We start from the raw sequence: 144,179 nt of genomic DNA on the forward strand, positions 1-144,179 counted from the left end.
TAAAGTGTAATATGTAAGTATATCATGATAGAGCCGAGATGGCCCAGTGGTTAGAACGCGTGCATCTTAACCTGTGATTGCGGTTTCTAGCCCAGGCAAGCACTACGGAATTTTAATGTGCTTAATTTGTGTTCGTAATTCATCTCGTGCTCGTTGGTGAAGGAAACATCGCGAGGAAACCTGCATGTGTCTAATTTCAACGAAATTCTGCCACATGCGTATCCGACAACCCGCATTGGAGCAGCGTGGTGGAATATGCTCCAAAACCTTCTAGTCAAAGGAGAGGAGGCCTCAACCCAGCAGTGGGAAATTTACAGGTTTTTAATGTAATATCATGATTTTGATTTTTGGTATTGACTCGCTTTGAACATTTGCACATTATTCGATGCCGTAGTCTGCATGTACAAGTATGGTTAAACTCGGCATGCGATTGGCATACACTGCTTGACGTGCGATGTAGTAGCCATGAGGTATTTTAAAAATAAACGAATTCTGCACTTTTAAATTTCGAGTTTCGATTGTATGTATGTCTAGATAGACTGTCAACGCTAAAAAACTGGCCGGTAAGTACACGCACACTAGTAAAGTTGTATGACGTTTGACGTGTTTCAAATAAATATAAATAAATAAATATTGGGCAACATGACATCCATTACTCTAATCCCAATGTAAATAGCTAAAGCACTTGTGTTATGGAAATCAGAAGTAACGACGGTACCACAAACACCCACACCCCAAGACAACATAGAAAGCTAATGAACTTTTTCTACATCGACTCGGTCGAGAATCGAACCCGGGACCTCGGAGTGGCGTACCCATGAAAACCGGTGTACACACTGCTCCACCACGAAGCTCGTCAAATGTAGCTATCACGCATACAAATATAATAAAGATTGCTTGTGTGATTTAGTTCTTTTGTATATCTGACCGCTTCGTAATACCAAAAAATAATTTATACTAACTAATAGTATTAAACTAAGACTACTCGTCTTAACTTATAACATAGGTATTACGCCGCCTTTATGTTTAAGTACGTAATTAAGTATAAGCAATTAAGCATTTTATAATACAATTAGTATTGTACCAAGCGATGTATGTAGTACTTATATGCTTAAGAATCTTACGCAGCTTATGTTTAGTATGTTTATATTTTATAGTATATATGTGCGGAAGGGCAAATGGGCCACATGATTGAAAATGGTCACCACCGCCTAAACATTGGCGCTGTAAGAAATATTAACCGTTCCTTACATAACTGATATATTATACATATTCGTTATTAGAGTACAAGCCCATAGCTCATGAAAGTACTTTTGAATCGTCATGTTACAGTGGTGAATTAAGAGTGACCACTAATTCGGAAAGTGGTTACCAAGAAACCTAAAAGGTATACATACATAACATATGTCGACATATACAACATATCATATGTAGCAGTGCACTATTATTAGTAATGTGACATTCCAATTAGCAACAAATCTTATAAAAAAAGCTATTGAGAAAAATAAAAGATGTAATATCGATCGTTGGCTTTGTTATATAATTTTTATATACCTTGCATTTATATATTCTAATAAAATCGGAAAAGATATATGACACATGTATTTTCAAATTTCTGGTTTAGTTACGTTGTATTATAACAACGCTGTAAATAGTTGTCATTGGAAAAAGTTTTAGACTAATATATTGTAAAGCTTTGTTTAAAATTGTTTGATCCCCTTCTCTGCTATTTCTTCCTAATACAAAAAAAAAATGTCTCTTCTACCACTTTATATTATTTCATAAAAAAAAAATAATGTTTTTATTATGATGTTATTATGAGTTCGTTTTGAAGCTATAAGCTATTTTATCGAAAAAGTTTCACATCAATCGGATTAATAAAATTTTGTATACTTCCGAAGAAAGCGACTAGACAAAAACCCTAGAAATAAAACTAAAATTTACAAAAAAAAAATCTTTAGCATAAAGTAAATAAATGAATTTGCTTGGCGTTTCTCTGAACGATCAAATCCGGACCGAGGTGAACCGACAGAGAACGAAGGTGGTTGACATAGCTCAGAGGATTAGCCATCTAAAGTGGCAGTTGGCCGGTCACATCCGTCGAAGAACCGATAGCCGTTGGGGCAAGAAGGTTCTAGAGTGGAGACCGCGAATCGGCAAGCGTAGTATAGGACGCCGATGTGTGAAAAGGGCCGAAGATTGGGCTCAGTGGTGCGCCTTGGGGATATGTCCAGCAGTGGACTAATACAGGATAGTCATGATAATGATAATGATGAGGTGTCGGTTAGGATGGACGCGTTTTAATCACTAGGCCATAAATTCGTATATTTAATACAAATTATTCAAAATCTTCTTAAGAACCTGATTAAAAGATGCGGCTTTTTCTATATTATCTGTGATTAGGTTATGATATCTTCTTCATCCTAATGTCAAATCAATAATAACAGAAAGAGACCAAGGATTTTTAATTAAACTTCTACTAAGTATAGTTTATAAGTAAGGCCTACCATTTTTTGTACAGATAAAAGGTCAGTAATGTTTAATGGCAGTCTATAAAGTGTGGTCATAGGACACATTAACGCTGGTTAGTGGGATCGAGTGCGCGGATTGAAGCCGGCCGGTTAACGTAATTATTGCATAGTGATGTACTTGGGTGTTAAAATTTAAAAGTATCGATAGATGCCGATGAGCTGACTTAAATAGTTTCTAAATTAAAAATCCTTATTTGGCAATAGGGTTATGAAAAGGAATGTGTGAGGTAAATTATACTATATATAATATAAGGAGATCTTAATTGAATTGTTAATATCCGTACTTCAGAAATAGTTTTTGTAGCCTTGAGGTCGATAAATTATATTTGAAAAAGTATTCGATAGTAATTTTAACATTGATGTGCTATATTTTACGTTTTGGAAACGCTTGTGCATTATTTATTCCCTTACACAAACATTTCTTCGGACTCACAGAGATCCGGAACAGGCTTTATATGCTTCATCAGACATATCGGTTTTTTCAGCTTCTAATGAAAATCCGAATAATTAACTGACGTAATCAACTAAGCGAGGAGACCCAGGAATACCTCGTTTAATATTTTTTATTCCTATTACAAATCGATAAAAATGGTTATTATTTTATTATAAAAGGTTATTTTTATTTTGAACAGAACTTATTCTCATAGTAAAATACATCGGTATTCAAATATTTATTTAATTCAACTTCTAAGTAATTTAAAATACCGGTAGTATGGACATCACTAATCACAAAGATTTATAAGGCGGCATTCAATGGTAACGCTTTAACCTTTGCTCGCATTAGCTGTATATCGATCAGTTGCACAACACTATTCTGCTACGGAATGAATAGAACTGTGAAGAAAAGAATAATAGTTGAATCAAGAAATTGTATAATTGTGTTTTGATAAGTAGTTTTGTAATTGTATAATTATAATTGTAGGTATAGTGAAGTTCTATATATCTGTAATAGGGATTATTTAGTTGTTTTTTTATGATATAGCTTGGTGGACGAACAAACGTGCATCTGATGGTAAGCGGTCACCACCGCCTAGACACATGTTATGTTATCCTATACATGGCTGCTTGGTGGTAGAATATATGATGAGTGGTTGGTATCTACCCAGAAGGACTTGCACCAAGAAATGTTATGTAAATAGACAAAGTCAAATCAGTTTAACAGTTTGATTCTTATAAGAACTCACTTCGTATCTCACTCGTGAAATGTCGACAGTCTAGTTTCAGTGATATGCCATTTTCATACGTGTATCCTTTAAATTTTATAAGAATTATAGTCTGACATTTCACGTCGTCGTTCGCATCTTCGCGCTCGTCTTCGGCGTTGTTTCAACATTCGAGTTTCTTCACAGAGAATACCTCTATAGTACATTTTTCTACTATGCTTGACATCTAGGGTAAACAAACAGACAGACAGTGTTACTTTTGCATTTTTTATATTAGTATATATTGATGGGTTTATGTATGGATCCTCTAAATTAGATAATATACATACAGGCGCAGGGATTGTTTTATATCCCAAGGTTGGTGTAACATTGGTGTATAGAAAAGTCTGAAGTGGACATTGGCTACCATTGATTGGGCCATTAATACCCACGCTTAATAAAAACTGACATCAAAACAGTGTTATTCAGTAAGAACTAATTTCGTATCTCACTCAAATGAAAACAACGGTGATGCATGTTATAATTATTAAAGACAATGGCCGATATATTTGTCTGACATTTCTCAATTGTCCACTGCGTTGAAATTCGACTTAGTTCTTACAGTATAATTCTATTGTGTTTTAGTTTTTACTCTAGATTATTGATGTTTGAACATCTCAGCGCTCGGTACACGATAGCTGAGTCTTCAAATGTCAGACGAGTTAGCTTAAGACTTCGGAAGTTAGATGACGTCAGTGTAGGATTTGTTTACACATCAAATCTCGTGGGAAACTTGGCTTGTATAGAACACAAGTATATATGCAAACAAGAGTGTAATCTCATATTCTGATGGCAATTTAACACAACCAGAAATAGGTCGTCTACATGACCAATGGCGATCAATGGAATTTCAACCCTAAACATACCTATATAAAGATTAATAAGCTAGCTGCACCACCACAAAAGTTCACTCATTGAGAAGAACTTAATCTCATCCTTCAATAATCATTCTGATTATGGCGAACCATATTAAGTGTTCCTGCACGAGGCATACTATGAGTAATACTGTGTGCATTACACACACACGTAAAAACAAATTACATAAAATTCGATCGACGAAATTCGTTCAACGGTGAACAGTTTTAAACGTTTTTTATTCGTCTTAACGGTAAATTAGTTGCACACGTGCATGTGTGTCGTGTCGTGGGAAATGCATACACTGTTGGCAGGTTATCTTACTTTTTACAACTGTATGATATATAAAAATGTATGCTACGTTATCTGTATATAATATTACATCGTATAATTGTGCTATTTGTTTTTTTTTTTAAATTTGCCACTTGATGCTAAGTGGTAAAAACCACAGATGGTACTGCGATCAGACATTGATAGTGTAAGAACTGTTATTCATTCCTTACACACGAAGGCACCACAGCGCTCATTCACCCTGTAGTGCAAATAAGAGGTCCTGGGTTCCGATTCAGACCGGTAAAAAATGATAGGGGTTGGGTTAGGTTAGGGTATCAAGATCTTCTTAGTAGCAATCCAAAGTTTGAGTGATGCAGGTTAAGGGAGAGTCCCTTAATTTGCAATCGTATTTTATTAATTTGATAATGAACGATATAAAAAATACCAAATACGTAACCTGATAATTTAACATCTATTAACAATTTTTGGTGAAAGACCAATTCGTATCCCGTGACGGCACACGGCATGACTCTCTCATCATACACCCGTTCTACCGCACTCTACTACTTCTTTGTTTTATATTATTATAATTAAAAGAAAAGTATTATAAATTTATTAACTAAAACGACGTGCCCGCGACTTTCCGTGCGTTTAAATTAAACAAAAAAGTTATTATTGTAGTCTAAGTTACTTCTTATTACATCCCAGTGAGTCCCGTCAAAATCGGTCCAGCCGTTCTAGAGATTAGCAGGAACAAACAGACAGACAGACAAAAGTTGAAAAAAGAAAATTTGGTATATGTACCGTGTATGCATATGAATTTAGTAAAAAGTGGTTATTTTAATATTACAAACAGACACTCCAATACTCATCAATGATGTTTCCCAAGAGTACCGTGACGGGCGTATATATTTTTTTATCATTTTCTTTCATTAAACTTGTTACAATATATTATATGTATGTTATGTTTGTATTGGTTGATTACTTTATCTTTTAATCCCATGTCAGTTTCAATGATATATTCAAGAAAATTGCAATTGCATTTAAAATAATGACGTGACTGTATCATTAATATAAATGATTCTGTTTTTATAATTAATTGTTATTTAGGATATTCGTATAACGAAGAGAAATGTTTAGCTCGACTCTATCTTTTTATAATTATATGTTTATGGAAACATTGCCGAGCCGATATGGCCCAGTGGCTTGAACGCGTGCGTCTTAACCGATGATTTCGGGTTCAAACAGGGAAGCATCACGGAATTTTCATGTGCTTAATTTGTGTTTATAATTCATCGTGTGATCAGCGGTGAAGGAAAACATCGTGAGGAAACCTGCATGTGTCTAATTTCAACGAAATTCTGCCACATGTATATCCACTAACCTGGAATATGCTCCAAACGTTCTCCTCAAAGGGAGAGGAGGCCTTAGCCCAGCTTTGGGAAATTTACAGGCTGTTAATGTATATGTATGTAATGTATGGAAATATTTATTATTATTTTATTATTGTTTAAATTTTGGAATCTGTAATAAGAAAATTTACTATACGTTAAATTCGTAAGGAAACTTGTAAGTGTTGGTTTCAATACACATTTGAGCAGCGTGGTCTAATACGCTACGGTTTTCCGTATTAGGAGCGGATACCGCAGCCCAGCAATGGAACATTAACAGCTGTCATTTTATAACTATAGCGAACGTAATACAATGTTTGCACAAACAAACAAAAAATACCATGTGCACCTAAATAACATAAAAACCAACATTTAAATAAATTCAATTTCACCGTCATTTTTGTAACGTTTGACGAAAAATAAATAATAAAAAGTTTTCTATATTAAAACAACACGAATTTCGAACCGAAGTTATTTCCTGTTCACACAAAAAAATTATCCAATATACATATATATATATAAAAAAAAAACTACACTAGGAAAACGAGTAAATAAATTTAATAAACATTGTTACGCTCGTCCCGACAAAAGAGTTCTGATCAAACAAACACACGAGTAAACTGGAATATCGGAATTCACGACACAATATCACAACGCTTAGAAGTACAGTTAGCTAAAGAAATTTTTGTGTATATTATGTAGCTACCAAAATAAAAATATACTCTATTCATATAGGCTCTAACGAGCATTTTAGCTTGCCATTTTACAAGACTATATTAGATTATTAGTTTTGGCGTATAGATTCTACCGAGAACACGCTGAATAGACCACTAAAGTGATAAGCAAATTAATTTACAAGATATATTTATATCTTGTTGTATAATATTCTACACGCTCTTTATATATTATATAAAGATCCGAGATGGCCCAGTCGATAAAACACGATCTTAAGCGATGATTATGGGTTCAAACCTACTGGTTTTTCTTTCTGGTGTTTAATTTGTATTTATAATGCATCTTTTGCTCGGTGGTGCAGACATCGTGAGGAAACCTGTATGTGTCTAATTTCAACGACATGTGTAACCAAACCTAATTGGAACAGCGTGGTGGATAAGCTCCAAAACCTCTTAATAGGGAGAGGAGGCCTTAGATCAGCAGTGAGGTATTTAATGTTATTATATTTATAAGATCTTTGTTGAGATGAACACTATCGAGATGAAGATTATTAAAAATATTGCTATCATGAATAATGCTATCGAAGTGAACGAATTAACGATGATTCGATCTTCAAAACTTCAGCAAGTCTGAGAAAGACTAGAGAACTTATTCATATTCAGTGACGTTAAGTAATATCTTGTTTAAATTCTTATTTTAGCGTTTTCTGTATGTATGTACGTATGTTCGCCCTCAGGATGACTTGAAACTGCATGATGAAGTTGCTTCCTAAATCGGCAATTAAGTATTAAGTCGCTTTAAATAGGCACACCTTATAGTTCCATCTTACTTACTCATATGAACAAAAGGCGAGAGAAATACATTCGGTTATTTTAATTGTATTCGATACTAGTTTTCGACCTCGGCTTCGCTCCAGTTTTACGGTTTGAGTGTCAGGTATTATCCACATAATATATTTATAAATTATAGGTAATTAAAAAGGATTAAAGGAATTAAAAAGGAGGAGAACGAGAATTTAATTTGCGGGTGAATGTAATGGGCGACAAAAATAAATTCATCTTTTTTACACTTATCATAATAATAATTAATTATTTTTTCATTATAACGTATCATGTGTGTTCATAATTACATGAACTTTTATTTATTTATTAATTGTTTTTTTATGATATAAGTTGGTGGACGAGCCAATGGGCTACCTGATGGTAAGTGGTCACCACCACCCATAGACAATAGCACTGTAAGAAATATTAATCATTCATTACATCATCAATGCCAAAACCTTGGGAACTAAGATATTATGAACACAACAATACAGGGTACTGCTGTTTGGCGGTAGAATATCTGTTGAGTGGGTAGTACCTACCTTGCTTGCACAAAGCCCTATCACCAATTGTTATAAATGAATATATCATGAAAAAAATGTAATAATCATAAAAAAACATTTAAATTAGGATATTTTTGCTGCTGACTGTACACTGAGTCCCATGTGTGTAGTTGTCATGATTTGTAATATTGCGCTGCTCTACGTATATTTTCTTAATAAACTATTCCTGTTCACAATAAATATACACCTGTTTGTTGAAAATTGTACATTCTGTTATCAAACAAATGTCAAATGAACTTCGCTCGGTGATTATAAATTATTCAATGTTTTATATTTTTTTTTAATTCAGTCGGATTTCGAATTATTTATTTGGTTCTCTCTACATACAAAGTTTACTCGTATTTGGCTTTTTGTTTGCGTTAAAAAGACAATTTCTTTTTCTATATTCAAAGTAGAAATCACTCGTGATAGGATTTGCGTTGCATGTGACAGATTAAGTAGGAAATTTCTAGATTCTAGAAAATTCTAGAAAATTCTAGAAAGTAATTAGATGATTACAATAAAGGCTTATATTATTTATTGCATGTTTTAATTAATTCTGTAAAAATAATAATTAGATTAAAATTATGTTTGCATAGGCTATTTGACGATGCGAAAAATTAAGTGTCAATTATTGTAATCAGTATATATTATTAGTTTAAAAATGATTATTTATTAACGAAAGTTGAAAATAATCATTAATTTATTCAAAAATTCATAAATAAAAAAGCATTTTTTAAACGCTTGTCACGTGACATAAAATGCTCCTGATTGGTCGAGTTTATGATGACGTCACTTTCTTGTTAACCTCGTTTGCCTACTATATATGGATTATATGTGTCACAGATTACAATACAAGCAAGTGACGTCACCGAACCTATTGCAGCGCCATATTGTCAAAGTAGTGTGTATTTTTAATTTAATATTTTTCAGAAAATATGTAGAAAAAAAAACAACTTTTACAGGGTTCTTTACCTCTACAAAATACTATAAAATGGATTTTAAGAACCAGTCAAATAGCCTATTGATTCGAACATAATGTGTTACCAAAAAATCCTGGTATTCAGTAAACCTGTTTTTTTGGTCTTTTTAACACGCTTTTATTAGCTTCACTGGAACTAACTATGTATGTAAGAAAATCTTAAGATCTTATTTTAAGATTATTTATTTATAACTAGTGTACCTGATAGGCTGTTTGCTTGGAAAACACAGTAACGTTGGTTTTTTACTAAGCATCGATTTGTATATTGTAATTTGTCCTTACTTAATAAATTTCATACTTCTAAACAAACTCCGAATAATATCTCCTTAGGGGATGAATTATCGAAAGCGTTTTAACGATTGACCTTTGTTCAATAGCAATTTACATATTATAAACATTTCAAGCAGACGAACTTTCTTCCTAAGTTTCACCCTATTAAGCGATGAAATTTCAAAATTATTTTTTTTATATTAATTTTCAGAGACGGCAAATTTTATCTCCCCTTTAACCTTCTTAGGAGACGAATATCGAAAATCCCACTTTCGTGCCCACGTTCCATAAGAAATAGGCCACAGTTTTAGCCTTGGCAATGTATTTCGTTGACTATTAGACTTCGTGTAAAGAACACAATATAAATAAAGAAAAACAATAAAGAGATAAGGAGTGCCATAAATAAAAAAAAAAACAGTTTCGTTAATAAAATATATTTGTTGCGTGTACAGTGCAGTGAGTATTTACTCACATGGAGAAGAAACGACGTATATACTATACTCGTCACGTACACACACAGGAAGTACAGTAAGAAGCGGCGGCAGAGGGAATGAGGACATAGGGTCATGTTTGCCGTCACGGCATACGACTCAGTCTTACCCCCAAAATACGCACAGAGATATTTCATATCAAAAGATAGAAACTGTGTAATAACTATATTGTATAAAACAAAGTCGCTTTCCACTGTCTCTCTGTCTGTCCCTATGTATGTTTAGATCTTTAAACTACTATGGGTTTTTTAAAAGATAGAATGATTTAAGAGGAAAATTTATATGTATAATACATGCATAATATATGTGATGATGTGGTAAATAAACACTTTTTTTTGTACATTGCAAACGCTAGCTGAACACTAAGAGATAGATAGAAAATAATATACCACAATACACCTTTAAAAGGTCTAGAAAAAAGTCAGCGATGGCATACGTACTATCTCTTAGGGTGAACCCAAAATAACCATATTTATCCTTTACTTTTTACGAGAAATAATGGCTTATTTACGAAGCGATTTTAAGCAATACAGCATTAACCCTTACCCAATTAAGTACCTTAAATACATTATGCATTTAATATAGATCAATATGGCCCTTTACAGCATGTAAGTCAAATGAAAATTTTCGAAAATATATAAATAAATACAGATTAAATTGTAATAGTTTTCATAGATTCTACGAATTATCCGAGCAAACGTAATCCTTCATAATCTTGGATCAGTGCGAGTTGCGTGTTGAGAATAATTTCCATATATTTGTGAGCCGGTATTGTATTTAGCCGGTGTAAGCCTTCTATAGTGCGCGATGGGTCAGAGTGTTAGGATCGAGACCTACACACTGTATTTTTCTATTCAATATTTACAATGCAAACTGTGTTTAATAAACCTAATTAAAAAATCGGTATACATTTCAAGCCTATTTTTCACTTATGTCAGAATATCTATTTTACAGTTATGATGAAACCTTCTTCCAATTTTTGATAGAGGTCTGTATGACGCATTGGATAAATAATCTCCAGATCGAAGAATCAATGGATGAGAGACAACCACCGGAACAGATACTCCAAATTGACAACTTCTGAGCAAATATAGCTCCCTCGGATTCAGGGTCTAGATCTCAAGACAGGTCATTGTTGGAGGAAATACTCAACGTGCGAAATGTTCATACGACGTCTGTGTATCCTGAGCATCATGATCTGGGCTTCATTAAAAGAAAAGAGTTCAGGCATTTTTTAGAAAAGCGCGTTAAATCTTATACTGCATCAGTTCTTACTAAAAAGTAAGCATAAATTTATGATCCATAAAAGAGAAGCAAGGGCAATCAAGAACTTAAACATCGAATTTTGTCATTTTGGCAATCTAGAGATCTATCTCAAGTTAGCCTTCTTGACCCGGTCCTCTACTCTCCCCTTTCTTATGTCTTCTCATATCAGAAAAAGAACCTATCGAAGTCGACATCAGTAGATATCGTTATTTAAATTATTATTTACTTAATATTTATTTAAATATTTCTTAATCTTCTCCAAAGTATGATATTTTTGGGAACGATTTTACTAAATTAATAGAAGAAACCCGATAAAACTATCCTACATGGTATTTATATGAAAATCCCAACGCTGGTCTAAGGAAAATTATTTTATTTAAGACAGGGGTCCACATACTAAGCCGTCACGTCCTACGGCTTATGAAAATAAATGTCTTAGAACGTATTTAGTGATAGGCAGGTTTTCCTCGCGTATTATCCTTCACCTAGAAAATAGTTGTTAGCAGAGAGAAATTAGTTAATCCATGCACCATAAAATACTCAATATCAAATTCCTTATATATTTTTTTAGAATAACCGTTGAACCTACCACCATCATCTCCTTCGAATGCGGTCACCATCGCCCATAAATATTGGAATTATAAAATATTTTAGCCACCATCGCTAATTCTCCGTAAAATTTGGAAAATAAGATGTTAGGTAGGTACTTGGACTGTTGTATCACTAGCTCACTCACCCTTCTAACTAGAACACAACAATATTAAGTATTGTTATTTGGTAGTAGAATAAGTAATAAGTGGGTGGTACCTACTCAAACAAGCTTGCACAAAGTCCTACAACCAAGTAAGTTAACAACAATTTAATCCCATTATCGTCTCAACGAACAAGAAGTTTACAAATATATTTTACATCATATCTGGTTTCAGTGTATCACAAGCTTAACTAATTTCAGTTTTAATCCCTCCATGGAGAGGCTTAACCATATTTACGGTGAAGTTTCGATGCCCCCTGAATCGCCTTGTATGTAGTTTACCGAGGTCTGTACACGGATTTACTTAAAACGTTTATGTTTATTCCGTGAGAATAGATTGAGCCTGAGTTGTAAACAATCACAATACAAGGCTTTAAATATTGACAGTCTATTGCAAACATAAGAAAACTAAATAAAAACCCGGCTTCGCTCGGGTAAAATAAATAAAACTAAACAAAAATAAATATACTATCTTTTTTTTTGTCGCTGGAAAAATGAATTATGGGTTTCCCCCTCGTGAAGCGGGGGAGGTATGTGGGACTCGCCGGTGCCCAGGACGACACTATTGCGCCCTAGTACATCGGAATACCCACTAAAACCAGCGGAACCCCCTCCGTTTTTTCAGCGGGCGCCACAGGATCTCCTACTACTAGTCCCTGCAGCACCTATTGAGGCACTAAATTATTATTTCGAACGCACTTTCTGAATGCACCCTTAAACAATCATGGGCGCCCGTTGAACTTCATGTCATTGAATTTCATAGATTTACTATTGAAATATTTCGATTACGCGAATTTTGCGAATATAATGTTATCGACTAAACATAATTATTTTTAACGATATATAATTATAGTATATATATACCCGATATAACGGGTCTATCGTACATCTGCACGAAGTGATTAATACAGATTTGAATTTAATTATGATACAATTACAATTTTTGCTTTTGAGGTGCAATTTTTTTGAGCACAATGAAAGTGAAATTTCAAAGTTAAGGTTGCAAAATCTGCCCTTGATGGATGATTGGAACATTACAGTAGAGGTATTTCGTAAGAAATTCGAAATTCACCGCAGAACTCGAGTGTCACAATGTGATATGGGACACTGAATACAATAATTATAAAAAAAATATTGGACACACGTAACAAATTGTTGTATCACTGTTAGTCAATGTTGACTACATTTCGAGTGAGATAAAAAGTGAATTCGACATATCACTATTGTTACCACACATCTTGGAGCTATTAAAGCAAATATTCTATCAATTATATTTGTAAACAATTGCGAGGACAATTTTCCATAGAGTTGATCCTCTGACTTACACCGTAACTACACAAGGGACATAACAACTTAGTTCCCAAGGTTGGTGACGCATTGGCGATGTAAGGTTTGGTTGACATTTCTTGCAGCGCCAATATCTACGAGAGACTTTTTTTTTTCGCTGGAAAAACGCGTTACGCGTTTCCCCCACGTGGAAGTGGGGGGGGGGTATGTGGGACTCGCCGGTGCCCAAGATGTTAGCGGCACACCGATAATAACCACTAAAAAAAACCAGCGGTACCCTCTCCGTCTCATCGGTGGGCGCCACGGGATCGCTTTCGCTACCGTGACTGCTAACCGAGACTTGTTGAAGAGTTTCTTGTTTCATATTCACATATAAAATACACACAAACTTATGCATGCATGTACCATATAAGCACAGTATGAAACGAGCTTCTTGCCGTATCGTCAATCGCGTTAGACGCGATAGATTTTAACGTTTGACACGACCAGTGACTTCCTTATATTATAAAAAATATATCACTAGTAGTCTAGAGCACGACTGATGCTAAGCGGGCCGAAAATATCAGTAAACATTTAAATAATGGAAAATATATTGGCATTCCAATTTGTTTTATTTACCTGTAAAACAAAAAATTCGTGGCGAATTTGTTACGGTTAATATTTTTATATATTTGAAACTCAAATTTGGTATTTTTTTACATAAGTAGACGAAAAAAAAGATAAATTAATTTAACTTTATATAATAACCATTATACGAGTAGGTGTGCTGAGTTGTTACTGTGTGGTTCATGTTTAACTAATCGTCTAACGGGTTTTGTGTGTACGTAATTGTTAGCATTAGCATTTAGCATTAGCAGCCTGTAAATTTCCCATCGCTGGGCTAAGGACTCCTCTCCCTTTGAGGAGAAGGTTTGGAGCATATTCCACCACGATGCTCCAATGTTGGTTGGTGGAATACACATGTGGCAGAATTTCGTTGAAATTAGACACATGCAGGTTACCTCACGATGTTTTCCTTCACCGCCGAGCACGAGATGAATTATAAACACAAATTAAGCACATGAAAATTTAGTGGTGCCTGCCTGGGTTTGAGCCCGAAATCATCGGTTAAGATGCACGCGTTCTAACCACTGGGCCATCTCGGCTAATCGGCGACGTAATTGTTATTTTAGTTTATTGAGATACATTTAGAATGTACAAATATTGCATAAATCTATTACAGTTTTGATATTATATGTCATAAAATCGCTTTTATCGAGTAACATAAAGAAAAGTAAAAGTAAAGTAATTGCCTGTCTACGTGTTATTACTGGGCGAAGATCTACATTTCAGAACTACACTGCTCCAATACTGGCAAGTTACCTTGTGATATTTTTTCGCGAGCACGAGATTTACAATAAAGTCTATTTTAGCACACGAGACTCAGCTGTGTTCGGGTATGAACCCGCAATCACTTCGAGTCATTCTTTGTCTTCTCTATATCGAACAATCATTCGCAATTACCGACTTCTCGAATATGTCGAAATAATGATCTGTCTGAATGTTCATTATGACAGATCAATTTATAACGTTTTTTTTTTGTCGTTTTTTATTTGTTCCGAGAGGGCACAGATTATTTCGCCAATGTCTTTCATAAGCTTGCAATGCTAATGTTTAAAAATGGAACTGTCAACCGACGTAAAAATATAAAGATATTTATGTACAGTTTTATCCTTATTTTAGTATTCCCTGTGGGTTATTTCGAGAGTCATTTCGATATGTTTAAGTCAATCAGCTTCAGAGAAACGACCCTGGTGGTATTATGTCCGAGAATATAGAACAGAAAAATAACAGGAAATTTGTTTTTTTACTGCACGTGACAATGATGACAGATTGTTCTGCCTAAAATTGTACGAGATGTTTGTTGTGTTATTTTTTTAAATACTTCATTGCAGAGCATATAAAGAACAGATAACATAAAGAGTAACAAAAAACAATTAACAAATGGTGCGCAAAGGCGGAAAGAAGTTTTGAAAGAGAACATAAGATGGTTAATTCTACTAACAATATGCCCAAACGTAATAATTGCCATTTAGCCGCTATCCTATATATATCCTGACACAAAGATTAAGTTGTTTCGATTGAAATTGCCTCGCAATAGATTCAGAAATTTATTGTTATCGTAAAAATTTGTAGAATTGATTACCAATTACGATTCAGGTGAGAATTATTTTTATGAAGAATAGTGAAACTTCGATCGAAATTAAATCGGGAACACATCTCAAGATCTTTGTAGAATTGCCCCATTTTAGTGCATTTAGATATCAGAGACGATATAATAACATATCACATATATATGTTTAGTATATTTGCTGAAACATTAGCTATTTATACATACACTATAGTAGGTATATATTTAGGTGCACCTCTACAACATATAAGTACCCATAGCATTAGTCAATAAATATTATTTTAATATATCGTAAGCGGACAAATTTCAATGTCAAAAAAAGTAATTTTAAATGATTTTCACACATATGTGTTAATGTTGTACTGCTGAGTTATCTGCCGCTTTTTTTATTCTTAATCCGGACCTAGTGGGTATCCCGCGAAACGCGAATTTGCGTTTATTCAAAAGATTTTTTTGGAATTTTGAGACTTATGACAGGTTTTGTTTTGATCTCATTTCATTGTAAACTGCAAGTCACTCATCTAAATTTGGCGCCAAAAGGATGTAACCTTATTTAAATGATATTTTTAATGTCAAATAGTATATATTAGTTCAAATAGAGTTGGAGTTTGTCGATAACAATTTACTGTCATTTTGTTCATTTTTTTCCTTATACAGCCGTAGTACCGCTCTCTAGACGGCCAGCAACTTTCCCGCTCTCTTAAACTATTTCTAATAAATTTACTAAATTTAAATTAAGAATCGAACTTGTAATTTTTTTTAAATTAAGAATGCATAAAAAATATAAACAATATAATTAATAAAAGTCCGTTCAACAATCCCCCCAATTCACTGATATATTCATACAGATGTACTTTATCATTGACGGAATCAATGAAGGTCGCCGACGTGTTTTATGATTATTATGTAACGTGAATATATTTATAACAACTAGTATAATAACATCTGTTTATTGAATTTAAGTTCATTACTTAACACTAAATACATGCGTAAGTGTGCGTTAAACTCACACGCCGGTGACATTTTTTTTTTTTTCTTTTACGTCAATGTCCTTAGTACGAACGGTACGAGTTTAAAAGTAAATTTTAAGATTAATTTTCTTTAGTACCTATAAATGCGGGTGACATACATTTTTTTATAGAACAAGAAGCGCGTAAGCAAATTGATCACGACTTCCTATAGACATTGGGAAATAGTAATTTCTTACATAACCAACGCAACACCAACCTTAAGAACTTAAGAACCTCATGTCTGTAGTTACACTGGCTTACTCACCTTTCACGCCGGAACACACAGTAAGTATTGCTACTCAAATAACCTATCATTTGATGAGTAAGTGGTACCTACCACTACCTTCTTTATATTAATTTTAATCTCCAGGCTAAGTCAGGATATAATCGATTGTTAATATTCCGTACAATGCCAATATCTACGAGCGACAGTGACCACTTACCATCAAGTAACCTAAAAATGTTTCGTTGTGTTGTTGTATGTTTATATCTTCAAATACACACACTAGTGTTCCTTTAGAGAAAAAATTATATCGACTCGAAGCTAATTTCATCAGACGTCATAGCATAATGATAACCCGATAGAGTTTTCATTAAATTCGACCAGAAACGAATTCCGGCTAGCATCTAGTTGTTCTAGTGTTTAGGTTACGGGGAAAATATACTGGAAAACAATGAGACACAAAAGTAAAACAAAACACAAACGAAAAATCTTAAGAACCAATCGGGATTCGGCTGTTCATCATGTCCATTAATAAAATAAGAAATCTTTGTCAAACATTGACTTTAAAATGTTTCAATTTAGCCAAACATTAATCTTTTTGACGCATACATACACTCTTTATAAAAAAATATACATCACAGTTTTAAATAAAGAATTCGTTTTAAGAAGTTCTTAAATTTATCGATTCCAATTTTAAACTTTTTGACTTTAACTTAAAGTAAAAATCCCGCCAATAATTTTAACATTACCGGCCAGTATCGAACGCGCAAAAACTTCGAATCTTCGACTTCAGAGAATCGATCATATAAAAACGCATCGAAATTCCATATTCAAAGTTGCCATCTGGCACCCAAACAGTATCGCCGACGGCCATCTTTAAAAAGAAAACTGGTCAAAGAATGTACCTCGGTCAGCCGAGTTTTGCACCTGTCACTTCTGCTCCCAACTAGTTCTTAGCGGATGTTTCGAGCATTCACCCAGAAGGAACGAGACAGATATATAAGCGTGCCGAACGAGTGAGACGGAAATAGAGATATTAGTGTTGCTAGATAGGGAGATGTAGCGTCGCGTGGCGCTAGAGTGGTTCGGACGATAAGTAATCCTGCTTTGCTTGTTTTATTTAATAATCCAGTTATAATAAGAAAGCGTAGTTGAGAGGTTTCTGAAGGAGCTCGTCGTTATTGCGTTGTAATAAGGGTTGTTTTGAGCGGTTTGTAAACAATGTAATCATAACCCTAATATGGAGTAAAGTTGAACTGTAAAGTAAACAAGCGTCGACGCGAATGTTAGTACTTATAGTTAATTTTAATAATTGTGATTTTGTTGTAATATTTTTATAGATATTTGTGACAGGACTTTTAGCGGGAGCCGATTTGTTTCCATATCAAATGTATAGGGCTTCTGAAGGCGTATTAATTATTTTATAAAATTTAGTTTTGTTTTTTTTTTTTATACCCTCATTTTATTATTATTGCTTTTAGTAACTTATGTAATTATATTAAATAGTATCTAAATTATTTTATTAAGCGTTATATTTTGTACAGTCTTTGAGTCGAGACGACCTAGTACATCTTAATCAAAGATTGCGGGTTTAAAGTATAACTAATTTTTAAAAGAAATTAAATTAACGGTAAATTAAAATTAATTATAATAATATCCTTTTGACCGTATTTAACGGTGGACAATTTTTTTGACTAGCTAACCGTATAAAAAAAGTGAATTCTGTATCCCCACTAAAAATGAATACTATAAAAGTAAAAATCAAAATATACTTAATTCAAGTAGGCTTTTACAAGCACTTTTGAATCGTCATTTAACAAACTATATTAAGTGAAGATACCACCGGTTCGCAATGTCGATTCTACCGATAAGAACCTTCAAGAAACTTAGTAGTTACTCTTTTTCGATATTGAAAAATACAGTCATGTTAGTTAAATACAATGTGATGTAAATCCGAAAAGAGCGGAGAGAGAATGGGCAGGTGCAATAACTACACACACACATACACACACCGTAAAATTCATTCTCTGGACTACTGAGATTATCTGTATGGAAATTTTATTGACCGCACCCGGGATTTGATCCAAGATCTTGACCTTAGATTCTGCAGAACTAAAATACATTTTAAATATGTCAATGATGTTTATAATATATGTGAATATAACTTTACTGTATATATTTAAAAAAAGAACAATGAACAACGACGATTCTCAACGATTCTAGAAAGTTCTGGAAGTAGCTGTCAAATTGTTGGGAAGACTGGTTTAAGTTTTCTTTTATGAAAGAATTAGATTCGAATTTCAAAGATAAAATGATGCTCGAGTTCATGACGCGTGTATCTAGTTATCTGTATTATGAAATCATATTATATGAATGCCTTTTTTTTTTTAAATTACTCTGGCTAGCAAGGGCTTTAAAATATCGATCATAATAAACTAGAATTGAGTTTTTTGTATTTTTATTTTAATATATTTTTTAAACTAAGATTTTTTTCCCAAGGCTTAAATATTGATTATATGTTTTTACATTACATATAAAAATGAAATGCCAATACTTTAAGTGTCGAAATTGTTAAATTATTGCACCTCTACGTACAGGTTATGATTGGTCTGAGCCTTATTATTAAAAAAAAAACAAGCGGCCATTTTACAGTAGTTGTCAAAAAACATTAATTCATAACGTCATTCCCGTTTCAAGTCATGTGCGAAACGAGTGTCGTGTACGTGTTCTTTATGATTTAAAATTTTAAATTTGGAACGTATAAAAAATGATTGACATCTCATTAAGATTTATTATCTGTGTATAAAAGTTGATTGTTATTTCAGTTAAAACTAACTGTTCTCGATATTCATATATATGTACATATATTTTATTTTTGAGGAAGGTCTTGAGCATGTGGATAGAGGTAGGGGACGACCAAAAGAAGATAGATGGATTGTATGAAAGACGATATGGTTAGAAATAATGTTACTTGTAGGATGACGTCCGACCGAGAAGTATGGAAGAAGAAGACATGCTGCGCCGACCCCAAGATGATGATGATTAAATTTAGAATATTATACAAATAAGATTACCAACTTGGAATATTTTATTATGCTACTTATAGGGTATAATTATTGAAATTAAATAAGACTTTTTTCTAGGACCTATCGAAGTGTGTCTGGATCTATGACGTCATGGTTATACAAAATATTGTTTAACATCACGTTCATAGAAGATAAACTATATTTTGTTTGTATAAACACACACCACGCATTAATTATACTCACACATACACACACATACATGCGCACTCATGCATACATCACACACATGCATTTTCACACTTTGTCTTCATCGTTAATTTCAATTATCTTTTTTATGTATATTAATTAAAAGTTCTTTATTATTTTGTTGATTTGATATAACATACTATGTTATGGAAGAGTGAGCCTCTTGACATAAAATTGTATTATACTCACTAGAGAGTCCCAACCTTAAATATGGTATGTACACTTAGTAAAGGCTAAACTTTCTTTTTTTTTATGGTTAAAAATAAAAAAGTAAATTCCCTGGGCTGGACAAAGCATCTTCTCTTACAAAGTTTGTAGGGAATTCCACCATATTGATGAAATATTAATGCCGGTTGGTAGACATGCACGTGTAGCGTAATGTCATTCGTCTTGTGCCTGTTTTCTCACGATGTTTTCCTTCGCTACCGAGAACGAGTTGAATTATAAACACAGGCTCTTCACCGGGTTTGAACTCACAAGGTTCGATTCACGTATTCTGACAACTGGGCCATCTCGACGAATCTTTTCGGTAATCATAACCTTGAGAACATATTAGTTGTTTTGTATAATATAAGACTTTTTGTGTAATAAGTTTCGTTTGTTTCGTGCGTAATTAAACTTTGAATGGCTTAAAGTACACTAAAGGTAAAATTTTGGATTACTGAACGGTAGGGCTTTGTATAGGCCAGTCTGGGTAAGCATCACTGACTGATATATTCTACCGCCAAGTAGCAGTGTTTTCCAGTTTAGAGGGGGAGGGACAGTGTAACTACAGACACAAGGGATAAAACATTCTAGTTCCAAAGATTGGTGGTGCATGGATAATATGTTGAAGTATTGATATATCTCACAGTACTGACGTCTATGGGCAGTGGTGACCACTTACCAGGTGGCTCATTTGCCAGTCCGCCTACTTATCTGACGTAAAAAAAAATAACTACCCGTACATACGAATGGTAGAACTCACTGCGGAATGAATATATATACTTTTTCCTGCCGTCAATCACTTGGAGAGTCTATGTTTCTATATAAACTTAGCTAGTGTTATAGGACGATATCAACTAGCTACTCATTCCGACTTCGCTCGGATATGATAAGGGTGTACATAAAACTGTAATGTTGAAGGTTATTTTTTTTTCCATTCTAAAACCTTTGCTTAAGTAAAACAACGTAAGATTTTTTTATCACAATCGGATCAATGGCTCAGAAACAAAAAGGACAAACATACGGACATTTATTGAATTGTGTATCTAGTTTACGCCCGCGACTTTATTCGCGTATAAGAGAACGGAGGAGGGGTTTGTGGATTTGCACCTATATGCAATTCCCAGCTATAATTTGTCGCTGTTACAAATATCATTCAGATGTTCTGGCGTGATTGACAAATATTAATCAAATATTCTTTTTTTTATATTTTTCGGGTTATGACTCCACTCCACCTGATGGTAAGTGGAAGTGGAATCGAATGTCTAGTACATTCGATTCAGCAAAAATATCTAGACGCCCTCGCCATGCTGGTCCGAAAAATGCAACTTTACGCCTTGTTTGAAGGCACCAGATTATAAGAAGGGAACACGTGTGCTGGTAAAGAATTCCATTTTTTGGCGGTGCGACAAAGAAAGAGTTGCCAAATTTCTTTGTGCGTGATGGGATCGATGTCACAGTTAGGCGGTGACACCGCGAGCCAGCACGTGTAGATCTGTGAAGGAAAGGGGAAGCAGGAGAGAATAGTTCCTCAGAGCACTCGCCGTGATACATCTAAACAAAAACCCGCTAAAGAAAAGAGTTCAAACCCGGGGCAAGCACCACTGGATTCATGTTCTTAATTCACATCTTAAAACATCGTAAGGAAACCTGTACGTGGATGAGAATTAGGCACTTGTATCTCACATTGGAGTGGTTTTGTAGAGTAACTTTCAAGGCGGACTTCAAACAGGTTACCCTTTTTTACTTTAAGATGATAGTATTTACAAGATCCAATATCGGTGGTATGAAGTCTTGCTTCCGGTCTACTAGTAATTTTCCTTCTTCAATCAAAACATATATAAATAACAGGCGTCTAGTTCTAACAACTCAATTAATCAGATTACGTCTATTCTTTATGTCATGTAACGGGTGATGTTGCTATTATTTAATATTTCAAATGATTTTGAATCTTACAACATCCGAATAGAGTTGTATTTTGTATGGTTAGTATTATGATAAGATGTAATACAAACATTATTTACGCATTTGCTTGAGAAGCTAAAGCTATGTTATTATGAAAGAAAGTAGGATGTGAATATAGGTGTGGACCAGGGGCTGTAAACCTTTGGATTTTTTTAATAAAATGTATTTCTTTGTTTGTTTTTTTTAAATTCGTACGAATATTTATGACGATAAATTAATTTAATTCTACTGGATTTATTTATATTTATGTAAGGACTTTAATAATAAAGTTCTTGAATATCCTACTCTCTCCTTTCAGGAAACGGTTTGCAGTTTTTTTTCACAACGCTACAATGTGGTTTGCGAAATAATCTTTTAATGTTGTCTTAGATTTTCGCGATTATTACACATTGAAATAAAACTAGTTTTTAACGGATTTAATCGCGTATATTAATTATTTTTAACATCCCGACGTTTCGAGCACTTTGCAGTGTTCGTGTCTGCCCGTGACCACGTTAAAAACTAGTTTTATTTCAAATAATCTTTTGTTGTTTTTTTTTCTATCCCTACATGCAGATTACTCGCGATGTTTTCCTTCACTGCTATCCGAGACTTATAAACACATATTATGTACATGAAAATTTAGTGATTTACGCTTTATAAGCTTGGATATTTAATACAGCTAGACATTTAACTCATGGGTAATATTTATTTAATTTTTAAATAGTAAATAAATTAGAGGACTATAATATTCCTTCAAATTAAATATTACGAATATTTTTTTCTTTACAAAAGGTTTACAAAAGCCGTTTTATAGTATTAAAGTTAGAAAAACGCCACCTATCTTCAATCATGTTTTCTTTTGATAGATAGACATGTACGAGAGCTAAGATATGTCTATTTATTTATATACTGTAATCTTTGTTTATAACAAATAATAAAGAACGATAACTTGATATTGGATTTTAAAAAATTAATTAATTATTAATCTCATCATCGTCATCATGATCACAGTATTAGTCCACAGCTGAACCTGACCTTCGGCCCTTCTCATCCACACTTTATTGATCTGTTCTAATATCATAAATGCGAATATAACTCTGTCTGTCTGTCTTTTACACTTCATCAGCCAAACTATGGAACTGAATTTGTATAATTTGGTATATACGCAAGCTTGAACTCTAAGAAAAGATATTTTTTATAAGGCTACTTTTTATACCTAACAACAGACGATCAACCAATAAAATACGAGCAAAGCCCCGGGACAACTAGTCTTATCGTATACGTAAAAAGTAGCAAAATAGTGTACGTAAGTGTTACCATATTTAGTTCCATTGAAAAATAAATATATCACATGCTACACATTGGATTCAGCGATAATTAGTCGTCAATAGAACCGAGATGGCCATCTCAGTTCAGTGGGACGTGTGCATCTTAACCGATGATGGTGGTTGGGTTTTGTGCAATCCTGATCAGGTACCAGCCACCCATCAGATATTTATTTCCAAGTATTGCTAGCAATGTTGTGTTCTGGTTTGAAGGGCGGGTGTCCTAGTGTAACTGCAGATAATTGACACGACATTTTAGTTCCGAAGATTAATGGCGCCTGTAAGGAATGCTTAAATATCACCAAGTGGTCGATACATCTAAAAAATCGATACATTGGTTAAGACGTAAAAGCGTAACAAATAAACAAACTCACTTTTGCATTCGCATCATACTCACTCCCTGGTTAAATTAGTTCCAAGCCTCAAAATGAGAAGCACTAAGCCCAGTAGTGAGTTATTTACAGGCGGTTATTTTACTTTGTTGTGACGTCTATTCCACGTGGGAAGTTTTTAACTTTAAACGTAGAATTTCCATTTCGCGTCAATTAGATTTTATTGCTCTGAAATTATACGTAAAGGTCTATGTGGTCTTTAAATAAATTACACCATTTCTTCCGCCAACTAGCAATTTAGTTGCTTGACGAGATCTAGTACTGTGACGGGTCTAACTTAAAAAAAAAAAAACATTCTCGAGATAAACGCATCGTCTGTAATTGTTTAAGGATCCACGGCTGTCAATAGACGCAAGGATAAGAAAGATATTAGACGTAATAATATATACGTAGTTATACATATTATATGATTGTCTTTCCAAGGCCCCAGGCGCGTCTTTATGTGTAAAAGTTCGCGCTAATCTAAGAAACTACTTTGGACACATCTATTCTATTTCTATCAAAGACAGATCGATACATGTGATTCAGGTGTACCATACACTAGTTGAACCTGCACGTATTTTATGAAACTTTACCTATATCACACAAACCGTCACTCCCATTTTGACCCCTGAGGGATCACCTCCTAAAATTAGCCTATGTCCTTTCCCAGGATCCAATCTATCTCCACTCCGATTTTCATCAAAATCAGTTCCAAAATAGACGAACGTTTTGCAAGGCAGTGTCAGACTTGAATTTGTCAGGTTATAATAGAGTACTGCCTAATTCCAGAATTTTTCTACAAAAGATTGATTGTTATCCGACAAATTACATATCCAGTCATAAGATTCTATATTGTATACTCTGAAGTATCAATCATACTTCAATATGGCAGCACCGCTATCATATGTAGACAGATTGGACAACATCACATACATTACTCTGATCCCAATGTAAGTAGCTAAAGCACTTGTGTTATGGAAATCAGAAGTAACGACGGTACCACAAACACCCAGACCCAAGAAAACATTGAAAACGAATGAACTTTTTCTACATCGACTCGGCCGGGAATCGAACCTGGGACCTCGGAGTGGCGTACCAATGAAAACCGGTGTACACACTACTTGACCACGGAGGTCGACAAATTAAAACTAAAATTAAAACTTAAATACAAAAAACACGTCGAGCACAATAGTGGTGGCGCTTACAAATTGTAATCAGCTCAATAATGCATTATCTACACTAGTGAAGATTGTCAAAAACATTTTCAATAATAATAGACATTTAGGATTACAGGGGGTGCCGGATTAGCCCGAGGCCGGATTATCGGGAGTCCATAGGTTCATATTTTATTGAAACAGCTTATGTGTGTGACGTGGCGTGCAATGAGTTAATCAATATAGTTATAAAATGGACGGTTTAGGTCTTCTCTTACAGACCTAAAGTTCATTTCCCGACCCCATACATCTGTAGCCTATTTCAGTCGAAGACGGACTAACCATAAAGAAATCTTAGATATTCATAACCCCTGCGATTTACTTCATGAGGTAAATCTCTGTCGCTTTAACTACTGAACCGATTTTGATGAAATTTGGTATGGAGATGGTTTGAATTCCGGGCGAGTTCTGCTATGTTATGCGCTACAAGTAGGTCTTGATTAATATATATTTATTTATAAAACAAAATGAATCCACGTAACTACTCATATCCGTTTTAATTTTACTTCCAAAGTTTCGATAACTTTCAAAACGCCATTTTCAATTACCATTTGCTAAAGGCGCACGTTTTGTGTGAATGCGCTGAACGTGTGTTTACAGCGTGTTTACATGCAAACAATTTAATTACAATAAGGATCTGATAACTACGGTGTTTCTTGCTGGTTTTTCTCTGTAGAATCTTTATTTCAACCTTTAATAACAAATACATTAGTAGTAATAGCTTTACTTTTAAAAGCCTACTTGAATAGATTTTTTTTTTTACCCCAAACTATTTTAATAACAATTCGCCAAAATGATGTATACCGATGTCGGACGTAATTTACCAGTGCGTCGTGTAACACGACCCGCGTATTTTTTTCAGCGTTTGTTTAATTACTGCTTATTATAGAGGGTTGGGGGTGCAAAAGTTTGGTAGCTTGTCCTTTTCTGTGCCGATGATAAGAGGCTTGAAAAATTTTGTGGGGATGGCTTGACAAACTCACGTTCGTATTTATAATGGTGATGTCCTGATTGTCCTGAACGATTTCACCACTGGCAGCCAATTCAAGGGAGACTAAAAACTTTAGGACGTATTATAGGGCACACGTGTATACACAAACACAGGAGCCCTCTCTATTCCCTCACCCTCATAGTCCGTTGACCTGTTCTCCGAGGTACAGGTACCTACAACTTCTATACTGCGGGTTGCTACTGAGAATTTATCGGTAGAAATAGCCCAATATTTTTTATCGGCCAACCTTGGATCCAAGACCTACATCTATGGATATATATCTAGCCACTAGACCAACGAGGATTTCGTAATATTTCTGAAAATTACTAGTTCGCCGATATTAGCAATGGCTCCAATAACGTCTGGACCGACAATTTTCATTTCGACTCACTATATTAAACTATATCTCAAAAACTACAATATATTAACTTACTACATACTCTACGTACGTTATTAAAGTATGAACTAAAATAATAGTAAAGTCATATATAATAATTGTAGTATAAAATAAAAGTGCGAAAGGAACTTCGTTCGTCCGTCCGAAAATAAAAGTATTTGTAATGTATGCGTTCAGCAAGGAGGTCCATTGGGATCTGTTTTATTCAGACTTGGAAAACATGACTACAATTCAAATTTGAATTCTTAATTTGAAAAATGAAAATAAATTTGCGTTCAGTTATATACGCGTGTTTAGTTATATATATCTTCATTATTTTGTTATATAGGTAGGTGGATATGAATAGGTCACCTGTTAAGTGGTGACCACAGTCCAATATCGTTGGCGCTGTTAGATATACGATTATTAACAATTCCTTAAGTCCCCAATGCTCCACAAACCCTGGAAACTAAAATGTTGTGTCCCTTATGTTCCGTTATGCCTGTTATTGCTAAATATTTATGTTTTTACATACATTACATACATTAGCAGCCTGTTAATTTGCCACTGCTGGGCTAAGGCCTCCTCTCCCTTTGTGGAGAATGTTTGGAGCATATTCCACCATGCTGCTCCAATGCGGGTTGGTGAAATACACATGTGGCAAAATTTCGTTGAAATTAGACACATGCAGGTTTCCTCACGATGTTTCCCTTCACCGCCGAGCGCAAATTAAGGACATGAAATTCAGTGGTGCTTGCCTGGGTTTGAACACGAAATCATCGGTTAAGATGCATGCGTCCTAACCACTGGACCATCTCGACTCAGTATTATACCACTAAACATAAATCAATCGTGTTTGTTTTATGTTTGGTGGTAAAATATAAAAGTGGAATTAAAAGGAATAATATAAAATATATGTTGAGATAGTGACTCAGTAACCTCATACTAAGATTTTGATAGCTAACGTAATTTACTTTCGGTGGCTCCCAAACATCATCACCTGTACTATCGGTTCTTGACGAATGAACATAATAAATAATAAAATCCCTTTTATTCTTGATTCAGTACAGGTTTACAGTTTAGAGACATTGTGTATGCATTATTTATATAATTAAATATATATATACTTTTTTTTGTGGTTTATTGTTGCAAGAACCGCTCTCGACGGAAGGTCCTCCTCCAGAGAAGACTATTGTTCTGTCTTTTGCTACTCGCATCCAGTAGGTGCTTGCTACTTTGGTTACGTCGACTGTCCAGCGCATAAATGGCCTACCCCTTTTCTATGGTCCGATGGTCCTAGCCATGACGAGTTAACATATTTAGATATCTTGTATATTGATAATATTATGTGGTTATTTCCTTCTAAAACATTAAAACACTTATAGTAGATTATTTTTTTAAATTAATTCGAACGCGGTCACAGTTTATAGCTAGTTTTAAATAAAACTCGTCTTTTGAAATTTCCTATCGAGCAGTTCACATCGACTTCCTCGTACTTCATGAATAAAATAAATGAATGGAAAGGTTCCAAACTTCGATTGAGACCGACAAAGGCCGATCTGTTTGCGAGACATGTCGCCAGTTAGGATGTTCCCACACAAGAAGCTACGCTATACTATACAAATACATATACTGTATTTATCAGCCGTACTATGTTATTGTCAAAGAGCCACTAACATAGTTTGTTTTGAATATTTGTTTTGTATGTACATATTTAAAGCTAGATGAAGACTCGATTAGGATTTTAAACTTAAGAAGGGTAGCAAGTTCAAATCCTGACAAGAAAGTTAGTAGTCTTACTGATAAGCAGAAAGATCCTCACGTTTTATATAAATTCTACAATAATAGTAAGGTCTTTAATTTTAACCAAAGCATTACTAAGTCCCCCATCCCCTCGAAATGACTCCGTGGTCTCGTGGCTTCTTTTTTTTTCTGTCGAATAATTATATAACAGGCCGATGTCTGGATGTTGTACATTCCCGTTCCTCGGAAATTACGTAAAGCCGTTGGTTCTGCGCCTGAACTCTTCCCGATCGTGTTGGTGGATGACATCATCATCAACATCCCTTCTTAATTTATCAGCGTGGAATAGAGACCCTATAATATTCATAGAGTAATTAATCATAAAAAAAATTTAATATCTGTATGTATAATATGCTTTATAGCGCTATATTTTGTATGGAACGTAACCTTATCTATCTCTGAGAAATACTTGAATTGCATTCCCATAGATACCGAAATTGCCATAACAATAATTTATTTAAACGTTAAATTATGTACTCGTACTTTCAAGATGATGTGATAAGAAATTTCGCACAACTTTATTGGCTTTGAATTTATTCAATCATGTTTAAATGACAAGAACATACCACCAAATAACTTATTTTAAAGTTATTTGGTGGTAGAGCTTTGTGCAAACCAAACCGCCATACAGCAATCCAACCAATGATTAGTATTGTTGTGTTCGGGTTTGAAGGGTAAGTGAGCCAGTGTAACTACAGTCACAAGGGATGTAACATTTTAGCTCCCAAGGTTGGTGGCACATTGGCGATTTGAGGAATAGTTATTAATGGTTGGAATACTGAGTACTGCTGTTTGGCGGTAGAATATATGATGAGTGGGTGGTACCAACCAAGACGGGCTCGCACAAAGCCTTACTACCAAAAAGGTACATAATAGTGTGGAGCTTGAATAAATGTAAAGTAACTTCTTGTAAATGTCCCACTGTTGTGATAAGGCATCCCCTCCTTTTCAAGGGGAAGCTAGAATAAACATGGATTTGTGAAATAAAACACGTTTTATGGAAGTGAAAATGAAATTAATATAAAAATATATTAAAAAAGAACTGTTTGTAGTGCACAATATAGCTGAGTTACTAACGGATCACTTAAAATATCTAAAGCTGAGGTTTGTTTATCCTCATTCCTTCTTCGAATGGAATAGGCTATACGTATTAAATGGCTTATATGTTAAGTTAGAATATAAGAAATTCCAATTTTAATTCAAATAAGTCCAACAGTTATCATGTGATTTTGTAACAAATATCCAAATCTATATATGATATTAGTAGGACACTGGAAACGATAAATTTAGATTAGCTCTTTGTTGATTTGTTTTTAAATAAGGCAACACCTTAAAATTTTATCTGCGTTAAAATTTTGTAGAAAGCTGCATTTAAAAAATTAGCGACAGTTGTGATTGAAAACTTTGGTTATATAAACATATTTATAACTATTATTATTAATAATATATCTTATTTTAAGGAATCATATCAATCAAATCTCTTGATTCTCTCAATATAGTGTTCGGCGGCTAAGTAAATGTGTCACATGTAGGTAGGTGGTAGTCACCACTGTAAGAAAACGGTAGAATATCTGATGATTATGGTACCTGTCCAGGCGGGCTTGCGCTAAAACTATTTTGGATAAAATACATAGGACCTTCGATTTCAAGATTGACAAAGTCCAAAGTATTATGATAAAGTGACAGTCACACATGTCCCAGAATCGACAAATGTAGATGTAAATGAAGAAGACGTGATCTGGAGTGGAAACTATGTATTGGCAAGCGAAGCGTAGGATGTCCTCCAGGTAAGCGGAGGGACGATAAATGCAGAGGGGCTGAAAACGGATGGAAATTGAGAGCTGAAGATGGAGATCAATGGCGTGATATTGAGTCTATATCCAACAGTGGAAGAAGATAGGATGAAGATGGTATACGTATTCAAAGATTAACCATCACGTAGGTCTTTAAATCGTGTGCTTTTCAAAACATAATTAAAATAAACATGTGTGCCATAACTTAAACTAATCTAATATGAACTGTGAGTGAAGAACAGCCTACCTACCGCTGCTATATGCGTAAGAGTTAGGGAACTCAGACAGACTAGCGCCGTAACGCGTTACGTAGCATTAGCATAGCATTAGCAGCCCGTAAATGTCCCACTGCTGGGATAAAGGCCTCCTCTCCCTTTGAGGAGAAGGTTTGGAGCATATTCCACCACGCTGCTCCAATGCGGGTTGGCGGAATACACATGTGGCAGAATTTCGTTGAAATTAGACACATGTAGGTTTCCTCAATATGTTTTCCTTCACCGCCGAGCACGAGATGAATTATAAACACAAATCAAGCACATAAAATTTCAGTGGTGCCTGCCTGGGTTTGAACCCGAAATCATCGGTAAGGATGCACGCGTTCTAACCACTGGGCCATCTCGACTCACTGGGCCATCTCGGCTCGCTAACGCGTTACGTAACGAAACGGTTTACCCTTCCATAAGAAGTTATCACTTAAAAAAGACACTTAACGAAGCCATACAAGAGACCCATCCAAAAAATGGGATTTTAGAAATCTTATAAAAATATATAAATAAAGTATAAGAATATTAAAGTTGTATTGGTATGTACTTTACTTTACTTTATACTTTACTGTACACCTCACAGAGAAAATAAATAAATACAACATAGATCCAGCCATAATAAAAGACGCGTACAATTTTGGCGACCTTATCGCTACACAGCGATCTCTTCCAGGCAACCATCATGTACATACATACTATGTATTCATTATTTATCCATTTTTATTTATAATATACATAAGTAAAAACTAAATTTACTTTATTATATCAGCGTTATATAGCGTTACAAACTTATTAATGTTTAAAAATTTTTGCAATAAAAAAATCTAAATAAACAAAAACAAAATATACTTTGTTCAAGTAGGCTTTTAGGGGCACATTTGAATAGTCATTTTATTTTAAAACTGTACTAAGTGAAGCTACCGCCTATTCGAAATGTAGATTCTACCGCGAAGAACCGGTAAGAAAGTCAGTAGTTACTCTTTTCATTTAAAATACAAAGTTATGTTAATTAAATACATAATTATATATTCATATAATATAGGGTATATTCTGGAAGTCAAGAAGTATAAGCTCCACGTTTTTGTTTTAACATCCATACATTCTTGTATTGAATAATATACTTACAATTGACATAGACATAGTTTAGTGACCTACACTAAGCTACACATTTGGGTAGCTACTAGTTACCATTTAATCTACCAACAAAGATGTGTGGTGAGTTAGCCAGCGTATGTACACCACGCGTGGCCAATATTTCATTGAGTTTCCAATTTAATCGTAGTACAAACCATGCTTTAAAAAAATCAACTCATTAAATTGTTAAATATACAATGACACGTGTAGAACATACTTGCATCAGAAACGTGGAATCAATATCGAAATTTAATTTTTTACTACAATTCCAATATTTCATAATCATACAAAACTCATAATAACATATATTACTGTATGTTGTTTATTGATATGCTAACTTTTCGCGCCATCACAGATCCAGGAGCTTATCATAGCTGCAGCATTCGTTGGAGGGTCGAAGCAAGTCAGACGTCAGTACGGTATCAAAGAGCAACCACGCAAGTCGTGTCGTTAGTGCAGTGTGAATTTTACGTGACGTGTTTTGTGTACGGATTTTTGTTTCTCGGATGTGTTCGGATTACGTTTATTTGGTAAGCGTTTCGTTATTGCTTTGATTTGGTATTTTTTTTCTTATTGTTTGTTTTTTAGGCAAGTATTCTATTTTTGAAAACATTGTTTGTTATTGTTTTTATTTTAAGCGAATCTTTGTTACACATGTGTCTTATGTTTAGAGATATATAAATGGAGAGATATATCATTTATACATTTATTTATAGAAATATTATATGTATATAAGTATACAACAAAGATTCATCTTTAATTTATTTAATAATACTTTGTTTAAAAATTATATCTATATACTTAAAATATTTGCAAATGATTAGTTATTAATTTACAATATCAAAATAATTCTAATGTTATATATTTAAAATTCAATAAATGATAATAGATATATTAACATATTTTATTTTTGTAATAAGTATAAATCATATTAAAAACGACATGTTTTTGAAGTTCCATTTACAAATAAAAGATGGCGCCAGCGTCTTCTAAGAATTAAATGTAATTTATAATTTTATACTTTTCCATTCGGTTATATGATGAAAACTTTTTATAAAACAATTTAAATATTTATATTAAATATTATACTTAATATATACATATATAATATTCAAATAAGTAATAATAAAATAAATAAAAATAAAAAGCATGGAAGCCTTATAAGACCACATAATTCCAAGGCTATCTCAAACCTTAAACAAACCCATAAAAAAACTATATTAACAAGTAGTTGCAACAAAAAAGTTGATTTACCTCGAGATGAGTATAGGCACAAATCTTTGCAGTTATCTTATTTGAAATCATTGAAAAATCAACCTTATTGCTTTACTGTTAAAGTCGTCACGTGTACTTTATCAATATATATGAAATTTGTATTATACCAAGCTATTTGCGGTTGGTTTGTAGAACGGTTATTGGAAATTGAACCTTATGCTAATGGATTAAGAGTTATACATTATATTATTCTTGTTTCGATATATGCGTATAAATTTCTTGGTTTTTTGTATAACAGGTTACGTTTTCCTACGTAATTAGGGCAGGTGTTCGGTATCAAGATATTTTTTTTTATTTATCTCGTTTATTTTTGATCCCTTGACTTTTTGTCCGAGATTTTGTTTCTACTAAGTAATGTAGTCAAGTGACAATATGAGACGGATCTTAACACTTTCTATCTGTGAGCATTATATCTGAAACTATTGATGTGATAAACTACGGAAGGCTTTTATTGAAGCATATAATGTATGCTATTATTTACTAATGAAGGCACCTATGTAGATGTATCTTAGTTATACCTGGGGCTGTACCCGATAAAGTATTTTTTTTAATTATTTGGCGAAGTTTATTATTATTTTTTTTAATTTGTAAATATACACGTTAAACACATAAACTTAATTCTCAGAAGCCACCAAAATCAATATTTCTTCCCGCATAATAAATTTTATAAAATATAAAAAAACCTGTTAACAAAGAAGCGTGGTATCAATATTTGTTACGTTCAGGGATGGAATCAAAAAATTAGGTGCTCTGGGAAAATAAAAATATTAGTGAGGGGCTATTGAGTATTTTTTTACGATTAAGAGTGTCGCGGTTAAAAGGTTTGGGAAGCAGTGCACACGACGAAGATTGGCCTCATATTTACAGGTTGTTATTGATTAATCCTTATTAGATACGATTGCGGAGACATTTTAGTTGATTTCCATACATATATACTACGTTCCAAGCCATAAGTAATTCCGTACAACTCCCTTGCTAGTACAGTGGTTAGTTTTAAGGCAGAGATCCTGAGGACTTGCGTTCAAACCCCGGGCGGGTCAGTAGGATTAAAGATTAAGTTATTAATTTCTATATTGTGAAATTAGTAACAATCCAGAGTCTATAAAATGACAGAATTTATGTTATAGTAAAAGCAGCTCAGCAGCAGCTCTTGCAGTTAGCTAGCCCCACTTAAGTATGTCGGTCGTGGGCGATTTCAGACATAATAGTATTATGGTAGATTCACCCCTACGTGTCGTGTCCTGGGGTATTAGAGCCTAAGAAGCGCCTTCTTAGACGTGGCAGCTTGCTCCAACTCTGCAAGAGTTCAAATAATTTAAAAAATTGACAGAAAGCAATACGTCACACATATGTATATATTGTGTGTGTGCGTATTTCAATGTCAAAGGACACGACAGGTAAGTTTAGTCCTTATCTGCCTTTACGTGTTTATAATGAACCAGTTTATGAAACATAGAAAAAGTTATCTTCAAATAAAGAATTTTAATGTCATGCCTTAATTCGGTCCTAATTAATGTAGATCAGCTCAGGTCCGGTTTGATCCTTTTAATAAGAAACTGTTTTATAAAATACGATATTTTTATATAAATTCCGGAATGTTTTTCGTCAATACTATATTAATCTCATTATACCACGACGGATTGCAAATTTAACGGTTGTAAAACGCCTACACGAATCCTAAGTCGCTATCCATTGTGGATACGCAAAAAATACATACAATTAGACCAATTTACTTTGACCTCCGGCTTTTTTATGTTATCGGTAGAAAAATTGTTATATAAGGATCATTATTACTGGTAATTGATAGTACTGTATTTTTAACTATTGAAAGCTTGAACATTCATTGATAAGGTTCTATAGCAGTTTTTTTTTATATGAAGAATTCTTTGATTTTGCTAAATCGTTATCTATATTAAATACAAGCTAACCGTGCGGTTTTGCCCAGGTAGATACAAAAAGGAGATAAACGTACGTATTAAGTTTGGATTAGGCTATTGCCATTCGCTGGCATTCACTCAGATTACCTCACCAAAGCATTATAACACACGGACGAATAGTGTAGGAAGGCATACAGGACAAATATATAAATTTTGTAAGAATTTACTTCTGATCTCACACGCTATATTGTGAGAAGTGAGTGTCGTTTAAATATCATACCCTTTTCTGACGCTTCGTTTTCGGTGAGATTTGAGTTTCGTACATGATAGCTCTAATGATTATCGAATACTATTCTGACCAGTACAACAAGCTTGGATATGTTCAGCTTTGAAGTCTGTATTTAGTCTTCAACCAACCAGGAGGAGCTACACTACGCACACAAGCACACAATTATTGTAACACTTGTAATATCACTGTGTTACCACAAATCAGATTATAAATCATTCTAACATACAATGTTTTATACTACTGAAGTAGTCAATAGTCCAACGATAAAGCCAGAATTGTGATAATTATAACGTCATCATTAAAATTCTGCTCTCTCTTTCTCTCCAATTAGAACAGTCTATATCTATCCCGCTCACTCTAACTGTTATCGATTATGGCTATAAATCGAGTGTGGTTCATAATTCTTCATCGTATATGACGTTCGATAATTCTGAATAATGATCCTAAGCTAGCATCATAATTAAATGTAATGTCCGTAGTCTCTGTACATAACGAATGAGCAAGTCGACGTAAATTTTAACCGTGGACAAAGAATTCCCTGTAATAGTTTATAAAATATTATTTACGATCTGATGCGAAGCTCTGTTTTAAATCTTTCAGTGACAGATTATACATTTACTAGCAGTTGCCCGTGGATTTACTCGCGTGGAAGTTGAATATATTTACATATTAACTTAAATTATTACTTTAATTTAAGACCCCGTTGTATGCCACATTGGTGTGTATTTCATTTCATGTATCTAACTTGAAAATGATGGACTTCCATACAAATTTTCAATCCCTATTTCACCCCCTTAGGGGTAGAATTTCCTTTCTTAGTGAGTGTCTACTTAGTAAAACAATTCTACTCACCAAATTTCATGACCCTAACTATAATAGTTTACGCTCGGCGATGATGAATAAGTCAGTCAGGACATGTTATTTTATATATATAGAAGGAGATTATTTTGAAACGAAGTTCTTTAACGCCGCTCACAGTAGTGAACTGGCAGAAATCGCCAAGTAAGGAAAAAGCGTTATGGTGACCTCAAATAATGTTTTTCTTGTCTCGTCTCTTTCAACAATAACAAAACATATTTTTTGTTTTTTTTTTTTTTCACACACGATTTTTATAATACGTTTACTTGTTGTCGTTTCATTATTTAATAAATTTAATTTATTGTGTCTCAAATATATACACATATATAAACACTTACGTTCCCTATTTATTATATATTATAATTGTAATGTATGATGAAAAACATTTTTGATATAAGAAAGTTCGAAGACCAACGAAGACCTGCTGATATTCAATAATAAATTAAATGTGAAACGCCAAAGTTAATTAAAAAGGGCACGGGCAACTTTGAGCCTTAAATAAAATAAAATAAGCGTTCCTTAAAACTTTATATACTTAGTAAATTTCTTGACTGTCGCGTTTAACGTTTGGTCTTCCATGTAGAGCCAATTGAGGGTTTCCATTCATTGTCACCAGAACTGAACGAATCAACATACAAAATTTCAACTCCGTTAAATAAGAGGAAATGGTTCTATTTTAGCTTGCAATATTTAACATGAACGTAACTAACAAACGCTGGTACGAGTTAAATAAAAGCTTTGACAATTCGTAAGACAACAAACAGACAATGTAACACGCGAGTAAATAGTTCATATACCAAAATTGTTAATTATATATTTTTTGTTATTTTAGTATGGGTTCTTACATTGTGATCATATAAAACTGCTCATATATCTAGCAAATTTCTTTTAGTTTGAAGGGCGAGTGAGCCAGTGTAATTACTGGCATAAGGTTGGTGACGACTTGGACGTCAATGCGGCCAGTGGTGACCATTTTTCCGGTCATCTACATTTAAAAAATATATTAATGACGTAGTTAACATCCTAATTATGAATGTTATGTAAAAATGTGAAAGTGAGTTGGATCGTCATGAAGTTGTCAAATCACCCTATTTGGGTACCTAACCCCCATCCCCATACGTGGGCGAAACTGCGTTCAGTTACTAGCTACGAATATAAATTTCAAAGCGTATTCGAAAAGCATTTGACAAAAACATATATATTTTAGAACATATATTCCGTATACCGGATACAGTGGGATTAGAATAATATGTTAATTTGTCTGCTTTTTTTTTAAACGGGAAATCCTTTAAACTTTTTTTATTGTCATTGTCAATTGAGTGCAACGACTTTTATCTCAACGTAAAAATTATACGATCAAGTTTTATTTCTGACCAGTCTAAGCATCTATAGATAAAATACAAGTTTTTATTTATACAAAACGACTTAGTTATATATCGCTGGATGTTTACAACAAAAAACATTAATAAATTGTGTTAATATAACTGACTCTGCCACGCGGTTATACGTGCAATAAATTTATATTATACATGGAATCTTTGATTATTTATTTATCTAAAACGGGTCAACTTTATAGTCTTAGTGTGCGTGATAGCTACGCTAGTGTGCGTGTGATTTTTTGCACATTTTTTTGGGTTCTGTACATAAAGGGTAAAACGAACCTATTACTAAGACTCCGCTTTCCGTCCGTCTGTCACTGTATCATATCATATGTATATATAATTTTACCGATGATGTATTTCTGTTGCCGATATAACAAAAAATAGTAAAAACAGAATAAAATAAATATTTAAGTAGTCGTATGTGAATACGACATACATGAATTTTTTGCCGTTTTATATAGATAATGTTACGGAACCCCTCGTGTGCGAATCCGACTCGCTGTTGGCCGGTTTTAATTCTCAGCGTTCTCAGCTTTGACAGTCTATCTAGACATATAAATACTCAAAGCTTGGAACAATAAAAAGTTTTAAAACCTCACAATATAAAAGGAAGCAAAATAACAATTTTCATACAATTCCCGGATTTCGACATATCTTGGAGATACATTGCAGCAATGTTGCCCACTAAATAGCGTAAAATATTGATAAATAGTACGATAATTTTAAGTAAATAAAGACTAGAATATATTTATTGATATTCACTACATTAATAACATACTTTAGAATAGTTAATTTACGAGATGACCTTGAACAAGCAGACGGACAAACAGACAGACTTAAAAAGGCAGATAGAAGACACACTCACTTAAATTTCATTTATATTCATTGTTAAATATTATGATATTTTTCACGTATTGTATGTGTTAGATAGTTAATTCTAGAAAAATCTTTGAAACTGGAAAAAAAGTACTTTAGAACAGATATAGGATTGGTTATGTTTATTTAAACTATAATTAATCATCGGTAATTGGTTAAGGTAAGTTAGAGGTTTTTCTTCATTCTTATTTCCTTACGCTTAAGGTTCATATTGCAAAATAATCAGTTGTTTCTTATTTAAACCAAATAATACTGAATGATATGATGTATGGATCAATATTACGTTTTTTGAGAGATTGTTAATACATTTGGCGCAAGACTTTTGTTAGGAGCGAGTAGAGAGTATGCAAAATGGATCAGGTTCGAACCGGTTCTTTCCAAATCCAGTTTGAACTGGTTTAAACCAAACGCAATACACATTATATTCCGGATTATCGGAATTTACAGATTATAAATTAAGGATTTTAATATAAATATCATAAATGCTAACATATTATTTATTAAATTGTAATTAATATGTGTTATACGATAATATAATGCTATATAAATAAACTTAACTGGTTTTATTTAATTTAGCGTTTACAACGCGCAGTATTAGGAATCGGTGACATTCTTGATCGTACAGTGTAGCATGTCGCTAGAATGCTTTTAATTTATGCGATAACTAGTTTTCGCGGCTGCGTCTACGTATGAAAGGGAGGGGAGAAGTTGTTTACCCTTTTCTGTACACCTGACAACTTGATGTGGTGTTTTTTCAGGAGTTAATATATTCAAGAGTAACAAACTCACATTCGTACAGATTATAATATGATAGTATGATAATTATGTTCTCTTATTATTTGGTGGTAAGTGTTTCTGCAAGTCTGTCTGGTTAGGTACTACCCAACAACAGCAACAGTAACGACCTGTAAATTTCGCACTGCTGGGCTAAGACCTCCTCTCCCTTTGAGGAGAAGGTTTGAGCATATTCCACCACGCTGCTTCAATGTGGGTTTGTGGATACACATGTGGCAGAATTTTGTTGAAATTAGACACATGCTTTTACTTGAGATGAATTCTAAACACAAATTTAACACATGAAAATTCAGTGGTGATTAAGGTACCACACACACATCATGTATTCTACCAAGCAGCAATATTCGGTATTGTTGTGTTCCTTTTAGAAGGGTGGGTGAGCCAGTGTAACTACATGCACAACACAATATCTTAACTCCCAAGATTGGTGACGCATTGGAGATTTAAGGAATGGTCAATATTTTATAGCACTAAGGTCTATAGGCGGTGGTGACCATTTGACATCCGGTGTCCCTTTTGCCTGTTCGCCTACGGTAATAGCGCCCATTCTTAATGGAGAATATTGGACAGGAGATATTATACTAATGTCTTATGTTAACTTGTAGGAAACTAGTCTAGTCTAACTAGTAATACTAAGTAGTCATAATCAGATGAGATTACAATTTGACATGATCAGAGAGATCATCAGAGACGCATCATTAATGGCTTTACGTTTGAGAGTAGAGAGAGTACGGGAGTTCAAACATTACCAACTTTTAGAGCATTTGATCACTTCTTATCAGTAAACCAATTTTTTGGGCGTGACTCTTATTTTGAAGTCAGTATAACGACTACACCAACGAGGCCTTAAATAATAATAATAATATATGCGGCACAAATCGTGACCGCGTGGAATGTTGCCTAGAATTAAATAAGCTTAATTTATTTCGCTGTTTTTTAGGAATACCTTTTCTATTTCTTTATCAGTTTCGTTTAAAAGTAGAATTTATAATTTTGTGTCATTATAAAAGTAAAGTTTACTAATCGTTTCTAAAATATAATTTAAGATTTTTAAAATGAACGTATTGGTTTGATTACCTGAATAATAATTTATTGATAAGGATTTTCTTTTTGTAATTCGATTATACTTTGCCTAAGCCATATGTATCAAACTAAATAAATAAAATAAAATCAAAATTCAATGAAAAATATTATTTGCGTAAGTAATAATTTGAATTACAGAAGTCTCCTCCAAATTAGAAATCTCTATACTAATGTTTAAATCATATATTGTTAGGCAAGGAATTGCCTCCCATCTATGCTTTGAAAAAAACTCTTTCAACAGTTAGAAATACATAACTTAAAAATAAGTAAACTTAGTCTGTTTTTGTTATAGGCTAGACGCTAGTTTATACGTATAACTGTCTGTCTGTATGTGTCTACATCGATAGAAATGTAATCACTTGTATTTATTTTGATTGACACTTTGTCTGTCTGTTGGTCTTTCACAGCCATACGACTGATCAGAACTCGACGAAATTCGGTATGAATCTAGCTTAAGCTCCAACGGAGAATATAGGCTGTATATACTTTTATGATTAATACATGACGATACAACCTAGAGGTTGTATCGTCATGTATTAATCATGAGTAAAAAGCGAGCGACAATCAGTATAATAAATATTATTTCTCTTTATATATATATATATAATGGCACTGATGGTAAGTGGTCATCACCGCCCATAGACAATGGCGCTGGAGGATTGTTAACCAATGCTTACATCACTTATGCGCCACCAACCTTGGGAACTAAGATGTTATGTCTCTTGTGCCTGTGATACCCTTCTAACCGGAACACAACAATACAGAGTACTGTTATTTGGCGGTAGAATATCTGATGAGTGGGTGGTACCTACCCAGACGGGCTTGCACAAAGCCCTAGCACCAAGTAAATCACTGTTAGGTGTATATACACACACCTAACCGATCAGCACACATACAGACTGACGAATATTATTATGATATTTATTATATTCTCGTTTTTATTTCATATGCATACACTCACAGACACAGCTCAGCACGCACACAGACAGCTGAGTGTGATGCAACTTATAAACACTCTCATTGTCTGAGTCAAGCGTATAAAAACATTTTAATAAATTGTAATTAACAGTTCCCGTATACAGCGTATGGTACGTTATTTGACAACGCGATGTTGAGTTTAGTGTTTGATAGAAGTGAAACCAGTCGATTATTTATAACGCCCTGGCGGACGATTTACATACAAATGTTACGCTAGCCAAAACGTGACAGTTTACGTTTAAAACGCGAAATGTAAAGTAAATTTATATAAAATCCTAACTAATATATATTGTTCTTTATTTAAATTTACCGTAAACCACGTGGTATTTACACATAAGCCTGCCGTGTCTATTTTCATTTAAACTAATATTATAATATGTCTGTTTAAAGGAATAGAATAAATAAGAGTTTTTAACATTAAACACTTTTTTACATTACATATATTAGCCTGTAAATTTCCCGCTGCTGGGCTTAAAGCCTCCTCTCCCTTTGAGGAGAAGGTTTGGAGCATATTTCATATACCACGCTGCTCCAATGCGGGTTGGTGGAATACATATATGACTCACGATGTTTCGTTCCTTCATCGCCGAGCACGAGATGAATTATAAACACAAATTAAGCACATGAAAATTCAGTGGTTGCTTGGGTTTGAACCCGAAATCATCGGTTAAGATGCACGCGTTCTAACCACTGAGCCATCTCGACAACACTTTTTTATTAATAGCGAATAGAGTATTTTTTTATGTTATAAATATTCAAAATGTTTCGGTAACAATCTGTATTAATATACAATTTATAAAGGCGAAAGTAACTCTGTCACTCTGTTGTCACGGCCAAACCGTAAACGGAATTCGGTGAAACTTTATATGGAGTTAGAATCCCCAGAAAGGCCTTAGACTACTTTTTTATACCTAAAACTTGATGACGCGGATGACTCCTAGTTTACATACAAACTCATAAAGGACACGAAGTTTATAAAGGAAAGGACATTCATTCATTTTAAACTAATGTTTTTATAAACTTTAAGTGATTATTGATATTATATAACTTTTGATTGATGGTAACTGGGTCATTTTGGATCACGAGCGTCCGTTAAAAATAATCAACTCAACTATCAGAGCTTCGCTAATAGGTATTTAATTACTAATCTCGCGTGAAACTATTTAAAACAATCGTTTAAGCCGTGACGGTTAGAGTTCCGTAGATGAGTTAACAAACACGATTCGAAGTGTTTTTATTTTATTTTATTGCTATTCGTTCCAATAGCCGGTTAAGTGTTTAATTAATATTTATGTAATAAATATATTCTTATGAATAACTGTTTGTTTCTGAATCGATTTTCGATTCAGCCATTTACATTACATTAACATTAGCAGCCTGTAAATTTCCCACTGCTGGGCTAAGGCCTCCTCTCCCTTGAGGAGGAGGTTTTTGTTTCTGAATACGTTAAGTTTATTTATTATATTACATAAATAAACCGCCGATAGTTTAACGGAATGCAGGTCGGTTAGCGATATCAAATAGTCGCAGGATCAATTCCATTCTAGTTTTATTGTCACCATGAACACTGATAAAATCAACCGGACCTGCAGTCATAATAGTTTTTAAAATTAACTAATCCAAGTGATATTGAAGGACGTATTAAAAATGGAAACCATGTGTTAAGAAGGAAGACAAGGGGTAGACAAACGTAGCGTTATGAATGTGGTGATAAACCAAGGTGCAAATTATGTGGGTACCGTGCGTCTTGGGCGCCTCGCCAGTGATGTTTAAGTCTTGGATCATCCAAGCAAAATGCATCGCGAACCGTCGTTTATAAATCTCTTTTTGAGGCTGTCGCCAGAACACTGCTTGTACCAGGGGCTTGTTGTGCTCAAGACGGGGCGGATTGGATATTTTAGGCGAAGTTTTGTTCTAATTTAAACAATAATTATGAAATTAGATCGTCGTAACGATATAAGGTGTGGTTTACATTTCTTACAGTGCTAGGGCAGAGGTGATCATTTAACCTCAAGGTGCATTAAATGCTGTTTGTATTCAAAATTAACATGTTACCTTATGGAAGCGGAATTAGAAGTATTATGATATTACGTAGTACAATTACTTGGTGGTAGGTTTTTGTGCCAGCCAAATGGCAAACAGCAATATATAGTATTGCTGTGTTCCGGTTTGAAGGGTTAGGCCAGTGCAACTATAGGCTCAAGAGGCATAATTTCTCAGCTTCCATGGTCGGTAGCTCATCAGTGATGTAAGGGATGCTTAATAGCTCTTACATGGTCATTGTCTATGGGTGGTGTTGACCAATTACTATAAGTTAAACCATTTGTCCGTCCGCCTACAAAAATAATAATTATTAATAAAATAAAAACTAACATTAACAAATATCGCATGAAAAAAAAAATGTGTATATTGCATAATACCTTCCCCGTGACTCGCACGCTAATAGACGTAATTGTCTTATCATGTTCAGACGCATGCTGTACGACGATTACATAGAGTTAGGGTATGTTCACACCGATCATAATTCTACTATGATTTTTTGAAGAAATATTTCCGGCATAATAACACATTTCAACAAATGTAGTTATTAATTATTATAATACAAATATTTAGTGAAAAATTAATCAGGTCTTTATGTTTTAGGTCTTTTTTTCCCTACGTTCTGTATGTACAGTTTCGAATAAAATTACTTGCATTAGCATTAGCAGCCTGTAAATTTCCCACTGCTGGGCTAAAGGCCTCCTCTCCCTTGAGGAGAAGGTTTGGAGCATATTCCACCACGCTGCTCCAATACGGGTTGGTGGAATACACATGTGGCAGAATTTCGTTGAAATTAGACACATGCAGATTTCCTCACGATGTTTTCCTTCACCGCCGAGCACGAGATGAATTATAAACACAAATTAAGCACATGAAAATTCAGTGGTGCCTGCCTGGGTTTGAACCCGAAATCATCGGTTAAGATGAACGCGTTCTAACCACTGGGCCATCTCGGCCAAATTACTTGCTTGAAATTTATATAATCATTCATCCTATATATTATGTACGTATGTAATTTTTAAAACGTTACGTATGACTGTTGCATTTAAATTTGACCTTGAAATTTTACTACCGTCCAAAATAATGTTGTAACTGAAAATATATTAATAACAATTGTAGTGGCATTATGCCGACTGCATAAACGACGCGACGGAGTGGATACCGCTGGTTTTTTAGTGGGTATTCCGGTGTACTAGTCGTCCTGGGCACTGGTGATATACGTGTATCCAGCGATAAAAAAAGGCTACATAATATATAGACGTGAAACGTCAGGCACTAAATTGAAAAAAGCCATAAATGTTTCATTAAAGTTTGACCTTGAAATTTTACGATCAACTAAAATAACTTCGCATGTGAAAATTCTGTAGTATCAAAATACGGCCTCTCAATACTAATGACGGAATAATGAGAGCTTCCTTATATCATTAAGCGAGTTCATTAACCTCGGTATCAATGTTGCCACAACCCGTATTATAATTGATGTTAATAAATTGCCTTTAAATATTCCTAATTTATGTTTTTATCCGTTCGACACGTTTAGTAATATTTCTTATCAATATTTAATGCTTCGTTTTCTATTTCACATGATTTTTTAAATACGTATGTGATTATGATTTAAGTCTGCGGAATGTTGTCATATTAAAATGTCATATCGTGATTATATAGCTCAGATAAAAATATACTAGGTTGATCGAGATACTCTAATTGTAGTGGTTGTTTTAGGGTTCCGTACCTGTAAATGAAAAAAGAATCATTATTAGTTCACTTTATTGTCCGCCTGTCTGTCTGTCCGTCAAGACCCTTCTCAGGAACGCGTAGAGGGATAAAGATTAAATTAATACCATATTCAGAAATTTTGTGTCTTAAAGCTGTGAAACCTCTAAGTCTACGCAATCAACAGATATGGTGCTTTATGTCGCATTTCCATACCATGATTTAAAACCTAGAGGGTACGTCCCGTTGCCCTAGAATGGCAAAGAAGAAGAAGAGTAAAGGCAAGAAGCAATACCTTGTAGCACTAATATAGGAAAAATCCAAATACCGTAAATTAGTTGTTACATCAGTGTCTGTGTGTCTATCTGTCTGATGGTACGGAACTCTCAGTGAGCGAGCCTGATTCGCACTTGTTTCTAACAAATTTAGTTATCTTAAAGTTTCTAAAGCCACAGAAAGGTTAAAAGTATCTTCCAAAATAGATAATAACCAAAGATAGAAATGATCTTTGTAGACTCCCAAATCTTTGGTATATTCATGTCATTGAAATCATTATTATTGCTCTTTAAGTAATAAAAAAATGTATGTTAAGGTTCATAGGAAAATTCAACCAGTATGCTTGGAATATTCAAATGTATTTTTTAAGAATACCTCTAATTGTTTCGAAATGACAACAGCATTTCCTGTAAGACGTGGTCGAAGATTTATATGAATAAAAGCAATAGAAATCACTTTGACTCGAATCACTATATATTATGAGCTTTATAATGGTTATTTATTAACGAAAGTTGAAAATAATAATTAATTTATTCAAAAATCCATAAATAAAAATGCATTTTTTTAAACGTTGGCCGGGCTTATGGTGACGTCACTTGCTTGTTAACCTCGTTTGCCTACTGTATGTGGATTATATGTGCCACAGATTACAATACAGCCAAATGACGTCACCGACCCGATTGCAGTGCCATATTGTCAAAGTAGCGTTTTCGAAAGCTATCAAAATATCAAATTAAAAATTCCATATTTAAATAAATATGGAATTTTTAATTTGATATTTTTCAGCAAATATGTATGTATATAAAAATCTCTCTAAAAATCAATAGATAATAAAATCCAATAAATAAATATTGGACAACATCACATACATTACTCTGATCCCAAAGTAAGTAGCTAAAGCACTTGTGTTATGTTTCTTCATCGACTCGGCCCGGAACCGAACCCGGGACCTCGGAGTGGCGTACCCCTGAAAACCGTTGTACACAATACTCGACCACGGAGGTCGTCAGTATAGATATAGTATATGTACTCATCGAATGTATCAACAGTCACATATTCAATTTTAACGTATAGCTTATTCCAACCGCAAGAGGACAAAAGGCAAATAACAACATTTGACATCCAATTGACGCGATATCATTGGTGGAGAGTTTGAATAATGTCATATTTATTATCGATATCGGAGTTATCGGAACTTGCTAAATTAAGCTGGATATAAGTATTTTATTGGAATAGTGTTGTATTAAAAATAAAAATAATGATATATCTATCAAGAACTGTTAGTAGTACAATATAGCTGAGCTATTATCAAACTGCATGGATTGTTTATCTTTATTCTTTTGGAATAGGCTATAGCCATCTATACGTAGAAACAGCACAGGATAGCATGTCTAATAGTTGATATAGTGTAACACGTTTACGTCAAATACTATAAATATGTTTGAATAAATTTTTTCCGTTACATTTATTGAACAAGGATATGTATTTTCATATATTAAACATAGAATAAAATTTTGCTAATACTATGAAACAGACGGTAAGATTATATGTGGATGCCAGCTTTCGCCGGCGGTTTTTCCGAACCGATACGACTTGGGAACCTTTAAGAAAAGAGCGTACTCTTTCCTGAAAGGCCGGCAACGCACCTGCAAGCCCCCCGGTGTTGCAGATGTCCATGGGCGGTGGTAGTCACTTTCCATCAGGTGAGCCTGAAGCTCGTTTGCCACCTCTGTCATAAAAAAAAATGTGGTTAAAAACACGTGACACAACAGATTCTGAATAATTAACAATATAATAATAAGTAAAGCTTATGTATTATAAGACTTTGTAACAGAAGATATATTTGAAAAAAAATCTAAGTTGGATCTTTTGTACATATTAAAAGAATATAATTTATACGATGTAGTTTTGTAAGTAAATAATATTTGATTTGTTTAGCCAAAAAGCTTTGCGCGTGCGTTCGCTTAAGATTTTAGAATGAATTCTGTCACGCGCAGTGTGACGCTGCCCTCATCCAGTATTGTTTCCCACGGACGTACAAATCGATTACTTGTTTAACAGTTGTCTTACTCGCTTCACGGTCAACATTTTTAATTATGTAAAAGTTTATTTTAATAAAATTCCTGGTATTCCTCGCGAATTTTATGTCTTCGTAATTTGTTCGAATTAAATTAGTTGTGTATTATTGTGATTTGAAAACAGAGAATTTGAATTATTTTAATTAGAAAGATTTTTCGACGATATGGTATGTACCATATGTAAACTTTTAGACCTGATATGTCTATTGGTACTCTTACGATACTCTCTACTACTACTCTCTCTCTCTCTACGATGCTCTCTTTTTGGTCATACTCCACGTGTGTGTGGAGCAGATACTAAACGCTTAGTAGTTATATTATTTTTTTTTACATTAACAGCCTGTAAATTTCCCACTGCTGGGCTAAGATCTCCTCTCCCTTTAAAGAGAAGGTTTGTAGCATATTCCACCACGCTGCTCCAATGCGGATTGGTGGAATACACATGTGGCAGAATTTATTATAAACACAAGTTAACCACATGAAATTTAGTGGTGCTTGCCTGGCTTTGAACCCGAAATCATCGGTTAACATGCACGCGTTCTAACCAATGGGCCATCTCGGCTCAGTTGTTATATATCATGATATATGATGATGAGTTGTTATATATCATTATAATATTAAGAAATATGTACATATATTAATGAGAAAACTATATGTTTATTTATTTATGGTTTAGTTTTATTTATTCTTTGTTCTTGTCGGACATTTTTTTATTTCACTCAAGAGATAAGCTGTTTCAACTTTAAGGTCGATCTCGGTACCTTAATTTAAATCCCCAGGTTGGTTAAGTTGTTTTCGGTCGATAGTAAGTTGTTGAAGTTCTGTCAAGATGTTCTCAGTCGTGGCTGGAGTTAGGAAGCTCGCAGTGTTTCTATTGTGTTTCTGATAGTACTAAGGTCATTGATCGTGTGATTGATCTCCCGCCCGTATGAAGAGGTGCCTCATCAGATTTTCTACCGAAAAACAACAATATTTAGTATTGTTGTGCTACTGTAACTACAAGCACAAGGGACAGAACATCTTAGCTTCTTAGGTTGATGGCACATTGGCAATGTAAGGAATGGTTAATATTTGTAACATTTTCTACGGGCGATGGAGACCACAAACAAATCGAGTACCAACTTTTCTTAAGTAGGTTAATAAAAATATAAGACCAAGTAAATATTATATTGTGACATAATAAAATTATCTTCGAACAAATTTATCTGATAGTCACGTAGAAGCCTTTTTATTAAAATCTTATTAGTTCGAAAGAAGTACAACGAAGCCGTACGAATGTTACTTTTTTCCGCTGAGACGGGTAATTTTATTCCTTGCAAGAATTAATTGTTTGAAACAAATCCAATTTGTTTAGGTATTTGCAACGATAATCTATTTAAACGACTTTGGAAGTGACGAGTCATCATTTGTAACTAGCTAACCGTTTATATTTTTTAAGAGAGTTAGCGAGTGGAATTACTGGCAAAATATATATGATATTTTATCGCCTTATGTAAAGTAATAGCCTGTTTAATATTTTAAACTTAAACCGTCTCCAAAGCGCGATGTTCCTTTCGTCTGAGTTATATGTACACGGGTTTAATAGCTAATTTTGGTTAAGCAAAAAATACACCACTTCAAAGGTGATTGAGCTAATGTATTTAATATCGTAAGTTGTCTTTAACTTCTGTCTCTATGTTTCTGGGTGACCACTTTCTATCAAATGGTAAATAAGCTTGGTAAAAAACGTAAAATAATGCAATTAATAAATATAAAATTTATACAATTTTGCCGTTGTATCGTAAATCATTTCTAAAATGAGATTAAAAAGACAAAAGAATAAAGAGCCGGGTAAATTCGTTTATGACACCAAAGATTCCGAATAATGGATTTTCAGGTCAAACCTTTCAATTGTAAAAATAAACAATGATTTCATGTATGTACGCGTATCATAATAAAACATGACGAGTACACTTTAGTGAGGCGTTGATTGTGGATTGGATGTTTGACAGAACGACTTGTGAAGGTATTGGATACAATCATACTCAATATAAACATATTCATACGTATCAATAATTATAAACGGACATAACGCGTTATTATCGTGTTTTATTTATAAATCGAATAAGCAAAGCGACTAAGAGGCAAAAGGTGGTAAGTCTTTTTTTTGCAAAATACTTCTAATGACTGACAATCACCGAATGGTAAGTGTTCAACGCCGCCCATAAATATTGGCTTTATAAGAAATATTAACCAACTTGTACATGGCTAATGTACCAAAAACGGGGACTAAGTTATCATGGCTAACTCTGACTCAGTCATCGTTCACACCGGAATAAATAACGCTACGTATTTCTGTTGGTAATATATGAGTACGTAGTGCCTACCTTTACATTGAAACTTTAATTAATAAGATAATAATGCTCACAAAAAGACACATTTTATACAAAAAAATATATATTTGTTCATTGTTTCTATTGTTTTTACCAAAAGTAGGGGTTATATTTTATATATTATACCCCTTTAGCACAAGGCCAAAGGATTTAAAAATCCCAGACGGCCCAGTTTTCAGAACACGTGAATCTAACCTTGTAAGGCAAGAGCCTGTGTTTGTAATTCACCTAGTAACAAAAAAGCTCTTCAAAAGTTTAAGTTAGGCTTTCGTTTGCAATAATCGATAAAGGTTGCGCAAAACTCAACCGTCTGTAAACATTATTAAAACAAAACTGTTTATTCGTAATAAAGGAAATAAAAAGCGGCTTTCATTTATTATTTATTTGTAAAGAACGAATTTAACCGTAACGACTAAAACATATAACGCCCGAAAGCCTATCAAAGATATTTTACTTAAATATTTTCCTTGAGGCATTTCAGAACGAAATATCAAAGTGAAATTGCTTAATTTTTTTTTCTAGCTTGCTTTTTAGTCGCAGTTGTTGTGGTGTAAAAACAAAATGGGGCGGCGACGGTCTTTGTAATATAATTTGCATAGATACGTACCGTCGGGCTTGAAGAAAAACCTTATTTAACACACGGAAAGGGAATTTACAGAGCGAGCTTATTTATTTTTTTGTTCATCGTTTCTCTGGTAAATTTAGACAATAATTATGCTATCGAATTACTGATAGAGATTTTTTTTTTAATGTAAATGATTACTTATTTTGGTTTAAACAGTGACAAATTTAGTCTGACTTAGGGCTCCCTCAATATGCACTAAAGTTCCCAAGGTAGTCCTGCCGCATTGAGCTAGGTATAAATGTATCTCAGAGACGACACCGCCCAGATAGAACATCATTGAATTTTTACGTGCTTAATTTGTGCTATACAAAATTATTGTTTTGTGCGGTGGTGAAGAATAACATCGTGGCAACATATGTGTTTTTGCTTCATGCAAATCCACCAATCCGTATTGGGTCAGCGTCATGAAACACTACAAACCTTCTTCTCAGAAGGAGGACTTTGTCCAATACTAGGTTATTGGGTATTTCATAAAGATATTATAGTCATTGATGATGACTCCAATGTGTTGGCTTTTTTAAGTTGAAATAATTTACTGACAATATTTTAAGTACATTTATTTTAACCCCTATTGATATATTTTTTATTCTCATTATTGGTTAAGTGCGTTCCAGGCAAAGGCATAAGGCTTAACGTTTCTTACTTACTTTCATACTTCCAATATTAATACAATTGCTTGACGCAATTTGGTCCCGTATATTTCACTCACGACATACTATTTGCTTTCCTCATTCTCATATAACGTGTAAAGTGCTACACACGTACACAATTTACGTTTTCGTAATATGTTTGAGCAATATTGAGGGAAACATGTCTTGACGACTCTTAAGGAATTGTAATGTTTGCTCCAATTATTTATTTATTGAAAAAAGTATGTTTGACATTCGCTGGAAATAAGTGATATGTCTTTTTTTAAATAAATTATGAAATGTAAAGGACATTCTATTTGGTAGCGTTTTACTGTTTTTGTTTACTTAGTAATCGGGTACGTGTACTTACTTTGGGTTAATATGTGTGTGTCTATGTGTATCTAGGCGTGCATTAGTGCGCGTGTGTGTTATGAATGCGATCCTATCAAATAAGTATTAATTATTTAGTGTGGTTAAATTACGGAGATTTCTCCGTTATTCAAAATTAAAAATAAGTTCAAAATGAATAAAATAGAAAAGTTACAATAAATATCAACAAAAATTACACGTCACTTTAACGAAGATAGGTATTTAGTTATCCTAGACGATGCTGGCTGGTTTTCAAATGGAATATTAAAGTTGGTTTTTAGAACAGCCTGTATATAGGGAACTTATGACGCATGCGTGGAGGGTGACACTATAAATATTTTTTTCACACGTTTATTAATATTAACACGTCTGGCTGCTTTGCTAATTTTTACTACAAGACGTATAAAATTCTACTATACTTCATGAATATTCATGATTTATTAATTTATATCTTTATTTAATTATACGTTAATAAACGTTATTAATTAAGGCTGTTCTGTGTAATTAATGTACGTGAAACATAGTTAAATATATCGATGTCGATATTTTTTCAAACAAGTACAAGATCATTGACCATATCATAGATGATGTATTATTTGGTGGTACCTTCTAATAACGTATTCTACCACCAAAAAGCAATACACAGGGTTGTAATTTGGTTTAAAGGGTTACTGAGCTGGTGGAATTACAGTTACAAAGCATTTAAATTTTAGTTGAGTTGAGAGCCACGGTTGGTTGATGGCATTTTTTTTTTTTTTTTTATGGCATTGGTTGGTGGACGAGCATATGGGCCACCTGATGTTAAGTGGTCACCACCGCCCATAGACAAAGGCGCTGTAAGAAATATTAACCATTCCTTACATCACCTATGCGCCACCAACCTTGGGAACTAAGATGTTATGTCCCTTGTGCCTGTGATTACACTGGCTCACTCTCCCTTCTAACCGAAACACAACAATACAGAGTACTGTTATTTGGCGGTAGAATATCTGATGAGTGGGTGGTACCTACCCAGACGGGCTTGCACAAAGCCCTACCACCGAGTAAATTATGACAATGTAAGGCATTATGACAATGTAAGGTTTGTTTAAAAAAAATTACAGTGCCAATATTGGTGACCTTTTATCATCGTTCCACTTGCCAATCTGCTGACATATTTCAAATGTCCCTTAATACACTGGCTCACTCACCCTTCAAAGCGGAACACAACAATACTAAGTATCGCTGTTTGGCGGTAGAACATATGATGAGTGGGTAGTACTTACCCAGACGGGTACAAAGCCCTACCACCAAGAAAACGTATTAGGAAAGAGTATTGTATATGGTACTAGCTAAACCTAGGCTCTAACCTTGCGATATTTATGAAACTTAAACCTAGAATATGATTAACCCCCCTCAAGGTATCAATAAGAAAACAGACTATATTGTCCTGGGACTCAAACTATCTCCATAAAAAATTTCATCAAAATCGTTTCAGCAGTTTAAACATCAAGAGATAATCGATTTAATTTTGTATTTTTAAATTATTCTTAACTTAATAAGAATAAATCATCAAGGATATAAACTACATTACATTTAGTGAGAATATTTTATAATTCGAACTATTTTATTACAAAATGTAACTTTAACTAATTTGAGTTAAGATTAAATCTATTAAGATTATTCCGGTTTGAGTGTATACATACATTATAAAATTACCCGACAAACCCGTACATAAAAATTATTTTACTCTCATGATTAACTACGTTATCCTAAACAGAACTGCCATTTTATAAGGACTCGTGTTTCTTTTGAAATGTTAAAAACCTACTTACGTTGATACGCTAATCTCATACGGCTATCCTTTAAATTTTATGATCACTAGAGTCAAATTTCCATATCAATTTTTGACATATCACGATCATGTTCGCGGTTACAAGTTCGTTGTGATAAAATTGCTCTCGGACAAGTTTGTATTGATAAAAAGACGATCGGATTCCTTAAACTTGTTCTACAATCAGCTACATTTTACGTATCAGATTTTGATACTATATTATATATCTAATTCGTTATTTATCATTTATAATCAAATGAGAATTCGATCGAAGATTGATTTTATTTCTACTCTAGAATTTTATAATTTGCAATAAAAATAACGATCTATAATATAATTATAACTGGTTAGCCGTGATCTAAAATTAACTAATTTATTATAATGTATATAGTGTTGAGCTGAGATGGCTCAGTGGTTAGAATTCGTAAATCTTAACCGATGATTGCGGATTCAACCTCGGCAAAAACCACTGAATTTCCATGTTTATAATTCATCTCGTTCAGCGGTGAAGGAAAACATCACGAGGAAACCTACACGAATCTAATTTCAACGAAATTCTGCCACATATACAATCAATACCGATTGGAGCAGTGCGGTGGTATAAGCTCAAATCGTTCTCCTTAAAAAAGGGGAGGCCTTTGGTTAGCCCATTAGCAGCCCGTAAATGTCCCACTGCTGGGATAAAGGCCTCCTCTCCTTTGAGGAGAAGGTTTTGGAGCATATTCCAACACGCTGCTCCAATGCGGGTTGGCGGAATACACATGTGGCAGAATATCGTTGAAATTAGACACATGCAGGTTTCCTCACGATGTTTTCCTTCACCGCCGAGCACGAGATGAATTATAAACACAAATTAAGCACATGAAAATTCAGTGGTGCCTGCCTGGGTTTGAACCCGAAATCATCGGCTAAGATGCACGCGTACTATCCACTGGGCCATCTTGGCTCTTAACAAAGCTTATATAACTTTATTTAAAATTAAAAATGCAAAAATTTGTTAAATGCTTGTCACTCAAACACGACAAAACGGCTAAAAGGATCTGAACGATATTTGGCACAGAGATAGAATATAGCTTGGAACTGCACTCAGGTTTTTGATCCCGGATATATGTACCTACCATCTACAGCGGAAACTCGTATTGTAATAAAACATTAATATTTATTAAACATTAATATTAGTAGGTACTTAGCTTAAACATTAAACGTAATAATAAGTCCGACAAACTCTTGCCTGTGTTTTGTCATGGGGATCGGTTAAAAGGTCTTAAAGTTGACGTGCTGCAGTGTTATCGAGCCGTGAGTAACAAAATCGTGAAAATAAAAAAAAAATTATAATTATGAAAAAATATGTGTCCACTTTCAAATGGATTGGTCAAACAGTGCCGATAAATTTCAAACAGACATACCGACATAATTTTTTTAAATATACAACTAAGTATCGGAATTATTGTGATATGTACATTTTTAATGTTGGTTAAAAAAACCTAAAGCTAAGGAACGCCAGTCTACAGTTGCGAATACCGATTTAGATGGAACATTCTTCGGATCTAAAAGGATACCAAGTTCATTGCTCTTCCAGATGTAGCATCGACTCAATCTAGACATAAATTCCTAAGGAACTCATCAATAAATATTAGATTTATATTCAAGCTGTTAAAAATATTGGTGCAGACGATTGAATGTTGGTAGTATGGCTTCGCAACATCATTTATTTCTACAGCCAAGTAGAAATACTTTGTTCCGGTTTGAACTACAGGCACAAGCTCATACCTTCTTAGTTCCCAAGGTTGGTGACGTGTTGGTGGTGAAAGAATGGTCAAAATATTTCGTATTGCGCCAATGACTCTATGAGCAGTTGTAGGCATTTATCATCAGATGGTTTATTTTACCGTCCGTCTAAATAATTCATAAAAATAATCCTTCATTAGAATATAAATGCCTCGTTTTTCAAAAGCTTGGAAAGCTCAAATTAGCGGTTCTAAGTTACCGTGTCTACTTTTTGTAGACGAGAAATACAAAACGGTTATGTCTATGATAGTAACAAAATCCAAGCTTGTACAGATCATAACATCTCCTGCTCATATGGCTAGTCTTTTAAAATGCGTACCGTTATAGTTATAATACTAAGCTTTTATGAAAGCTCTAACAAGATTGCTATCACTTGCTTATGTGAGAGGTTAAATAGAACATCACCTGTTTTAATTTGATCACAGTAGAGATTGGTTTCATGGAACAAACATTTTTGTCCACAGAAGTTAAAGTTACAAAGTATTTTATACATTTCAATAAAGATATCGAAGTCCAGTATCCTAAGTAATCTTGACCAATATTTAAAATATTAACATAGACGTTTATAAATGAGAAAATCATGGGTGATGTTTTAAAGGATAAGTAACCAAAGTAGAGGTGGTACTTAGCTAATTCCTTTCCCATTCGGAAAACATTTTCGGTGAGTTATTACTTGTAAATTCTAGATAGAAAGATCAATGACCTTGAATAAAGACTGTTATCTGAAGCACAGATAGACTTGTCACTTTATTATTAGCGAAGCTAACTGGTTTATGGACTGGGCTCAGCAAGGTAGAACGTCTTATTTATTACTGCTAATAGTCGATAATCAGCCTTATAATTATTCTAAGGACGTACAGCTACCAAGTTGGGTAATTCATCGGTGGTCGGGTTCGTTGATACGGATTCTTGTTGTTTTTATGTCAACACTATATCTGTATTGTTGTTATTTATTACAGTTGCAATTGAACTCGTTAAAATATTTATAACTATTTATAGTTTTAATTTTTATTAAAAAATATATATATATTCTGAATTATAATTATAACCTACACTGCAGTGTTGGAATTAAAGCTCCAAGCCTTCTATGCAAAAAGAGACCTTTGCCCATCAGTGGGAAAATAACGGGCTTCTACTTAATTAAAACTTTTGCCTAATCGACAAAAAAAAATCTAACGATCATGTAATTCAGAAGGATATAAGAATATAATAAATAAAAAGTCAAACACATAGAACACGACATCCAACTCAAAAAATATATATCAACCAATGTAAATGTCTTTCTTCTTTCCAAAATCTTGCATCTAAACTTCAATGACTTTTAAGTTTTTTATTATTTTCTCATTATAGATTCGAAGTGAGATCCGCAAAGACGGCGTGTCTTCGAAGTGGTTTTGTTCATTATATTCAAGTACCTTGTAGGGCTAATGAATTTCTATACATACTCTTGAGTGGCCAGTGAAACCTTTTAAATAAATCGGAGAAAGTTTGTTCATTCATTTGAAGACTCCGTTCCGGCCACCTTCCAATAAACTGTTTTGCTTTCTTAATGAAGAAAGTGAATTCCCCAAATTGCACCGAATGCGGTGTAATCGAAGATATTTACCATATTCTATTGGAATGCGGCCGGAGCGAGTCCCTAAGACAGGATATTAATGTTGATTTGGGCATTACTTTAACTATTGCGCACTGTATAAGCTTTTTAGCATTTCCTACATCATATGAAGCAAAAAAATTGTATAAATTAGTTATTAATATTCTAAAATTAAGAAAATAAATTAATGTAAACTGCTTACAGTACAGAGCGATATAGTCAAATTGATGACTAAGCTCTATAATAAAAAAAAAAAAAAAAAGTTTGTTCATTGAAATTTGTTTCGTGAATTTTCATCTTGACATCAAATTACAAATCATTTTCTTATATTGAACGATAGAATGTACCGCTTGGTTGCAAATTTTAATAAACAAAACAAAGAATATGGTAGGAATAAATCAAAGCAAATCAAATTCCCTTATCCAATATAGAAACACTCCTTTATTGATTGTTAAATTACCACTACCACCGATTCGGAAAAAAAAATACCCTGAGCTGAGAAGAATCGGCGAAAGAAATTCAGCGGCTTTTTTGAATTTATCACAACACATATATTCACTATCAAAATAAATAACCAGGATGCGATCGTTTCATTTCCAAAGTGTATCAACCATGAACTCATTAATTACATTCATAAGTAACCTTTTGCATACAAGCGTTCTTTAACAATTATTTATTAAACAGAGGCATTTTGGATGCTTCCTGGAATACTGTTGTAACTGATCACCTCATTGATGAGAAAGAGCTCCAACGACAATCTGCCAGGTAATGAGATATGAATGTAAAACGGGTAAACAAAGGAATTTATGCATTATATTTCATTTATAACATCACAAGGCGGGTTCTCTCTATTATAGTTGATCGCGCATATACATATATACCCTTATAGTTTGTTTTTCAATAATCAAAGCTAAAGCAATATCTTTTAGTCCCATTAATAACTAAGGTTTTCTCTCCTTTTGAGAAGACGTTTGGGAGCCTCTTCCAATGCCCCGGGAGCACAAGATGAAACAGTAAAATAATAATAATAAATAACAAATTGGACAACATCACATACATTACTCTGATCCCAATGTAAGTAGCTAAAACACTTCTGTTATGAAAAATCAGAAGTAACGACGGTACCACAAACACCCAGACCTAAGGCAACACAGAAAACTAATGAACTTTTTCTACATCGACTCGGCCGGGAATCGAACCTCCTCGGAGTGGCGTACCCATGAAAACTGGTGTACACACTTCTCGACCACGGTCGTCGTAACAGTAATAAAGCAAATGACATTTCGGTAGTTAAGATCCGCACTCATCGTTTAAGACTTACAAGTTCGAGCCACTGAGCTAAAATACAGTCAACATTATGTGAAAATCACTTACAGTAATATTTTTACGTTATACCGTTTCGAAATTAAAAAAAAATGAGTTTAAATTAAGTAGTACGACACAAGGTAGTAATAATTACTTAAAATTATACGATTGTGATCGAAAATACTGTTAATACTTACTCATATCCTGACATGTGAGTTATATTTTCCTCTTTGCGTGCTTAAAGTGGACCGACCGCTCGCGAACGACTTTAAAACCCAATGATTAACTTCACGAAACGTAATAACACCTCAGTATATGAAAAATATATTTGCTACTTCTTAAAACATTTTGACAGTATGTAATTGTACGGCATCGTTTACTTGACTTGTTTGCTTTTTTATTTTGATATTTGTAGTTTTAATATGAAGTGTTAACTGGTAGGTTTGGCTCGTCATTGTAATGGCTCTTAATATTGCAAGTTGTGTGGCTTACGGCGCTGCCACGACATCGTCATTCTTTAAGTAAAATCGTGTTTATACTAAACTTAAAATTATATTTTCTATTAATTTTATTGCAAGATTATTTTTTGTTACGGTAAAGTGAACTGGCAGAAATAATCACGTAAGGATAAAGCGTTATGCCTCCTGCAGGTGACCTTTCTCTCTCTCTTTCTCAGTTTCTTTCTGTTTTATATTACAATATAGCATATTTGAACAAGCCGAGATGGCCCAGTGGTTAGCGATGATTTCGGGTTCAAACCCAGGCAGTACCAATGAATTTTCATGTGCTTAATTTGTGTTTATAATTCATCTCGTGCTGGAAAACATCGCGAGGAAACCGGCATGTGTCTAATTTCAACGAAATTCTGCCACATGTGTATTCCACCAACCCGCATTGGAGCGTGGTGGATTATGCTCCAAACCTTCTCCTCAAAGGGAGAGGAGGCTTAGACCATGCAGTGAGAAATTTACAGGCTGCTAATATAATGTAAAAAAAATAACAATTTTTTTGTTATTGTCTTAATTCATTCCTTTTTATTTATATATTATCAACGTTGTTTATTGAATCCATTGTGTATGTTATTTATTACATAATATAAAGCGTTACTTCGTTCCAACCGAATGTACCACGACACCTCATTTTTTTAAATGATTTGATAAATTTAACATATTTAGTGATTATGTTAAACAAGTTCACGGTTTTAGAAGTTCGTCGATACGAAAATAACGTTTTGGATGTTTAAATTTTGATTTTCGGTTATAATAGGATTAGTCGCGGGATTCTGACCCCAAGGGCTATTGTCGTCCCCACTCCTAATACAAGCTTTAGGCTTAAATGGAGGGATAAATATGAATATTAGTAATTATTTATAACTTTTATGTCTAAGTCGTCTATGCAGATCATGAGTTTCCGGGTTAGATTTCTGGAGCGGGCCATTAAAAATATTAAGTTGCAACCCGCCTTAAGGGCCGGATCTACCGTATGGCATTTTGGGCTTCAGCTCAGGGCCCCGTGGATCAAGGGCCCAGCTAACTCAAGTCAAAGTCAAAAATAGACGATAATGCGAAAGAATTACCTAATTTTATTAAATGAAACAGAGCCGTGCGAGTCCTACAATTAATCAAACCCATTCAATTCGTTTAATTCAAGTCTACATTCAGGTGTGTATATATAGGTGTACATATAGGGCCCCTAAGTAGTATTAGCCCAGGGCCCCCTAAACTCACGGTCCGACCATGCCGCCTTGTCTATCGGTATACCGTCTCATTTTACTTTTAATCTTAGGTAATAGATCGAGAATATAGAATTCAAGCTTTTTCTCAGATCATATACAACCTTACTACATTTTTTTTTTGGTTTTGGATGCAACCCTTGCAAAGGGCTTACCAGTCAGAAAGTTAACCAGGACTTGAGAAGTTAGCACTCGGATAGCACGTAAATCCTGTGTTAAAACTATTTTTAGTCATTCCTTTGTCGTCCCGTCGAATTATAACGAGGAACAGATAAGTCTACTCTAGCTTGCACACACAATTGTTTAATTTATCTCCTGTGCAGTTATCTGATATCTCACGAGAATGGCGGCAGTGGTCGAAACAAACCAGGGCTCATCATAAAAACCTCATTTACTACTCTCAAAGTTCATATATTTTTTGTCGATCGAGATCCAATCGGTTTCCTGCAGGACGAGTTTAGCGAGCTTTATTGTTACAAGATGATTCTAAGAAACTTTTCCATGTACAGTCAGCATCAAAATATGTTAATTTTACAACTAGTTAAGGACTAATTCGTGCTGTGGTTACAATTAGATACGCCATTGTATGAGGTTTGATTTCCGGTTATGACGTATGTATTTATGTTAGATTAGGGTTGTGTTGTGTTTCGAGTGTCATAGCATATGAAGTCAGTGTCAATTTTTCGCTTAGTTTTCAATTATTGTCCTAATATACCTAAACTTTTTTTATGTATATTATGTAAAAAAAAAAAAAATTTTTACCAAAATACCCAAAACATACAATGTATGACAATACATTCTGCTGCATATATATTTTTGTAGCGACTTATATATTTCTACGTTTTTGAAGTATATAAAGACTTTAGTAACGTAGTACTTTCTGTTATACATTCTTTAGTATATAAAACATCAGCTTTATACCCGTGCGAAGCCGGATGATTCGGTGTCTCATCAACAATGAGTAAACATTGCTCAAGAATATAACCAAGTTTAATAAGTTACTTACTACTTAGTACCTTTGATGACTATCTATGTTTCCCATTCATTGAACCACGTACCACGTGGTCGTAATATAAAATAAGGTTTAAGTATACTTCTATAACTTAACGCTACTGCGAGTTATAATAATAAATAAATCAGTTATTTAATCTGCACCCATTAAAGAACCCAGTGATTAATTTTAATTAACCATATAAAGAACCCAATTTAGTTATAAAATATAATTGTAAATTATATTTAAATATCACAATAAATCTCAATTAGATTGTGATAACGTTTACGTATAATATAAATTATACAAAAATGTCATCTAACATTTGTTCATAGTGCATATGTAATACATGAAAAATTAATCTTTCGTACGATTGAAATAAAGGTTATATTTGCTTGATAATGTCGAATAAGGCGATGAATATTTTTTATAACTGTAATAGATTGTTTGTCTTCGTGTTGGTTTTTGATAATTAATGCTTAACTGTGATTCTTATCTCGTTCTTTCTTATTTCGAAAGCGTTGCCTGTCGCTTTTGAATATATTTTACGAGTACATTACATACATGACATTAGCAGCCTGTAAATTTTCCACTGCTGGGCTAAGGCCTCCTCTCCTTTTGAGGCGAAGATTTCCAAATCTGCTCATGCTCTGCTCTGCATCTGCTCTGCATCTGCTCATTCAAAAATGCTCCAGCATATTCCATCACGCTGCTCCAATGCGGGTTGGTGGAATACTCATGTGGCAGAATATCGTTGAAATTAGACACATGCAGGTTTCCTCACGATGTTTTCCTTCACCGGCGAGCACGAGATGATTTATAACCACAAATTAAGCACATGAAAATTCAATGGTGCTTGCCTGGGCTTGAACCCGTAATCATCGGTTAAAATGGACGGTGTAATTTCAAAATAATCATATCCATGTAATATACTTAAATACCTTACACACATACTACACGTTTAAAATATCCAGAGTTCAGTTATAAGATTAATCGATTTGGAAAATCAATTTGGGAATTTGGGATATTATTTCGAATTTCTTGAAAACAAAAACACTGAAAATACATAAAACATGTTTCTATATGTATATGTACATTACTGGACAGAGAAGCCCAGTTGTTAGAATAATTGAATCTTAACCAATGATTACGGCTTCAAATCCTATTTTGTATTTAGAATTCATCTCGTGCCTACCATCCGTAGGCTTCCGGCTATGGTAGAATTCTAATACAAAATACTACACGATTCACCAACTTAGTAGAATTAACTCCTAACCTTCTCGACCAAAGGAGAAAAGTCCTTATCCCAGATATAACACAGTTATATAATAATAATAATAAATATTCGACAACATCACATACATTACTCTGATCACAATGTAAGTAGCTAAAGCACTTGTGTTATGCTAAATCAGAAGTAACGACGGTACCACAAACACCCAGACCCAAGACAACGTAGAAAACTAATGAACTTTTTCTACATCGACTCGGCCGGGAATCGAGCCCGAGTGGCGTACCCATGAAAACCGGTGTATACACTACTCTACCACGGAGCTCGTCATAGGTCAACTTTATTATACTGAAACATAAAAGGTCATTCACCAAGTCGGAACATGATAAAACTCTATATTAAAATGAATACAAGCTTCAATACTTCCAACTTAATTCTTCTTACTTGTATTCCATCACGTCTATTTCTGGCCCCCTCTCGGAGCCTAAAGCAGCTGTTCAAATACATATCTTTTGAAATAATTAGTGCTTGCTATAAATATGTGGCAGGGATCAGTCGTGAGTTTATGTTAAAACATCACGTGATCGAATCAAAAAAATATAAATATCCTGCCTGACAATCAACTAATACTAAAATCATTTTCAGTTTTGGTTTGAGAATTTCGGTCAGCCGAGAAACATGTATTTGAGAGAATTTATCTTGTCGTATTTGTTCAGTCCAATTTCTTTTTTAGTGACCTTATTATGGTAAGGTAAGCTAAAATAATATAATATTCACCAATAATTTGCATTCAACTGAATTAAAAAAATACGTAAAGGTAGAATAAGGTTCTATATAAAACATATACAAGTATATCATAATATACACGTTTATTGGTCGGTATATTTATTTCTGACTTAAACAAGCAGCGTCGTATATACCAGTTTAATCAAAACCTTTAATGAATTATACACCTAAACCTTTCAAGTCATTGAAATTGGGCCAACATTATTTCAAATCCTGCTCGTTTGCCGTATATATATACAACTATATACATATAATAAAATTGGAGTGTCTGTTTGTAATATCAAAATAACCGTTTTTTAATAAATCAATATACTCGTTTATGTACACGGTACTTAAACCAGAATAAAATTTTTTACAATTTTTGTCTGTCTGCCTGTTTGTTCCGGCTAATCTCTGGAACGGCTGGACCGATTTTGATTTGATTTTAGTATCATATATGAAATAATAAAAACCTCCCGCTACAATGTTCTAATACTGTCCCTCAGCCCTCGCGCATGTCACCACTCCGCCGTCAAGTCGGATGCCTCCCACCAACGACTTAATATCACAAAAGCTGCCTAATACAGAATTAATAAGATATAGTAAAATCTGGGAACTAAACAATAAAGTTTTCGTTAAATCAAACGCGCACGAATTCGCGAGCGCAGCTAGTATGCCATAAAAAATGCATGTAAGATTTGACCAAACTAAGAAACATTGCAAGATCATTAGAAGCTTGTAAAAATCAAAAGTGGTTGCTTATCTATTGTAACGTGTTTAATTTGTCTATTTTCAATGATAGTGTATGGCAATTTTCGTTTGTAGTAGTCAATCTCAATGGGGACTGTCTGCGCAGTGTCGTAGATCATAAATTACGAGATTGGTGGACTCTGTATTCGCCTACTCTCATAATCCGAAGGTTCGATGACTGGTGACAAATATCACCAGTGATCGTTGAGAGCTGAGATGGCCCAGTGGTTTGAACGCGTGCATCTTAACCGATGATTTCGGGCTCAAACCCAGGCAGGCACCACTGAATTTTCATGTGCTTAATTTGTATTTATAATTCATCTCGTGCTCGGCGGTGAAGGAAAACATCGTGAGGAAACCTGCATTTGTCTAATTTCAACGAAATTCTGCCACATGTGTATTCCGCCAATCCGCATTGGAGCAGCGTGGTGGAATATGCTCCAAGCCTTCTCCTCAAAGGGAGAGGAGGCATTTAGCCCAGCAGTGGGAAAATTTACAGGCTGCTAAAGATCGTTAAGAGTATTGTCAACGGCGGTGCACGCTTTCCGAGGCGCAGGAGTCTCAGCCAACTTCAATATACTCAGCCAAATAAACTAGTCACTAAACGTATATGCCCAATATAAATCTAATTAAATAACAAAATCGAAACTAAAAACAAATAGACTGCCGACGAATTTAGAGTCTAAATCAAACCAGACACAGAATTAAATGCATCACGGACTTACATCTAAAGGGATAAAGAACTTTATTTAGATATATTACGGATATATCAATGGAGAATATACCTTATCATTAACTGTATAAAGCTTAATTTCCATCAGATACATTCGAGGAAATTAATTTTGCGCCGTATTGTCAGTTTATAAAGTCAGCTTTTCAGTAAAACCTCAGCGCGAAATAAAAAAAAAAAAAAACACGGTATAGCAGTGCGGGCAAATTTAGTGACAGACGAAAGCATGCAAAGAGTAAGGGCAGAAATAATGCACTGGTATTTTAAGCGTGCCGCACATTGAAGATTTACACGCTACATGTATGTTTATTTTTAAATCTTCATCGTGACAAATTTTGAAAAGTGTTTTTTTTTCCTTTGATAGCCTAGATTTATGTAAAACTACTGTTATAATAGTTTTTGTTATATGTATCCGCTAAACAGGATTTTGGAGGATATTGGAGGAGCGTGGCGGTAACAAGTCTTCTCTTTAAGAAGAAAGGAGGCGTTATTTGGTCTTTGAAACATTAATAAGCTTATTGTTTTTTTATAAATCCGATTAACGTAGAACTTTCATTAATAATACCTCATAGTTTCGAGATAGATTTCCCTAGATATATATTAAGTATATGTATATATCCTTATATACCCTGTACATAGAACAGTTAAAATGTATTTAACACATTCGCTTGTGCGCATTGGACATATTTAAAAATGAAATATTTATATAAAAAAAAAATTATAAGTACCGATTTTTTATCTATAATTATGTTACAAAGTGTCTAATCTACGCCAATATTTACATTTTTTTAGCGTATGAGGAATTTAAATAGAATGTATTTAGCACTGTGATACATATTTCTATACGACTTTGTAACTAAGCGAGTTATGTTGTAGTCTTTACATTTTAAAAGCTTCAATTTGCATAACTCTACATTTGCCGTAAAGGAAAACTAATATAAATATTAATCTTAAGATTTATCTGTTTGTCATATTTGTTAGGGTTCCGTACCTAACGGGTAAAAACGCCGGTGGTAGCATTACTTCAAATAGTTTGTTAAATGACGATTCAAAAGCCTACTTGAATAAAGTATATTTTATGTGTTTGTCATATTTGTTAGGGTTCCTTACCTAACGGGTAAAAACGGGACACTTTTTTGCCGATTTTTGCCCGATATCAATAAATGGTAACAGGTAGGCACTTGAAATATTCTCAAAATACTTAATTATACGTTTAGCAATATTGAGTTAAATGCTGGCACATATCACATTATCACATTAACTGATAATGGTCGGTTACACAGATACAAATAGCAGAGCCAAGTCACCTTCGCAACAGCAGTCACTTGCCATGCATCTGTTATGATACAGTATCTTCACAGTTACATAACAAGTGGGTAATATTACCTTATACCCATTGGCTCAAATTGAGTAAATTTTTTTATTATCTAAACTGCCTGTTAAATATAAAAAAGCTTGGACTTGGGTTTATAGACTTCTAGGCATGATATACAAAAAAAATATTATTGTTTACTAACATACTCTGAAATTAAAATGGTGGAAAAGAGTAACTATTGAGTTCCTTGCCCGTTATTCTTGGTAGATTATACTTTCCGAACCGGTGGTAGCTTTCAATTTAATTCAGCACTGTAATACGACGATTCAGAATCTTTTATGAGTCCTGTTTTTGTCATTTAATAAATAGAAATGTATCATTTTAAGGAATAACTGATATTCTTATTCACCCCTCTAATTAGGTTGAAAGCTTGTGCTATAAGTAGCAACGACAATAGCCCAAAGAATACATCGATTCTGCGACTTGTTACATCGCTAGGTCCGTATACCATTTCGCCATTGATACTATTTTGATTTATATTTAGTAAAACTTAAATATCAATAACCAATTTTGTGAGAATTGACTTTTAAATTTTGAATGACTTACATGACAGCGATTCGCTATTTAAATATTGTAATTACTGCCTGTAATTTTGTACCAGTGGAGCTATTCACTAAGAAGTCGAAAGCTATTGAACCTCGACGCTATTGAGGCTTAAAATAAACACCTTAGCTATATACATTGGTACATCAGAATGCGGAATAACTAGAACTATTTATCCGGACGCCATCGGTTTTCTAATTCTATATTACCATGTCGAATGAGTGAACTCTCGTACTATAGGGACATCAAAACGCAGATTTCATTTGCGCTACAATTATTTGATCATTTAATATAAAATATGTATTAACATCCGTTTGGAACGAAGTTGCGTCCGCTTAATTACATTAGCAGCCTGTAAATTTCCCACTGCTGGTCTAAGGCCTCCTCTCCCTTTGAGGAGAAGGTTTGGAGCATATTCCACCACGCTGCTTCAACTCGGGTTGGTGGAATACACATGTGGCAGAATTTCGTTGAAATTAGACACGTGTAGGTTTCCTCACGATGTTTTCCTTCACCGCCGAGCACGAGATGAATTATAAACACAAATTTAGCACATGAAAATTCAGTGGTGCTTGCCTTGGTTTGAACTCGAAATCATCGGTTAAGATGCACGCATTCTAACCACTGGGTCACCTTGGCATTGACAACGAACGTATTGGAACGAAGGAGTGCTGTTTAGTTTAAGATGAGGGGGTTGTGCCTACCCTGACGAGCTTGCACAAATCCCCACCGATTGCAATTTTAATAAAGCATATTCCTATTTAATTAATGTTACATTAAACATAATAATTTAATTGCATTTCAACGGTGGAATGCGCCGAAATTCTTCTCGTTCCATTTAGTCATGATTTGTAAATTAATTATGTTTCATTTCGATCTCTGTATTTAAGTGTAATTAAGTCTTTAATATAAATTATTTGAAATTGCGTAATATTTCAAAAGCCTGAAACGAATAAAAACTCGATTCATATGAATAATTAGTAGAAATTTTTCAATTATGAGTCATTGTCTATGGTAGAGCGTGTTTAAATTAATTACTGTATCCCGTTTACACTGTATTTATTGTGTCGTAATTTTTTCTGGACATTTTATGTGTTTGCTTCTAGTAGTTGTTGCTTCAAGAGATTAGCGTTATTTAATATTATATATATGTATATAACCATACCCACATATATTAAAAAAATATATGACATAGGTTTTTTAATATTGTTTTACCGTTTCTAACTGTATTCATAGTATGACGTGCAAATTATATATTTGTTTTATTTTGCTATAAGTACATGTGGATGAATAATATGCGACATAGGCAGATATCCTAACGATATAATTGTTAAAAATGAATATTAGAATATTTACAAAAGGCATATCGAGATCGTAGATTCTCAATATTCTTGCCTAGATTCCTATTTGAAGTTTCAGGTGACGTAACATTTCGCCTTTTTATCGTTACGTTTTGGTAGAAAAATTAACGGGAGGATGTTATCTTTGTCGATTTAAACAATATCTATTGGCGCTAATACTATTTATGATAATCGTTTACCCTTAACGGAAACCACGTGGTTAACCCTCAATTCTAATGAACTTTACGTGCAGGGGGCGTATTCTAAAAATACACGATACAGAATTTATCTGAATGTACGTCCAGTCGAGTCGGTAACGTCGCGACGCCGGCCCGTGCCTAAATCCTTTTGTTATCTAAAATATTCATTGGAAAATTTTCTTTGTGCGTTTTATTAACGTGTGGTGAGAGAATAAGGTGAGTTCGAATTCGAAATTTAAAATACAATGTCCTAATTTCTTTATTGTTTTTTTTTTATAGCCTCGGCTCGGATTTGGGTCGACATTTTATTTTTTTATTATTTTAGTCAAATATTTTGCGTATATCTGTGATTCATAGCTTACGTCATAGAACTTGTGTGGTAGCTACTTTTGATCCACAAAACGTGGCATTTAAAAACATCGCTGACTCAAAAATCTAAAATAAAACACGTTTGTTTGTTTCTCAGTTCGCAACTTTCGTATTTTTTGCATCCCATTAAATATAAGTTCCTAAATATATGAAATATGTTCATAAAAGTTTCCATACGTAATATTAAGAAAACTGCTTTCTTTAACAAATCAAAAAATTTGGTACAAATAATTTTAAAATAATAATATCTAGTATTATTATTATTATTAATATCTATATATGAGTTATATATTTAATCTAGCATACCCACATTCTTTTTTACTATGTTGTATAAAAAACTTTGCTAATTAGATATAAATACGCCCATTACTACATATATAATCAATGCGTATTAATCCTACGCACTTTTTTTTTACTTAGTATTGTATACAATAAAGTATATAATTGTATATAGGCTTATATCGATGATCAGTAACATAATCTCAAAAGCAATAATATGTATATCCGATTACATAATATATGTAGCAATTAGCTATATCTCGTGCGTAAGCGTATTGTATGATAGGCTTATTATATATTAGGAGCAGAGCAGAGCACGTAATTTTAGTTGTTTAACAATAATTATAAAATACTCAAAGAGTATTTTGAACTATAACTCACAATAGTGAACACGTCGATACTTTAGACAATCAATAAATAAGTTCCTATATTTAATTAAGATTTTGACTTTGATTATGTAATAGTCAGTGAAAACCCCACTGCTGGGCAAGATCTATCACGCTCCTTCAATGCGGATACGTATGTGGCAGAATTTCATTTCAATCGTATGAAATTTTTAATGCCTGACTGGTTTTGAACCCACAACCTTCGGTTTGGATCTTCTTGATCGTTGATACGTCGTATTGTCTCAATCGGAAGATCGTGAGACTCTCATCATTGTAGTTATAAGGACTCTTATCATGTATTTCTTGAGGTAGGTTTGAATTTGAATCCATAGTCGGTTCACACACACACACACATCTACATTTCACGATTCAATCCACTAAGCCATCCTAAATCATAACGAATAATCTAAATCAAAATTGAATTAACAAACAAACATTTCTCTTGCCTTAACATTTGTTTCCGTTTAAGAAAATTAAGCAACATCGAGCATACGAACATACAAACACACTACCCAAAACAAATACATCGGTCTGTTAACAACTAAGTTTATTTCACTTGCGTTAGGATAACAGTATTTTGAACTCTGAATCGTCTGGAAAATCCTCGACTAGGATTTATATTATTAGCTTGATAAGTACTGTAGGTTTGATCTAACGCATTATCTCCTGAAAGCACCGTCTGGGTTATATCTAATTTTGGACACAAGTCTAAGTTAATTCACTTGGACTTGCGACATTAAAATACCCTTTTACTGATTAATCTTCTGCAATCTTCTTGTCTCCTGGTATTAATAGACTAGACTGGAATATATATATTACTAGCTGTGCCCGCGACTTCGTGCGCGTTTGAATTTAATAAAAAAGCCTAAATTTATTATTACTTTCCATATAATTCTTAAATAATAGCCTAAGTTACTCCTTATTACATTAGCTATCTGCCAAAGAAAGTTCCGTCAAAATCGGTCCAGCCGTTCCAGAGATTAGCCGGAACAAACAGACAGACAGACAAAAATTGTAAAAAATGTTATTTAGGTATATGTACCGTGTATACATACATATGCATTTAGTAAAACGCGGTTATTTTAATATTACAAACAGTCACTCTAATTTTATTATATGTATTGATTGAAAGATTTTATTGTACGATGCAATAGTGAGAAAATAGAACTAACTATAGTAATCAATCATATAAAATCTTTGACAAAATTTACTGAGTTGAAAAGCTTTCTGTAAGCCCATTGGCTCCAACCACTTATAATGAATGCTACCTTCAAGCAGGAAAACTTACTATTGTGTTTCGGTTTCAAGGGTAAGTGAGCCAGTGTCGCTACAAGCACAAGAGAAGTAACATCTCAGTTGCCAAGTTTGCCAAGGCTATGTAAAAAAGGTCAATTGTAACCACTTACTACCAGGTGACCTATTTGATAGTCCCCAAGCCGATGCCATAAAAATCTCCATTATAATCTACAGTCACAATCAAATATAAATCTATTTACTCGCGATGGCGCGCCTCTCTACTCAAATTATTGGCATGTGTGCCTACAAGATGTCTTAGTGTGTGTGAATTGACTAATGTAAGAATAGTGACCGCAAAAAATACAAATTATATTACGAATGTATGGATACTTGGTATTGCAATGTAGATAGACATACCAAGCAGTTTCTGGTAAATTTTAATCTAGTGTGCATATATTTTTGAATGTGATAGAACATTTCGATTATAGCTAGAGCGAGCAAGCACTTGAGTTTTCATGTCCTTCTGCGATAAAGGCAAATTTCGTGTTATAGAGTATCCTGGTGGAAATAAGCTTGAGCTTATAACTTTATTCTTAATAAACGATGACCTTTGTTAAGCAATCTTTAAACTGAACTTACCAAATTATACACTGAATATCGAATTGATCGTCATAACATTCTTTAAATATATTCCTCGTTTATCTCAACTTATATTAGAAGAAATACAGTACTTTAGAGAAAATATACTTCAGAAAAATAATTAATTAATGATTCCAATGAAGATAATGAAACAAATCTGATCAAACCAATCGATTCTGTATAAGAACTTCCAATAGTTAAACATTATGAAGAAATTTCAAGAACGCATGTGGTCCGTTTCAAATATAAGATACCATTGAGTTCAACGACCTTACAAATATAGAAGAGAATGGGAAACAAAATTAAAACGAAACAGGAATACCGGCGGCTGTTCTCTAAGTCACTCTTTAATGTCTTCAAAGTATTTCAAAGAAAGCATTCACGAAAGAAACTCATTCAATAAAAGTTAAAGTTGAAAATCAATTAATGATATCAAGGACACCTTAAACGTTTGTGATGTGAATTTTATTAATATATTATTATAAATAATACTCATTTTAAGGAATTACTAATATTTCAATGAAGTGTAAGGAAATGGGACGGCAAAAGTCCATGGAGCTAGGATTGAATCTGCGACTTTTATTTACTAAGAGGTTAGAACCATTGCGCTATTGACGTTGATATTATTATTAATTTCGGGTTTATATATTACAAAATATATTTTATTTGATAATATGAATAAAATAACTTGAATTAAATGAATATAGAGCAACTTTATTTTGGCGACGTTTTATCGAATTTTTGATAGGATGAATTAATTAGCAAATATCTTCTATATATAAATAGATAAAATGATATCACATTTGTATCGTTCCTCCGTCATACCAGACTTCCAACCCACACACTGGAGTCTGCCTCGCGGATACTGGTATCACCGGAGACCGTCGGTGAGGTGCCCAGATGGTCACTTAAAAGTTGTTTTTGGGAGGAAGACAGATCGACATAACAACGCTTACAGTCGGCACTAGTTACGCTTAAGACTGAGTGAGAACTACTCATATTGTTGAAAAAATCAAAGTAAATAAAAAAACAGTATATAGCCATAAAATTATCAGTAGAAACTTAAAACTCATACTTGAAACATGATTTGCAAATTGGCAGCTTAAGAAATGTTAATATTTGACGCAGATGTAAACACTTACAGCCAAGTGGACCACTTCTTATTTATATTTCCTAGCACACAATAAAATTTAAAAAATAGATAACGTTGTTACGTTTTATAATAATATTCAAATCAATATAGATATATTTAATTCGACATCATTGTTATTTGATCCGTGGTTCCGCTAATTTGTGAGTTTTCTTTCACTAATTTCCGATTCGATCCCTCAAAGATACTCTCAAATAAAATCTCTCTGTCAAAATATTAAATTGCATATGTTGTCTGTTTTCGGCCACGGCGCGGATGTCTATCTCAAAAATATTTAAAAGATATAACGACATACATTATTAGTAGTACTATAGTTTGATGGGGGGGAATTGGTCATGCTTTACGTGCTGTCCAATGTCCATAGCTTGAGAGTATCACCGACTTCCAACTTCCAACCAAAAAAAATTTGTCTCATAGAATTATTGTACAAACCCAGAACTATGATTTATAAATACATTACAAACAATTCTACAAATTCCTTTCAATCTCTTGTAACAAAAAAAATGTTTTATTTTGTTCATTGGTTTCTCGCTTTTTCACTAAATATTTTTTACTGGGTCACATGTTTATCGTACTGCCTACAAATGGGTCGCAGTTACTCGATACTTTTTTGTGATAGGACCACACACATTCATATTCCGAAATTTGTGGGCGTCGTGCGATAAATTTGCGAGTGATGATGAAATTGTAGCACTTAATATTACTCAACATTTTTGAATTTCGAATTTAAAAAAAAGTCTTGAACGCGAAGAGCGTGAGATTTTAATTGGGATTTTTGAACTTTAAATTTTTAAGTTTTAAAATGAGACGTTTCTGCCTCAAAACATATATTATCAATATGATTATTCACAATCAGAAATTAATAATATATATTTATGTATTTAATATTATACCAAACTTTCTTTTATAAAATACAAAACTAACAAACAAATTTTCGCTAGTTAAAAGACGTCAAATAAATTGTAAATTTTCACAACTTTTTTTTTGCCATGAACCGTTGTAAGGTCAATATACCTATTATATTATGGTAAAACATCAATAAACATCCCATCCTGATTTTACAGAATTGATATAAAACCATAAGGTCATGGGAAACCATCACCATCTTGTGCGCAGACCGCGATAATTAACTAAAGTACACAATTATAAAAAAATAAATAAAAAGTAGGCGTTAAAATAATATTTGTCGTGCCACATGGATCGGTAGGTTAGAGACACTGGATGTGACTTGTGCGTAGTTTTACGACAAAATCAATTTAACGATTTATTGAGTATTGAAAAAATATATATAATCTTACAATCAAGTTTTGTAATATTATTTAATTTAAAAATATATATCTAGTAGGTATTTTTAAGATTCTTCAAATCATAAAAAAACACACACACAATTAAAGCTGAGAAAATGTATATTATTTAACATATAAATATAAAAAAAAGCCATTGAAATACTTAGGAATTAAACATTATTATGTATTTTTTCCTATAAAATTTATCGATTCCATCTTGGCCAATTCAACTAACCTACTTTATGTGTCAAAAAACCAGTTGAATGTCGTAAATATTATAATTAAAAAATTTATATATTATATAATTTATTGTCTATTGTTATAGACATTGAATGTGTTATTACGACCGATTATTGATTATTATGATACGCCATCTGTAATCTTAATTCTCAAATCCGAATATATTTCATTTCATAAACAAACAAACAGAAACACTTAATAAAGATACATAAAACTTACTATAATACTAATCTTCAGAAGACCAAAACGACATCGTAAAGTAAAGGAAACGAAATTATTTTTATTGTTTTATAGTCACATCTAGTTATTATACTTCCGGCGCACTTAAACCACATGGCTTAGGCATGTGCGGGACACATTATGTTGGGCGACCGATATGTGAAGTATAGTGATAATGAACTTAGATAATCTAAATTAAATAAATATTAACACTTTTAAACCTTTTGTATTTCGACAAAAAAAACAAAATTGGACTATATCCACCAATCCGACGTTGGACATGATGAATTGGCGGCTGGGCAAATGGTCTACCTGATGGTATGTGGTATTGGCGCTGTGTTAATCATTCCTTATAACGCCAATGCGTCAACCTTGGGAACTAAGACATGTCCCTCGTACTTATTGGCTTAGCTACACTGGCTTACTTACCCTTCAAATTGGAACAAATTACTGGTAGCAATAATTAATGTTGCTGTTTGCCATGGTGGTACCCAAACGGGACTATTAAATGCTACCACTTAGAAAGTAATTTGAACTATGTAAACCATTTACGTCTCAGAAACCCGTATGGGAACAAATCTCCCATTCTTATCTCTTAAGTCCGCAAAGCTATTAAACATAGTTTGATATTTATTAATTATATAAAAACTTGTTTTCTACGCGTGAGATTAAACTATACTAATTATAAGTAATGTTAAATTAAAGCATTTAAATATAATAATTATATTATTGATTTACTATATAAACAGTGACGAAAATTATCATAATTATATTTAATGTTTAAGCTAAACTAGAAATATTACTTCTAATGTGGTACCACCTGCGGGGACAATTTATTTTAAAGCAATTTATTGTAATTAATATGCTGTATATTTAGTTAATTACATTTAATGTGTGTAATCTTTGAAGCCAAGTTCACGCTCTAGTGCTGTTTCGCGCTTACTCGCTTAAACCAGTTTGCGCAAAAAGGCGCAAAGGCGCAAACGGTACTACAGTATCACGCACAAGTCCAATCCAATAGTGTGTGACATTTGTTTGTATATTCGTTGTAAAACACAATGAATATTTTCATGAAGTGATTTATTCGCGACTTGGTTAGACGATCCTATAGATTTTATTTTGTATTTATTTATACAAAGTTTTCGCACATAAACGCGAGTGTGATCAATCCAATACTAAAGTTTGTGTTATATATAGCTATATTATACATAGCTAAAGATAGCGCCACAAATAGATGTTGTGTTGTTGGGCAGTGCTATTATTTATTTGACTAATATATTATGTATGTGTGGACTATAAATTGAAGTACTTGTGTATGTGGTTGTATACGTGTATGTGTGTGTGTAAATATAATAAAATAAAAAAATATTACGTAATAAATTGCATAAACAGTTTTTGAGAACAAGATTGTTAATGAAATATCTTCTTTCTTTACAGATTACATACGCTAGATGAGAAATCGAAGCAAATGTATAAAATTGACGACCATGCAACGAACATATGAGCCGAAATGGCGGCGGAATTTAAACGAACGTTAAAGCTGCGCGGGCGCAGGGATGATTCGGAATTCGAAAATAGAATAACGCGCAGGAAGCTGGGATGGGCCGGGCCGGATGTGTGCATTTGGATCCTGCTGTCTGCGACCTTTTTTGTCGGTTGTCATGGTTACCAGGAGCAGAGATTTGCAATGGAGCCGCAGGATCAGGTTAGTTTATTTATGTATTGTATTTATATTCAAAAAGTTTCAAACGTCTTTAAATTTCATTTTATATTACTATCGTTTGAAGGTCGCGTCTATAAATATGTTCAATACTATCTTACAAAAACAGTGAATGATTAAAAAAAATACCTTTTTGCTAATCGATTTTAGGTTTTTTCTGTTTCTCGTTCATCGATACAATACTATTTCACAATCACGAGTAAAATTATATTATTAGGAAGCAAAAAATTGTAGAATTTCTAAGAACATTAAAATTTTTTGTCACTTTTGAAGACTGCAGATCGTTGATCTTACAAAAGAAATGTAAGCGCCTTAGTAATAATTTAAGACATATTCCCAAGACTAAGAACATACGTTTGACAAATTTAAGCTTTCTTTTATAGTAAAAAAATAAATTAAGAATTACAAAATACATATTAATTCACAGTAAGTATGTTCCGCCATTTCTTCTTCTTCGCTTCCGAATTGTGCTACTAGAATATTCGACCAACATGTTTAAATTTAGAACACAATTATAAAAAAATAAAATAACAGAATTCTTTATAAGTGACCAATGACATTCGATGGCTTTTATAATATGTACGATTTGACAGATAGCAGATTAGAAAATATTTAAATAAACTCATAATTCATTCAACACATTAACAAAATGATTCGAATTTCAAACGATTCGTTTTCGTTTTTTTTTTTTTAATTGTCTTTTATTCAATATTCTCGCTGACTTGTTAATAAACATTTAATTATAACAGTAAATTAAAACTCGTTGTAAACTTAAGTTTTACGATGTTTTAACGACCTTTATCAATTTCGGTATACGGTCATTAACCTTATTTAATATTTCTGGAATTTCTTTGTGTGTGTTATTGAAAATTAATCGTAAGGAAACATGTAAGTTGTTTATGTGTTTTTTTAGTTATAAGTTGGTACATATCTTAATGTAATTCATGATACTTTTGTTACCCGACTAAGCAGGGTTAGGAATTCTATAGGACAATGTAAACAATTTAACAATATGGACGCAGTCGGTAAAAATAAATATATATCCTATTCCAATTAAAGAAGGTTTAAAGTTAAACAAACTTTAGTTTGACGTAATTCATGCGATTTGCTAATGGCTCAGCTACATGATGCACTACTAACGGTTCTTGATTATATAAGTACTTATATCCATCTTAATTTTACTCCCAAATTTCTGATAACAACTTCACTGACGTTAAAAACGCCATTTTTTCACAAATCCATAATGAATGTCATCGATTATTCAAACTCTCGACCAATAGAAACCCGTCAATTTGATGTCAAATTTTGTTTATTTGGCTTTTGTCTTTGTGGTTGGAATATAATATAGATTTAGGCAGGAACGTATATAAGCAAATATACAGCCTTAACAATTTTATAGATACTTAAATTTATTGCTAATACTTCGTTTTCTTTTTTATGAAAATTAAATAAAGGAGAGTTATTAAAATGCCTACATATTATTATATATATATATATATATATATATATATATATATATATATATATATATATTAAACACGTTATAAAAACATGCACAAATAGAACGGAATCCATTTTACGAATTCCACCTCTAATGTCGTTTAGTATTCTGTGAATAATAAATATAAACGACAACTTAAAAAAAAAAAAATTAAATGTTATTCGTGACTTTTATTGTATAACTTGCTAAACCTGCTCTTATATGTGCGAAATAAAACATTTACTCCCCCCCATTTGAACTGAAAAGGGTGATTTAAAAAAGTAGTCTTTGTCCTTCTCCGGTACACAGATCTTTATACCAAAATTCATCAGTTTAGCGTGAAGAGGTTACAGACAGTGTTACTTTCGCATGTATAATATCAGTAAAGATATTTAATTATGTATTCACGCATTTAATGCTTTTAAAATACTGAATTCTAAATAAGATCTGTTGAGAGATTATATAAGAATTTCAAAACTCTTTTTAAACTCTTGGAGGAGATACGTATCCATACTACTATAGTGAATCCAATCAAATTGTTTTACATTAAATTAGCAGCCAGTAAATTTCCCACTGCTGGGCTAAGGCCTCCTCTCCCTTTGAGGAGAAGCATATTCCACCAAGCTGAGCAAATTAGACACATGCAGGTTCCCTCACGATGTTTTCCTTCACCGCCGAGCACGAGATGATTATAAACACAAATTAAGCACATGAAAATTCAGTGGTGCCTGCCTGGGTTTGAACCCGAAATCATAGGTTAAGATGCACGCGTTCCAACCACTGGTCCATCTCGGCTTCAATCAAATCAAATGTATTTTATTCGTGTAAACTTTACAATAAAGCATTATTGAATCGTCAATATTTTAAGTCTACTATCGTTTCGGAAAACAGCCTCTAGCGAGAAGAAATGGCAAACAGCATTGTTACACTTTTCAAATAAACATACTTACACTGATGTTATTCACAAGTATTGTTCAATCAGTCCTGTGATGGAAATCCATTCGATTTATCGAAAAAAAAATTAATGACTAATAAGATTTGTTGATGTATGAAGATAATGTTTTATTGAGGAATCAGTTTTGTTTACTAAAATAACAAAGAAAACAAAAATAAAAACTCATAATACAAGCTGAAATTAGTTATTCCAGAGGTCCCTTAAGCCGGTCAGTTGACTGCGATGCCTTGTCAACGGAAGACCTCGCCTGAAATCCAAGTTTACTGTACATAAATCCCTTGAACCCTTTATCAATTTCTGTCTTCACCTATATATCTATAAATACTGGTGCTTTAAGAATTATTAACTACATCTTATATCGCCAATGCAACAACAACCTTAAGAAGTTAGGTAATTTGTATTTGTAGATATACTGGTTCACTTACTCTTTGAATCACTACAATAATACTAAGAATTGCTGTTTAGCGGTATAATAAGTTATTAGCGGGTACTAAAGCAGGCATGAAGCCGTACCACTATCAAAAACCACAAACATGCAAATCATTACATATGATTAGGGGAAATCACAAAAAAAATATTATCCGTCTCAATTTTTTTGTTCACTTAACCCTGTAACAGATAAACAATGTACTGATGATGATGATGTCCTCCTGACCGATGTCGGACAATATCAGCCATTCTCAATGGCGACAAGCAAACTTACGGACACAATTACGGATTTTTGCAAGCGCGCTTGCGTAGGTACCAGTAAATATTCTACCGCCGAATAGCAATACTTAGAATGACTGATTGTTTAAGTAATCTATTGTAATTAAACATAAGGTTCTTAATACTGGTGTCTCATTGATGATTGTTAGGGTTAAATATTACTCGAAGTCCAATGTATATATATTAATATTCGAATAATCCGATAGAAATCCGATCAGACAAAACAGAAAAGAGATCAGAAGCTATTATAATCCGTCCAAATAACACAGTCCAATTAACCCAACCAAAGACATTAAAAAACATTACAATGAAATTAACCGTATTACAACTTTTACGAATCGACAATGAATACAAATATCGTATAAATAACACTTAAAAGAATTCCAAATATTCCTATGTATACGAAAGTTTTATCATAAATTAACATATATCAGATCGTGATAATTATATTATGAATATGTATATTTTACTCGGATCTATATGGAATATAACATTTAACTTTTAATACAATAAAGCGACCTCGTGTTTTACTTTGTAAACATAGAAATTTATTGTGTCGTCCAAGTCATTAGCTGGTAACTGGTTGTGATATATTCCCTCTCTTTTTATTTATATCTCTTTCTATTTCTCTCTCTTTCTTATTAGATGTTCACTTGATGATCTTGATATAGGAATTATAAGAGATCGCGTTCTAAGCGATAAGAACGCATCTTCAAATCTCATTGCGTTTACAATTGTTCTTAAATGCGGTTTAATAAAAATAATTCGTATTTGAATTAATGTTTTAGGTACATTTGTCCTGTTTCAATATTTTTGACAACGAGTAAGGAAAATATTATGACAATCGGATGAGTATTTAAGTTAGAAATTGGCATTAATGAGATAAGTTGGGATTTAAATGCAATTAAGATACATTCTATAAAAAATAGTCATATGAATAGTAGCGTAGTAGTAGTAGTAGTAGTAGTAGTAGTATGATGAGTGAGCCAGTGTAACTACAAGCCCGAGGGACATTAGCTTCCAAGGTTGATTGCGCATTGGTGTAATGTAAGGAAAGGTTATTATTTCTTACAACGTCAATGTCTATGGACGGAGGTGACCTTGTACCATCAATTAAGATACATTCTATAAAAAATAGTCTTAGCGGTAGATGTTGATCAGATGATAAAAAAGCGTGGAGTTAATACTTGTTGACTTCCAGGCAGGATATATTACATACATATATAATCGTATTTAACTAACATGACTGTATTTTTAAACTGTTGAAAAAGAGTAACTACTGAGTTTCTCGGTAGAATTTGCATTTCGAACCGGAGCTTCACTTAATATAGTTTCTCAAAATGACGATTCAAAAGTGCTTGAATAAAGTATAATTTGATTTGATTGTCAACTTTTAGGCAGAGTTTTCGTTTCGTTCGTTTCGTTTTCGTTTTCGTTCAGAGGTTTCGCCAACGGGAAAGAGCAACAGACAGACAGAGTTACTTTCAAATTTATAATATTAGTATATATTGTTACCTAAACATTTCGAATATTTATAACATAGCAATTATAAGGAGTCGTTATTATTAAAACAGTGTTTTAAAATTTTGCATTTATAATACATAGTATTAATGCTAGAATTTCCTAACTATTCTATTCTCTAATTTATATCCTTGAATTATAAATTCAAATAAAAGAAAACGTATTACGTATATAAATATATAATCGTTTCGAATATAATTAATTTATTAACTTTCAATTTTAAGTGTAAATTTCTCATTTAAAATATTAATCGAAATACATAATTAATTTATTTTATTATCAAATTAACATATACAGAATACATCCTTAATATTCATAGCTATAAAGCTCATATTTAATACAAAAGTAGAGTCTGAAAATGGGCGGTATGGATAAATGTCTCTTTTCTTTAGAAGAGATAGCTTTGACCTCATTCGAACATAGTTTATCTCTTGCTTAGTAGCGAAGGAATAAATTGGTGGCAAAGCTTTGTGTAAGCCCGTTTGATTAGGTACCACCCATTTATCAGATATTCTAACGCCAAACAGCAATACTTAGTATTGTTGTGTTCCGGTTTGAAGGGTGAGTGAGCCAGTGTAACTACAAGCCCAAGAGACATTAGCTTCCAAGGTTGATTGCGCATTGGTGTAATGTAAGGAATGGTTATTATTTCTTACAACGTCAATGTCTATGGACGGAGGTGACCCTGTACCGACAGGTTGCCAATTTGAGCGTACGCCTAACATACATAATAAAAAAAAATTCGGCTGCAAATCGGACAAATGTATTTCTTCAAGATCTTTGCCCAGCTGTGGGAAATTCACAGCCAGTCAGACTTATCTCAATGGAATGGGGAACAAATTCTGCCCCAGAATTAAAACACTAACCTTTGAACTAAACAGTCTTCTACCGGCTGTAAACCGCTTTCTGACTTTAAATTTGTATATTGGCGGAAGCGTTTTAATTTGAATGAATTAATTATTACCATTAACATAGCTATTTGTTCACCCGTAATGTATCGTTACAATATTTCCGTATATGTATTTAATTATTCGACTTAACTTAAATCTATTAAACGTGTTATGTTTAAAGTTTTTAAGAGAAAGGAGACGCTTCGTGTCGTAATTAGCTCATTGTTTTTTTTTATTTACATAAGATCTATTAATATTAAGGTCTTACTGACTTTTACAGCGTCATATGGATTGGCTTACTCGTAATAGACTGCTTTTTGGGTCTCTGAGTGACATTCTAAAAGGGTCCTATGAGATCGTACTCGGCTCAACGCGTAGTCACTGGAGTGAGCTGACATACATCGTACTGCCTGTCTATGTATACCAATCGATCGAACGATCGATCGTTAAGGTATGCCACGTGGCTAGTGGCAAAATATCATAAAGATCTTCTCCATTTAAAAATTAAATATTTTAATGTATGTGCCATTCTTATGATAATCAATTAATCTCAAACTATAACTGCAACGTAAATAATAATATAAAGAGGTTTAATTTGTTTGTTTGTAGGAAGACATATTAGGAACTAATGATCCAATTCTATTTTTATAAAACAGAAGTGAAATTTTAAATATTTGAATATAATCAATGTCTGGTATTGGTTACTCAGTTACTAAGGGTGTTATAATTATATATAAATATAAAATTACAATTTATTTCAAGTGATTGGCTATTATCAATTAAGGCTATTATTCGAAAAATAGCTTTAACAATACTTAATGTAATATCCCGTTAAATTGTAAGACTAGTCTGGTTAAAAGCAACAGGTTAACTGTTACCAGTGGACGGAATAAGATTTATAAATGTTTTATTTCACAGAGTGCAGTCGTGGGCTCCCGCGTGACATTACCGTGTCGAGTCGAACACAAAGTCGGCAGCCTGCAGTGGACCAAGGACGATTTCGGTCTTGGCACACATCGGAACCTCAGTGGCTACGAGCGATACTCCATGATCGGGAGCGACGAGGAAGGTAAGATAGACCTTATATTTATCAAATCAAAACAAATCAAATGTATTCTATTCAAGTAAACTAAACAATAAATAATTTCTGTTTCGGAAAGAACCGTTAACAAGAAACTCGCATAGTTGTTCTTTGCTAACAAACAGTTTTACAATGATATAATTCATAATTATTGTTTAATCAGCCCTGTGTTGGAACTCGAGTACAAACCCAGGCGTTTATTTTCTAAAAGTATTATTATATTAAATAACAGTGGCTTTTGGCCACTATTTTTTTTTCGACGTGTTCTCAGCTTAGACGGCCTAAAAACGATATGAGAATAGAAAATAATGAGAAAGTACAGAGATAGCGACATGTGCGAGCGAGAAAAGAATAGGGGTGACGACATTTTGATTCCTATTCTTTATTTGTACTCTATTTAAACATATATTAACAAATCTTTCTTTAAAACGGAACGGAATGACTTGACAGTTAGAAATCGTCGTGTGATTGTAATATTTTTCTTTTAAATGTAATCTCAGTTTTTATTATTTGAATAGGTTGTAAGAAATTATTGACAAAAGACTTACGTGACGAAATAATAAAAATCTCATTCGATTGAGGAAAAAATAACGCGTAATTTCAATAGACTTTTTGTCTGTGCAATGTTTAAGGCGTAGATTGTTTTCGTAGCCGTGAAATAAATAATAATAATAAAAAAAAACTACAATGACTATTACTGATATTCATTCTATAGTTTAAAATATTCGTGATTTTGTTTTACGAAATTTTATGATGTGACGTTCGTCATTTTTTTTTCAACTAATTGCAATCCACTGTTAAATATACATACATAACATAACATAAGCAGCCCGTAAATGTCCCACTGTTGGGATAAAGGCCTCCTCTCCCTTTGAGGAGAAGGTTTGGAGCATATTCCACCACGCTGCTCCAATGCGGGTTGGCGGAATACACATGTGGCTGAATTTCGTTGAAATTAGACACATGCAGGTTTCCTCACGATGTTTTCCTTCACCGCCGAGCACGAGATGAATTATAAACACAAATTAAGCACATGAAATTTCAGTGGTGCCTGCCTGGGTTTGAACCCGAAATCATCGGTTAAGATGCACGCGTTCTAACCACTGGGCCATCTCGGCTCTAAACTGCCAAATATATTATAATTTCAGCTGAGTTACAGAATCAAACACAGAAATGAAAACAGCTTAAAATACATTCGACATTACAATCATAAATAGATCTTATATAATAGTATTTAGATACCAAAATTTATTAAAACTTCAATGTGTGTAATATATCGTGTAGCTTTAAAAGCGCTTGCACTAAATTTCCAAGCGTTTCTTTATACGCTATATACAAGATCTTTCACGTTACGTAAAGTTCCCCTCGCCTTGCACGTCTAGCAAACAGTTTTTACATCCATAGCCTTCATTACGCCATGTTTATCAAGGTGGTGAAAGATAAAAACAGAACAAAACCGTAATGTAGGATGGAAATAAAATACGCATTTTCAAACGCTATTTACCTAAATATTTCTATACTAAGAATATATCGTTCCGAGTTAACGTGCACGTTTTCGTTTGTATATTCTTTTTTTAAATGATTTTCGTTTAATTGATTTGTCAATAAACGACTTGACCTATAAATTTTTAAGAGTGTTTGGTTAAACAATGCTGCATTCTTCTAACGAATGTGAATCATTGTTGATAGAAAGAGATAAATCTCTGTTTAATTACACAGCCGCTAAATATGTTTATAAACGAAAGTGTTCGTATTGACAATAACTCATAATAATACTTTGTCAAAGTAAATGGCACACTTATTAATGCATTCTCACTTATAATTAAAACAAAATTATTTACATATTTAATTAATTATAAATTTATAAAAATAAAATATCATTCCTAAATTATTTTTTGTTAAACTCGACTTTCTCATTTGAAATTAAAAAAAAAAAAATAGAGTTGTACTAAACAGATCTGCCTATACAGCATGTTCATACATCTTGTTCCAGAGTATTGAGTTCTTTAGAAATGTTTTTTTTTTTCATTGTATTTGTCTAGACGTTTCTATGTCTAAATTTCTACCTATTCTGTTCTTTCATAACTCCCCCTTTTCCCTGTTCAACAAAATGACGACACGTTTCGATGCTAAAAGATTTCCCGTCCTATACAAAAATATCAAGACTATATGAGAGAAATTACGGTTACATTTTTTATTTTAATATATCTTTAAATAGAGCTGTAATAATAATTTGTAATAAAAACAGTGATGTAGTTATTGATTTTCAACCTTATGAATATGTAAATAAGTTTCATAATGCATAATTTTCTATAAATTATATGAAGAGTTTTGTATTTTGATTACGTTCATATGAACAGGGATATATTATTAGAATATACGCAATGGGTCATTGCTCTTAGAATTTGGCTTGTGAATCTGTAGTGATTGTTTGACGCATCCAGTATTTCAAATGTTGACTCAAGGTTAAATTATTTTTGGCAGATAAACAATTTAACTGAACCACTGTTAGGAAGGTAAGGATCAATATTTATATAAAATTTTTCCTTTCATCGTTTTAAAACATTCTGTAAAAGTTTCACTGTAAATTGGTTTGGAGCTTTTCCTACCACGGTACACCAATGTGGGATACATATATTGAAGAAGCTTTTTAAAATCTCAAATGGACAACAATTGTGGTGGTGGAGTTGAAACACGTGACGTTCAGATGTTTTAACTACTACGTCATCTGCACATCGATCTTTTATAATTGTTTGAGCTTTATATATTATTATCAAATATACTTTACAGTAGCCAAAGAATATCGTATATAATTTATATATTACATCCAAATAAAAGTTTTATCGTGAGTTCCTTTATGGTAGAATAACATCCGCATCTCGGTAAGATTACTCATCAAAGGCCTCACCTGTTTGAGAGTTTGGATTGGTTCACACTTCTCAAATGCAGCCGATAAACCAACTCTAGGCCGATTTTCATCCGGAATGGGATCATAAATTTTCTTTCATTTCTTATTACTCTTGAGAAGTTAAAAGCTTAGATCACCAAGCTATTTCAATACACGTGGCACATATTCATCCGATACATGTTCTCACGATGCTTCCCCTGGCACGAGATGAATTATAAACTCAAATTAATCACGTGAAATTGATTTAAATTCGCAATATTCGATCACATTCACGCATTCTAACGACTGGGCCGTCTCGCCTCTTTTCATTTGCATTGATATAATATATGTGTACTGTACTTTATTAAATGTAAAATCACAAGTACGGAATGTTGATTTTACTGTACACAGCTGACGTAAAACAGCCATTTTTTATTTAAGTGGGTAAGGAAGTGACTTGTTCCCTTATTTCGTCCCATTTGTCATTTAAATATTAAGTTTATGTTGAATGTCATTATTGTTCTTGAACAATAAAGCCTGTAAATTTCCCACTGCTGGGCTAAGGCCTCCTCTCCCTTTGCGGAAAAGTTTTGGAGTATATTCCACCACAATGCTCCAGTGCGGGTTGATGGATGTGGCAGACATATGTGGCAGAATTTCTTTGATATTAGACACATCCAGGTTTCCTCACGATGTTTTCCTTCACCGTCGAGCACGAGATGAATTATAAACACTAATTAATTAGCATTTAGGCTATCCATAGATGCACCACATGTAAGAGTTTTATGAAAAAAAATTTTTTGAGATTCAGTTCTAAGTATGGGGAACCCCAAAATTTATTGTTTTTTTTTCTATGTTTGTGTGAAAATCTTAATGCAGTTCACATAATACATTTTACTTACCAAGTTTCAATAGAATAGTTCCTATAGTTTCGGGCAAAGTCGCTGTGACATACGGACGGACAGACAGACAGACATGACAAATCTATAAGGGTTCCGTTTTTGCCATTTGGCTACGAAACCCTAAAAAATGGCCAAGTGAGAGTAGGATTCACGCATAAAGGGTATCATTATCGATAAAAACGGCAAACAGTCTTTTCTGTTGTATGTGATATGTGCCTTTCTGTTTCTGTTCTGTTCTCTGTTTTTTAATATTTTTATTTTTTTTAATATCTGTGAAAATTTCATGTACCTTACTATAATGGTACATGAGATGAAACCTGGTGACGGATGGACAGACGGACAGCGTCGTCTTAGTGATAGGGTCCGTTTTACCCTTTGGGTACGGAACCCTGAAAACTATAATCTTCTTGAAACCAGAAGAAGGATATATTATTATATTACAAGCATCAGTGCTTCTTAGTTTCCTGCTTTAAATTTAGACTATTGAGACGAGCGTGAATTTCGTGATCTTGTATGAAATAAACTGCATGAAAAAACCCGATGGTTATTGACAAAGTGAAAAGTTACATTAATGAGTATCAATATAGTATATCGTTGTAAGTCGGTCAACATAGCACGAGTGAGACACGAAGTGAGTAACGATGCCCTAAAAATATAATGTGTAAACCGTGAAAAGTTTGCATTAGCGTTTCGATGGCAGATCGTATTTGTACCTTTGCATGCGAATATTAAAAATATTTATGCTGACCTACATATTAGTTAAGTGAATGGTACATTTGTTTACGTTATGTGTGTGTGATTTATAATTGATTTATTTTAATACAAGCAAAACCATCGGCAGACGTCTGTTACGTATTTCATACTAAAATCTTATCCGAAACGCGTTATATCTTCTGGTCTTAGTTTTATCTATTTTGGTTCAGCAGTTTTTTCAAAAAAAGAACGTCTTCACGTTTATTAATATAGAGTTTACGTTAACAATGCAAATGATACAACAAAAGGCAGCTAGAGCGCACAGAACATTAATGTGAAGCAACAGAAGCGAATACAAAACTAAAAATGAATACAAATGAAAAAAAAAATACTATTAAAGAAGTTTACTGTTTCTCCATTTCGCTTTTTCGTATCTATCCAATAGATAAAGTTAGGAAGGAGGTGATATTAGGTGAAATCTGTCAATGATTCGTGAATTTAGATTTAAAAAGTCTGTCTAAAAGATTATGTCCTTTCTTGGGGTTTTGGTTTTGCTCCATACCAAAATTCGGTTTAATGGTTTAATTAAAGCGTAACAGACGGAGTTACTTTCGTATTTTTAATTTAACGTTAAAAAAATCTTTATTTCACTAGACTATATCTCCGGCTATCATAAACACGTTTTGATAATATTATAGACTGGTCACGTGACCTTAATAATTCTGTCCGCTCTACACGGTAGCTAAGGTCAGACAGTCTGTGTCAAAATTAGCCTCTATTTATGATTTATAGCATATTCTAGAATATTCGAAATTTGAATTTAGGTTTTGTTTTGTATATATCAATATAAAATGTATTAGTTATTGTATATCAAGATTTCTTGCCGGTTCTTCTCGGTAGAATCTACATTCCGAACCGGTGGTAGCTTTACTTTAAATAGTTTGTTAAATGACGATTCAAAAGTGCTTGTAAAAGCCTACTTTAATAAAATATATTTTGATTTGATGTAATGTCTTATATTCTAAAATTATTAATTACTTAATACCTAATGAACATAATTAATAGTACTTGGGGATAGGGCTTTGATTAAGCTTATCTGAGTAGGTAACAACCATACATTCTACCGTAAAACATTAATACTTAAAATTGTTGTGTTACGTTGTGTTCCAGTTTAAATTCTGAGTGAGCCAGTGTAACAGGTATAATAAAGATAAAATTGTTCCTTAGATATAGTTGGTGGTGCATCGCTGATATAAGATGATATTTCTTACAAAACCAATCTCTATGGGCAATGTTGACGATTGACTTTTTGATTGGGTGGTCAATCAAAGTATATTAAGAATTTTCGGTAAATAAAAATAAAATCTGAAATTAATAAAGAGAACGGTTTGAGATATTGAAAGCGTAGCAGCACTTTTGTGTGAGAACACGCGTTACCGAAGCACAAAGTCGCACTTTTTGAAGTGGTAACTTCATATGGAAGGGTAAACCGCTTCGTTACGTAACGCGTTACGGCTCTAGTCTGTCGGTAAGCCGGTAATAATTATACTAATAATGTACATTCACAAAATTCTAATGTACATATTCAGGAATTGTAAATAAGAATAAAATATATATTATAATCAATGAAAGATTTTATTAATAACCATCATATTAATAAAGATAAAATTAAGGTAATGACCTAAGTTGCTCAAGTGAAACAATTTCAATATGAAATACTTCGACTTAGATTAGTTTAAGTTATCACTTCTGTCGAGCGTCCTGAGACGCACGTGTATTTTTTTCAGGTTATTAGACCTCGAGCACCCTAAAGTCACAATCGCAAATCTTAAATTCGTCAATTAAAATTGAAAATAGATAAAAAGTTATATAATAAAAGCAGAAAATATAAAGAAAATCTTTTTAAAAACATATCTTTTGTTGGTATAATTGAAAAGATATACCTAATTAGGTGATTGGTGCCTTTATATCTCAATAAAAGGAAGGATCCAGTCAAAAGGATCATGTTCCTTCAATAGGGTAATTATGTAGTTCTTAGTGATGTTGTTTAGCTTCATTTGATTAAAATTGGTCCTTTTTTTTCTTTATATTTATCCGGCTTCAAAATAAGAGCGAGATTTTGTTTTCGATGTGGTTTACTGTAATCAACTTAAAAGATGCTTAGTGTATTTTTTATGAGTTAAATGAAACTTAACGGTTTTAAGGACAATACAAAACTGTTTAAAGTAGATAGCAATCTTTGGAAGATTTCTGAGATATTTTTTGATTAAATAATATTTTTTGAGTAGATCATTATGATTTTAATCCTGAATAAATAATTAATGAAACTGTTTATATACAAGTTTTACAACAGTATTATATACATACAGTAGAGTACATAAAAAATCCTTACTAAAAATCAGTTGAGTTATTTTTTTTTATTGAAGTAGATTTGGAGTGTTTTGAATTTCTCTTTTCCAAAATAATTTAACTGATTTGTTACATAAATTTTATTAATAATATAAATATATGTATTTAACATTTATATCTGGTAAATAAATAAAAAGGGTTTAAAAATAAGATAAAAATTTATCTACAGAGGCGACTGCTAACAAATCGTTTGTTCACAAAGTTTTATCTTTGAAGGGTCTTTCGAAAATTTCGGACGTCTTATTATGTAATCATTAATTAACCGAAATGTTTTATAGATAATTATCTGTCTGTAGACGAATTAGTTACAGATGTAATGCTGAATTTCTTGACTCAAGTAGTCCACGAGGCACACGAGCTGTTGAAAAGTAATTTACAAGATTAAATTTAACGTAAAACTCGGTAGATCTGCGTTAGGTCGTTGGGAATGTAGATTTTGTTTTTAGAAAATATTTATTTCTCATTAAGAATTCTCTGGCAAGTCTCATCTGATTGATATTTATTTTATAACTGCGTTTATTTAAGCCAATTTTACCGAGACAAACCATGAAGTATTATTTTCCTTAAAAGAAAATACATATCAACTCTATATAGTATGTCTTGCTTGAATATCAATGAAAGCGTATTAAAAAAAAAAAACTCTTGTAGACTACTCTGTGTTAGTTTTGAATTTAATTTACATTAAACTAATCGACGTACATACGACTTATGAAGAAACTTAGTATAAGTTAACTAAACGAAATATACCAAAGGAGAATTAATTAAATATTGTACACGTAAAATAATAATTACTAACTGTAGAAACCATGATCGCGTGGAGTTCTTGCAAAAAATCCAGTGATATTTTTAATTAATATTATCTGAGCAAAGGGTTCACTCTTTGCTCATATTCCGGTACCAACTAGAGTCAGTGATATACACAATTGTATTTAAGTTAATTAAACTATTTACTGATTCACTCGCAAAATGCCCCTTCAAGTTGAAATAATTGAATTGTAATAAAATAAATTGTAATAAATATTATCTAAATTTGTATTTTTATTTTGCTGACTCTACTCTTAGTCTCACGCACACTAAGACATGTTGAACGCAAGAGCGTCACACACACATCAAATTGATTTTGATTTTTATATTATTGTTGCAGGCGATTACTCATTAGATATAAAAGATATCACGTTGGAAGATGATGGCATGTACCAATGCCAAGTTAGTTCCGGTCTTAATGGTGAGTTCAATATCTAATAATTTATAAAAAAAACTCGTATCTAATCTATATAAATAAAAAAAAAATAATCAAGAGTCTTATCTGAATCACATTTGGAAATCAGTTTTCTACTCTGACGTCCAAAATTTTTTTGGACACTTGCAAAAAAAGATGCGTCCTTTCACACTACTGAAAATTTCAAGTGGAATTTTTTATTCCATGCTAAACAAAAAAACGCAATCAAAACCGCGTCACAAAGTCATAAAATTATAATTTGATAAATTAATGTAAAACATTGATTATCAAAGCAACCGTTAATCTTAATAACTTTGATTGTGATCTCAATATATTATAGATACGATTCTATTAATGTTTCATATTTTTTTATTGCCTCAATATAATGGTTATTGGAATTTATGATTAAATTTTGTTTTTAATTAGGTGAGCCGGCTATACGATCGAGATACGCAAAAGTTACAGTGTTGGTCGCACCGGAGCCGCCGCGTATATTACAAGGAGCTTTTATCGATGCGATTGAAGATCAACCTGTTGATATTGAGTGTGTATCCGAAGGCGGAAAGCCAGCATCCGAAGTAAGTACACAATACCATGGTTCCTTTTTTGAATTAGTTGCGGGTAAAATAAACTTAGTGGACTACAGGCATTAGGTACCGGACTTGCATGTCCGCATATTTATACCATAATATTAGTGACGGCCTCATGCATCTCACTCTAATGCGAGTTGGTGGATACACACGTGGCAGAATTTCATTGAAATTATACATAATATAATATAGTTTCCTTACGATGTTTTCCAGAGCACGAGATGAATTATGAATACAAATTTAGCACATGACAATTCAATGGTGGGTTCGAATACGCAATCGTGCCATCTCGGCTCGTAATGCTATCAAAAAATTTGTATCTGATTATTTTGGATACTTTAAATAAATTTATAAAATAAAAACAAACACGTTTGATAAATAATGAACGCATACGAAATGTTTTTAATAGATTTCGAGATAAAACGAGGACATTAGGTTCATACGGCGCCTAAAGTCGATTAAAATGTAAATAATGCGTCTAAAGATTTTAATATATGGGAAAACAAAGTAATCTTGAACGATCTCTACAGTTATAATTCATGTTTTCTAGATTTTGAAGAATTTAATTCAACACTTATAATCTTGATATATTGTCTTCAAGTGGGCGGTATCGTTTTTATACCGGGAATAGATACAAATAAATATGTATTAAGTTTCTAGATCATGATATCGTTTTAGAATATTTATTTAATCTAAATATACTCGACGTATAAACAAGTGTATTCGGTTGATTAAAAATTGATTCTGAATATATTTTAAACGAAGTTATAGAGGCCATCAGCGTAATATTTTTTGTGTTGCCTGATATCTAAATCGTTGTCAATCCTTGGGCTATTCACCAACACTAGCAAAAAAGTTACACTCAATTCACATGTGGCAGAATTTCGTTGAAATTAGACATATGCAACCTTCTTACGATGTTTTCCTTCACCGCCGAGCACGAGATGAATTATGAACACAAATTAAGCACATGAAAATTCACTTGCCTGGGTGAACCCGAAATCATCGGTAAAGAGAGATTAAATCATTGGGCTATTTCAATTTACATACATAAATACGTCATGCTCAGCGTTATCATACAACGAAACAATTAATATATGTTGACTTTTATAAAATCGTTGATTGTTTTGGTATTCATGAGATACGTTAATAACTAATGTAAGATTTAATACAATTACCGAATAATGTTTAACATTTTAATCACGAAATGATTTGCAAAGGTTTGATTTGTTGATAATATTAATAAATAATATCTTTACATTGATTGTTATATAACTCATCTGTTTCAAAGCGACATCGCTCTTTGATGTGATTTTAAAATTGATCGCATCATACTTTATTTTGTTTAAACTTAAGATTTACGATTCGTTCTATACAAGATTATATGTTTTATAGAAATATGTTGGTATTTATGTTGGGGATTATTTCAATAGATAACTTGGTAGGGCTTTGTGCAAGCTTGGGTCCAATAACCAACCAACCACACGTCATATATTAATTCCACCAAACTTCACAGTTCCCGAGGGTGGTGGTGCATTGGTGAAGTAAAATTTGATTGAAATGTATAACATCGCCAATATCTATGAGGAATGATGATAATTAAACATCAGGTTGCCCATAAGAAAAATCTTCGTTGACGTTTGACCGATCATGACCATTGTTGGCTGAAAAAAGTTTGTTTTTTGTGTTTTGAGGTTTTGTAATTTTGACAATCGCCATTAAATAGCAAGGTCAGGCAGGAAAATCTTCAGAATTTGGTTATAGAATATAATAAGAAGGAATTGAGATGATAGAAAAAGAAATGGATTTTTAATCATTCAACTGAGAGCCTTCTGGGAGAAAGTTTGAATTTTTATTGTATTCCATTAATGTTTAAACGATGCTAACTTAAATCTTCTTTACAGATAACTTGGGTAGATGGAAGTCAGAATGTTATCAAGAATAATGTTGAAAGCAGAGTCGAAATGTTACCAGACGAACAAAGATATATAACTAGGTATGTATAATGCTGATTGTACTGAAGTTTCCTGACATACATTTTCCAGTCTGTATTTTGCACAACATCAACATTACTCTGATCCCAATGTAAGTAGCTAAAGCACTTGTGTTATGGAAATCAGAAGTAACGACGGTATCACAGACACCCAGACCCAAGACAACATAGAAAACTAATGAACTTTTTCTACATCGACTCGGCCGGGAATCGAACCCGGGACCTCGGAGTGGCGTACCCATGAAAACCGGTGTACACACTACTCGACCACGGAGGATTTTATTAACTACTTAATCGTTTTGGCCTTGATGGCCGATCTCATGCGGGACTAGACAAGGGCAGGATGGAGGACATAATAAGTAAACAAGAATGTGTGTAACTCTATCCAATTCGCTGTTCAACTTGGAGTTGGGTGGAAGAGAATGATGAAAATGTTTTTACATAATTTGTGCAAATAAATTAGTTGATGATGTTGATATTCAAATATATATAGATAGATAAATACTTGATTGCACTCAATTACGACAAGTTTCAATGGAAACATTGGCATCTGGTAGGACTTTGTGTAGCCTCTGCAGAGGTATCACACAATCGTCATATATTCAATATAGCAATAGAGACACAAGGGACATAACAACTTAGTTACCAAGATAGGTAGCGCAATGTTTATAGGTGATGTTAGTGCGCTACCAATTTTATAAAAAAATGAACCAATATTTGAAATAATATCAAACGAAGGTAGACTTATAGGATAGTACTATGGATATAGACAGTAATGAAACCTATCGGTGAAACCAATACTAAATCCAACGATTTTGGTAATATCATTAATTACATAGATACATTATTACAGATCGGTTTTGCGGTTGATACCTAACAAGCTACACCACAATCAGACAATAACGTGTCAAGCGCAGAACACAGCGGACAGGGCGTACAGGATGGCCACAGTACATATTGAGGTATAACTTGGATTATCGTTAATTAAAATACGTGGTACATCTTCAACAACGATCATACAGTCACTGTTCACCACCTGCTTAGAAAGAATATTCTAGAAGAACAAGCAAAAAACGCAGTTGTTACTCTGTTCAAATTATATTGTATAAAGTACATATATTGACCTGCATTTAAATCAACCAAAACAAAATAAAGGTATATTCGTGTTTTCGTGCAGAGTTATTAGGAATTCAATTGTCAGAAAAGAGTAACTAACGAGTTTCTTGTGTGGTTCTTTCTAATATAATCTACATTGCATTAGCAGCCTGTAATTTTTTCCCACTGCTGGGCTAAAGGCCTCCTCGCTCTTTGAGGAGAAGGTTTGGAGCATATTCCACCACGCTGCTCCAATGCGGGTTGGCGGAATATACATATGGCAGAATTTCGTTGAAATTAGACACGTGCAGGTTTCCTTACGATGTTTTCCTTCACCGCCGAGCACGAGATGAATTATAAACACAAATTAAGCACATGAAAATTCAATGGTGCATGCCTGGGTTTGAACCCGAAACCATCGGTTAAGATGCACGTGTTCTAACCACTGGGCTATTTTGGCTCTATAATCTACATTAATAAGGTGGATAATTTGAAGTTTAATATAGTTTGAAAAATGACCATTGAAAGATTTGTTTCAATATTTATTAGACGATATTTTTTTCTTCTAAAAATGTGTCTTATTTATATCTTCAAATTGTTAACAACTCATTCAATTTATAATAAACTAATCCATATTAATTGTCATTAAGTTTTTAATCGATCTATATTGACATGGTAATGGAAATCATTGCCATGAAACCGCTTCGAACTAGTTTTAAGTGAAACAGCGACTTTACAAGCGTTTATTTAGCTTCACCACCTTGTATGTGTGTGTAAACATTGTAATGCAATTTTAAACCAGCTACATTGATCGGTGCTAAAATTTTGCACACATGTTAATGCCCCTGACAGTAGAATTTAGTATAATAAATAAATGTTTTTTAAGAGCGATTAATAGTGTTTTTTTAAGTCTAGAGAGTTATTTCTAATCAAATATATATATATATTAAATAATAATCTGATATTTATCAAGACATTCAACTAATTGCTTTAAAGATTCAAATCTAATCTTTAAGAAAATACGCTCTCAAAGTTTCTAAGGGATTTATGATACGGTACCTTACAGTTGTTTTAAATACTTAGTCATTGATTTATAGCCAGATTTAAAAAAGGGGTCTTAGTCCTATATAATGTATATCTTGTATGTTGGATATTAATTTATCATATTTTTTTTTGTGGTTGAGTTCATTAGGCCCTAGTGGTACCGAGATCTATCTATGACCATTTCATTCGTATAACACTATTATGTTTTTTTTTATTGGAAGCGGCTCTACTATTTTTTCGTCTTAATATATTGGACGTATTTTTTAAATTTATATTAAATTTTCTGTCTTGGGTACCACCCGCTCTATATATTCTACCATAACACAATAATACTTTGTATTGTTGTGTTATGGTTTAAAGAAGAGCCAGTTTAACTGTAGGTAACAGGAAAATAGTAACTTAGTTCTTAAGGTTGTTGGCACATTAAAGATGTAAGTAATCATTATACCGCTGACTTACCGGGTAACCTATTCTCGTCCTCCTACTTCATAAGGATAAAAAATAAATTATTAAATATATGTGCTTAACAAAGTACGTAATTAGTTAAGTTAGTCTAGTTCGATGTCTACAAACAATTTTCGTTGCTTTAATGCTAATGTAATTATATTTTGTGCATCGAGCTATCGTTAGCTAATTATGTTTGTCTTAGATTTTTATAAGATTATGAAATTATTCATTAAGGACTTTTTCACACTTACAAATTTAATTAGCATTTAATTTTGTTAATGAAGACTCAAAGGTGTTTAAAATCTTACTTTAAAATATAATGAACTTAAGTAAGGCTTGGTGCCCGTTTGCAATTACATCACAAAGTCTACCGCCAAACAGAAATAGTATTGTTGTTCTCCGGTATGTAGAGTGAGTGATTGTATGATTGTACAAGCACAAGGGACATAACATCTTGGTTGCCAAGGTTGGTGGCGCATTGGCGATGAGTGACGATGGTTTGTAAAAAAAAGGCATTTCTTTACCAATTTTGTTCTTTTTAGGTAAAATACGCTCCAAAGATAAATGTTTCAATTGTATCCGGTGCTGTAAATAAGAGAATACCGGAAGGCAGTGAAGCACGGTTTCTATGTTCGGTTGACGCCAATCCTCCTGCACAGATGTACCGATGGTATCTGAACAACAACCCAATAGTTGGTGATTACGAGGAAGAGTTGGTAAGTTTGTTGCAAATATTTAAAGTATATATTCTCTGAAAATGATTTACGGTTTCTGGTATATGCGATAGGCGTTTAAATCGTTCCATGTATTTCTCGTTATACGCAATATTAAAAATAAAAAAGAATCAAACTGTTTTACTCAATACAAATGCAACGAATATAGATTTTCATGAACAAAAGGGATTTAAAAAATATCCATAGCAATCATGGTGTAGAATTATACAATAGGTGATTTTGGTTGAGTATTGAAAAAAAAACAAATCACTAACATTTTTTTTATTTCACGGTAGGTTATGCGGTATAACAAAAACCAGTGTCCATTTTAAAATCTGTTATATCTAAAATTTTCAATTTAAAGTTACCTCAGATTTTCGCGGATACTACTCAGGAAGTGTGTTTTCGAACCGATGTTTCTTGCCGGTTCATCTCGGTAGAATCTGCATTCCGAACCGGTGGTAGCTTAATATAAATAGTATAGTTTGTTAAATGACGTTTCAAAAGTGCTTGTATAATATATATTTTGATTTTGATGGTAGTTTTCAATTTGACACTTAATTGTAAGTTTTTTATACATTAAAGAGCGCCCTCTCTGTTTAATATTACGAAAGTAATGATTCTTAGTTATTTCAAATAACGAACATATATTTATTCTTATTGTAAGAAAATACTAATAGTAAAATATGAAATAAAAAAAAAAATAACCTGCTGAGTTTCTTTCGGCGGTTCTTCTCAGGTCCGTATTTATTTTCAAATCGGTGGTACATTCTTCAAGCCAGTGTAACACTTCTATATTGAATAAAATTGAACTTGACTATATTATGTTACTCGTATCTAATACATTTTAAGCTGAATACGGGAGTTTATAGAATTTGTTTGATTTAACGCGCTGATATTAGCGATTGATTCTATTGAGAAAGATTATAAGATTATGAAGATACTTGGTGGTAGGGCTTTGTGCAAGCCCCACTCATCCGATATTCTACCGCCAAATAACAGTACTCGATATTGTTGTGTTCCGGTTTGAAGGGTGAGTGAGCCAGTGTAATCACAGGTACAAGGGACATCATAAATATTATCATCTGAAAAATTCGTAACACTTGAAAATTAGTAAAAAAAATACGTATATTTTTAATTTTAAATACATTTGACGTTTATCAATTACGTTACACGTTGCTAGACCTTAATAAAGTTTCATATTAAATCCTATCGTTATTTCTGAATAAGATTAACGTTATAAAAACGTTATTTTTAAATGAAATACTTAATAATATAACTTCACGGCGTTAATAACTGTAATACAAAGTATAGCGTACTTGAAACTAACTACTGCATGAGGCGAGATAAAACTCGTTAAAATAATCACCGACTTAACGTTAATTTCACTTACTTTATTATTTACGTAATAATATGGCAAATAATTCGGGTCATGGCCAGTTGTAGTTTAAATTAAAAGTATTAAATTTTGAATTTAGAACACTTTTATTTTTGCTGTTATTTCTGGGTGAACTTTTATTCAATTGCATTTACTATTGGAGTAATGCTAGAGAGATTATAAATTAGTTTTAGATTATACTAATTGTTACCGGCGGCTTCGTTTGCGTTTTAAGGGTTAGTCGTCAGGTGTTAAGCATATAATAATAACCTATCTCCGTAAATGGGGTTCATACAAAATTACATCAAATTTGATTCAGTAGTTTGGCCGTGAGCAACAGACAGACAGAGTTACTTTCACATTTATAATCTTATATAAAATTTCTCATATGATTTACTACATAAATATAAAAGAAGTTTACCAAGTCGGTCCTAAGCCTTAAAAATTTAAATAATTTAATTAAAAAAAAAAAATACATTAACATTGTAATTTCTTATCTCTAATTATTATAAAATTATTTTTATATACATTTTACGTTTTGATTCACATATAAGGATGATTTTACCTTAAAATACTTTTTCTAGATAAAGTGTCGCACTACAAAAGATCTAAAACAAACGAGACTTTACCATCTTAGTGTGCATGACAGCTACGCTTGACACTCGCCAAACGTCATACGACTATACTGGTTACACTGACTACACCAGTATATGCGTCTATGCGCCTATGCGCAAGTGTGCAATATGCCTTTGGAGAAACAATACATTAAAAAGTAAATACATTCTCTGATGCTTTTAATATTACAAACATTCTTATATATATTTATATATACATAGATTAATATAGCTGTATATATAATAGCGAAATACCACTCACTGATTCTCACAAAATCTCAGAAAGTGTAACACCAAACTTGAAATTTGGCAGGTAGGTTCCTTATAGGGTGGAGACATCAGCTAAGATTTTCCGAAATTATACCCCTAAAGGGGTAAAGCGGGGTTTGGAAGATAGTGTTTTATAAGTTTCTGCTAGTATAAATTCTTACATTTATAAGTCATTGAACTTTAAATGTTTTTGAAATAGGAAAACTTAAAAAAAATCAGTACAATTCTTTCTTGAATGCTTTTAAAATTTATAAGTGCAACCTACGAACATATAGTATATGCATGGAGCGAGATGAAACTCATGATAATAATTGCTAACTTTACGTTTATTGTACCGTGTCGGAAAATTAAACGTGTTAATATTTCGTTGAAACTCGGCCCCGGTGTTCTCGAAAAGAGCAAAATTATATTTTATGTATTAACGACTGGGGCGGTGTTTGTAATTGTACCGTGTCGTTTTAATAGCTGTTGATTTGTTAATATTAAATAAAAAAAAAATCCTGTTCCAAAAGACGTCATTGTCATTGAAATAATTTATAATTAAAAAAAATAAAATCTATAAATTTGTAGTAGTGCAAAAAGCATCATTAAAAGTAAACACGTCGACTTATTGCCTCGACTGATGACAGGAGTGGGCTGGTTCGTTTTTTGCCCAGAGGATCGGGATTGCGATTCAACGGGAACATGCTGCCAGCATTCATGCCAACATTCCGCACGGTTATGATTTATACAGTAATTATTTTTAATTCATATTTGTATATATTAAGAACTATGTTTATAAAACTATCTATCAGTTATTGATGAGATCTATAAATATGAAATAAAATCAATGAAAACTAAGAGATTCGTTAATACAAATTAATGTACAATTTTTATTATTATTATCATTATTTTTATTTATTTTTACTCATGTATAATAACATTTTTAAATATAAAATACAAATTTATAAAATATATTTAAAAATATAGAATACAGAGGCCAACCAGTGGCGGGAACAGGGTCCAAGCCACCGGTGGTCAGGGCTCCAGAGAGAGGAACTTCCTCACAATACGTGCCGTGCCGAGGAGTACTGCCTTCTGCATCAAGCCCTTGACCCAGCTGCCTAACGAGAGCCTCTTAAGGTGTTGGTCGAGGCTCTTGGCCATTAGGCCATTCGCTGAAACGACTATTGGCACAATAACTGCTGTATCCACATCCCACATGTCGACAACCTCGTGAGCTAAGTCGAGATATTTTATTTGCTTATCTTTCTCAGCCTTCACGAGATTCTCGTCATGAGGGATGGTGACGTCAACAGTTATCGTGCGGCGCTCTGAACGATCTATCACCACTATATCAGGCTTGTTGGCGACAACAGCCCTGTCAGTGATTATAGATCGGTCCCAGTACAGTGTGATACGACCATTCTCGAGAACTGGGTCGGGCACATACCTGTAGTATGGTACCTCTGATACCACAAGATCGTATCGAAGTGCAAGTTGTTGATGGATAATCTTGGCCACTTGATTATGCCTGTGCAAATACTCTCCGTTAGCAAGACGAGAACAACCGGAAATAATATGTCTAAGGGATTCGCCCGGAGTGTGACACGCCCGACATATGTCCACCGTGCCATCCCTCACAATATACTTCCGGTAATTGTTCGTCATGATAACTTCGTCCATAATTGCACAGACAAAACCTTCGGTTTCACCGAATAGGTTACCGAACCGTAGCCAAGAAACGGACGCCATAAAGTCCACATCGGGTCCATGAAGGGCCCGATAGAAGCGTCCATGTAACTCCTTGCTCTTCCATACCCCCTTGCGATTCTCAGTACTTAGTACCACGGGTTTGCGCCAGTTCTCTTTGCCTAAGGAGAGCGGAGTTAGCCCCTTGTCCATTGTAACTACATCTCGGTGCATATCCAAGTCAGTGTGGAGAAAATACTCCCTGAGTTTGTATACTTCACGGTTATGTAGGGTCTTGGCATTTAAAAAGCCTCGGCCACCACATCTCCGTGGGATATACAATCTCATCACCGAAGACCGAGGATGATGCATCCGATATGCAGTCAGCAGGACACGGACTCTCCTATCCAAGGCGTCTAGTTCTTTTTGAGTCCACTTGAGTATGCCGAAAGAGTACATCAAGACCGGCATGACCCAACCATTGAAAGCGCGAACCTTATTGCCACCCGACAAAAGACTTTTGAGCACTTTTTTCAGGCGACCAAAGAAACGCTCCTGCAGTGATTGTTTCATGTCGGTCACATTGATGCCTAACGCTTCCGACACACCCAAGTATTTGTATGATTCGTTTGCGGACAGTGATCTAAAGTTTATGGAATCTGAAAGTTGTAATCCGTCAGATTCCATAATCTCTCCTCGCTCTACATGCATAACCGCGCACTTGTCAACTCCAAATTCCATTCTAATAGAATTACTAAAAGTTTCTGTTACCTTTAGTAACTCCATTAATTGTGAACCTGAAGGTGCAAAGAGCTTTAAGTCATCCATGTAAAGTAGGTGGGATATTACTTTACCTCCTCTCCGCAAACGATAGCCTAACCTTGAACCCTCCAACAGAGTACTTAGAGGGTTCAAGGCTAAACAAAACCACAATGGACTCAAACTATCGCCCTGAAATATTCCCCGCTCAATCCTTATCGGTTCGTCATTACCATGAATCGTTCGACATCCTGGATAGCGAAGGACTGTCCGCCATTGCCCCATACATGATCTCAAGAAACTGCATAGAGTTGTATCTAATTTATACAACTCCAGCACCCTCAAGAGCCATGTATGCGGCACGGAATCATAGGCCTTCTTGTAATCTATCCAGCATGTCGACAGACTCTTTCGAAAACGACGGACCTGTTGGCTAATGATCATATCAATGAGGAGTAGCTCCTTAGTGCCTTGTGATCCACCCCTACATCCATTCTGAGAGACAGACAAAATACTATTATTCTGTATGTGACTATTAATCTTATCTCTCAGAATGGAGGTAAGAAGTTTATAGACCGTCGGTAAACAAGTAATCGGTCTATAGTTTTTAGGATCCGTTGCACTACCTGACTTATGGAGCAGGTGGGTGACTCCGGTGGTAAGAAACTGTGGTAGCGACCCAGACTCTAGAGCTGACTGGAACTGAGATGCCAAGCATTCATGCGAGCTGCGCAGCCATTTTAGCCAAAAGCTATGCAGCCCGTCCGGTCCCGGAGACTTCCAGTTGGGAACGGACCGAACTGCAGCGGCTACATCTTCAGAAGCGATGGAAATTTCTCCCATCGCTTCCAAAGGCTCGCATGCTTGCCTGACCTCCCGCATCCAGTCACCTTCAATGTGGTCGACGGGCACCGACCAGATGTTGCGCCAAAATGTACTCGTGGCGTCATCATTTGGGCGACACCCATCGCTCACACCCTGGTCGAGTCGCTCCCACGTTCTGTACACCCACCTTTGATCGTTCTGGAACATGCGATTCAAGTAATAACGGTCCACTCGCCGCCTGTACCGACGGATGCGGCTCGCCCATGCATAAACTTTTTGTTTTAGGAAGTCAATACGCTCCACGACATGGGACGGATATTCTTGCGGAATGATATCAGTCCCCAAGAAGGCCCGCCCCACGTAACGCATTACACGTGGACGCGTATTCCCCTCCTTAAAACAATATAGTTTTCCAATGAGCACTCTGGTCTCATTAATACGCTTCTCAATCCTGCTCTGCCAGGCCGGTGCAGCAGCCTTTGGTCGTGTAGCTCGTTCGGTATCTTCAAATGTAACACCGGCTACACGACATGCTGCAACAGCCGCACAAAACAGAATTGAGTGCGTATCTTCGAGATTTTCACTGCTCTCAAAATAATCTGCGAGCAGTGAATCCAGAGTGCACACTAGGTCCCTATTCCGTTTAGTCATGGGCAAACGTGGCAACCGTGGCCTAAGCTCAGCGGAAGTGTTACGATACTCCCGAATCGCATCCCCCAGTGCGCTCCTCAGTTGATCACTGTACTTACTTGTTGTAATAGCCATATCACCCTCGCCTTCATCATCATGATCCGAGCCCTGTGGTGTTGCAGGAAGTGGTCCCTCAACCACAGGCTGTGACGGGGCGGAAGTGACATCGCTATTACTCATTTCTGAGCGAATCTGATCAAGCACGGTGTCACTCAGCCTGTTGTTACGCAGAATGACCCGCACCTGATCCGACAGTCGTTGAGCCGAGACGTTGATAGCCGGTTCAAGCGCCTGAAACAGAGAGAGCATCCTAACACGGTACGCCGTGAGGTTAGTTCCCCCCTCTGTAGCCCCATAGTATGCGCGCATGACATTTTCATTAATGGGTTGTGTCCATCGCATGCGCTGCACACCACCACCGAAAGCGGGGACTCCGTTCGAGGCCGGTTGGCCTCTGGCTCCCAAACCCGTCGGTGGCCGGCGTCTCCCCGCTCGACGTACAGGTGTTGGCGACATCGGCGGGGAGAAGTACTCGTCGCTCGAGCTCGACGCAATTGCAGACACTAGATTACTTCCTTGTGTGGGGTCCTGTGCCTGTGAGGCGGAGCTGAGCGGCGAGTCCGGAGATGGATTGTTGTGCGCTCGTTGTCTGGCTCTTGTCAACATGTTCTTCGATTTTAAACATTATTTTTGTTATGACACTGTCACTTTAATTTTTGTTAGAATCCACATTATTGTTGATATATATTCATTCATGTTTGTATATAGGTATGTATATTTTATTATGATTGGTCTTAAAATATCTGTTTTACACTTTTTCAGTTTTAAAATTATTATTATCATAATTATTAAAGAGCAAATAAATATAGTATACGCCTTACGCACACATACGGGAGAAGAGTGTGTGTGAGAAAGTCGTAACGGCATAAGAGAGCGTCAAACCATTTTCCATCACGGGATACGAATCGGTCTCACCCCTGAGACGCGCCAATAGACATATCCCACAAAGTAATTTAAAAAATACAAGAAATATCTCATAAATGATAACTTATTTTTATAAAAGACACATAAATAAGGAATAGGATATAAATATATGTAACACTATGATCTAATACTATATCGAATTATATACGAATCTCTTGATGATCGGATTTTTTCAGTCAGTATGTTGATATGAAACTAATATTTTAAGTAAAGGTTGAATTTATAACGCAAGGATTCTGCAAAAAGTGATTTTTATTAAAAATAACTTAAACGGAGCTCTTGAGAGGGATAACTCCGTGCGAAGTCGGGTCTATATATTTATAAGGTCAGTATAAAAAAACTGCTTACAAATGAAACCAAAATAACGAATATCCGCCTTTATATATATAGTACATGTATCTTGATCAGAAAAATTATTAACAAAACTATCCACACTAATATACAATTTACCAAAGTAAAAGAACATCTTAAGCGTAGCACCCGACGAGCTAACTTCCTTGTATTACCTAAAACTAGAACATCATACGGTAAAAAACAACTTTATAAAAAAAATACCTGCTCACATAAATAATGTACACTCATTTAACGCATTAAGACTAAATTGACTAAAAGTACATACATTTAAAAAAAATAATTGTAATAATAAAATAAAATAACAATAATAAGACCATGCGTTCGCAATGGGTAGCTATTAATATATTATTATTATTATTATTTAAGACGAATGTTATATTACCATATACAAATGTGTATTCTCATGTAAGCGACTTATGTATTTTTGAGAATAAATCCATCCATCTAAACATATAATTTACAATAAAGTAATATATATGTTACTCTAGACACTAGAATCCAGCGTATTTCCACTGGCTCGTACCTAAATTCAGCAAGTATATCAGTTTGGTGATAAAGTATTTGTAGACGCGCAATGCCGGAAAACTTAGTTGACGTGTTTTATTCGATCGTAGAGTTTTAAATGTTATTACATGTATTTAGTCATTATTATCTAATATTATATATACGAAAGTCGCTCTGTATGTTTGTATGTCTATTACGTTTTAACGGCTAAACCAATTAAAACAATGTCGATGAAATAAAACCCTCTAGGGGGTAAACATGGAGATATAGGTTAGTGTGTAAGTTTTATTCTGTTTTAAAGCCATGGATTCAACTAGATAATAATATGGGTGTCAGTTCCCGTGGTATACAGCTAGTAATAGACCAGGGAATTCTAAGACGTATGCGACATCATTGAGGCGTTTCATATTTAACGGGTGTACTTTACCGTGCATTATAAGGCTCTGAAACCACTGATTCTTAGTTATATAACGATAAAAATGTTAATTGCTGGAACATTCCACTGTCAATTCGTTTGCTCAATGGCTTGAAAGCCTTATAACGCACACAAACAATATATTAATTTATTAATTTCCAAAAAACATAGTGTGCATGTTTTGTACCATTATTTATAAATAAAAAAATATAATATGAGAATCAAAGAAAAATATCATACATTATAATTTAAATTTAAATTCTTTGTTAATCAACCTTTGTTTTTAAACTAAGTTCCATTATTATTAACTGAATATTAATTTACTATACAATAGTATATTATTAAAAAACCGTTTCGTAGTTACTGTGTAACAGACGTTAAGGAAATAGAACAGTTGCAAAGCGTCAACGTTAATACGAAATGTGGGATTCTTGTTTGAATGAGACCCAGCATACGACGAGTCGTGTTTGATTACCGCGTATGAGGACGTTTCATAGATCTATGAAAGAAATATTAATGTTTCGTTTGAGAGTTATTATTTTTTACGTATTACGTATATACAACTATAACGGTGTGTGTATATGTGTATTATGCACATACCCGGTTTTTATTTTAAAGTCTCCATTATGGTTCTGATGTTTCGAAGAAATGGCTAAGTTATACGTCCGCACCGTGTATGACACTAATCAGTTCTGAGCATTTTCTGTACAATTATCTACTGATGTACAAACATTTACATACATTACATTAACAGTTTGTAAGGAAAACATCGTGAGGAAACCTGCATGTGTCTAATTTCAACGAAATTCTGCCACATGTGTATCCACCGACCCGCATTGTAGCAGCGTGGAGGAATATGCTCCAAACCTACTCCTCAAAAGGAGAGGAGGCTTTAGCCCAGCAGACGGAAATTTACAGACTGTTAATGTAATTTTGATTTGAACAATAAGATAAATCTCTCATCACAATCGCTGAAGCGTATAGTTTTGAAACTTTGTTTAAAATTTATTCTTACTTATGTTATGTGTATTGATGTACACCGGTTTTGTTTCAGATTTTATTCAATGTCACCCGCAAACACAATAAGGCTGTACTGAAGTGTGAAGTTAGTAATACAGCTGGGAAGAGCGAGTCTTCTCTTGCTTTGAACGTAACTTGTAAGTTTTAGTGCCTAATAAATTTACGAAGTTTTCAAAACGTTGAATATATTGAATGGATGAGCGACAAAACTCGTTTCACCGAGTTACCTTAAAACTTACCTGGTCCTTATCTTCGGTATTGTCAGGAAGTTACCCGTGAATGTAGCTCATTGTTGCGTTCCTATTTCAACTTATCAGTTTGTTCTTACTAAAAATATTTTAATTGTAATAAAAAAAAAATGAAATTTAAAAAAAGATACAATTATAATTTTTAGATCTAAAAAGTGCCATTGCCAGCTAAAAGTCTATTCTGTTAGAGAATACACTGCTCAAATACGTTTTTGGACACATTATGTGCATTTCAAAAGGTATATGATTTTGCACGTTATTTTCTTTGACCACTATACACGAGATTGATATTATGATCACTTGAATAATTATTGGTATGAACTCCCATATTATGTTAAGAACCTCGCGACCGCTTCTCTTGTTCGTGTATAATTCTTTACTATTTCATAACAAATAATTTTTAAACTTAGAATTTATATCTACTGTATGAATAAACATCAAATCATTATTATTTTAAATTATTTTATTTATATTAAATTTTGTCACTAAAAATCGTAAAAATCATTTAAGTTAATGATGTAATGTTTTCTGTTGATCTTGTGTTAAGATTGATAATTTTAATTGATAGTATAGTAAAAGTTTCATTAAAAACAGTTTTAAGGATTGTAATAAGGTTAAAATTACTCACAGTATATAAACCGAGACCAATAATTCACTAGATCCGCCATCATTCCGAACTCATCCACAAAATGTGGAGGCAGCGGTCGGCGCGAGTGTTACTTTGAGTTGTGACGTCGACGGACAACCGCAGCCTGAAATACGTTGGCTGTTCCACGAGCCGGGAAGAATAGGGGTAAGTGACTACCATGATGGCAAGATAAAATACTTGAACAATTTAGATACTCTTATCATCCAAATTCAGTACTGATTATTTAATTTTTATATTTACTCTTAAATATTGATTTGAAAGTATCATTTTCAGGTTATCGGAAATTATATATAAGTTAGTTTGTATTGATTTTTTCTTAAATCTATTTTGGTCGTTTTATTATTTTAAAAATTAAATATACTCATTGAAATACTAATGACATTAGTAATTCTATATTATATCAATTTTCACATAAAATGGAATTGTATAAAACCGTTTTCAAGCGAGACTAAGCCGCTACTTATATTACTTATTTTATGCTTCTGTTTTAGACTTCCATCCATGACGTTTTTTTTTACGCGACCGCTTTTTTTTATGGCATTTTTTGGCGGACGAGCATATGGGCCACCTGATGGTAAGTGGTCACCACCGCCCATAGACAAAGGCGCTGTAAGAAATATTAACCATTCCTTACATCACCTATGCGCCACCAACCTTGGGAACTAAGATGTTATGTCCCTTGTGCCTGTGATTCCACTGGCTCACTCACCCTTCTAACCGGAACACGACAATACAGTGTACTGTTATTTGGCGGTAGAATATCTTTGCAATGATGAAGATCGTAGTCTTCAAAACACGTAGCATTCCAGTCTAGGATAATCTATAAATACTTCACTGTAAACATAAATAAAATACAGGTAGCCTGTGTGACATTTTTACGTGAACGTTAAATACTTCCAGCAGGTCAAAGGGAAGGCACCGAACCTCAAAGTGTACGTGGACGAGCGTACAGCAGGACGATATATCTGTAAAGCAACTGTTAGTGGATATCCCGAGATTGAAAGTGAAGCCACTATATTTATTAAAGGTATTTATAATACGTAATTTTTACTTAACTTAGTAATAATTTAAATTTACTTTATTTGTAGAACATAAATTATTACCTATATTGTTTAACGATTGGAAATTAATATTTTGCTTAAAAAAGAAAAAGGTGCGTTTACAAATGTACGCATGAATAGTTTCTTCGGCGTAATTAACAATTGACTTTAATTGTTTGCAAATTATTAATAACAATTAAAAAATATATTAATATTGAAATGAAAGTAATTTATTCTTTTTCCATATCTGCTATTACGCTTACTCACAATTTATAAGTTTCATTACTTACTTAAAGTTGCAATAAACATTGTAAAATGAGATAAGGTGTGAAGTTGTCTATTGAAACTTGATTTATCGAACATTTTTTTTATATGTGACATGCAGTTATCATATTAACCCGTGCGCCCATCATTTTTATGATTATTTACTCTCATCATTTTTCCTGACGCGCCTAAAGAACTATAACTTCAATAAATTTGGAATGATAATCATTTTTTAAATCGTCTTTCACCTTGTATATTATTCTAATAGGAATCTGTTAAGATGTTAAGATATAACTATTTACTTTAATCACAATACCATTAAAAGAAAAGAACAAATCGTCGCATGATATTTTGAATTATATCTGCTATTATTAATCAATGTGCTCTTTGTGTGTGAATGTACTGTGAGAAAAATATTAAAAAACTCTAAATAAAACGCAAATCAAGATAAATGATGATTACAATAGGTTTAAGTACTTGGTGGTAGGGCTTTGTGCAAGCCCGTCTGGGTAGGTACCACCCACTCATCAGATATTCTACCGCCAAATAACAGTACACTGTATTGTTGTGTTCCGGCTAGAAGGGTGAGTGAGCCAGTGTAATCACAGGCACAAGGGACATAACATCTTAGTTCCCAAGGTTGGTGACGCATAGGTGATGTAAGGAATGGTTAATATTTCTTACAGCGCCTTTGTCTATGGGCGGTGGTGACCACTTACCATCAGGTGGCCCATATGCTCGTCCGCCAACCAATGCCATAAAAATAAAAAGTAACAATTCATATATCACACAGCAATGCAAAGTGCTAATCATTGTTAAGAAGGAATATTAATAATACTATTAAAATTTCTGATACAAATTGGTGTATAAGCGTGGGTGAGAATTCCTTTGTAAAATTATAATTATACAGGTTTTCTCGTGATATTTTCCTTTACAGTGTAGTACGTCATGAATAATGAAACTTTACCAAATCATATTCAAATTTGAACCCACGTCCATTATCGTTGATTCCCTTTTTCTATTTACAATGTCACCCAGACCTCAAAATTAAAATAATTCCAGGATACACATATCAGATAAAAATTTTCTTTCATTCTGTTCACCCAGGTGCACCCAAGATTATTTCAAACAGAACCCAAGCTGGTTCCGAAGGCGATAAGGTGACAGTCGAATGTGAAGCCCTCTCAGTACCAAGACCTGATGATATCAGGTGGTACTTTGAAGGGAAAGAAATCAGCGTTATACAGGATCCAGTAAGTTAGAGTTTTCTTTTGTTAATTATAAGAAAACTCAATAGGTGAAAACTATATCTTTTTAGTAATATTTAAGTTCGTTGACCCCTTACATCCTACCTCATAGCTTCTGACATTAGAGTATTTTAATTCGTACGCTAATTAATATTTATATAAATAAATTAAAAATTATTTCGTTTAATATTTCATGAAGTTTTGAAGTGTTCAATTTTGAAAACCATACCAATGATTGGAACGCAGCGAAACTTGAACCTCTATAAGGGTGCTTTGCCAATTAGTGTATGCATCCGGGTAACTGCAGCGTGGAAACGTTTAATATCATGCAATCTGTTCAGTCTAGAGATGTCACGATTTAAATATATATTTTTATTATTAAATTTAAATATAATTTAAGTGTGAAGTAATAATAACACATTGAATTTAATTTGATTTTTTTTTTGGGGGGGGGGAATGTTTATTGTTTTTTACTTTCAAAAGCAAATCTAGATTTTTTAAGTGATTTTTTTTTTCAATTTTGATAATCATTAATCCAATTTAGAATAAGATTTTAATTATTGCCATATCATGTGTTATTTACATATAAATTATTTTTTTGTAATATATTTTTTGTGACATAAATAGACCATTAGAAAATATAATTATTTTCAGGATTATGCTACTTTGGAAGAAACATTACCAAACGGTATTGTGAAGTCGAGTCTCGTGATCCGAGACAGCCAATCTAAACACTACGGCGTGTACAATTGTAGTGTTACTAATGAATATGGAAACGCTAATGCCGCTATTACACTCAAACCGTTGAGTAAGTTTATTTTATATTTAAATAATACTTACCTTACCTTACCTTAAATTAAAAAAAATACATGAAGTTACTCTCTTATTACTTTTATTAACAAGAATAAAAAAAACTCTTTTTTTATGTTTCCTATTATTATTTTGGTAAACAATAAAGTATCCATTTTGTAGATTTAGATGTTTGTCATAACACTTGGTGGTAGGGCTTTGTGCAAGCCTGTCTGGGTAGGTACCACCCACTCATCAGATATTCTACCGCCAAATAACAGTACTCTGTATTGTTTGTGTTCCGGTTGGGTGAGTGAGCCAATGTAATCACAGACACAAGGGACATAACATCTTACTGCCCAAGGTTGGTGGCGCATAGGTGATGTAAGGAATGGTTAATATTTCTTACAGCGCCTTTGCCTATGGGCGGTGGTGACCACTTACCATCAGGTGGGCCAAATCTCGTCCGCCAACTAATGCCATAAAAAAAAAAACGCAAACATTATTTTTTTATTATCTTGTCCGACATTTCGTCAGTGTTCTGCTATTCACTGAATATCTCGACTATATATTTCATGAATAACATACATCACAATATTTTAAAGTGTACAGGATACAATTGATTACATAATTAATAATTAAATGCAATGACGTCACTAAAATCTACTTCATTTTCAGAAACATTACCGCTGTTCATAATTCTAATAGGCGTGACGTCTGGGATTATAATATTCTCGTCCTTCGTGATACTCGTCGTAGTTTGTCACAGGAAACGAAGGAAGAATCAGAAGATAAACGAAAAACCGGACGTGACAGTCACTTCCGGTGACATGTATAAAGAGAGCGACAGGAGTTCAAACATAAGTGACTTGAAGTTACAGTTACCTCAAACCGATGAAAGTTACGACTTGGTAAGTTTCAATTATAAACATATATATATTTTTTAATTTAATGTTTGTCGATTATTGCATTGGGCAAAAACAAGTGGACTATTATACAGCCTCTTTATGAACCTCAGGATGGTAATGTTTTATGGTTATAGCCTTGATCGACATACTATAAACATTTTATCACGAAAAATAAAAGAGTTTCATGGGTCATATTACTAAATTTTACCTACCTGTTGCATTTTTTTTACAAAATTTTCTGAATATTACTTTATTTTCATATTTTCGAATAGCCTTATAAATATTTAATATAAAAATGTAATGTCTAGTTAAACATATGGCTTGGTGTTTAGTATGCAGGTGATTTAACCTGAGGAGGTCTGAACAAGTGCCACTATATTTTAAGGGCCAATTTGCTTATGCTTATAAGTATGTAGAAAAATGTTCTAGGATAATATTACAACTTTTAAAGACCTAATTGTAGAATATTTATTTACAATGAGCTTACAACTTTATAGAAGACTTGATAATCGAACATAAATCTGATACATGTTCGGCGATCTATAAGCAGTAGGTATTAGTCGCTTTCTGCCTCTGTCTCCGTGTTCGCTTCTAAAATATTCAACTGATTTTGTGGTTTTGATAAGATTCACCATTAGAAACGAATGATTAACGAGAAAAGTTCGTAATAAATTGTAAATATTTTTAACACTAAATTTTAACCTTAGCTGTTTAAACTATCCAAATTTGCATGAAAAAAAAACCGCATATTATTTTCCTGGAATTATTTTGAATAAATAAATATACCTACTTAATATTTTCATGCTAAGTAAACTTTTCATTTTCTTTATATATAGAAGTATTTACGAAATTACTTATAATTAAATGCAATAAATTTATAACTATTAAAATTCCTCGTAATATGGTTACAATGGAGTATTGAATTACACAACAAAATTAATAATGTTATCATGTCAAGTAGCGTAGAGAACATTGATTAAACGCTCTGTCTAATTTCTGTTAACGAATGACACATGTTTGAATCAAATTTTACACATACGCACATTAAGTATTGCAAATGGATTTAATTATTAAGCAGATAAAAACGACGCTTCGATCGGGTAAAATAAAAATAAAAATAAAACTAAACAAATACGGATTATCATTTACTTTTCATTCAACATATAACTTTTTCATATACGTAGTCATCATAATCTATTCTATATATATAATAAAATTGGAGTGTCTGTTTGTAATAGTAAAATAACCGTATTTTACTAAATGCATATGTATGTATACGCGGTACATATACAGAAATAACATTTTTTTTTTTATTTCTGTCTGTCTGTTTGGTCCGGCTAATCTCTGGCACGGCTGGACCGATTTTGACGGGGCTTTCACTGGCAGAAAGCTGATGTAATAAGAAGTTAGACTACAACGATAACTATTTTGTTAAATTTAAAAGCGCACGAAGTCGCGTGCTCTGCTAATTATTACTAATTTTGGCATTCATATTAACATGGCGTTCAAAAGTATTCGAAAATTTCTTGTCAAACATGGCTGCCCATTTAACTGTCATGCCATTGAATTTCAATGATTTGATATTAAAATATCTCGATTAAACGAATTTTGCTGTCCATTAAAAATCTTTATTTTATAACGATCTATAATTGTGGATAGGTTTCGATCGGGTCTACCGTAGACCTACACGAAATTATTAATATAAATTGAAATAAATTATTAATATAAATTGAAATTAATTAGTTATTAATGGTCCAAGGAGTCAGGGTCGATCCTGCGACTTTTTACATCGCTAGGCGGCCCGTAAACTATTGCGCTATTGACGCTACTCATGTAAATAAAAAATATAATTGAGTTGAGTTTCTTGCTGTTTGTTTATTTAATTCAATATTATAAAAAGACTATTCAAAATTGATTTAATGAGCTTGAATAAATAATATTTTGATTTTATGATCAGATTTGATATCACGTTAAATTTCACCACTTGTTGTTAACAATAGCCTTAATAGCCTTTTTAAAAATACCCTTTATTAATCCATTAAAAACAGTCTAGTGAATATTGCTGCGTATACAGATACAGAAACATACAAAATATTTGATAAATGTGAATGACAAGGCTGTTACGGAGCTATGTACTGAGATAGCTTCGTAACAGCCTTGTCATAACATAAATATGTTAATTGTCAATTACCAGGAGTACACAAGTTCCGATCGCTCAGATACAAAGAATCCTGCTGGTCTCCCCCTCGCTGGACCGGTCCCGCTACCAAACATACGCCACGACGATCCGATGCTGCAATTTAGATACAGCAATGATTATTCAGACCCAACATACGCGGATACTTATTTTAAGGTAAGTTTCATTTAATTTCGCAGCTGGAGTTTGTCCAGGTTTACCTGGATAAGTGAGTTAAGAATATTAAAGAGTTCTTCGTCTGAAAGATGAGTGATTGTCAGAGCATTTTTTTTTAAATTATAGTAGCAATGCCCCAAATTAATTAAGATATTACTAATATTCCTATTTACCTCTCCTTTTAAGCTTATTACTTGTATCAGGAGTGGGGACGACAATAGCCCAAGGGGCCAGGATCGATCCAGCGACTTTTTACATCGCTAGGCCCGTAAATCATTGCGCTATTGACGCTTCAGAACTATTACATTGCATTAACTATTTACAGTGTGGTATATAGTTGTACATGTTGTATTGCCAGTATCAATGAATAAATATGGCGACGACTTTACGACTTACCATGACTTTAACACGTATGTGTTGTTAAACTTATTTAATTTTAATTTAATGAAAGCATTGACTCAATGTTCATGACTACAAGAAAAAAAATAAAATATATCTCATCTGTCCATTATTTCTATGGCTCCAATATAAGCTATTCGGTACATTATGTAATGCATATGTCTGCAATGACATTATCTTAATTTACTATGTCCCTTTCGTTCAGATTTCCAGTGTATGAAAAAATATTAATAAATTTATTTTATGATATTAGCTTTTTTAAATCCAATGATAATAGTATATATGCTAAATTAGTATTTTTTTCTATAATTACTAAGTCGCTCTTTGTTGTCAATAAATGCACCTTCATATTTTATTACCTTTGCTTTTCCACGTTGATGTATTAAAACAAAATAGTCTACCGTAATATAATCTATTGACGATAGACAAAAGCTTAAAGTAAGGAATTCTCGATATATTTTATTTTATTTTTATGAAAGGTAAATTACCATTATTGATCCTCTTACTTTTATTTAGAACCCAGCCGCTTACGTGTACGACTACCCACAAGGGTACGTGCCTCCCCCACACTTGAGGGTTCAATCTCCGACACTCGAAGTACCAACTAGCAGGTAAAGAAATATTATTCGTTAAATATTGAAATGAGGTTTTATATCTTAACAACTCATTTATTATAATTAATTGATTACATAAGAAAAAAATATGTATGATTGATATGCTGACCATTTAATTTACGTTTTAATATAATTTCTATATAAAGAATCACATTTAGATCTAATTAAATCAAAATATACTTTATTCAAGTAGACTTTTACAAGCACTTTTTAATCGTCATTTAACAAACTATATTAAGTGAAGCTACCACCAGTTCGGAATGTAGATTCTAATTCTAGAAGAACCGGCAAGAAACTCAGTAGTTACTCTTTTTCAACATGTAAAAATACAGTCATGTTAGTTAAATACTATTATATATGTATGTATACTATCTGGAAGACAACATTTTGTATCGAATAATATGCCTTCTTTACAAATTATTTGAATTTATGAATCGGCAAAGTTAAAAATGTCTGTCATTATTTTGCTATCACTTAATTTTTTTTATATAATTTGGGATAAGGGCATGAGGATGATGAATTTATATTGATTTAAAATGAGTTTATTCTTCCAATAGGTCCCTTCAAGGTTCATTGACGCGTAGTATAGACACGTCGTCAACGCTTCCGTTGTCAGCCGGTAACGGATCGCAGAACAATTCGTTGCAACGTACGAAAACGGACGAAACTGACGCTATTAATAATTTAGGCTTACCTGTTGGTGGCGAAGGTAAATTAATTATTTTTTTTATACTATACTAGCTGTCGCCCGTGGATTCGCTTACGTTTTAAGGGTTGTTCGTCAGTCGTTAGGGTTAAAAAATAGCATGTCTTTGCTTGAGGTTCAAGCTTGCTTCATACAAAACTTCATCAAATTCAGTTCAGGGCTTTAGCTATGAAAGTGTAACAAATTGCTTTCGCGCTTATAATATGAGTGTAGATTAATTTTATCAGATCATATTTTTATGTTGTATGTGTATATGTGTAAGCTTTAAAAATGCCTTGCTTAGATAGACAGATATACTATTATTACATTGTTTTAATATAAAAAAATATTGTTATTTTATATAAAAAAGTCATTTAAATTTCAAAATAATAAAAAGTTATTATTGTGTTAAATTCCACGAAGCGAATCGTTATATATTATAATATAGCTGAGACTTTTCCAAGGAAATATATAATTTTTTATGTTTGTCATTAGCACCACAAGTGCCCACTTACACCCAGTCTGGGGGTAAAAATCAAAGCGGGGTCGACTTAAGATACGCAGCGACGTACGGAAATCCCTACCTAAGAAATGGTACAATGAGTAAGTAACTCCTTTTTTTGTATTTTAATTTTGTATAAACTTTATTATAACTTAATTTTAAGTAAGCTCAATTTTAATTAAATTTAATTTCTAGCTATATTTTTCTGTGAAAAAAAGCACGAATACTATACTGAATTAAAATAAGATATTTATGTTACCAAAAGTTTAAGAAAATTAAAAACAGGAAATAATTTAAGCGAGCGAAAATTCTGTGGTGTTTGTCCGTATTTGAACTCGGAATCAATTAAGATTCACGTCTTCTAATCACTAGACCGCCACAGCATAATTATACTTTTATCTGTAATTGTTATAAAAAAAAACAGCACATGCAAAATGTCTTAATTTACTATAACTAGCAGAGATTTAACAAGGGTATTAAATATATATTTATTACTCGGAAGAAAATTTGGAACAATTTCTAAGAAGTATTAACATCGAAAAGTTAGATGAATACTTGCTATCAAATTATCTATGAACAGCGATAAGTTTCAAATTGCCTTTGCAAAATATATATGTACAGAGATCATAAAAAGGTTGAAAATCCTGGGAAATGAATTTCATTTATGTACAAATACCATATACCATCACTTCCAAGGTTGTAAATACACAGAGCTGCTCATCACTAATAGCTTAGGTAAGTTAATCTATATTTACCTAACTTACCTCAGGTTATTCAAACCAAGTTCATACCGCGAAGCCGGCTTCTACGCCCGCTCCGCCGCCATACTCCGCAGTGCGAAGCTCAGTCCATCTCCCAGGTTAGCACCGACTGCTTAGGTAAATTACCCTTTATAGATAGCACGGCTTGGGGTTATGTGTTTTTACGGTTCTGTTGCATGTGTAATTAGGTAAGTTTTTTTATAAATTGCATGAAATATTAAAAAAAAAGTTTTTATTAAATTAATATGAAATAGTTCTTTTACGTAGTTTGAATACTCTATACAATCGTGTATCTATTTAGATAAGTTGCTCATAGGTAATGTCATTTTCTTAACTTTAAGTTACCTTACTCACAAGTTAGTTGGTTAATTCTTAAGTATTTCAATCTTTATCTATTTTAGCGCTTTTGTTATATATTAGTTCTATCTTAAATTTATAATCTTACCTTTCCGCAGCTTCAAACTTACCTTATAGGATTTCAACTCTGATAATACTTAAAAATAACTGTAAGTTTTATTTAACACTGCATTTTCAATTGTTTTATAGCAATAAGTAGCTTGGTGTTTGAATGTCTGTATGTTTACGTATTTGCTTGTAAAATGTGAATGTTGCTATTTTTCTTAGTAGTACAGTTTAGATTATAGTTTTAGTAGAAGTTTAGTAGATTTATTTTTCTTAGTAGTATATTTTAGTTAGAAGAGGCGATCAAATTACGTCATATATGTAATCAAAATAAGATATCGAACACCATTATGTATTTTACGTGCTATTTAATGTCAAGTTTTCCTTCGCCGATATGAATTAAACAAACAAATTATGGCCATGATAATTCAGCGGTGCTTATTCGAAAAAACCGTCTCCTGATTTAAAAAAAAAATACTTTCTCTTTGAATCTCTAGCACGCATAATTAACAGCAGTTGATATCCCTTTTAATAAATTAATTCAAAGCCTTTTTCGAAAAACTAATCGATATATTTAATGTTTTACTTGGTAGTAGGGCTTTGTGCTTATCCGTACTCAACTGTATATCAGTATCAGTATTGTTGTGTTCCGGTTTGAATGGTGAGTGAGCCAGTGTAACTACAGGCTCAAGGCACATAACATCTTAGTTCCCAAAGTTGGTTGGTTGACGATAAAAGGAATGTTATTTAGATAAGTCCTCTTTTCGTAATTATATTTTGTTATCTTGCCTGGTTTAATTTGCTTGCAATAAACTTTTTTGGGTTTAAAACTAATTTCACTTACAAAAAAATGTCTGTCATTTTTATTGAGCTAGCTTTTGTTTGAATTAATTTGTTTGGTTGGAACCCATGTGAATGTTTTATTAAAAGATGTAACATGCAAAAATAACCCTTGTATCTTTAAAATATGATCTAGATTTGTGTGTTGTGAAAATCAAAGTTTTGTCCTTATTATAAATATAACTTAAATTTGATTACTCCTGTACTCTTTTTCTAGAGACAATTCAAAGAAGAAATTTTTAGAAAGGACGTAACCGAGTTCTTTGTATTAAAACAAAATTAACTCCAGAATAATATCAATAAATGTACAATAAACCTTTTTGTAGTTCCAATATGGAAAATTTATTACTCTGTGGTTAAAAAACAATGAAACAACTAGTCTCTGACGGGTAGGAATGACGATTCATTATAATAATCTCACTGAAAATAATTACGAAACGTCAAAATTTCGAATGTCGCATAATTAACGCCAACGAGTAATTTCATTCGTCGAATGAAATGACATCTTGCCGCCATGATAGATTTGTTACGATTATTATGTTAAATGTATAATTTTTTGAACAATTCAACGATAATTAAAAATAGTCTATTGGCGTGAAAAAATCAAACGAAGAGAACTATGAACGCATACATATAAAAAAATATTATTATTGACTGCTTCATCATCATTATCATCATCAGCCCACATTCGTCCACCGCTGGACATAGACCTCTCCAAATGCACGCCACTGTGGTCTTTCTTCGGCATCTTTGTTTCTTTCTTTCTTATTTTTGACTCATCAGCATCAGCAGCCTGTAAATTTTTCCCACTGCTGGTATAAAGGCCTCCTCTCCCTTTGAGGAGAAGGTTTTGAGCATATTCCACCACGCTGCTCCAATGCGGGTTGGCGGAATACACATGTGGCAGAATTTCGTTGAAATTTGACACATGCAGGTTTCCTCACGATGTTATCCTTCACCGCCGAGCACGAGATGAATTATAAACACAAATTAAGCACATGAAAATTCAGTGGTGCCTGCCTGGGTTTGAACCCGAAATCATCGGCTAAGATGCACGCGTTCTAACCACTGGGCCATCTCGGCTCTTTTATATTAATATATTATATGATATGGATATTTTTGACTACTTAGTCAATAATAATATTATTAATAATAATTTATAATATTAAAAAAGTATCTACGTAGGTACTCTTCTTTCACGTATGTTTCGCTCCATATAAAGAGTGAGTACACGATACTAATTTTAAATATTCATATGATCGTATGGCGATCAGTCCTTAGAGTCTATTCCAATCGAACAAGGAATAAAGACAGACAGATCTTAGATTAACGTATTCCATGCGAATTGCTCACAACTTATACATATGTGCACTATAATTTGATTGATATATCTTTATTTATATAAAAAAACCCATAACGAATATCTTAGACTTATCAAGCTTTCCAATGATATCGCGTCTATTCGATGTTGTTTATTTCGCTTTTGTCGTCGTGTGGTTGGAACAGACCATAGATAAATATGAATGCAGAGAATGGTTCCCTCTGCTTATAAGACATTTATGACACATCAATCTTTATAAATGTATATTTATTTAGCAACCCGTTCCGCAAGCTATAAAAATAAATCTAGACTATTTGTACATTAATAATAATTATCTTTTACAGGTAACGCACCGACGACGCTAGCCACGCATGTGTAGCGTTAACGAAGTGTAAAAATATAATAAAAATTGTATAAAAAAAAAATGGACTAATTTCTATACAACCGTGTTAAATGAAACACTTGTAATATATAACGTTCCTAAATAAATATTACGACTGAGATGTAAATACAATGTAGGTTAGGTGTATAAAGTGAAATAAGGACAGTTACACGCGAGCGACAGTAATTTTTTTTTTTTATTTAAAATATTTAACCAATTTTTTTTTTTGTAATAGCTTTCGTCGAGTTCGTTTTAATATTGATGTTATGCTTATGCATGGATCATGTACCACCGCATTTTTTTTTTTACAGTAAAAACTCTTTTGTAAAACGATTTATTTACTTTATTATATAGTATTGCTCAAAACGTTGCAATAGGTTATTTATAAGACGCTAGTGGAACAATTTAAATATAGAATTGCCAGATTTATTAAATGTCATTATTTTACTAGCGGACTGTTAGCTTTACCATAGTGAATCTATAAATATGTGTTGCTAGTAACAAATTTGTACAAACAGTTAATGTAATTGTATAGCCAAATATAAACATACTCTGTACATGTATTTACAAATTATAAAGCCTAAGCCAGACTTGCTTATTGATTGTCAATACTACCATTAGTTTGGAAGTAATATACTTTGATCCACAGAGAAATTCTGTAAGAACGTCGTAACTCGTATTAACTCACTTAACAAGCTATGTTTAAGCGCGAACCTTTAATTTAATTGTGGTTGTCAATGTCACCTTCTGATATTTCACAGTCATTTTCAGCATCTCACTTCGTATCTCACTCGTGAAATGTCGACGAACGACTTGCGGTGATACGCCATTTTAATACGTGTATCCATAAAATGATTTTAGTTAATTATCGCATATTACAGTTTGACATTTCACGCTTTTGTTTTGCGGTGAGTTTCGAGTTTCTTCTTACAGAATACCTACCTCTACTGTCGTGAGTTTCGAGTTTTTACAGAATAGCTCTTAGACGAAACGTTTTAGTTTTATTTAATTTTATATCTGTTAACACTGTACAAAATCGCATTAGACCATTTTTAATAACTAAATTCAATGTATTTGACTGAAATGAAAATGAATTTAAAATTGTCTATACATACACATTGTCGAAAATTTAAAAGATTTTTTAGAAAAAAAATATTATAAAATTTTAGATAGATAAATAATTAGCAAATGGTCACTTTAATAGAAAAAAAAAAACCTGTGATAATTTAAATAGTGACGACTTAGAAAAGCCTTTTATTGTCTTCGAGAAACTTTTTTTATTAAGATATGATTTTGAGTTTTTTTTTCTTTACATCGAATGATTTATAATCTGCGTAAGCCGCCATTTTTTTTTATTTAAAATGTATAGAAATATTTGCATGGTAGTGTTTTCGTTTGCATGCGAATATTATTTGCCATTTTTTATTGTTCTCAAAATAAATATGTAATAAAATAATTATTATTTGTTTTATTGAAAAAAAATCCCCGCAATTATTACTAAATGTCCCGGAATCATACGGGTGAAGGGTCCAAATAAACCTTTTAAAAATTTAGAAAATTCTTTTTTATAAACACATTTAATTTAATTAAATTGAAACTAATCATTAATAAAAAAGGAGAAACAGACAATATTCTTAATTTAAATAAAAAACATGTGTTTCTTAATTTGGAAGTTAAATTGATAAAACGGTTAACGTAGCCTACGTTAACCGTATATAATGCATACATCCGCAGGACTAGTCTCTCATACAACGTAAAAAATAAAATCTTATGGTCACCCTTGCCTCACAGATACTGTTATCGTCAGAAATGTAATACTTTTACCTTAATGTAACTTAGATGTTACCTTATGATATACAATTCAATATTTAGTTCTATTCACTTACGAAGGAACACCACTTCCTGTTAAATCATAGGCTAATAAAATAAACTTAACTAATATAATTCTGAGTCATCTCACGCACACTTAGACATCTCGCGGGTATTCACTCACACTGAGAATAATTCAACGTCACACTCTGCATCATTCTTACACACACTAATACACATATTAGTGTGTGTAAGAATGGATAGGATAGGAATAAGTCATAGTTTTTTTTATCAATGATTAAACAAGTTTGAAACAAAACAGAAAAAGCAAACTAAAACCCTTTAAGAAATCAACGGTTGCTAAAGTCATAAGAAATCTCTTTATCACTTCGTATATCATGTGAATATACTAACAAATGTTGCCTTAATCTGATACCAGACAGAGCCAGTAAAGCTAGAATTTATGACTATTATACAAACACCTGAAGGCGATCCGTCGTCATGATGCAGTAATTCCAATGTACGGCTTATTAAGTTGTATTTCAATTCAAATTAATACTTTTGACGATATTCTTTTATAGTATAGAATCCTAAGGGATTTCAGTCACGGCCATTCTTATGTTGGTGACTAAAATTGCAAGCAATACGGCACACGAATGTGACAATCCAATGGGAGGAAAATCTCACATTACTGGACAGAATTTGGGGATAGGACCGATGTTTTTAATAACGGCTTTCGGGTGGGGTTTTCCCCTTTAGTACGAAAAAGGATACAAAAATTTTTGTTGGCACGATCTGAGATTTGAACCTAAAAACCTTCATGTGCCAACTTAGAACCCACTAGATCTTCGAAAATACTTCGAGTGTTCATACAGATGATGAGTACACAACTACGATACGACTTTAAGGATCCTTAAAGTCGTATCGTATACAGAGTAATATAATATTTTACTATTCAACAATTATTGAACTCCATTTTTTTTTCAATCTTGTAGTTCTCGAGATCAAAACCAAAATAGTCAAAGGATTTCATTAATAAATGTTTAGTTACGACAGAGAAGAACTGACAAAAAATTCAGTAGCAGTAATTTTTTTAACAATTCAATTACGTATGAGATAATTTTGATAATTAAATTATTTTTTTCTGCATAGAAATCCACGATTACTTACTCCACGCTTTTTATGATCTAGTAATAAGTTTTTATCATCAATGATCTTTAAATTCAGATTTAAATTTATTAATAGAGGATTTTAAGTTTTTTTTTAGTAGAAACGAATATTATTCTGCAGAAAGAAGGTACTGACTTTAAGAAGTCAGAAGCTTGTTGTAATGACCTTAACTTCTCGTGTCTAGGGCTAGCATCCACTGCGATGAAACGCAAGCGGTTTTGGAGTAGCTGAAAACGCAAAACCACATATATATACACACTGCATTGATTCTGGTGAGCAGCGTGCGTTGTGGTTTTAAATAAAGCAAAATGGAAATCATACCGTATAACCATCACAATGATGTACCGAGTACAAGACAATTGAAAGTATATTTTAGCCAAATATCAGTCGCTCAGCCGATACTAATTGTAAAACTAAGTGCGGTTAACCGCTGTGTGTTACCATACTATAACTATGAGATATAAAATTGATTTCGAAACATAGAAACCATCATCGGAAACACTGAAAAAACCGCTAGTGATAGAAAACTCTATATTAGAATTTATCGACGGTTTTAAACCGCTTGCGTTTTATCGCAGTGCGTGGCAAACCTACAATGCCAATGTTTCTTGCACACAGTCTAAGATAAAATAAAAATACATCATTCACAGATCAGACAGCCTAATGATTAAGACATTAAGTTATAATACTGTTTTTCTGATTGCAATATAAATGTCGTCTCTGTAATAACGTAATGATTGTTGAAATGACAATTTTTATATTTAGTTTTCATTTGTTCGAAATGATTTCGTTAAAAAAAATTAATAAGAAACCTACATCGCAGATTGATATAAAATCGTTACGTGTATTTTATTTTATCTAAATAATTGTGTATGTTATGTAAGTCGTAAATAAAATTACATTTAATAAAATATTGTTTATTTAGATATTTATATTTATTTATGAAGTATCTGAAATGAGCCGAGATGGCCCAGTGGTTAGAACGCGTGCATTTTAACCGATGATTTCGGGTTCAAACCCAGGCAGGCACCATTGAAATTTCATGTGCTTAATTTGTGTTTATAATTCATCTCGTGCTCGGCGGTGAAGGAAAACATCGTGAGGAAACCTGCATGTGTCTAATTTCAACGAAATTCTGCCACATGTGTATTCCGCCAATCCGCATTGGAGCAGCGTGGTGGAATATGCTCCAAACCTTCTCCTCAAAGGGACAGGAGGCCTTTATCCCAGCAGAGGGACATTTACGGGCTGCTAATGCTAAAAAATCCGAATTTAGATATGGCGTAATATAGACACGTTGAGTGAAGAATGAAATAACTAAATGATGTAATTGCTGTTTTTCGGTAGGATATCTGAAGAGAATACGTTTCTATGATAAAATTCCGCAGATATTTTTAACTTTGCCGTTTCATAAATTCACATCATTTGTAAAAAATATATTGGTAAAAATGCATATTATTCGATACAAGATTATATAGATGATAAAAAAGCATCGAGCTAATACTTGTTGACTTCCAGGCAGGATGTATTACATACATATACGTATTTAACTAACATGTCTTTGTATTCTTAAATATTGAAAAAGAGTAACTACTGAGTTTCTTGCCGGTTCTTCTCTGTAAAATCTGCGTTCCGAACTTATACTCATATAGTTTATTAAATGACGATTTAAAGTGCTTGCAAATGCCCTGAATAAAGTATATTTTGATTTTGGTTTTGACGAGTAGGTGGTACCTACTCAGACAAGTTTGCGCAAAATCTTACCAACAAGTAAACATAACATGATTGATGGAGTTTAACAAATATACGTTTACATATAGATCCATTAATTAAATGTATAGACAATCCATGAATACTATTGAAGTTTTTTATTTTAGAACAATTATAATTCTAAGCTATCACACCAAGCTAATTTCACTCTAACAGCCTTGGAAATAGGAGCTAATTCTAGTTGCATTTAACCAGATAATAAGAGGACTATTTTCAATTAGCATTGTTAAGCGAAATTGAACTTTAACTCTTTAGATATAAGAGTGTTTAGTGTTTGCTTTTTTTAATAGACAATGGGAAACCAGTCAATCAACATTGCTGAGTACGAACAGATAACCGCAATAGAGTCCTGTGGTCATGGACCGCCATTTTTAAAACAGTGAAACGCTCGAGGTTAGGATGAAACATGCTGATAAATTCCAACGTTATAAAACAACCGTTTAACTTATATATTAGTGACATATGTATGTATTGAGCCGAGATGGCCCAGTGGTTAGAACGCGTGCATCTTAACCGATGATTTCGGGTTCAAACCCAGGCAGGCACCACTGATTTTTCATGTGCTTAGCTTGTGTTTTTAATTCATCTCGTGCTCGGCTGTGAAGGAAAACATCGTGAAGAAACCTGCATGTGTCTAATTTCAACGAAATTCTGCCACATGTGTATTCCGCCAACCCGCATTGGAATATGCTCCAAACCTTCTCCTCTAAGGGAGAGGAGGTCTTTAGCCCAGCAGTGGGAAATTTACAGGCTGCTAATGCTAGTGCTAAAAATGCTAATGTATGTATTTATTGCTGTTTTATTTCCCGATCAGACGTCGAAGCAGATGCTTCTATTGTAGAATAAATCTTTTTTCCAAATTTCCACTTTCAAACCTCGGTAGTTTCAGATGTGCGTGGAACTATTTTGACATCGCTTCATTGATCATTGATCTTGGTATTTTTAAATGGCTGGCTCGTATTGTTATCTCTGTCAAGAAAGTAGCAAAACACTGCCTTCTCGATACTACTTAATCTACTTAATCGGGAAGATAGCGGTGTTCCCGTGTCCCAGATAGCATGATTAGCTGCTAGAGCTGTGCTTGAAGTATCTCTGGCCTTATCGGAGGTCATCAGATTGTACGAGGATAATAGATTGTGCACTTGATTTTGTACACCATTGTGCACTAGACTACCTAACATAAGCTCCTTAATTCAGCAATCCCCGGTGAATTTGTCTAATGAGTCAAACTATCTGAACGGTTTATCAACATCATCAAAATAATACATATATTCAATTATCAGGGAGAGATGAGAAAGGGATATGTCAAGGGTATCCACTTCTTGATATAATTTTTACTCATAGTGAGCCAGAGCTCCCTGTTCTCCGTCTTAGGCATCCACTTGGATCCCGTCATCTGTACTTGTTGCTCCAACGGCTAGGCAAGTTAAGTCGCTAACTCCGGTTTGTCTCCAGATTAATTAAGTTATCCTTCAAAGACGCTCTGAGCATAGCTCTCTTAATAGCACGCTGTGTGACCTTGAGCTTGTAAACTAGAAATATGTAAACTGGTATATATTTACTGTAAAATAATTATCAACTTATCAAAAAGCATTTTTATCAGACAAGCAATCCTTAAGACAATATTTATAAAATCATAATCTATTCACTATTAATAATGTCACGTCCCTCTTATATTTTAGCGAGAGAACGATGTTTAATATTTAATAATACGATTCTAAACAAGGGATGATTTTACGTTGAAATATTTGTATATAATTAAAAAGTCAATAGCGAATATTATTGATGTGACGAGTGCTTAAATGTTATAATAATAATAATGTCAATTTCACACGTCACTAGCTGATATATGACGATCGTGTTGTGTAGAGGTATTCTGTATGAAGAAACACGAAACTCACCGCAGAACACGAGCGTGAAATTTCAAAATGTAATTACTTTGATTATAATAATTATCAAATTTATAGGATACACGTATCAAAATGGCGAACCACTGTAAGTCTGTTGTCATTATTTCACAAATGAGATGCGAAGTGAATTCTTATAGGAACACACAGCTGTGAAGTGGGTTTAGTGTTTGTTATTACAGAATAGGTTTACAGAACTTTGGATATTAAGAATATTAAATGATATTCCATATCGTCATGTCAAAATTCCTTTGACTCGCACTTATGTTTTAGGTAAAGGATATTTCTTATAAATTTGCTTAATAAATAAAATCAAGAAACATTTCTTTGAAAAAATATTCCTATACTAACACAAAATGGCCGAGGCATCAACAAATATTTGTATGAGAAGGCTCTTTTACGACTATAATTCGGTATTATTTTACTAACCTACAAATATTCTCAGAACAGCGAGTAATTTTGAATATATATACAGGTTACGTCGTGTATATATTATGTATGTCTGCTTATGTTAGTATAGAAATACTAATATTATTAAATGCGAAAGTAACTCTGTTATCTTATCACACTGAAACCGTTGAACCGATTAAATATATATATATTTTTATACCTTCTTCATGATAAATACAAACATACATGTACATACATATTCGTCACGGTGATTGGTCAAAGAGTTAAAAGACAAGTGCCGTCACGGGAATCCTGGCAGAGATATATTTTGGTTGATGAGGTTGGTTGTTTCATACTATTATATAGCGTGGCGATGCTTGACGTTGTTCCGACAACCTAACAGTCACATCGCCATTACTTTCTCAATCAGACATACCAACATTCATTTATATTGGTGGTATAGCTCTGTGTAAGGCCGTCTGGGTAGGTACCATACGCGCATCACATGTTCTACCACCAAATAGTACTATACCTTAGTATTGCTGTTTTCCGGTTTGAAGACTGAATAAGTCAGTGTAACTACAGGAACATGGGTCATAACACTTTAGTTCCCAAGGTTGGCGGCGCATTCGTGATGAAAGGAGTGGTTTGGGAAAAAAATGGCTAATATTTTTTCATTGGGCCAAATATTTGTCAAATAGGCTATCTAGTGTTAAAGTCAGTTAGTGTCATCCTATATTAAATAACTGGCGCTATGCGCTAGAGTGAGAAAGAGGAGGAGTCACTGTATGCGTAAGAGAAACGGAAGCCAGTCAGACTGTTGCCGTAACGCGTTACGTAACGAAGCGGTTTACCCTCCCAAAAGAACTTATCACTTCAAAAAGTAATACACGATACCATTTCCGAATATAATTTTTCTGTGAGTGAGTTTTGTGGGACATCAAACGTACACGCAGTGTGTCATAAAGTGTAGAAAAATATTGACGTGTCGTAAACGTAACGTCGGTGTAAAAGTAAGTACGCTACACCGTTATTAATGCTAAAGTGCTTTTGAAAATGAGACAGAAGTTTTTAATTTTGTTAATTAAATAAATTAATTGAATTAGTTGTTTCAAATTTAAAGGGAATTCTCGGAAATTCTATTTATATACTGGTTTCTCGAAGTCTGATAGTTACAAGATATCGATGCTCGAACCATTTTAAATTCAAGATAAAAACTTTTTCCCAGTAATATTCCCTATAATTAACTTACTTAGTATATTTTTATTTTAAATATTTTTTAGCTTTATCCGGACATTGGGGCAAATCTTGTTATTTACTAGTGATTCAACTAGTATTGTGTATCTTTCACCATTACCTTATGATCGTAATACATAACATAACATCACAGTAACAGCTTGTAAATTTCCCACTGTTGGGCACTTAGCCCAACAGCGGAAAATTTGTTAATGCAATGTAATGCAATGTGGTAGATTTTTGACAATCAATAAGCAAGTGCAAACACTTCTATATTGAATAAAGATTTTTGACTTTGACTTTGACTTTGACTTTGAATGTTATGATCGTAAACTCAACGTAAACTGGTGTGGGATCAAATTAAGAAGAGGGTTTATTAAAGATATACAGTGACGCTAAGTATAAAACAACATACATACATTATGTACATGTAAAGGATTAAAACATAAGTGCTGGGTTTCTGATATTCAATACCCATAAGGCGAAGATAAATACCGAAACTTTGAAATGACATCGCCCGAACCACAAATGCTTAAATCTTGTATAACTTTCTAAAATACATATTAATGGTATAGAATATAATATAACCATTTAATATATAAAGTTATATAGGGCATTGATATCATGAGTTCGACCTCTTTCATTTTTTTTCACGTTTAAACCTCGACCTCCTAACCATTCTCTCACTTCTGGGTGGGGGAGTTCTGTGGGATGCTTACACACTAAAACAACTGAGATGACTGTCGACTTGTGATGACGGTCCTTTCGTACTGTGTTCCACTCTTGCCTCCGCGGAGCTGTGATCAGAGGGCTAAGGTGATCTTCCCCTTACTTTTCACTAGTGCGTACGACAGTATAAAGCCGTCGCTCCTGCCGTCCGCTTCAGGGCTGTCTGAGGCATTGAAGAGACTATTCTAACACACCACGTGATGAATTATAAGCACAAATTAAGTAAATGACGATTTAGTAGCACTCGCACCTGCAACCTTTGGTTAAGATTTGCGTGCTATAACGACCAGGTTATAATATATATATACTATAAATGAAGCGTAAAATTTATATAGTACAAATTGTATACCGTTGTCGCCAGTTCGATTAGCCGCAAGTATTCCTTTATATCTATTAAGGCGTGACGCATAAACTTACTAATAGAACCTCCACATCTCAGCAGTAGGGCATTATAGGGCTATTTTACTATGGTGCCTTCAATTGGTACAAAACTCATATCATCTATATAGGTAATAAATTGTAATGTCCTATACAATTGTTCTGGAGGATTATTCCTAAAGGAAATTATATTCACTTGAAAGTATTGGTCGTGCCAGTAACTGTACTTATATATGCATGTAAAGTAAAATGTTTTTTTTTTTTGTTTTGTGTGCGATTGTAGGTACTGAGTTTCTAGGCGGTTATTTTCGTTAGAATCTACATTTCGAACCGGTTGTAGCTTCACTTCAAATATATTTTGATTTTGATTGTTTCCATTTAGATTTGAGAAATAAATTTTTATTTATATGTTTTTTTCTCAGAGTACTTGAGAATTGAAGTCGATTTTATTTTCTTAAAATTTCAAAGAAAATTGTTTACCTCACTGGAAGAGGATGATTGGATGAAGTACTAACTTTTTCAAAAAAGTTACGTTTGCCCAGTTGTTTGCAATACACATTGCTAACTTGCTTTCTACGACATTAATTCATAACATAAACTCGTTTTGTCAGAGCTTCAACCCATGAAAAGTTAGAAATATATAATTATATAGGCTTATTTGTGCTTCGGTGAAGAATATCACTTAGAAGGGATCGGATCGATGCAGATAAAGATTAAGAAGAAGCCGTAATTAGTTCAAATTGAATTTTTTTGAAAATTTTTAATAAACCTTTTATAAATATATTACTTAAAAAATTACTAGTATAGTATGAATATTTTATAGAGTTGAAAAAAAAACAACATATTATTGTATAGAAAAGTGAACAATAAGTTCATAGCGTTTGTTCCTCTACTTATGTAAAACAACAAACGTATAAAAAAAATGTGCGTGTACATATGTATAGACGTGAAAAGTTGTACTTCTTCGGTGTCATTGAATATAGTTTTTAATTTCACGCAAATAATTAATTACACGATCTGGTCGAGGATCGTGGGAAGCCACTGGACCGGCTTTTGGTCCTTTGGGGGAGGCCTTTGTCCAACAGTGGATGCCTTTCGACTGAGGTTATGACGATGATGATGATGATGAATTAATTACACATAAATAATAATAATTTACTTATTAATAATACATTTTTTATTATTTTTATGATAAATATTATAACACTCTATCATGAAATTAAATTTTCAATAAAATAAAATAAACATTGTTGAATTAGATAAGGTGTGTCAAGAATTTCGAACGAATTGACACTTCATTGTGTAGTTTTAACGTCTCCTGTGCACGCACATCATAAAAAATCACTGTCAACATTTTTTTCTTAACGCGCCAAAAGAGGTAACTTTAAAAAAAATTAAGTAAATAGTTAAAATATTTAAATTATACATGTCTATCTATACATATAAAAAAAAATGTTTGACTGACTGATTCATCACCGCTGAACGTAAACGTTAAACTTAGGGCCATGAAATTTGGTGAGTAGAATCGTTTTATTGAGTAGACATCCACTAAGGAAGGAGTTTTGAAAACTAAGGGCGTCAAATAGGGCTTGAAAGTTTGTTTGGAAGTCCATAATTTTTTAAGTTAGAAACATGAAACTTGATTTTTGGGATACTGATTAAAAATTAGAAGATACGTTTTTAAACGTTTTTTGATGTTCTACCCTAAGGGGAATATTCACGCCAATGTGGTATACAAAGAGATAGTAAATTACGGTTAGAGAAATTTATTTCCTCAAAAGATTTACATCTAAATCACTTACAGAGAAAATTACAAAATAATTACTATAAAAATTAAGTCGAATAGGCGTACATAATAGGAGTATTACAATAACCCAATAGTATCAGTACAGTGCTAAACAATACAAGGATATTTTGTGATGTAAATGTAGGGAAGTCTACTAAATATATATATATATATATATGTAGTGCGTAAACAAAATAAGATATATGATAAGTAAGGAAGGTGACATATTAAATCTATCTGATGGTTTTAAATTGGTGGTTTTTATTGTATATATATTTTTATAGGTAATGTGTGGAATATAATGTAATAAAATATATATGTATGTAAATTAGGTAATGTTATTTTACATAAAGATCCTATCTATATAATCTATAATTAATATTGTTTTAAGTTTACTGTAGTATGGTGTTATTAGGTATTATGTTTTTTAAGTTTATATTTTAAGTTAATCTATAAATTTATTCAACATCCACGCGACCAAAGCCGCGGGACCGAATGTTTAGTTTTTCTTAAATTTGACAAGGTTCCATTAAAAACGTATATTTTTAGAAATAGCGGACAATGTCACAGGAACGGCTAGTTAGGTTAACATAATAAGACTGACCACGCAATCTACGGCATGCCTTGGTCATTATTTGACGCAATACAGTGTCTATGGTGTTATGGGAGGACACGCCCTAGAACACAACAATGGACATATTAATTTGTCACACCGTAGTTAATTGTGACAGTGTTGTGTTGGAAGGAACCAAAAACATTCAGGAATTATTTTTTTATGATATTATTTGAAGATGTTTACACTTCGTTTTTAGATCTCTACGTCCAAATTAAAAATGTTGAAATAATAATACAATATATAACATACATACATTAACAGCCTGTAAATTTCCCACTGCTGGGCTAAGGCCTCCGCTCTCTTTGATAAGAAGGTTTGGAGCATATTGCACCACGCTCCTCCAATGCCGGTTGGTGGATACATATGTGGCAGAATTTCGTTGAATTTAGACACATGCTGGTTTCCTTACGATATTTTCCTTCACCGCCGAGCACGAGATGAATTATAAACATAAATTAAGCACATGAAAATTCAGTGGTGCCTGCCTGGGTTTGAACCCGAAATCATTGGTTAAGATGCACGCGTTCTAACCACTGGGCCATCTCGGCTCTTCTTATAATAATAAAAACTATTTTTTCTTAAACGTTCCAAAGATCTCAAATATCGATCTCATACCTTATAAGTAACATATTATATTTAAATAATAAATGGCCCAGTGGTTAGAAAGCGTGCATCTTGACCGATGATTTCGGGTTCAAACCCAGGCAGGCACCACTGAAATTTCATGTGCTTAATTTGTGTTTATAATTCATCTCGTGCTCGGCGGTGAAGGAAAACATCGTGAGGAAACCTGCATGTGTCTAATTTCAACGAAATTCTGCCACATGTGTATTCCGCCAACCCGCATTGGAGCAGCGTGGTGGAATATGCTCCAAACCTTCTCCTCAAAGGGAGAGAAGGCCTTTATCCCAGCAATGGGACATTTACGGGCTGCTAATATTTTTTCCATTTTTTAATTTTCTTATTTACTTTTATACTCCTCAGTACAGTACTTTAGTATTTAGTTATTAAAATTTGATTTTATATATTTATAATTCATATTTTTGAAGGTCAATATTTAAAAACGTATCACTTTGAATGTGACTCACATCAGTTGTTAATTTTAAGCGCTTAGTGATAAGTAGATGGTGCCACTTTTTCAATAAATTAATAAATAGATTAACTTATAAAATAATTACAGTAATTAAATCATGGATTTTAAACAGAGGTCATGAATTCTAATCGTGGAAAACACCGGACACTTTTCACTAATAATAACTTGCAGCTCAACTTTCCCGTTTAACAAACTGACAAACAGCGTAATACGATTTAACTATAAAAATAAACCGAACAACGAATGCCTTACAAATTTATTAAAAAATAAATTTAAATTAACTTCTCCGATTCTAGAGTAATTCAGAAAAATATTTTTTAATATTTTCATAACAGCATTGTTGCATGAAACGGTCCCCGTCGGTATGTTAATTGGAGTGACGCACGGACTCCATTTCCTTGTAAATTATTTATATTATGTATTTTATCCGAGAGTAAATTCATTATTTATGAAAATTTAATTTTTCAATACAATTTTATAAGTCAATTAAAAACGAATGCAAGGGGATACATCGAATGTGTTGATGTGTGTGTGTGTGTGACGACAGGAAGATATCAATACTTGATATTACTGGTTTTTCTTAAATCAAATGATTCATATTCATTTATGAAACACAGAATACGGTCAATGTTATAAATCTTCACGAAATAAACTTAACAAATAGAAGCTGATTTGTATTTTTTGTTTGCTTTAACGACTCGGAACGACTAAAGTAAAGATACTTTAGTTGTTCCACGCACACTAAGACGTCTAAGTAAGCACGATCATCACTCACTCATGCTTATAAATAATTTTACTTTTTATATAATAAGATCTATACAACTACAATGAAAGTAGTAAGGTTCACAAAAATCTGTTACATTTAGAACGTATAAGGCAGTGATGCTTTAACTGCATTACTAAGTAACCTAAACTCAGGTTCGACTAATTAATATAAATTTTAGTATTTAAAAAAATAGCTTTATTTAACATTCTGAAAAGTCAGTGGGATTACGTGTATGAGAGAAATATTATCTTAAACGAATTGGACAAGCAGACCACTAAAATTAATCCACATCCCACATCCCATGACCCCTTCAAGGCTATTGTCATAGTAATGGTATATGTCAACATCAAAATCATATTATATATTCAAGTAGGATCATAAAAGCACTTTTTTTATTTTATTTTTGGGACTTTTGTCCTACATAGGCATGCCAGTCCCATTGTCCCTTCTTCCTATTGTTTAAACATTATTTATTATTAATATTCATTACATAGAATTCCAGGACTATCCTAGCAGATTCTGATAAAGGATCAGATAGAATACTTTGAACGAATCGAACATCGAAAAAAATGCTTTTACATTAGTTAAAAGTAACTTTATCTGATTCTGAGTCTTGCCTCATTACATCAACAAGTGATATAAATCTTAAAAAATCCATATTTATTAAAAGTAGTTTTGAATCTTAATTTTTTTTTTTTATGTCAAAAGGTGGCAAACGAGCAGGAGGCTCACCTGATGGAAAGTGACTACCACCGCCCATGGACATCTGCAACACCGCTCTTTTCTTGAAGGTTCCCAAGTCGTATCGGTTCGGAAAAACCGCCGGCGAAAGCTGGTTCCACAGAGTGGTTGTGCGAGGCAGAAAATGTCTTAAAATGTGTTTTCCCGAGAAATACACCGGCCATGCTATTATTTCTCGGGAAAACCCGTGTGTAGCAGTGAATGTTCCTGATTTGCAACAAGTCATTGATATGCAGAAGAAACAGTGGGTGACAGAACGCAGCCTTGTGGAACACCAGCATTGACGAATTTTAAGTCAGAGCATGCACCGTCGACAACGACCTTGATGCTACGATCTGCCAAAAAACTGGTAATCCAATTGCATAATTTCCCGGGAAGCCCATAGGCAGGAAGCTTCGAAAGAAGCGCTTTGTGCCACATGCGATCGAAGGCCTTCGCTATGTCCAGACTGGTTGCTAATGCCTCCCCCTTGCTCTCAACTGCTTCTTTCTTAATTTTACAGTATTGATTGTGAAGCTATCACTGGTTCGAAAATTCGATTCATCCGAGAAGAACCGACAAGAAACACACGACTCAAGCAAAATAATAGAATGAAGCACCAATGGTTTGGACTATACGTTTGCGGAGATTTGATAGTTTAAATAAAAATATATGTCTTAACTTGGGTAAGCTGTGTTCTATGTGGATTGGTGTTTATGAGTAGAAGATTCCATGGTTTTCAGCGTATTGCGTTTGTACTTTCAGTAATAATCATTCACGAAGGTAAGAATACATAAAGATATTTTCTTATACTTACTACACTACAATGATTATTGGAGTCAACTTTTGAATTTGATTGATATATTAAAAATATGTTCTTTTTTTAAAAATAGAATGATTGTCGTATTCCATTAGACGGATTATATACAAATATTTATAAATGCATGATTAATATAAGTGATATTCGTCATTGAAACGTATATTGAAGCGTATATAATACGTGGAATTGACAGGACAAAGGTCTATATATAAAATTTAATGCAGGTGATACTGCGAAGGGCAATTACTTATATAATAATATAATATACTTAAACACTCTTTGAAACTCTGTGCACGCTCTGATGTAAGTTGTATGTGTATTGATTTAATTGATTAATTTATTTAAACACTTTTTTGACCACAGAGTAAATGGAAAAACATATGAGTGAATGCCTAAAGGTATTATCTGTCAACGTTTAAGTCAAACAGGAATCCATGAAGGCGGTAATTAATATTTAACAATACACAAAAGTGTGCATACATAGATATAAAACTTTAGAATAAGAACACGTATACATACATACACATAAATTATCTACAAAATAAATATCAATCTACAATATATTTAGTTAGAACATATAAATAATTGTGTATTATAGATGTCATGAGAACTAGAGCCTTTTTGACAATAGCTCAGGTACGAGACTTAAAAGTAAAATTATTTAATTTAAAGGTAGCTTTTTTAATGTGTTCGGATACTTTGTTCCATAATCGGTTTAGTAAGTTTTTTAAGTAAGGTATTATTAAAAAAAAAAACTTCCCATTCATCAGTATTGATATCCAAAGAGCCGAGATGGCCCAGTGGTTAGTACGCGTGCATCTTAACCGGTGATTGCGGGTTCAAACCCAGGCAAGCACCACTGAATTTTCATGTGCTTAATTTGTGTTTTTAATTCATCTCTTGCTCGGCGGTGAAGGTAAACACCGCGAGGAAACCTGCATGTGTCTAATTTCAACGAAATTCTGCCACATGTGTATCCACCAACCCGCATTGGAGCAGCGTGGTGGAATATGCTCAAATCTTCTCCTCAATAAGGAGAGGAGGCTTTAGCCCAGCAGTGGAAAATTTAGGGGCTATTAATGTAAAATAATAGTATCCAAAGATTCTAGACCAGACGGCCTTTCAGAAATTAAATCTACATTATCTTGTCTATAAATTCGTATAAGATTTTTAATTATCAATTACATCCTTTATTTTAATATAATTTTGTAAACGGTAATGTATAATTGGTATTAGGTACATTTACATACAGGAACATAGACATTAAGATATATTGTATGACGATATTAACCTATACAGGCTGTTGAGAGTTTTATTGATTAAACACAAACATATATATTTAGCTGTGTACATATTATATTAAAAAAGTTGAACCATGCGATTTCATCGTATTTATTTTATAATTAACGTTGTTATTTTAATTAACAGTATGCGGACAAGCATATGGGCCAACCGATGGCCACCACCGCCCATAGACAATAGCGTTGTAAGAAATATTAACCATTCCTTACATCACCAATGCGCCACCAACCTTGGGAACCAAGATGTTACGTCCCTTGTGTCTGTAGTTACACTGGCTCACGCAATCTTCAAATCGGAACTCAACAATACTGAGTACTACTGTTTGGCGGTAGAATATCTGATGAGTGGGTTGTACCTACCCAGATGGGCTTGCACAAAGCCTTGCCTCCAAGTAAGTATGAAAATGTTATACGAAACACTATATTAGTATTTATTTTTTAAAGATTTTTATTTACTAAACTTATAATGAGACAAATTTGTATACAGAGTTAATTACATCGTACAACAAATCTCTCTAAACCCAAGAGAATTTCGATATTATTAACATGACATATTATATCATTACAGCTATAACGCTGTACGATATAATAAGATTTAAAAATGTTTCACTTAAATAATAAATAAAGAGAAATATTGGACAACATCACATACATTACTCTGATCCCAATGTAAGTAGCTAAAGCACTTGTGTTATGGAAAATCAGAAGTAACGACAGTACCACAAACACCCAGACCCAAGACAACATAGAAAACTAATGAACTTTTTCTACATCGACTCGTAGAATCGAACACGGGATCTCGGAGTGGCGTACCCATGTACTCGACCACGGAGGTCGTCAAAATCAAATCATAAATATTTATGAACATAATAATTTAGCTTCAACTAGTAAATAGTTAGAAGGTGATATATTTGATTTTCTCTTATATTTAAGTTAGTGAAACAGAGCCGCCTGTATAAAAGTTGTCGGCAGGTAATCTTAATTTGAGGATTTGAACCTGGACTCCGTCCAACAGCCGTCGTGGCCGAGATTAATATTATAACCGTCCTAGGTTTAGTGTAGCTCTGTTATGTAAACTAAGGGCGGTCCCTAACCGAACACATTCGCCTGTTTTGTAACAGAATAGATACGAGCATTACATAATCAAAAAAATCAAAATATTATTTATACAAGTAGGCTTATAAAAGCACTTTTGGATCGTCATGTTGCAGTTTTGAATTAAATGTTACCATCGAGTAGATTCAACCGAGAAAAATCGGCAAGAAACTCAGTAGTTTATTTTCCATCATTTTTTTTTATGTTATTGTTGGTAAACGAGCAGGAGGCTCACCTGATGAAAGTGACTAACACCGCCCATGGACATCTGCAACACCGGGGGGCTTGCAGGTGTGTTGCCGGCCTACGCTCGGAGTACGCTCTTTTCTTGAAGGTTCCCAAGTCGTATCGGTTCGGTAAAACCGCCGGCGAAAGCTGGTTCCACAGAGTGGTTGTGCGAGGCAGAAAAGTCTTAAAAAACGCGCTGTTGTAGGTTTTAATTACAGAGTATGTCAGTACAATAAAATTTTTATATATCCTGCCTAGAAATCAATAAATACTAAGTTCCCACTTTTTATATTTAATACAATCTTGTGTTGAATAATATACCTTATTTTTTAAGGATTTTTTGACATGAGCTTTAAATTTATAAGTAGGCCAAGTTAAAAATAAATACGGAATCTTTTTATAGAAACGAATATCGTGGAAATATGTATGTATGTATTAACATTTCTTATAATTATTGAGTATTACATTGTGCAAATTTTAGAATCTTAATTACAAAACAAATTATTGTAAGCATGTTAGGTTATGATCAATGCAAAATGTTTTTAAAGTTATTGTCATTATTTAAATTAATATTCAATTTATTAATGAATTAACATTTTTAAGTTATTAATATTTACTAATTCCCTTAATTTTTTATTGAATTTATTTTGTTGTATGTTATTATCGTGATCAATTATATTACTGAACTTGTTAATTATAATATTTATTGCTTTTATTTTATCTAGTTAGTAGTTAATGTCTAGTATTTTAGTATTATAAAATTATTTTAGTAAAAAAATATACCTGTGTATTGTAACTCAAAACCTACCTGTTGTGGCTCTTAAATAGTCGCACACTTTGTATTAAGTATAAATATGATTTTATGTATAACATGTGTAAGTGTAGTGACTGCTGTTAGCCCTTATTTTTTTTTCTGGCATTGGTTGGCGGACGAGCATATGGGCCACCTGATGGTAAGTGGTCACCACCGCTAGACAAAGGCGCTGTAAGAAATATTAACCATTCTTTACATCACCTATGCGCCGCCAACCTTGGGTACTAAGATGTAATGTCCCTTGTGCCTGTAATTACACTGGCTCGCTCACCCTTCTAACCGGAACACAAACATGCAGAGTATTGTTATTTGGCGGTAGAATATCTGATGATTTTTATCAAAGCCCTATCACCAAGTTAATAAATAAATAAGTAAGCTGTAATGATACAATTCGTAACATTACATCAGTAAGAGAGAAGAGTTACAGCTTAAAAGCAACTCACGCTACTGTAGGAAAATCATAGTTACTTTACAAGCGAGTGCTGTCTGTGCGGGCTCCGCTGTAGTGTGCGTGGGGAGTGACGCGGATCCGCCAGTATAATACGTTCATTGTTCGTGCGCGCGCCCGCTGTCCGGACAGGTTCATACATTTCAAGTATTTGTTATGTGAGGTACGGACACACTAAGTGTGTATGAACACATACATTTATATAACTTATTTATAAAAGCATATTTGTATCGATTTCAAAATTCGAGTGTATACATAAATAAGTATAAGTAAAATTAGGTTCTCTCCAGCATTGAGTTTTCTTTGAACTGGAGTTATATTGACCATAATCTACCACACTGTTTCCATTTGGTTTGGTAGAAATAAGTAATGTATTTATTGTACACAAAATATATCTATAATGTCGGAATTGAGTCGAATGGTTAACACCGACTCTGCTAATATGCTGTTTAATATATTTTAATTGAATTTGTTTATTTGGTCATTTTTTTTTATTATTTATTATATAGTTCTATTTTAAAAAAAATATCAAACTTTAAATTAAAAAATATTCCTTGCATTTATTATTTGTTCAGAAAAGAAAAAAATTACAAAGAGGCATCTCTCGGGGATATGATTCTACAACCAAACCTGTTTCGGCATTTAAAAGTTATGGTGGAATATTAATGAACCTAGAACGCATTAGACTTCTTCTTGGGTACAACTGCCCATATATATTGGTAGGTACTGTAAGAAATATTAACCATTCCTTACATCGCCAATGCGCCACTAACTTTGGGTACTAAGACATAGAACTTCAACTTTATCCCTTGCGCTTGTAATAATACTGGCTCACTTATTCAAACCGGGACAAAACACGGAGTATATCTGATGAATGGGTGGTACCTCCCCAGGCGGGCTTGCTCAAAGCCCTACCACCAAGTAAAGTTAAATCGCGTAATCGTGTAAAAAGTTGCCGTGACTTCGGAAAGATCTTCATAAAACGGCTTGAGAAAACGTCATACTGCTTGACGTCACGGCGTACAAGCTTTACCCTCAAGGCTAATAGATATTCAAATTCCAAAACGAATTCCAGCTAAGTATGTCTTGTCTAATTTCTAAAGCCATTTATTGTGAAAAAAACTTTAAGCGTTAGATTTTAATTAGTCGCTAAATTGAAACAACTCAGTTTTATTTTGTTGTGGTTTACCAAGAATTTCTTGTCTAGACAGTTTTGATATTAAATAATTAAAACTCATAATTACGTGGCTTAATAGCGTCTATCATTCTTTATTGTTGTTGTGATAGCTTAGTTAATTAGAAGAAATCAATTAAGTTTTAAGTATTTTTATAATTAAACTTAGTATCTTTTTAAGTTATGTATATATTATAATAGAGCATAGCTCTAACGTTAAGTTTAAGCTGTAGAACAATTTTTAAGAAAAACAAATGAAGACAAATGGCATGATGCTATTTAAAGCTGCCATATTTCGTCTTTGCGGCAGCTCTATACTGCGTGTTTGTGTGTGTGCGTGGGCGCAAATACTGAACATATACGTGGCTATATATTACTATAATTATAAATTAAATATTATTTATTAAACGTGTACCCGATGGGATATCCAATAAGAATATGCACCTTGATCTTTTTTTTTTGGACATGTTAATAACTTTAAAAATGACGGATTTTTACCCCAAATTTCATTTTTAAAAACGCTGCGACAGCTATATTTTTCTTTATAAGCAGAAGCGTAAATACTGATTCTCATATTTCAAACATTGGCTAAAGGTGAACTTTGATATGATATGAACTTTCATCCCCTATTTACATCCTCTTGAGTGAGGATTTTCTAAAAAATATTTTCTTAGCTTTCTTTTAGAATTTTTCATACAAACTTTTATCTTAAGTTACATTCTTAGGTGACATATTTATAAAAAAAAAAATACCATCTTCAACTCATAAAGATTAAATACCGATTTAAATATTTCTAATATCAGAAATGACGACTTTTCAACATTTCATCACCTTTCTAACAGAAGATTACATTTAGACGATGAACTACAAAAAAAAAATCCTTTAGTGCTCAACTACATTCGATAAGAATTTCCAGCGTGAAATTTCATCCTGTTAGACAAACCGGCTTAGTTTGTAGGAAGTACCATTATTTTGAAATTTTATTTAGCTTTTTAATAAAATAATTTCGTTAAAATTAAATTAAACGTTTTTACTATGTAACCTAAAATTTGTTATTGTTTAAGTTACAAGCTATATTATATGTAAATACGTTATAAAACAACTTTTATACGTAACTATACAAATTCAAACAGACGTGCACTTTACAACAGCATTCTCATAACGCACACAACAACAAAGAATACAGTCACAATAAAACTTAAACGCACACAAACGAAGTTTTACAGTGCACAGATAATATAAAATCTAGAATAAACATAAAGCCGCTTCCACAAAGCGCAACTGAAAACATACAATGCATCAATCGTTCATAATCCACACAAAGGGGACAAACAAGTATTAGTTCCACTGCAGAGAGTTGGACGTGAAAAATCGCCGGCAAGTGCTACATTTTTCACCTTTCATACTGAGACTTCGCGCAACGGAACCTTGATATACAAACACTGGATATCTCATACACTAACAATATATGTATTGTATTTAAATAAATTATAATCGTGTTCTAGAATAGTCAATTTTATAAATTAAAATTATTATATATTAATTAAAATTCGTTATTTAAACGTAATTAATTTTAATGTAATTTAACAACAATTATTTTTAATCTGTATTATGTTTAAATTTCAAAATGGCTTCCAATCGGTTAACCATATTTAACTATGACATATATCCGGTTAATTAGAGACAAAAAAGTAGTTGCGCACAGTGCAAATTTAGGCAAACCTAACGTCAGCAACAGTTAGATTTTTCTCTCACACCCAAAACATGAACGCTTACAATGGGTGTAATTGTCACTATAGCTCTTCCAAATCGTTCTCTATATCCACGTTGCGTATCGTGATTTATGAAACTAACGCCCGAAACATTTCAATTAGAAAACGGACGAGTGAGTCAATATTGTATTGATTTATTTCGCTTTCGCTTATCGGCTAATAACTCCGATTATTCATGGATCTTGAAACTCCATTAGGATATTTTGGCTCTAAGAAATGTTCCCTTGGACGGAAGAAATATGAAAGAAAACTGAAATAGTAAATTCGAAATATATTCATGATTAATGTTGTTTGTAGATTTCTTGTCGTGAATACGTGAGGAATTCATGCTAGACACGTTTCCTTGTGACGTGAAATGGTTTTAAGTGAGATTCGTATTGATGATGATGGAGACCTCTAGATCGATTTCGGACATTGTGGCCAATCTTAATGAAAACTAGCTAGCAAGGACATAATATAGATTAGTTTTAGAATTACAAATATGTTACCATAAAAATCTATATTAAAACAAATCTATAATATATAGAATATTATAGTCCTATTAAGCTTCATCAAAAGTATAACACCTCGCCTTATTGCCTCTACTGGTGACAGGGGGGCCACTTCGGTTTTAGCCCAGAGGATCGGAATTGCGATTCAACGGAGAAATGCTGCTAGCATTCTTGCCACCATTCCACGCAGTCAAGATTTATACAGTAACTATTTTTAATTCATATTTGTATTTATTTAAGCTCTTAATGTTATCAATTAAATACAGGTCAATTCAATGGTACTAAGCACAGTAACCTTAGTACAGGAACCCACATAAATCGTAAGAAGTAGGAAGTCACTGGAAAAACGTCAATAGCTTACATTAATTCGTTAAGGGGAAATGTAGGACTCTCCGATGCTGAGTGCACAGGAATACCCACTAAAAAAACCAGCAGTACTTAGTCCGTCTCTTTCGCAGACTTCATAGCAGCAGCCAGCAGCTAGTTCTAGTTATATAATTATTAACACAAATCACTCTTTATTCAATTTTTTTCTTGGTGGTAGGACTATGTGCGAGCCCATATGGGCAGGTATCACCCATTCATCGCAAATTCTACCGCTATTGTAATATTGTTGTCTTCCGGTTAGAAGTGTTAGTGAGCCATCATACCTACAAGAACAAGGGACATAACGTCTCAGTTCCCAAGGTTGGTGGCCTATTGGCAGTGGTGATCACTTACCATTAGGTGGCCCAAATGATCATTCGCCTACCAAAAATAAAACTTGTATTTCAAACAATTGACGCTGTTCATTTCCTAAAAATATTATGTTACGTTATTTGGAAGATAAAACTTATTTTTATATATAATTCAATAATCCTATGACGTCTATGTTAAAGGTTAAATTGTACCCTTTATAAGAAACCGTATCACGTTTTCAAATACGAAAGGTTTCTTTGACGTAAATAATATATAAATAGACAAATTATGTAGTTGTTACCTAATAATGTTTCGATTTACTTTTTATTTAAGATTATAGTCTATTTATAAGCGAAATATTCCTTTTTTGTGATATATATATATAGACAGGCTGACGAACATATGGACCACTTGATGGTAAATGGTCAGTAGCATGGACAGCACTGTTAGAAATATCAACCATTCCTTACATCTCCAATGCGCCACCAACCTTGAGACCTAAGATGATATGTCCCTTGTGTCTGTAATTACACTGGCTTACTCACCCTTCAAACCGGAACACAACAATGCTGAGTATTACTGTTTGAGGCGATGGAATATCTGATGAGTGGGTGGTACCTACCTAGACGGGCTTGCACAAAGCCCTACCACCAAGTAAAAAAGTATTATAATTGTGATTAATGATTATACAAAATAACAGAGCCTAGCAGTTCAGGGGAGAAGTTCTGGATACAAATGTCAGAGGACGGACGTTGGAACGGCGTATTTTCATTAAATTACTGTAGCATTATTTCTTTACTTTAATTCCTTTTCTTTACATTTGTTATTTCATGTTTAATCTATTGACAAAATGTGTTTAAATCGTATTAACCTAACGTTATTTTTAAGTTTACAATTTGTGACTATTTTATTATTATTTGTAACTGACGTTGAAAATTTTTGGCGCTGACTCAGTCACCCTTAAATCAGGAATACAACAATAAGTATCCCTTATTAGCAATAGAATATATGACGAGAGGGTGTTAACTACTTAAGTTTGCACAAAGCCATGTTCATGTTAATATTTTTTCTTATTTCTATGTAAAAAGTTTTAACTTATATTATTCAAAATGGTATAAGAGTATACCGCGAACGTAGAAGATATTTTCGTAATAAGAGACGAAAACAAAATTTTCACATCAAAGAGAGGTTCTTGTTAGCGGGCTTAAATTTCAGACGAGGCAGAAGTTTTCTGACAATTTCGACTACTACGTACGTGTGTATCGTTTGTTTGTTCTGGTTTAACTGTTTAACCAATCAAGAGATTTGGAAGTCATACTGGAAAGTATCTGATGGTATTTTTTGAAGATTGTTACAATAAATCATTGTTTACCTGTTTTTGCTTGTCAAATATAAACATACGTATATACTAAAAAAATGCAAGATCTCCTTCACCATCTTGAGAAGGCTTAGAGCTGATCCTATACTGCTCCAATAGATGCACAGGTACGGGCACAATTGCACAGGTTTGAGTCTACAATTCTCAGCTAATATCGAAGAGTCCTAACCACTGGGCTATATCGGCTCTATAATTTATATAATTACATTGAAACCAGAAACCACCCTTAATTTACCCCACTATACGTACCGAAATGTCTATGAATTTTTAATGGGATTTCGTAATGGGAACATCACGAAAATCGGAGACCGTTGCTATCGCGTTTAAACGAAAATTTCACAATTACACGCGACCAAAACTAATTTTCCGACACCTCCTCTATTATATCACGTATTGAAGTAAAAATAATATATTTTTATACACTGGTTTCATATGCAATAAATAATAACTTTACTTGGTGGTAGGGTTTTGTGCAAGCCCGTCTGGGTAGGTACCACCCACTCATCAGATATTCTACCGCCAAACAGCAGTACTCAGTATTGTTATGTTCCCGTTTGAAGGGTGAGTGAGCCAGTGTAACTACAGGCACAGGGGACGTAAAATCTTAGTTCCCAAGGTTGCTGGCGCATTGGTGATGTAAGGAATGGTTAATATTTCTTACAACAACATTGTCTACGGGCGATAGTGACCACTTACCAGATGGCCCATTTGCTCGTCCGCCTACCGATATCATAAAAAATTAAATAAAAATTAATATACATACGGAGATACGTTAAGTATTTACTTATCATAGGTCATTATTTAATTATTCTCTCACCAAACACCACTACATAGTATCGTTGTATTCCGGTTGAAACGGTGAGTCAGCCAGTGTAAATAGGTCTGTAGTGCACAAGGGGTATAACATCTTTGTCCCCTAAGTTGGTGGCACCATGACAGTCTAAGGGATTATATATCTTACAGTACAATGTTAATAAGCAGTGGTGATCACTTATAGTTATTTGTTACCACTACCTCTACCAATAACAAAGTTAATATTATATATGCGTATGTATGTATGTGTATTCGTGCACACAACTGTAACTATTATTGTAATTCTGACAGTGAAGAAGTCCGTTATCATCTACTAGCGATTGTTTTACTCCTAACTTGTGCTTAGATACCAAACAGCTCAGATTATAAAACAGAAGACAGATAGAGCACGTGGAACATTATAGTGAAGCAACGAAAGCGAATACAAATTTCCGGTTATATCTCTTTTTGTAATTTGATAAATTTAACTTTAAATTTTATTTCGGAGAGTTTTTCACTTCGCAGTTTATCTTTTTTATTAAGAAAATTATAACGAAAAGTTTAGTATATTGATTTTGAAAGTTTTTTTTAAATATACAGATAGACAAGTAATTGCCACTAAATAAATTAAAACATATTTCCATTGCATTTGTCAAAGTTTCTTTGGAACC

General features: G+C 33.4%; 1 protein-coding gene across 2 annotated transcripts; it reads left to right on the top strand.

Annotated features, from left to right (window-relative positions):
* The first annotated feature begins 31,875 nt into the window (after positions 1–31,875).
* On the top strand, positions 31,876–119,206 carry LOC125073984 (irregular chiasm C-roughest protein-like). Of its 2 annotated transcripts, none has more exons than XM_047685133.1 (20): positions 31,876–31,966; positions 74,350–74,617; positions 81,105–81,255; positions 89,303–89,383; positions 89,804–89,955; positions 91,872–91,963; positions 92,814–92,922; positions 95,089–95,262; positions 104,778–104,880; positions 105,651–105,784; positions 106,541–106,667; positions 108,052–108,197; positions 108,846–108,999; positions 109,659–109,891; positions 112,083–112,241; positions 113,157–113,251; positions 113,812–113,963; positions 114,435–114,542; positions 115,211–115,300; positions 118,110–119,206. In XM_047685133.1, the coding sequence occupies exons 2-20, from the start codon at positions 74,423–74,425 to the stop codon at positions 118,142–118,144; spliced, it is 2,490 nt and encodes an 829-aa protein (XP_047541089.1). In that variant the 5' UTR covers positions 31,876–31,966; positions 74,350–74,422; the 3' UTR covers positions 118,145–119,206. The 2 variants fall into 2 exon arrangements, with proteins under 2 accessions (XP_047541089.1, XP_047541090.1); XM_047685134.1 differs by having other exon boundaries at positions 31,877–31,966; positions 115,211–115,319.
* The last annotated feature ends 24,973 nt before the right edge of the window (positions 119,207–144,179 follow it).

Source organism: Vanessa atalanta, chromosome 26 (assembly GCF_905147765.1).
Source record: "Vanessa atalanta chromosome 26, ilVanAtal1.2, whole genome shotgun sequence".
Lineage (NCBI taxonomy): Eukaryota > Metazoa > Arthropoda > Insecta > Lepidoptera > Nymphalidae > Vanessa > Vanessa atalanta.

Bases quoted from the DNA above. Each gene is read 5' to 3' on its own strand.
- LOC125073984 (XM_047685133.1), top strand. From the start codon at position 74,423: ATGGCGGCGGAATTTAAACGAACGTTAAAGCTGCGCGGGCGCAGGGAT. The intron at 109,000-109,658 runs GTAAGTTTATTT...CTTCATTTTCAG, and splicing joins TATTACACTCAAACCGTTGA to AAACATTACCGCTGTTCATA. The intron at 112,242-113,156 runs GTAAGTTTCATT...ACTTTTATTTAG, and splicing joins ACGCGGATACTTATTTTAAG to AACCCAGCCGCTTACGTGTA.